A 144179-nucleotide genomic window follows, 5' to 3' on the forward strand; every position below is an offset into this window, starting at 1 on the left:
ATAGTTGCTGCTAAGTTCAAAGGAAACTTGAGTTTCATTTCAAACACGTATCTGACTTATACGTTTATAAATGGTAGTGACTTCAGTCTGCCCTCGATATATTGGCGAAAATGCATATTAAAATCTGGAAAGTTGCACACGTCACACCAATACCCAAGATAGGAAATACACTATGTGATCAAAAGTATCCGGACACTTGGCTGAAAATGACTTACAAGTTCGTGGTTCGATGAAGCCACTGCTAGACACTTAAGTGCGAGCTGCAGAGTAATGACGTGATGTAGATTTGACGAAACTTGAAATCTGTCAAATAAAATAAAAAGTGACCAAGACTGTGTAATGTACTACTTATTTTTGTTTCCTAAAAGTTGTATCGCTTAAAAATTTACACGATATTTTATGTCCCACTAAGAAATGAGCGCTTTGCGAGTGGTACTTACTTGATGTTCAGCAGCAATTCTGGGAGGTGCACTGATGTGATTAAAAATGGTTCAAATGGCTCTATGGAACTTAACATCTATGGTTATCAGTCCCCTAGAACTTAGAACTACTTAAACCTAACTAACCTAAGGACAGCATATAACACTCAGTCATCACGAGGCAGAGAAAATCCCTGACCTCGCCGGGAATAGAACCTGGGAACCAGAGCGTGGGAAGCGAGAACGCTACCGCACGACCACGAGATGCGGACTTGATGTGGCCTCTATGTAAGCCAGAACTGTTTAACGTACAACACTCCAAGGAAATACGCAACGTAGTAGACTGGAACAAGCTGTCGCTGTACTATTTCAGATCGTAAATCAAACTGTAAACGCTTGTTTGCAGATTATCTATTAAATGTCCACCCAAACAATGGAGAAATAATCGCAGTAACATGAAGCAAACTGGTCGTCATATGCTTCATGAAGAACAGACATATAATCTCCTTTTCTGTAGATGCCCATATCACAATAACATCTTTACATTGCGTACAACACTGAGTATCTCCACTCATAGACTCTTGAACCCTCTTGCGAGCAAAGTAAGCACCAGTAATGTCATCGCACTTCGAATCCAGACGACGCGTCATCTATCTTGCCAAAAAGGTAGGCCACTTTGGCAGTTTTTGTGATCTCAAAGTCTTTTCTACACATTGTGTTCGCCTGGCCTAGCACAACGATATTTTCTTTTTAATCCGTAAAACGAAAAAAAATTCGCCGTTGTAAGCGTTTATTACATTTTTCAAGAAAAAACGTTTTCCAATATATAAATTCGTTAAAAACGATTGCTCTGGAACAAAATTGTAGTCCTTTGAAAACGACACAGTTTTTTTTTTTTATTTTTTTTTATTTTATTTTATTTTATTTTTTGCAACTAGCGTATCAGGCCAGACAGAAACTTCGCTTATTCGCCTTTACTGATATTTGTATTGCATCGTATGTTCCTGATACAGAAACTGAACTGCTGGAGTAGGCAAAAGCCCTTCGGGTTGTGTAACAGCTCAGCTACATAGTTCATTTATTATCTACTCTTCTGGGGCAGATTTTTCCGAAACTAGACATACCGAGAAAAAGTGCATACCATCAAAATAAAACAAAGAGTAGGAGCAACATCTTGTGGCTGGTAGCTGCTTCTACGTAATTATCATTATAATCGATGGTGTTTTTACAGACACGTTAGTGGCAGGCGTTCTATGACAAACACGTGTGAGGTTAATCCCGAATTTGGGTCTTGTATAAGAAGCTCGAAACGACAGGCGGCCATGAAATAATAACGAATGAAGCTACACAGATAATAAGGGCAATAGTTAGTGTCTTAAGAGAAATCACTTGAGTGAACGTCGTCCAAAAACTTGTAATACGTATGTGTTTCAAATTCAAATCAAAAGAAAAGCGCATAAGAAAAACTTTGGTTCAGGAAATTCAACACAACATCCTAAAAGTGTGAGCAAAACATGGTTCAAATGGCTCTGAGCACTATGGGACTCAACATCTGACATCATCAGTCCCCTAGAACTTAGAACTACTGAAACCTAACTAACCTAAGGACATCACACAAGTCCATGCCCCAGGCAGGATTCGAACCTGCGACCGTAGCATTCACACGGTTCCAGACTGAAGGGCCTAGAAGCACTCGGCCACACTGGCCGGCAAAAGTGTGAGTCATGTTGAACGTAGTTTCACTTAACTCATGGGTATTACTTCTTTCCCAAAACTCATGTTAGTGAACAAACGAAATTAACTTGCGTTAGCAATCTCTCTTTACATTTTAGCTTGTAACCACGAAAATCTCGACGGTCTATTGTTGATTCCATCGTCGTAGATTTAGCCGTTGCGCTACTATTGTTCACATGGTCAAATATTATGTCTCTGTAAATTAACTGGCCAAGAAATTGTCCCATTGATATTCTGGGTAAAACAGAATAACAGTCAATCCAAGTAAGGGAAGTAAGTTAATTTATGGAAACTGCATCGCTTCGAAGGCAATTCGTCATCGTCCTGATACCATTTTATTGTCTTTTATGGACCTTACGTCACATTTGTGCTGTCGATTTCAGTACATTTACGACTTTTATACATTAACTAAACTCATTATATTTCCTATTTTTGCAAATGTTCTGTGAAAATTTGAACTGTGACAATTTTAAATTAGCTGAAGCAAAATGCATACAACTAATACCTTATTTCCACATCTTTCATTTTGTCGCAATGAAAATAGAAAAAATTCGTTTAATGAGATCATCAGTCCCCTAGAACTTGGAACTACTTAAACCTAACTAACCTAAGGACATCACACACATCCAAGCCCGAGGCAGGATTCGAACCTGCGACCCCGCGGTCGCGCGGTTCCAGACTGTAGCGCCTAGAAGCGCCTGGCCACTGAATAGGAGAGGTTGTACAAAGAATTACGAGATGGAGCAGAAATGAAAGGACGCAATAATTTAGAAATGCCCATGCTAGAAAAATGTACCCAAAATGGATCGCGTCCTCTCATTCTTCTCATTTTTCTCCGTCTCATCCTCCGTCTTCTCGTCAAGCCGTAGTTCTCACTAAGACCTGTTTTGGCTCCATTTGTTGTCCCTAGGATGTCATATGCGTAAATGCTGTAGGCAGAGGTACTCCGTGTAAGCAAATAAACCGGACGATTATTGAGCCCATATCGGGAAACGTTACACAACTTCCTTTCGGGCACTATCTCTGTGGTATACATGAATTTCTATGCTGGTGGATTGCAAGTGGAAGTTACTCGCAATGGATGGGTCAACATTCAAAGAGTTATACACAGACGAGCCAAAATATTATGACAACCTGTTTAATAGCGTGTTGGTCCACCATGAAAACACAATACAACAGCGATTGTGCTTGGTATGAATTCTACAAGCGCTTGACAGGATTCCAGAGGTATGTGGCACCTGGGTCAAGCAATTCCCTATAATTACGGGGTAGTGGCTCAGGGGAATGCAGTTGGCACCCGATGTGTGTTCCAATAGCCAAGAATTTAATTAAGTTCACTATAATGCCCGTCAAACCACCTTAGTACTATTCTGACCTTACAACACGGGCAGTTATCCCGATGGAAGGTGTCCTCGATGAAGGGGAGACTTCAAGCATGTCGCGTTGCAAGTGGTCCTCGATAATGGTTAAGTAGTTCACAGCTGTGATACCACCACAGATCCCGTAGAAGCCCGTCTCAGCGTATCATGTAGTATAATTCTCCCCTCACCGGCGTGCATTCATGGCACGGTACATATTTCGTGTAACTGGTCGCCTGGATGTTGGCGTCGAACGATCCAGCCATCTACCTGGTGCAACAAGAAACGCGATTCATTCGAAAGGTGACATGCATCTATTGGTCCACGCTGACAACTCAGTGATGCTGCGCCGACTGCAGTTATAACTGACGATGTCGTTGTGTCGAGATTGGAACACGCAGGGGCCGTATGCTGTATTCAACAACGGCCTTTGAACGGTGCGTATAGAAACACTAATGCCGGCACTCTCTCGCCAGATACGCCACAAGTCACTGCCTATCCTGGATTACACACTGGGCGATACGTGGCCGTCCAGTACCATAGAGCCTATTCGTTTTTTCACCATTCTTCAACTACTTTCCATAGATGTTCACGACAATAGTGAGCCAACTGACAGCCAGCGTCGCCGTTTCACAGACGCTCGTTTCCAGCCGCAGTGACACAGCAACGTGCCGTTCGTCAAAGCCGCTTACATGGGTGCTTTTCATCATTTGCGGCCCTTATCTTAGCTATAATGCCTACCCATTCGTCGCTCTTCCGCTTACATGCTTTCCTTACTGCATCATGTTCGCGCAACACCACCAGGGCGCATTCAGTCTCGAGGCAGACAGTCACCATAATGTTTCAGTTCATCAGTATACGCTGTCGAAGCCCGTGGAAAATTGTTGGTGCCGTCTTATACGAGGCATCCCATGGGGAATATTCAGTATTCACGGATATGACAGGAGGGATCATCCGAAATAAAATGTCGAGTAAAGATGGGTTGTAAAATCCATACATTTGGTGAAACAAACCTCTTCTACTTCCTTTCCATATTTTGAGCGGTGGTACCATGGACTGCATTTTAGAACCCATGTTTACTCGACACTTTTTTCTTGTTTTGATCCATAGTACCGCTTCTCAAAATATGGAAATCAAAGAGCTTGCAGTAGAAGACATTTAGATCACAAGATTGAATGTAGGGGTTTTGCTTCATTCGTTTTTCGGTTGCGCTTGCGTTTTTTACATGGATTAGGCGCTCACTTGAATAAACATTACCAATGGAGCCAGAAAAACCAAAATGTTCCACTCTTCTTATTGTACGCATTGGATGAAAGCCGGAAGTATGCTCGTGCTTAATATCTGACATTGCTCAATATCATCGTGAGTTGGGAACAAATTGGTTTTGCCTATATCACTTAAAGTTAAATCCTATTAACGCTATCTACATTCAGACAAAAGAAATAAATTGTGGAGAAGAAATTGCAGGCTTAAAAATATTGGAGGTTTAAGATTTGAGAGAACGACGAAAGGTTTTTAGTTATATTTTAAAATAATTCATTGAGACTTTGGCTATAATCTCATTCTGTAGCGCTGTATTTATTTATTCTCTTCAAATGCCTTCCATAGCAGTCAGTCTCACAGTCAAGAACTTGTGTGAGGTTGTTTTGATTAACTAATCCCGTCTCAGTTTTTAAATCATCCACTTTCACACTACTAGCCATATATTGCGATTGCTTTTATAAATTTATGTTTGACCCTACTTCTCATATTTCTCAACTCTTGTTCGACATGTGCAACACATGTTTATAGTCAGCTGCAATAAGTAGGTCATCTACGTAGATTATGTATACTCGGAAATCTATTTTTTGACATTATGTCATGCTGACAGTGGTAGAAGTAAAAGGGATATAAAATGCGGAGTGGCAATAGCAAGAAAAGCGTTAGTAAAAACGATAAAATAATTCGTTAACGTCGAATAGAAATTCATGATTTCAGAAATATTTTTTGGAACTGTATGCCTGGTGCATAGACTTGTGTGGAAGTGATAAGAGGAGACTTATCAGTAGGAAAAAATGAAAGAGCAGAAGCTTGTGATATGTGGGATTAGAGACGAATGCTGCAGATTCGATTGCTGGGTAGGATAAGTGATAGAAATAGTACTCAATCGAACTTGATGTACACATACTGAGACAGCAAGACGTCGTCCTTATGTTGATGGAGGGAGATGGTAGGGGTTCTACAGATGAAGTGCTGAGGGAGACTGAGGCTTGACTACAGTAAGGTCGATCAAATAAGTACAGGGCTATTACAAATGATTGAAGCGATTTCATAATTTCACTGTAGCTCCATTCATTGACATATGGTCACGACACACTACAGATACGTAGAAAAACTCATAAAGTTTTGTTCGGCTGAAGCCGCACTTCAGGTTTCTGCCGCCAGAGCGCTCGAGAGCGCAGTGAGACAAAATGGCGACAGGAACGGAGAAAGCGTATGTCGTGCTTGAAATGCACTCACATCAGTCAGTCATAACAGAGCAACGACACTTCAGGACGAAGTTCAACAAAGATCCACTAACTGCTAACTCCATTCGGCGATGGTATGCGCAGTTTAAAGGTTCTGGGTGCCTCTGTAAGGGGAAATCAACGGGTCGGCCTGCAGTGAGCGTAGAAACGGTTGAACGCGTGCGGGCAAGTTTCACGTGTACCCCTCGGAAATCGACGAATAAAGCAAGCAGGGAGCTAAACGTACCACAGCCGACGTTTTGGAAAATCTTAAGGAAAAGGCTAAAGCACAAGCCTTACCATTTATAATTGCTACAAGCCCTTACACCCGATGACAAAGTCAAAGGCTTTGAATTTTCGGCTCGGTTGCAACAGCTCATGGAAGAGGATGCGTTCAGTGCGAAACTTGTTGTCAGTGATGAAGCAACATTTTTTCTTAATGGTGAAGTGAACAGACACAATGTGCGAATCTGGGCGGTAGAGAATCATCACGCACTCGTGCAGCAAATTCGCAATTCACCAAAAGTTAACGTGTTTTGTGCAATCTCATGGTTTAAAGTTTACGGCCCCTTTTTCTTCTGCGAAAACAACGTTACAGGCCACGTGTATCTGGACATGCTGGAAAACTGGCTGATGCCACAACTGGAGACCGACAGCGCCGACTTCATCTTTCAACAGGATGATGCTCCACCGCACTTCCATCACGATGTTCGGCATTTATTAACCAGGAGATTGGAAAACCGATGGATCGGTCGTGTTGGAGATCATGATCAGCAATTCATGTCATGGCCTCCACGCTCTCCCGACTTAACCCCATACGATTTCTTTCTGTGGGGTTATGTGAAAGATTCAGTGTTTAAACCTCCTCTACCAAGAAACGTGCCAGAACTGCGAGCTCGCATCAACGATGCTTTCGAACTCATTGATGCGGACATGCTGCGCCGAGTGTGGAAGGAACTTGATTATCGGCTTGATGTATGCCGAATCACTAAAGGGGCACATATCGAACTTTTGTGAATGCCTAAAAAAACTTTTTGAGTTTTTGTATGTGTGCAAAGCATTGTGAAAATATCTCAAATAATAAAGTTATTGTAGAGCTGTGAAATCGTTTCAATCATTTGTAATAACCCTGTATATGTTCCAGTAGTTAAGCAAAGATCAAGAACGAAGTACTCAGATCATAAAACGCTGGGTTTCACCCCTACTGTCGAATCTAAACGCAGAATAACCAATGAGGCAAATAAATGAAAGAGCCAGTGGAATTAATGATTCAGGAATAAAGAATGTAAACTATTAGATTCGGTCATTACATTGCGGTTTGTAGCAGTCTGCATACAAAAGTAAAAATAAAAAAAATTGTAGAAACGGTTACTTGCACAGCATAGATTACTGTGAAGAGCTGCATTAAAACAGTCCTCTGGTCACAACATGAACAAATTACGTAAGATATTTTGAGACGTGGTTTCAACATTTTTATTTACTACTTACTGAAAAATGGCAGTGGCATATTCCTAGCAAGAGCTGTTAGTAAGGCGGCACGTGGCGCCTGCGGTGGCTGCAGAACGCGTGTGGTCTGCGGTGCGGCCGTAGCGCCTGGCAAACCGCTGATCGATCACCAAGACTGAATGCGGCCGGCGCCACGGCCGTGGCTACTCCGTGCCTTGTTTAGAGCTGCCTGCAGCAAACACTAGACACACACACACACACAGAGTGAATCGGAGAATACCTTGCTATGAAACTTCCTGACACATTAAAGCTGTTTGTCACATCTACTCGCCAGCTTATCGACCTATGAATATAGGTGCCGCGTCGGTGAAGAATGCAGTACGATCCTACTCACTGATATGTAAAAAAGATAAATTAATCAGTGGGAATATTCAAAATAGGTAATCGAACATGAAGTAAAAAGTGTTCTTGCTATGTCCATCCAGCGCATTAAGTAAATTTACAGATATTTATTTACAGATACTTTAAATTTCAATCTCCTCAACAGCATTAATTAGTTCACCTAGTTTAACACGATGGAAAAAATGCAAGGTGTCATTTATAGTATCAACATAACGTTTAAATGTCAGTTAAGCTGCCATTAATTCCATTTATAATAACAGAGTAGCTCTGCGCCGTAATATTAATGGAAAATTGCTTGCTGCTCAAATATATTGTTACTAAATTTGAAGAAATTCAAAGATAAGAAAAACTGAATGAGATCGATTACCACTATTATTTCAGTATTGCTCAACTTAATGTTCCATAATTAATTGTTTTTAAAAGTTTCCAGGTATTCATTGATAGATATATTATTACACATGTTCACGATATCCAACCTGGCATAATCTGAAATTTATATATCGTTACATTCTCAATTAATACAGTAACACTTTTACCGAAAGAGTGGCCCCTGTATTATTAGAAATGCTGTTGTAGCTTCCATACACCATGTTGGTAGTACAAACGACAGCTCGCTTATCCTCTATTGCACATAAAACCATTAATTAATTAATAACTTTTAGGAACTTGACATCTACACCACCTCCAAACAAGAGTCCAAGAATTTACTTAAAGAGTAATTAGGTGTTTATTTAATTTGATAATCTAATTTTGACAAATGTGTATTTGTGTATTGTTTCTTGTTTCATTTGTTCCAAAACTCAGACTTATCATCTGTAAGACGTTTCTTAACTAATGTACTAAAGGTGTAGCGTCATGTAATTGAGGACTGTGATGAGAACATGTATAGAATACTGTCGTGTTTCTGTTGGTGATGTAGTTGGAGAGAGTCATAGCACAGCATTAAGGTGATTGACGTTGTTACTCCTCATGCTACCATCCTAAGGACGAACTACCTCAAACAGTGACAAATAACCACATTCCATGAGATGGAAGAAGTGCAATATTATTATTCTTACAGTTTTTTTCGTAAGTCTTGTGATCGGTTTGATGTTGCCGTCTGTAATACCTTCCCCAGATCTACTTTTCATTCTGTTAGTAACACATCCACCCACATTATCATTTATATGTGGGATATGCTACTTCAGAATTTTGCCCCCTGCAGCTCCCTTCTAATGCCAGATGTTTTAATACCTATGCAATCATCATCTGGAGTTTACGCTAATTAGTATGAACTGCACTAATAAAAATGAATTTCAACTTATCGGGATAACATAAATGTTTTAGTAAGACAAAATACCCCAGATCGTTACGGATTAGCAAAATATTATGCGCATTCGGCCGCGAAATCGTCTGTGTCAACGTTCAGACCAGTCATACTGGATTACCGTTCCTGACCTACCATGAAAGTGTGCAAATTTAGCTATGCATGAAGATTCATAACTACTTTCAGTTAAAAGTCATTCAGTGCCACACTTAAGTCAATATAATTAATGACAGAAGTGGAAAAAGTAGACAGTAACAAGTATGAAATTCTGCAAGAGTTACATATCGACACCCACAGGGCGCCGGTACATAATAAAGATAACAATGAAACGTATTGGGGGCGCGAGAATTTCTTATAATTCCTTTACTGATAGTCTACCTGCCTCCATCGAGATTAGAACCGAAAGCAAACCAGACCTACCTTGCAGTAGCAAAAACCTTTCACTACGCTAGCAGACAACTCCAGTAATAAATATAGACTTTGAACAGAAGTCTGTAGCTAAGGTAGAATTGTCAAAATTTTTAGGTGTGTCCATTGATGAGAGGTTAAACTGGAAGCAACACATTGATGGTCTGCTGAAACGTCTGAGTTCGGCTACGTATGCTACTAGGGTTATTGCAAATTTTGGTGATAAGAATCTCAGTAAATTAGGTTACTATGCCTACTTTTATTCACTGCTTTCGTATGGTATCATATTCCGGGGTAATTCATCGTTGAGTAGAAAAGTATTCATTGCTCAGAAACGTGTAATCAGAATAATTGCTGGAGCCCACCCACGGTCATCTTGCAGACATCTATTTAAGGATCTAGGGATCCTCACAGTAACCTCACAGTATATACATTCACTTATGAAATTTGTTGTTAATAGTGCAACCCAGTTCAAAAGTAATAGCAGTGTGCATAGCTATAACACCAGGAGAAAGGATGATCTTCACTATGCAGGGTTAAATCTGACTTTGGCACAGAGGGGGGTAAATTATGCTGCCACAAAAGTCTTTGGTCACCTACCAAACAGCATCAAAAGCCTGAAAGATAGTCAACCAACATTCAAAAATAAATTAAAAGAATTTCTAGATGACAACTCCTTCTACTCATTGGCTGAATTTTTAGATATAAATTACGGGAGGGAAAAAAACTAACTTAAGCATTAGTGTCATGCAATATTTTGTGTAATGTAATATCTTGTACAGACATCTTTCATTAACCTGACACGTTCCACATCATTAAGAAGTGTCGTATTCATGATCTATGGAACAAGTATTAATCTAATCTAATCTAATCTAATCTAATCTAATCTAATCTCAGGCAAATAGCCCTCTATTATCTCCGCAGACATGAATAAGCCAGCAATATCGCAATGAAAATGGCAAAATGATCTGCAGTTTCTGTTGCATAGAGCTTTCTGGACTGAAAAACATGAATTGTCTACATTTATGTCACCACATACGTGACAATCATTCGGGATGTTTATCGAAATAACAAAAAACTGTTATTAGCGAGTAAATTTAGTAGGATCATTCTGCACCACCCAGGAAACAAACGGCGACGTAGCTGCCAAACGTATTCTACAATCTTTCGAATTCTCAATTAGACGTGCCACAGCCAGAAAACGTTCTTTAGCCGAAGTGTTCCTCAAGATAGCCAGCAATGGGAATGCTCGCACATCTAAAACGCGGTGGCATTAATAGTGGTATCTGAATTACCACGTGTATAGGCAAATGGACTTTATTTGCGTTCCTGTAAACGTGCTTCGAATCGAAAGCATAGCTACGATTTATATGCTGATGTATCTACTGCAACTGGAACATTTCGAATAAATAGTAGGAGAAATTATTATGCGGCCCACATCTTCAGTAACTATTTTCGTTGTTAGGATTTCGCCACGTAAATTGGTAAATGGAACCCTACTAGTCTCACTTTCTTGACCGTCTATCTATCTACCCAACCCTTAAAACCCGTTTACTTCGAGTACGGGTGGACATAATAAGCGGAAATGTATCGCACTTCCTGCGGTATGCGGTCCCTTTGTTGTGTAAAACAGAGAGCTATGTCAACGGAATCTAAAGCTACGGCCGTTTAAGTAAAGAAAATTTACACAAAAGGACAAAAAATGAGTCTAAGAACTATGCCACCAAACTGCCTAGGTCATCAGTCCCCTAGATCTAGAACTACTTCAACCAACCTAACCTAACACACATCCATGGCCGGGGAAGTATTCGAACTGACGGCGCAAGCAGCCGCGATATGACGCCGTTGAGCGTTCGGCTAACCCGCGCCGGCAAGCTGTTAATATCATCTGGTGCAACTAAAAAGTTATTCACTTCTGGTGAATGATTTTCTGCGCAGTTCATTTGAGAAAGAATAACTAAAATATATTTGATGTTACGGAAGAGGAAAGACGCCTAATTCATTTCCCCTTGTCTTTATTCATGATGCGCATACGTACTATCTATAACCACACTTTAGATGCAAGTCATAGTCACAGATATGCGAATACAATATATTGGCTTGTACTTGAGGTATTTCGTTTCCAACGAAGTGGTGGCAGACGATGCTGTGGCGTCTTCGAAGGTTTCGCCAGTGCTAGCTATCTCAGCACATCAGCTGAGCGAACTTGTTGGTAGCAGTTCGTCTCCTTGCCTCTTATGGCCTGTTATGCTATGAAGCAGACTTTAAAGCTGTGCGGATCAGGATAACGATAAGGCGAGGAGACTCGCACGCTTTGGCCACGACCGTACATTACCCTGTTGTTTGTACTGTGATAAAGATTCTCATCTTACGTAATTTCAGTGTGTTCATTCGACAGTGACCTCTGCTTGGTTAATTTTCTTTGTTTTAATGTAAGATTATCGCATAGTAGGTTAAGGATTATCTTAACGCAAGCGTAGAATATTAGTGAATGTACCTGACAAAATGAAACTTTATCTGTAAATATATTCCCTCTATTGTACTTTCTGCAATGTTAATCTACTGAATGTTTGTAATCAAATACTATACCGATTGGGTCATAATTAATACTTTTATTTTGTAATCGAGATAGGGAGAAGGAAGACAGTCCATAGTGGAAAGAAGTGGTGATAAATGTACAATAGCGGAGAAATGCTTCATGTAGTGGGCAGCAAGAAATCTGTCGAAGCAATGTTTAGGCTTTAACATGTCGAGAAGAGTGTGTGAGGTAATACTGTGACGAGTGAAACTATTTGGAGATATTTGCCGACGTAATGAAGAGTGTTTTCACAGACGGAAATTACATCGTGCTAGTGTGGGGTGACGTCACGAAGGCAGAAATTATTTAAGGCAGTGGTGGGGGCTCAGGAATGAATAGAAACTCATCGAAGGGTAACAGAAGAATCCGAGTTAATTTGAAGAAGAAGATTTCAAGAAGAAGAGAAGAACACAAGAGATCTAGAATTGTTCAGTGGTGAACCGTAACAATGTCAAGTGAACATCATTAACTGCTTTGACTTTTATAAAAGACGTTAGGTTGTAGGCATTACAATGGCAATGACAATAACAGCCAAGAATGTTTATATTTAGCAGAAAAGTGGAATCTATGTGGACGGAGTCTTACAGACTGTAGTAAACGAACGATCTGTTTCTCTGAATCAGTAACTATTGCAAGAACTTCCATGTGACGGACAATGTAGAGCTATTTTACCATTTGTGATGGCATATTGTGCCAATTGTGTGTGGAAAATGGAAGTTTTAAATAAATGTGCACTTAACATGAGCAGTTGTAATGATAGTGAGAGTGTTCAGTGACAGAAGATAAACAACTGTGTTTTTAACCTTTGGCGCGTTTTTCAGATAAATTTTATTAAACCTGAACTTGAGATACTGCCATCTTTGCATCTATGTCGTATGAGCGACGGCAGCGTGGTCCAGAGAGTGTCCCATAGCCTCCTACTAGCGGTAACAGTTTTCAGTTTCCAAAGCTCTGCCGAACTGATATATTCCAAATCGACATTCATTTCTTCTAAACCGCTAGCATGCAGTTCCTACCCCTCGCAAGAGCAGTCGATGTACACTTTACTGCTATTCGCTCTGTGTCCATTTAACGAATTCTTTTTCACAATTCTAATCTTGACTCCATTGCGTTTCATTGCACCTGATTTTATTTGGATTCTTCTATGTGCTTTTTTTAGTTCTTATGATGATTTCCTTTTCGATTTCTTCACTTTTTTTCTAAAGCCATACCGCTTTAGTTTCAAAGCAGTACCTATTAAATTCACATTAACGTTATGTTGCTGTACTCGTTTGTGTTTGCAAAAGCCTGAGTATTTCCTTATTTGGTCAATCAATGGCGCGTTTCTTCTGTTTCCTAAGGTTTGTTCACAATTTCTTCCTTTTATATATCCAACACCCGTAATGGGCCGTTTTAGGTATGTAAAACTCTTTCCAGCTGTGCTGGCTATTGTATCCGCAATTTTCCTAGCAATTGACAGAGTTGATACAAACAGGGGAAGACTGACACTGTATGAAGAGAGAGGATGCCTATTGACTGAAAGTAATTGGTATAATTAAAACCTAGGGTGAATAATTGAAGAGGCATCGGAAAACGAGCCAGCGGCCTACTAGAGGTAAGACGGTTGCAAGTATTGTTGTCATATATTAACTGCACTGCAGAAGCAAGACTTCACACGGCAGTGAGAAAAGGTGCCAAATTTCAATCATCATAGGCTGACAGGGTAGCATGGGGAGCTGCATCAAACCAGTCTCAGGACTGCAGACCGCAACAACAACAACAACAGGCTGACAGGAAACAACCACGCCGTATTTGGCGCTCATAGCAAACTCTGTCATACTCTGCCACAACAAACTATCTCACGGCATAACAGAACCTCATCCCTGCTTTGCATGCCGTCCAAGTCGGCGAATTACGTTCGAATATATTATCGAAATCTGAACGACTGCCACAGATCATCGCTGAACTTTGACCACGAAAACTTTACCTTGTAGAAAAGTGTCCTCATGTCGTTCAGTTCTTGGACCACCGACGAAGGAGGCAGACGTTTGTTTCTGGTCAGTTCAAGTACAGTTACTGTATAGTAAGTAATATTTGGGTCATGATCACTCTGTCATGTAATTTTTTATTGCTTGAAGCCTACAGTGAAGACAGCGATTTGTACTTCAGTGAATTATCTATTGGATTTATTTCAATCTCTTTCTCATCCTACAGTCTTTATACTCTACAGATCCCTCAACTATCATCGAAGTCATTCTCTGATGTGTTAACACATGTCCTTCTTATTTTCCATATGTTTCTGTCTTCGCTGAATGTTCGCAAAACCTTCTCATTCTTTATCAGGCTACCTAATTTTCAACATATTATAGCAGTACATCTCAAAAACCTCGATTATCTTTCTCTCCAGTGTTTCCACGATGCCCAATTCACTAGCATACAATGCTGTACCCCAACCGTACATGATCAGAAATTTCTCATTCAGAGTAAGGCAGATGTTTGATACTAGGAGACTTCTCTTGCCCTGCAATGGCCTCTATCTTTATACGGATTTGCGTTTCTGTCTTCTGCTTCGTCAGCCACGTGTTATTTTGCTTCCAAGGTAGCAGAATTCCTTAATTTTTCCAGTTTTCACGTTAAGTTTGTCGCTAACCTCGATGCCACTACTTCTCCTTACTTTTTCTTTTATTCTCACTAGACTGTCCATACAGTTCAATATGACCTGTAAATCTTCTTCACTTTCCTGAGGATAGCAATGTCATCAATGATATTCTTTCGCCCTACATTTTAATCCCACTTTTGAAGCATTATTTTTTATCCGCAATTGCTTCTTTGATGTGTGGATTAAACAGGAGTGGCGAAGGACTATATCCCTGTTTCACGCTACCGAGCGAGGTGGCGCAGTAGTTAGCACCCTGCACTTGCGTTCTGGAGGACAACGGTTGAAACCTGCGTCCGGCCATTCTGATTTAGTTTTTCCGTGGTTTCCCTAAATTCGCTCCAAGCAAATTCTGATACAGTTCTTTTGAATGGGCACTGCCGACTTCCTCCTCCACCCTCCCCTAATTCAATGGGACCTATGACCTTGCTGTTTGGTCCCCTTCCCCACATTAACCCAACCCAACCAATCCTGTTTAAACGCCCTTTTTAAATCGAGCACTTCGTTCTTGGTCTTCCATTGTTATTGTTTACTGATACTGAATATTACCAATATTTACTTATAGTTTACTTCCACTTTTCTCAGAATTTCGAACGTCTTATATCATGTTACTATGCCGTACGTTTCATCCAGGTAAACGAGTATGAAAACGTTTGAACCCATCTTGACTTTTCTTCAGAATTGCTTCTATTATCAGTCACAACGTCTGTCTGGTCTTCTGACCTCTCCGAAAGCCTAACTTTTCATCATGTAACACAGCCTCACTTTTCATCTCCATTCTTATGGATATTATTCTTGTCAGTAACTTGGATCCATGAACCGTTAAGATGATTGCACGATAGTTCTCGCACGTATTTGTCCTTGCTGTCTTGAACGTTATGCGGATAGTGGCTTCCGATGTATAGAAGTAGATACAAATATCTATAGTTCAGTGTCATAAATACATATTGGATCGCCGCCGCTACCAAGTGACATCTCGTCTGTATGCCATGCGAAAAACCTGGGTTTGATTCCCGTTACTGTCACGTAATTTTCGTTAGTGGGAAGACCAGGACGGGTTCCATTGAGCCCCGTGATGCCAACTGAAGTAGAGCTGCTTGAATGAAAAGTATCGCCCCTTTGGTGTGGGAAGCTGCCAAAGGCCGGAAGAACCGAGTGATAAGCCGTGCTCCTACATAACTTTACCTTCATAATCAGCATCGTCACCATCATCATTACAATCATCATCATCATCATCGCCATCTCCTTCACACCAAATCAAAATAATGTCGAATGGCTGAGAATGATACGTGAAAGCAAAAAATTATTAATGTAGTGGTATGAAATTTCGGGAATACGTCTGTCTAGGTAACATATGCAACTGATTGACATTTCAAGATCATAGGTTAACGTAACTACGGGTAAAGTCATCGAAAATGTAAAATTCTGGTACATTAATAACCGGTATAACCACTAGACTTCAAGGCAGGCGTGCATATGTGTATGCATTATGTATTACAGACGTCAGATTCCAGGTATAGCGAAGACGTTCTATGCCAGTAGCACTTGGTAGGTCAATACAAGCACGTTGTGGATGACGCTACAGTTGTCGTCCGATGATATCCCACAAATGCTCGTTAGGAGACAGATCTGGTGATCGAGCTGGCCAAGGAAACATATCGCGTTACCAGGACGTGGACACGTACATACCTGCAGTCAGGGTACGTGGGGTAACAACGAGGATGCTCTTGCTGTCGTACGAAACCACACCATAAACCATAACCCCAGGTGAACGTCCAGTGTGTCTAGCATAATAACAGGTAGGTTGAGGGCTGACAATTCGCCGCCTTCTATCAAACTCATGGTCATCACTGGCGCTGAGGTCGAACCAGTTCTCATCAGAAAACACAACAGACCTTCATCCTGCTCCCCCCACCCCTCCTAGAGAGCTCCCGCACACACCACTAAGGTCACAAATGGCGGTTGTTTGGGTGTATGAAATGCACGCAACAGTAAGTCTGGCTCGGAACTAACCTTGAGGAAACCAATTTGTGCTGTACTGTACTGTGATGCCAGCTGCTGCTCAAATTGCTGCTGCAGACGCAGTACGATGCGTCACACCAACACGCTGAATGCGATGGTCTTTCCTCTCGGAGGTGTCACGTGGTCCAGACTGCATACCACTTACCAGGTGTACCGGTATGAAATGAGCGTTAAGATACAAATGTGTCGATAGGGAGCATTTGTTGTGAACGAGCCTTTTGTGGCAGAATCTTCTCACCAAACTTCGATCACCAATTTTCTCCTCCGAATGGGAAAATATTTTATTGACGCTGATCTTTGAAGGGAGAAACGATTAACATAATAAGATAAGGAAAATCAGAGTTCCCACGGGAATATATAGGTGTTGGTTTTTTCCGCGCGCTGTAAGTAATTGGAATAACAGACAATTATTGTAAAGGTGGTTCGATGAATCCTCAGGCAGACACCTAAATGTGTATTTGTAGAGCATCCATGTAGATGAACTGTTGATGTGTTTTGGTATTTGAGGACGTAGCACCATTGGTATGACATCTGTCAAAGATATTTAGTATACATCAAGTCATGGAACAAACAACATCATATATTTTCATCGCGTTAACAATGTCGAATTTTGTACCAGAAAGTGATGATTTGCGGGACGCATTAATTTTTTATTTTCATTTGATAAAAGTGCTGCAGAGCCACATCGAATGCTTCTCGAGGCATAGGGTGATTATGCTCTATCAGATGCAACATGCAAAATATGGTTTCAACGGTTCAGAAATAATGATTTTGATGTGAGAAATGAAGAACGTGGAGACCACCAAAAAAGTTCGAAGACGCCGAATTGCAAGCAATATTGGATGAAGATGATGCTTTGAGTCATAAGTAAATGGCAGCAATGCTAAATGTTGCACAACAAACAATTTCTGACCGTTTGAAAGCTATGGGAAAGATTCAAAAGTGTGGAAAATGGGTGCCACATGAATTGAATGAAAGATAGATGGAAAACCGAAAAACCATCTGTCACATTTTGCTTCAAAGACATGAAAGAAAATCAATTTTGCATCGAATTGTTACTGCCGAGAAAAAATGGATTTATTTTAAGACTGCTAAATGGGAAAAATCATGGGTTAATCAGGTACAATCATCAATATCGGCTGCAAAACCAGATCTATTCGGCAAGAAGACAGTGCTTTGTGTTTAATGAGATCAGAAAGGTGTGGTGTAGCACGAGCTTCTAAAACCCGCTGAAACTGTGAATACTAATCGCTACAGACCACAAATGATCAATTTGAACTATGCATTGATCGAAAGAAGGTAAGAATGGCCAGAAGACATGGCAAAGTAACTTGTTTACACGTCAATGCACCTGCACACAAAGCAAAACTGGTTCAGGATACAATAAAAACACTTGGCTTGGAGCTGCTACCTCACCCGCCTTATTCACCAGACTTGGCCCCTTCCGACTACCATTTGTTCTCATCAATGGGACACGCACTGGCTGAGGAACACTTCGATTCCTGCGAAGAAGTCGAAAATTGGGTGTCTGATTGGTTTGCTTCAAAAGACGAACATTTCTATTGGCGTGGTGTTCAAAAATTGTCAGAAAGGTGGTCAAAATGTATAGAAAGCAATGCTGAGTACTTTGAATAATTTATTTTTACTTTTCAATTCAAAATTAGTGTCTCATTTTCACAAAAAGCGCTCATTTCATACCGGTATACCTGGTAGATTCCTTTCAGAGTATGCTTATACAATAGCTCCATACTTAAGAATCATATAATATCGTTCGCTCGACGAATGATCCGTACCCAAAGTTACACAGGTCACAAAAATATTCATGAAAGGTAGTAGGAGTAATCCACTAAATAACATGCCCATTTACGTGTTCTAACATTATGAATTACCTCGAAAGAACGGTCTTATGGAATTTCGTCTCAGTTATGGGACTGGATTCGTGATTACCTGTCAGAGAGGTCACAGTTCGTAGTAATTGACGGAAAGTCATGGAGTAAAACACAAGTGATTTCTGGCGTTTCCTAAGGTAATGTTATAAGCCCTTTGCTGTTCCTTATGTATATAAACGATTTAGGAGACAATCTGAGGAACCGTCTTAGGTTGTTTACAGATAATGTTGTCGTTTAGCGACTAGTAAAGCTTCAGAAGATGAAAACAACTTGCAAAACGATTTAGAAAAGATATCTGTATGTTTCCTCAATTGCTGGCCACTGTGGCGGAGCGATTCTAGGTGCTTCAGTCCGGAACCGCGCTGCTGCTGCGATCGCAAGTTCGAATCCTGCCTGGGGCATGGATGTTTGTGGTGTCCTTAGGTCAGTTAGGTTTAGGTTTAAGTAGTTCTAAGTTCTAGGCCTTACGATCTCAGATGTTAAGTACCATAGTGCTGAGAGACATTTTTGTTTCCAAAATTGACAATTGACCCTAAGTAACGAATAGTGTGAGCTCATCCACATGAGAGCTAAGAGGAATCCGTTAAACTTCGGTTATGAGATAAATCAGTCAAACTAAAGACCGTAAATTTAACAAAATACCTAGGAATTACAATTACGAACAACTTAAATTGGAAGGAACACATAGAAAATTTTGTGGAGAAGGCTAACCAAAGATTTCGTTTCATTGACAGGACACTTAGAAGATGCAACAGATCTACTAAACTAACTGGTTACACTATGCTTGTCCGTCCTCTTTTAGAATACTGCTGCGCGGTCGGGATCCTTACCACATAGGACTGACGGAGTACACCGAGAAAGTTTAAAGAAGGGCACCACGTTTTGTATTATCACGAAATAAGGGACAGAGTGTCAGTAAAAATTACAGGAGTTGGGGTGGACATCATTAAAAGAAAGGCGTTTCTTTGTGGCACAATCTTCTCACCAAACTTCGATCACCAATTTTCTCCTCCGAATGCGAAAATATTTTATTGACGCCGATCTCTGAAGGGAGAAACGATCATCATAATAAGATAAGGAAAATCAGAGCTCCCAAGGAAAGATATAGGTGTTGGTTTTTCCGCGAGCTGTCAGTGATTGGAATAACAGACAATTATTGTGAAGGTGGTCCGATGAATCCTCTGGCAGACACTTAAATGTTTATTTGTAGAGCATCCATGTAGATGAACTGTTGTTGTGTTTTGGCATTTGAGGACTGTAGGTCACAGTTCGTAGCAAAATCTGCTTAACATGTTGATTCGGAAAATATTTAGATGCTAAATATTCGCTATCAATAATACAGTGGTCAGATAGGAATTCGGGATATGAATTTTCAGCATTTACCAGGGGCATTTAATAAGTTACGCAACACTTTTATTCTCGTATGATGTTGGTTGAAAAAATGCGGAATTTATTTTCGGAAATCGTATCATCGTGACACAGTTTCATGAAGTTCGGATTGATGGCGGTGCTGTACTTAGCCTTCAGAGTTGTCGGAGAACCAGAGCATTTCATGTAGTCACAAGCCCTTGCAGAATGTCTAGGGAGACCTGGCAGTGAACTACAGGTGTCTGTTACAGTCGCAACAAGGGAAGGCCGATGTGGCCGAGCGGTTATAGGCGCTTCAGTCTGGAACCGTGCTGCTGCTACGGTCGCATGTTCGAATCCTGCCTCGGACATGGATGTGTGTCATGTCCTTAGGTTAGTTAGGTTTAAGTAGTACTAGGCGCTGATGACCTCAGATGTTAAGTTCCATAGTGCTTAGAGCCATTTGAACAATCCCAACAAGGTCGCGCAAACATGTCTGATCTCCCGTGTACCGGACGGTGCACACTTCGGTGTGTTGGGCTCCACAAAAATGCAAACGAACTTCTCCATGTCGACGCGAGGCCTTTCGCAAGTCTGCTCTGTTCTTCCTCGTGCACCCCATACCTCTACTGTCATACTTTCCGACTTCCAATGAAGGATGCTCTCCGCGGGAAGGAGTACTTGGACAAGGATAGTGATATAGCGCGCGCCGCTAACCTGTGATCTTGTTCAGAGCGGGCACTGTAATCGATTATAGTGCGCTGTCCTGGTGCAGGTGGCGCTCCGGTGGCCATTTGCTATGACGTCACTGGCGTGTTTTTGTGGTGGCCGGCGGAAAGCGAGAGGGTAGTTGGTTTTCCGGGTACTGCACGGAACGTGAAGTTCGCTCTGCCTGACCTGCTAGTGACTAGCGCTAAGGTGATTGTGCCGCACAATATGAGAAGAGTGGTCTGGGGCGGAGGTGACTCGCCGATGTGCTGCTCATGCGGTGGTGATTAATTGGAGTCGGCGTACTTCTTCTGCCTGCCTCTCTGATGTGGAGGTCCGGTGGGGTCCAGTGATACTCTGGCCCGGAGATAATTAGTTACTGAATTTTGGAGTCGTCTGCCACGTTAGGGTGTGGGCTCGGTTGGCTCTTCAGATTTTCCCCTGGAAGCTCCAGCAGCGGTTTCTGAACTTTTCTGATGTGGGACGGTGTTGTTGGAACTCTTTGCTATGTGTGTGGCTCGTTACGATATTTGTTGGTACTAATTTATTTGCTCAACTGCAGTCCTGCCCGGAGTTGCGTTCATGTATGGTACATTTTGCAGTCGATGTTAGGTAAAGTCTGCCTAAGAAGGGTGGTTTTTTACAGTATGTACATATTGAATTACTGCTGCTTGGTATACCTGTATGTGGCCTTCTGGGACCTGAACAACACGATCTAGCCAATTTGGTTGTGTGGTGTCTTCGGTTTTTTTTTTTTTACTGTGTTATTATTAACTTGGTGGAATAGTCGCGTTTGGTGTCGTTAAGGCACTTCTAAGACTGTGATTTGACTATTCATGTGCGCTTGGATTTAAACATGTTCGTCGAATATATATCTGAAAGTGAAGACAGGAGTAGAGTTCCGAGTCACTATCTGAATCAGGTAATATTAAAACTGGTCGATGTTCAGTACCCACAAAACGTTCTTTGATCTGAACACTTATAACGAATATAATGCTATGACATGACTTACTTTCACCTAGATGTATGTTCGAAAATGACTTAAGGAATATTGGCTTTAAACGTATAAACAACATAAAACAGTGCATGTCTCGACACCGTGCAGAGAAAGGAAGCGGATTATAAATTCAAAAGAAGGTAACAAACCGGCTAGTTTTATTTTTTCCACTAAGTTCTGAATATGTATTAAACCTAGTAAAACAGCACGGTCTATGAGTGATGGAGTCACAGCAGTGGAGACGAGTGTGTCAGTAGCGGGGGATCGCAGCTGGTGTTCGACTGGCGCGCTTCCATCGATCCGGCTCATAATTCACAATCAGCACGTCCTGGGACTCGGCCGGGTACCCGTCGTGTATTACCTCTGACGTACGTCAAACACACGCGTCGCGCTACTCAATCCCCACGGACCGCAAGTTTCATGGAACGCCGCCAGATATCACTGGCGCCTATTACCTGCATGTCACCCAGACGCAGCACGTACTCTATGTCATACGGATGGTTATAGGCTGGCAACACAGTCTTAGCTTATGACGTCACTACAAAGAATAAACATCTATGGCTTTATGAGTGTATTCAAGACAGACATCAGACGCTGCATTTAAGAACATATACACTACTGGCCATTAAAATTGCTACACCTAGAAGAAATGCATATGATATAAAGGTATTCATTGGAAAAATATATTATACTAGAACTTACTTGTGGTTACATTTTCACGCAATTTGGGTGCACAGATACTGAGAAATCAGTACCCACAACATCCATCTCTGGCGGTAATAACGGTCTTGATACGCCTGGGCATTGAGTCAAACAGAGCTTCGATGGCGTTTACAGGTACAGCTGCCCATGCAGCTTCAACACGATACCACAGTCCATCAAGAGTAGTGACTGGCGTATTGTCAAGAGCCAGTTGCTCGGCCACCATTGAACAGACACTTTCAATTGGTGCGAGATCTGGAGAATGTGCTGGCCATGGCAGCAGTCGAACATTTCCTGTATCTAGAAAGACCTTTACAGGACCTGCAACATGAGGTCGTGCATTATCCTACTGAAATGTAGGGTTTCGCAGCGATCGAATGAAGGGTAGAGCCACGGGTCGTAACACTTCTGAAATGTAACGTCCACTCTTTAAAGTGCCGTCAGTGGGAACAAGAGGTGCCCGAGACGTGTAACCAATGGCACCCCATACAATCACGCCTGGTGATACGCCAGTATGTCGATGACGAATACACGTTTCCATTGTGCGTTCACCGCGATGTCACCAAACACGGATGCGACAATCATGATGCTGTAAACAGAACCTGGATTCATCCAAAAAAACAACGTTTTGCCATTCGTGCACTCAGGTTCGTCGTTGAGTACACCATCTCAGGCGCTCCTGTCTGTGATGCTGCTGCAAACGTCGTTGAACTTTTTGTGCAGATGGTTGATGTCTTGCAAACGTCATCATCTGTTGACTCAGTGATCGAGACGTAGCTGCACGATCCGTTGCAGCCATGTGGATAAGATGCCTGTTATATCGACTGCTAGTGATACGAGGCAGTTGGGATCCAGCACAGCGTTCCGTATTACCCTCCTGAATCCCACCGATTCCATATTCTGCTAACAGTCGTTAGATCTCGACCAACGCGAGGTGCAATGTCGCTATACAATAAACCGCAATCGCGATAGGCTACAATCCGACATTTATCAAATTCGGAAAAGTGATGGTAGGCATTTCACCTCCTTACACGAGGCATCACAACAACGTTTCACCAAGCAACGCCGGTCAACTGCTGTTTTTGTATGAGAAATCGGTTGGAAACTTTCCTCATGTCAGACCGTTGTAGGTGTCGCCACCGGCGCCAACCTTGTGTGAATGCTCTGAAAAGCTAAGTGTTTGCATACCACAGCATCTTCTTCCTGTCTGTTAAATTTCGCGTCTCTAGCACGTCGTCTTCGTGGTGTAACAATTTTAATGGCCAGTAACGTAAATTGCTGAAAAACGTTTTCCAGCACCTTCATGGACTGAATACACTGCAGTGAAAAAGAAATAGCAGAACCAAGAAGGAGTTGTGCGTCATAAAGCTGGTAGGAGTGTTTTTACATCTGAAAGATAATGTCTATTCAAATTTCACGCCAGCTACGTAGGATTAGTGCTAGTGGCGCCACTATAAGGCTGCAGCACCTGGCACCACAGTGTCACAGAGAACTGTTAGAAATCGATTACTTCACGGACAACTCCTAGCGAGAAGCTGCGTGCCGTGGATTCCACTGACCCCAAACCACCACCACCATACGAATCTTCAGTGGAGTCAAGCGAGAGTTGATAGAAGGGCAGTGTGGAGGTCTGTTGTGGTTTCTGATGAAAACTGGTTCTGCTTCAGTGCTAGTGATGGCCGTTTAGTGGTTGCAAGAGAGTCAGGACAGGTCCTGCAACCACCCTTTCTGCGTGCGACACACACTGGACGTACACCTGGGGTGCGATTTCGTATGACAGCATAAACCCTCTCGTGATTATCCCACGCATCCTGACAGCAGAGGTATACGCCAGTCTAGTGATCCTGCGGCGGCGCGGTTCTTTCCGTCCGGTTACGACGAACCTGCACCTACCTGTAAACATTGCCTCAGCATATCATCAGCAGGGAAGCCGAGCGAAACCTACTGTACTTCGACGTGAACCAGGCTGCAATTTAAGTCACTAATCTACGTTTCGGGAGAAAGTTTTCACACGAAATGACAGGATGGAAATTTTGTACTCAATTAAGCTATTCTGAAACGTAGGTGAACAAGTATCACTGCCAAGACCCGTCTAGTTTTAACACAATCACTCATAATCACTTTCACACACGTTAGCAACTTTATGATGTTGCGTCTCCCGAAAACGTAATAGCTACAAAAATACTAATTGTTTTTGATTGAGAATGTTCGCCAAATACTAAGTCTGTCAGTATCAAATGCAGTCACAGTTTTTAGGAACCGACCTGCTCAATACGCCACGCGGCATATGTCTTTTCTCATTACAAAATTCACTTAAAAATTCCGAAATTTCTACACATCCATCGGAATAATTATTCCGCCACTTTTCCACACTTTTGATGTATATAATACTGCTAGATACGGCAACTTATCGTTTCCATCGGAACTACTACTACACACGTCCGAACTGTTTCATGGTTAGGCTCCGGCCATTCTCTGCTAAGGCGCTCGAAGAATACTGCTTTACCATTAGTCACTTTACTCAACAGCCAATAGCAAAACAACATTCTCCCGCTTCAGTCCGCACTTTTCATCAATAAGCAATCACAAAATACTAAACCTAACGACTGCTCTTTTTACCGCCGTAGTTATCTAATATGCTGAAGTTTTGCTTATACATAAAGTTATTTACAATTGTTAGTTATACCTGAATTAACTTTCCCTTTACCATAAACTTACTTTACAAATCTATTCTACAAAAATCCTCTTTGTTCATATCCATACCTCTTCGAAATGTTCCCACACTAAATCCTACGACACAACTCGTTAAACAATTACCTTCATATTAACTTTAAACCACACTCACGCATCATTCATACTGCTAAAACACATTTATAACATTTTACATGCAGAGAAAGACATAACACTCTATGAAAATACTACAACAGTTTATGAAAAAACATTCTATTACTTTAGTGGACTCTAGTGGGCACAATGGAAACTAAAATCACAGTCCCCCTATCCAATATTGTCCTCTATCGCTGATACATAAACTAAGTGCGCGTCCAGTCTCGAATCACCCTCTGTCACTATCCAGCTCTGAGACACATCTCCCACTTAACCGCCTCCAAGGCAGGATCGGTATACGGCGCAACGCCTCAATTCGACCTGTTATGCTGCCATTCGTGAACAGCATTCCAGGCGGTTTTATCCAACAGGATAAGGCTCGACCACATACCGCTGTTGCAAGCAAACATGCTTTGCAGTGTGTCGAATTCTTGCCTTGGTCTGCTCGACTACCACACCTGTCTGAAACGGAGCAAACATGGAGCATCATCGGACGACAACTGCAACGTCATCATGGACAGCATTAACCTTAACTGTATTGACCGACCAGGTGCAACATTCGTGAAACGTCATCCCACAAAATGACATCCGGAACCTGTACAGTACGATTGCATGCACATCTGCCTGGTTCCATCCAACATTCTGGCCCCTACACCGGTTATTAATGTACTAGCAATTCACATTTACAATGGCTTATCTCGCGCGTTCTTTGATCTGTGATCTTGCAGTGTTAGTCACTCAAAAGTGCAACCCAGACAAATGTATTCCGGGGACTTCTTTTTCTCCGTACAGCGTACACCCGTTTGCCAAGTGGAGACAAATGTAAGCCTTCATTCTTGGCACACTTTGTCTACACTCGTGAATGGGATGATGTGCCTTGTGTTCACTGATCACTCTGTCACTTGAAGGGTCATTTCAAGCTCTGACCCCATTATCATAACGAGAAGTCGAACGTCGAATTTGGTGACACAACACATAGCTATCCTAATTCGAAACGATAAGATGTGTCTCACTGTGTTCGCCGGCGGCCAGTGACAACAAATGATAGCCCCTGTCTACGAATTACTGCTTCCTTGAGGAGAATGCCATGGAACTGTGAATGTAAATAATTATTTAAATATGTTTCACTTTGAAGACCTCATAATGGTGATAAAACAATGTATTACAATATTTTAATTTGACCTTGAGATCAGCATTGGCATAAACGGGATGCGAGAGTCAACCACAAGTATATAATCAGTTTTACGATAAACATTTATTTTGACAAGCAAACGTCTTCTGGGCTATAGCTAGACATGTATATTTTGTAAATTACTATTGATAATTTAATAAAATGCCTGTTGCCATGATTTTTACCAGAATATTTAGTAGTGTTTCCTAGAGAGGAACGAAACTGACCGACTTTGATGGAAGTGCTGCAATGCAAATCATTCACCGAACGATGGTCAGTCTACGGGCCGTGTAGATGTGCACGTGCTAGAGTCGGCTTACAGCACGTAGCGGTGGCGGTGTTGATAACGGTGGGCGGTGTGGGTCTTAGGACTGCGGCAAGAACTACACAGGTATGCAAAACTTAATAAGGTAAAAAAGCAGACAAGAGAGAAAATCCCTAATTTTACCGAATTTCCCAGTTAGAAACACACTTTTTCCCGAGTGAAAATACACATTTTCCCGGCTGAGAGTACGCTATACCCCTGGTGGAAGCATATACTTTCCGCTTCAACTGTAAATACACTTTCCCTCGTAGCTGTAGAACTTGTCAATCCTTTTGTAATGGTAAGGATTTTATACTCCGGTATAGAACTTCGGAAGTGAAACTCAGAAAAAACAACGAGTTTTGGAAACAGCTATGATCCATGGCAACATTTTTACTGCGTATTTTCGATTTACTTTTACGAATTCCACCAAAGGCAGCACCGTAACTTCCGAAACACTGGAGACGATACCGCGTTGCGCGATCCGCTTTGCCGGCCGTAGCTAATGTCACCCGATCTCGCCAGCCGCTGACAGCAAATATACAGACAATAGGACCGAGCGAGGTGGTAGCACTGGTCAGCACACTGGACTCCCATTCGGGAGGACGACGGTTCAATCCCGCGTCTGGTCATCCTGATACAGGTTTTCCGTGATTTCCCTAAATCGCTCCAGGCAAATGCCGGGATGGTTCCTTTGAAAGGACACGGCTGACTTCCTTCACTGTCCTTCCCTAATCCGATTAGACCGATAACCTCGTTGTCCGGTCTCCTCCCCCAAAAAACAACAACAACAGACAATAGGACACATGATGTAATCGGCCAACAGCAACATCACTGTTAAGTAGCGCGGACACACAAATAGGTAGAGTTACTGGTTCCAGTTAATACCAGCAGAAATCTGAAAACGTTATAAATTAGAAAACTGAATAAATCACGGAATAATGTAGATAGAGAGGTACAAATTGACACACATGCTTGGAATGACAATAGGTGTTATTAGAACCAAAAAAACACAAAAGTTCAAAAAATGTCCGACAGATGGCGCTTCATCTGATCATAATAGCAATAAGTAGCATAAGAAAGTAAGACAAAGCAAAGATAATGTTCTTTGCAGGGAATGCTCAATATGTCCACCATTATTCCTCAACAATAACTGTAGTCGAGGAATAATGTTGGGAATAGCACTGCAAAGCATGTCCGGAGTTATGGTGAGGCATTGGCGTCGGATGTTGTCTTTCAGCATCCCTAGAGATGTCGGTCGATCACGATACACTTGCGACTTCAGGTAAACCCAAAGCCAATAATCGCACGGAATGAAGTCTGGGGACCTGGGAGGCCAAGCATGAAGAAAGTGGCGGCTGAGCACACGATCATCACCAAACGACGAGCGCAAGAGATCTTTCACGTGTCTAGCAATATGGGGTGGAGCGCCATCCTGCATAAACATCGTACGTGCAGCAGGTGTTTTTCAGCCAGGCTGGGGATGATGCGATTCTGGTCTCTCACCCGCCACGATAGCTGTTACAAAACCAGAATCATGCATTTCCTCGAAGAAAAAAGGCCCGATAACGGTAGATGTGGTAAATCCAATACATACCGTGACTTTTTCGTCGTGCAGTGGAGTTTCCACGACAGTTCTAGGATTTTAGGTAGCCCAAATTCTGCAGTTGTGGGCGTTGACAGACCCTCGGAGCATGAAATGAGCTTCGTCGGTCAGCAACACGTTACTCAACCATTCGTCATCTTCCGCTGTCTTTTGAAACGCCAAAATCCCAAATGCCCTCCGCTTCACTAAATCGCCGGGTAACAGTTCATGATGCCGATGGATTTTGTACGGATAGCATCGGAGGGTACGCCTAAGTGCCAACCAAACAGTAGTGTATGAAATGCCGGTGCGACGTGCTACTACTCGACCGCTGACTTCCCCGTGCATAGACGAACCCGTTACAGTCTCCATTTCTTCTTGAACTGTCTCAGCAGCATTACGCCTTGTGCTCGGTCGACCACTTCGGGTCTATCGTATAAACAACCCGTGGCTTCGAACTTCGAAATCATTCTCGCCACAGCTGCATTTGTCAACGGACCTTTACCGGTTTGAATCCCCTTCCCATGGCGATAGGATCGTAACGCTGAACTAGCACATTCCCCATTCTGATAATACAGCCTCACTAAAAGCGCCTTTTCAGGTAATGTCAACATTCTGCGACTGCTGGCGCATCTGATTCTCTCTCTCTCATTACAGCTCCTTTTATACGCGATTGTCATGCGCAGTCAAATTTTGCTGTCCAGCGCCATCTGTCGGACATTTTGTGAACTTTATTTTTTTGTTCTAATAAAACTCCATGTCATTCCCAGCACGTGTGTCAATTTTTATCTCTATATTTACATTATTCCGTGGTTTATTAAGTTTTCAAATTTATACTGACTTTTAGATCACCCGGTACATACAGCATAGCTGCGAGAAAAGCTAAGCTTTCACGCGAAATGTTTATCATCAAAAAATTTTTTGCTGTTTTTTTTTTTTCAAGGGTGTGGTTAGACAGGATCAGAAGAGCACACGTCAACATGGAGCAGTCCAATGTTTCTGAACAAGGACGTTCATAAATTTCCCTGCACTGAAAAATTCGTGGGTTACCTGGCTGAATAAAACTTCAGTTGAGCACTTCGACTTACCCATAGGAAAGCCAATAACGTGTGAAATTGTTCAACCTTGCTCTTATTTTATGGATAGTTTTACTTTTTGCTATCGCTATTAGATAATTTCTAATCTAGAAAGAACTAAAATAAATTTGAAAAACGAGGCTTGAAGCTTGGTCTTCTTTAGCGTGTGTTACCCTGTGAGGTGCATCAAACACAAATGTACCAGTAAAACTTTAAATAAGGGCGTAAATGGAAGGTCTTCTGCCTCCCCGCACCACAACACTTGGACAAACAAAGCGATCATGTTCGACAATGTTCATCGGCGAATTAGGTGTTTCAACCTCGTGCCATTTGAAGGTGCGTCAAGCACTGACGATGGTGTTGCAGCTGCTATGCTGTGGGGAGGCATCACACTTCATAGGCGTATTGACTTCCGAGTCCTAGAATACGGTGCCCCACCGGTCAACTTTATTGTGACTCTGTACTCCTTCCCCCACGAGGATCTTTTCAGGTGCTTTCGGTCTTGACTTCATTTTTATGGACGATAGTGCGCGACTGAATCGTACAGTGCAGTTAGAGTAGCGTGGGGGTGTGGTCGTATCGGCGCATACTCCGTTTCAGACTCGAAATTTCATTTCGGAAACATCCCCCAGACTGTTTCTAACCCAAATCTCAACTGCGTACATTCTTCTAGGAGTGCTAGTCCTGTAAGTTCGGCAGACGTTCTATGAAATTTGGAAGTAGGAGATACGGTACTGGCAGGTAAAAAGTCATCAGCGGTGCTTGGGGAACTCAACTGCTGCCGGCACGGTAGCTCAGCGCGTTCGGTCAGTTGGATAGCTCACCCTTGTAAGAAAAAAAACTGAGTGAATGGATCAACGACGAATTTGAACAGGCATTATGGGACGTGCGCCACGAGTAAATAAAACGACCAAATGAGACAAAAAATAAAATAAAAAATTCGATAGAGCACTAGCTCTCGAAAGGCAGAGGCCTCAAGTTTGAGTCTCAGTATCGCAAACAGTTTTAATTTGCCACGAAGTTTCATTAATGGCGTACATTTCACGGAAAACTGAAAATTTGATTTTCTCATTGTTTTCATTGTGATCTAAGTTGTTGGGAAATATAAAACTACGCCGTACGCATGGGACTGCGTTGACATTTATACTGAGTTGGCAAAAGTCGGATAGCGGTATTCACACATACAGATCGAGGTAATATCGCTTACACAAGTCTAAAAGGACAGTGCACTGGGGGAAATGTCATTTGTACTTAGGTGATTATGACCGCACTATGGAAATTAATAGACTTTAAACGCCACTGCCTAAATTTTGATAAATAGTCAGCATTGGCGGTCGAAGACTTCCGGCACAAGAAGTCAGCCTCATTCTGCCAACGGCCTTGTCAAAGAGGGCGGAGGAGCGGATAGAGGTTCAGGGCACTCTCTTGTCCTATGGGTGGGAAATTGCCCCTAAAGGCGGAAGAATCAGCAATGATCAACGACATGATGATGCAGAAGGCAATGGAAACCACTGCATTAACGACACGTAACGTGTATCCACAGGAAATGTGGCCTGTAATTGAAGAAGTGTCATGATGATCTCTCCATTGGCAAAAGATTCCAGAATAGTCCCCCATTCGGATCTCCGGGAGGGGACTGCCAAGGGGGAGGTTACCATGAGAACAAGATTGAATAATCAACGAAAGGGTAACGTTCTACGAGTCGAGGCGTGGAAGGTCAGAAGCTTGAACGTGGTAGGGAAACTAGAAAATCTGAAAAGGGAAATGCAAAGGCTCAATCTAGGTATAGTAGGGGTCAGTGAAGTGAAGTGGAAGGAAGACAAGGATTTCTGGTCAGATGAGTATCGGGTAACACCAACAGCAGCAGAAAATGTTATAACAGGTGTACGTTTCGTTATGAATAGGAAGGTAGGGCAGAGGGTGTGTTACTGTGAACAGTTCAGTGACCGGGTTGTTCTAATCAGAATCGACAGCAGACCAACACCGACAACGATAGTTCAGGTATACATGCCGACGTCGCAAGCTGAAGATGAACAGATAGAGAAAGTGTATGAGGGTACTGAAAGGGTAATGCAGTATGTAAAGGGGGACGAAAATCTAATAGTCATGGGCGACTGGAATGTAGTTGTAGGGGAAGGAGTAGAAGAAAAGGTTGCAGGAGAATATGGGCTTGGGACAAGGAATGAAAGAGGAGAAAGACTAACTGAGTTCTGTAACAAGTTTCAGCTACTAATAGCAAATACCCTGTTCAAGACCACAAGAGGAGGAGGTATACATGGAAAAGGCCTGGAAATACGAGAATATTTCGATTAGATTACATCATGGTCAGACAGAGATTCCGAAATGAGGTACTGGATTGTAAGGCGTACCCAGGAGCAGATATAGACTCAGATCACAATATAGTAGTGATGAAGAGTAGGCTGAAGTTCAAGACATTAGTCAGGAAGAATCAATACGCTAAGAAGTGGGATACGGAAGTTCTAAGGAATGACGAGATACGTTTGAAGTTCTCTAATGCTGTAGATACAGCAATAAGGAATAGCGCAGTAGGCAACACAGTTGAAGAGGAATGGACGTCTCTAAAAAGGGCCATCGCAGAAGTTGGGTAGGAAAACATAGGTACAAAGAAGGTAGCTGCGAAGAAACCATGGGTAACAGAAGAAATACTTCAGTTGATTGATGAAAGGAGGAAGTACAAACATGTTCCGGGAAAATCAGGAATACAGAAATACAAGTCGCTGAGGAATGAAATAAATAGGAAGTGCAGGGAAGCTAAGACGAAATGGGTGCAGGAAAAATGTGAAGACATCGAAAATGATATGATTGTCGGAAAGTCAGACTCAGCATATAGGAAAGTCAAAACAACCTTTGGCGACATTAAAAGCAACGGTGGTAACATTAAGAGTGCAACGGGAATTCCACTGTCAAATGCAGAGGAGAGAGCAGATAGGTGGAAAGAGTAAATTGAAAGCCTCTATAAGGCTCAAGATTTGTCTGATGTGATAGAAGAAAAAATAGGAGTCGATTTAGAAGAGATAGGGGATCCAGTATTAGAATCGGAATTTAAAAGAGCTTTGGAGTACTTACGGTCAAATAAGGCAGAAAGGATACGTAACATTGCATCAGAATTTCTAAAATCATTAGGGGAAGTGGCAAAAAAACGACTATTCACGTTGGTGTGTAGAATATATGAGTCTGGCGACATACCATCTGACTTTCGGAAAAGTATCATCCACACAATTCCGAAGACGGCAAGAGCTGACAAGTGCGAGAATTATCGCACAATCAGCTTAACAGCTCATGCATCGAAGCTGCTTACAAGAATAATCTACAGAAGAATGGAAAAGAAAATTGAAAATGCGCTAGGTGACGATCAGTTTGGCTTTAGGAAAAGTAAAGGCACGAGAGGGGCAATTCTGACGTTACGGATAATAATGGAAGCAAGGCTAAAGAAAAATGAAGACACATTCATAGGATTTGTCGACCTGGAAAAAGCGTTAGGCAATATAAATTGTTGCAAGGTGTTCGAGATACTGAAAAAAGTTGGGGTAAGCTATAGGGAGAGACGGGTCATACACAATATGTACAACAACCAAGAGGGAATAATAAGAGTCGACGATCAAGAACGAAGTGCTCGTATTAAGAAGGGAGTAAGACAAGGCTGTAGCCTTTCACCCCTACTCTTCAATCTGTACATCGAGGAAGCAATGATGAAAATAAAAGAAAGTTTCAGGAGTGGAATTAAAATACAAGGTGAAAGGATATCAATCTACATCTACATCTACAGCCATACTCTATCGGTTCTCCCTTCTATTCCAGTCTCGTATTGTACGTGGAAAGAAGGATTGTCGGTATGCTTCTGTGTGGGCTCTAATCTCTGATTTTATCCTCATGGTCTCTTAGCGAGATATACGTAGGAGGGAGCAATATACTGCTTGACTCTTCGGTGCAGGTATGTTCTCGAAACTTTAACAAAAGCTACTGAGCGTCTCTCCTACAGAGTCTCCCACTGGAGTTTATCTATCATCTCCGTAACGCTTTCACGATTACTAAATGATCCTGTAAAGAAGCGCGCTGCTCTCCGTTGGATCTTCTCTATCTCTTCTATCAACCCTATCTGGTGCGGATCCCACACTGCTGAGCAGTATTCGAGCAGTGGGCGAACAAGCGTATTGTAACCTACTTCCTTTGTTGTCGGATTGCATTTCCTTAGGATTCTTCCAATGTATCTCAAGTCTGGTATCTGCTTTACAGACGATCAACTTTATATGATCATTCCATGATACGATTCGCTGATGACATTGCTATCCTGAGTGAAAGTGAAGAAGAATTAAATGATCTGCTGAACGGAATGAACAGTTTAATGAGTGCAGAGTATGGTTTGAGAGTAAATCGGAGAGAGACGAAGGTAATGAGAAGTAGTAGAAATGAGAACAGCGAGAAACTTAACATCAGGAATGATGGTCACGAAGTCAATGAAGTTAAGGAATTCTGCTACCTAGGCAGTAAAATAACTAATGACTGACGGAGCAAGGAAGACATCAAAAGCAGACTCGCTATGGCAAAAAAGGCACTTCTGGCCAAGAGAAGTCTACTAATATCAAAAACCGGCCTTAATCTGAGGAAGAAATTTCTGAGGATGTGCGTCTGGAGTACAGCATTGTACGGTAGTGAAACATAGACTGTGGGAAAACCGAAACAGAGGAGAATCGAAGCATTTGAGATGTGGTGCTATAGACGAATGTTGAAAATTAAGTGGACTGATAAGGTAAGGAATGGGGAGGTTCTACGCAGAATTGGAGAGGAAAGGAATATGTGGAAAACACTGATAAGGAGGAGGGACAGGATGATAGGACATCTGCTAAGACATGAGGGAATGACTTCCATGGTACTAGAGGGAACTGTAGAGGGCAAAAACTGTAGAGGAAGACAGAGATTGTAATACGTCAAGCAATATGAGTAGGTACTCCATGAGTTTGTCACCTCAGTTAAATTATGTCGCGTTCGCAGTTTTCCCCCTCTTCCCCCTCATGAAGCTCAGACCGTGTGGCGTGGCGGTGGGTGAACTGCACAGCCAGACTGAGCGCTATAGCAAACGAACAAGGGCGTGTCTTTCGATTCGAATTATTTCCAGCCTATGGTTTAACATCCTTGTCGTATAGTACAACTCATCATGAATTTTAGATTTGATTCACACACGAACTGTTTGTTCAACAAACTGATCCGATACTGTCTCTCCGCTGCAAATTACAAGCAGTGGCAGCACACATTCGAAACATCCGACAATTCTTATTTTGTTGACCCGAGCATTAATTAAGGAGAAATCTGCATTGCGCCTCCGACACTTCACATCGAATGGATCTGTGCTGTTTAACCATCAAGCCGGTTGCTCTTACAGGGTGTTTCAAAAATGACCGGTATATTAGAAAGGGCAATAAAAACTAAACGAGCAGTGACAGAAATACACCGTTTGTTCCAATATGCTTGAGACAACAGTATATTTTCAGGCAGACAAACTTTCGAAATTACAGTAGTTACAATTATCAACAACAGATGGCGCTGCGGTCTGGGAAACTCTATAGTACGATATTTTCCACATATCCACCATGCGTAGCAATAATATGGCGTAGTCTCTAAATGAAATTACTCGAAATCTTTGACAACGTGTCTGGCGGAATGGCTTCACATGCACATGAGATGTACTGCTTCAGCTGTTCAATTGTTTCTGGATTCTGGCGGTACACCTGGTCTTTCAAGTGTCCCCACAGAAAGAAGTCACAGGGGTTCATGTCTGGCGAATAGGGAGGCCAATCCACGCCGCCTCCTGTATGTTTCGGATAGCCCAAAGCAATCACACGATCATCGAAATATTCATTCAGGAAATAAAAGACGTCGGCCGTGCGATGTGGCCGGGCACCATCTTGCATAAACCACGAGGTGTTCGCAGTGTCGTCTAAGGCAGTTTGTACCGCCACAAATTCACAAAGAATGTCCAGATAGCGTGATGCAGTAATCGTTTCGGATCTGAAAAATGGGCCAATGATTCCTTTGGAAGAAATAGCGGCCCAGACCAGTACTTTTTGAGGATGCAGGGACGATGGGACTGCAACATGGGGCTTTTCGGTTCCCCATATGCGCCAGTTCTGTTAACTGACGAAGCCGTCCAGGTAAAAATAAGCTTCGTCAGTAAACCAAATGCTGCCCACATGCATATCGCCGTCATCCATCCTGTGCACTATATCGTTAGCGAATGTCTCTCGTGCAGCAATGGTATCGGCGCTGAGGGGTTGCCGCGTTTGAATTTGGTATGGATAGAGGTGTCAACTCTGGCGCATGAGACGATACGTGGTCGTTGGCGTCATTTGGACCGCAGCTGCAACACGGCGAACGGAAACCCGAGGCCGCTGTTGGATCACCTGCTGCACTAGCTTCGCGTTGCCCTCTGTGGTTGCCGTACGCGGTCGCCCTACCTTTCCAGCACGTTCATCCGTCACGTTCCCAGTCCGTTCAAATTTTTCAAACAGATCCTTTATTGTATCGCTTTTCGGTCCTTTGGTTACATTAAACCTCCGTTGAAAACTTCGTCTTGTTGCAACAACACCGTGTTCTAGGCGGTGGAATTCCAACACCAGAAAAATCCTCTGTTCTAAGGAATAAACCATGTTGTCCACAGCACACTTGCACGTTGTGAACAGCTCACGCTTACAGCAGATAGACGATGTACAGAATGGCGCACCCACAGACCGCGTTGTCTTCTATATCTTTCACATCACTTGCAGCGCCATCTGTTGTTTAGAATTGTAACTACTGTAATTTCGAAAGTTTGTCCGCCTCAAAATGTACTGTTGTCCCAAGCATATTGCAACAAACGGTGTATTTCTATTGCTGCTCGTTTAGTTTTTATTGCCGTTTCAAATATACCGGTCATTTTTGAAACACCGTGTATATTCACTTGACATAGATCACGAATACGTTTTGCTCTGACTGGTAATGGTCGAAATATTATTTGATATCATGACTATGTGAGAAAACTACCGACAGCATCCACTAACATTTGAAGTTTCGATATGGTTACTTCATACGTTTCGATTCCGTGTACCTGCTTTTCACAGTAGTCTAGGACCAGAAAGTAAACAAGGTGTGATTATTGAATATAGAATAGTGTACGTGAAATTGGCTAGTAGTTCGAAATTCGTGTACATACTGAACTGACAACACGTAGATTAAAATATGCTTTGTGCGCACTGAAATGAATGAATGCGATAATTACTGTTATGTATCCGTTTGAACATTAATAACACAGTAAATTAGTTCAGTCTGGTGTACACAGAGTTAGATAGTTTTCATCGTGTCAAACAGTAAAAGAGACTGCGTTGACTTAACTGCAGCGATTGGTGTGCAGTATTAAGCTTCAGGAAAGTAAACACTGTTCTTATAATGCAGGCGTGCAAAAAGGGTTTTATGAATGAAAGGTAAAGACGTATGGCTAATGCATAAAAACGTAAACATGCAGTCTAATAACAACAACGGAAATTGTGGGTTTAACAGCACAACAGTGTGTGGTATTTGTAAAAAAAAAAAAAAAAAAAAAGAAACACGTGTCACGTAGATATACCGTGCGAAGCTACGTATTTTAGTATTCGTGAACCAGCTAAATGGCAGACAATGTAGTGCGTTTTAGAGTGAAGCAATTATACTGATTTTAATAGTACCTCAGACACAGCAGCTGAAATATGTATTTGATTAAATGGTTCATAATTCGAACTGAAGTGAGCGTTAACTTGAATAATGAAATTTGTCTTTCACAGTATTTCGCTAGGTATTAGGCTCGTTTATTATTTGACTTCGCAGTTCTTTGTACCATACAGTGCAACATACGAGAAAATAAAGAATCACGCTTCAGGTGCGTGAATTTTTATCTTTCTTGAGTAACCATGCATTCATTTTAAATTTATATGGTAAGTATTGACTACACCACTGCTCCCATTGAGAGTAAAGGATCTCAGCGAACTTGGCTTCCCTGATCTCTTGTTCATTCTCGCTTTGGCACACTGTTGTTTCACGCAGTTTATACGTTTTTGGTGCGAGTTTTCTGCAAGTTATCCTTTCCTACGGATCACCCAATTGATTGTTGAAGTGTTGGGTGAAATTTTATGGGAAGTATCTTTCGGGATTCCGGAGTAGTACACTTCTCGTCAGTTTTCTTGGAAAAAGTTTGCCAGTGGAAGTTGCAGATTAATAGTCAACTCCAAGGTAGCGTTTGTCTTCCAATAATGTCCAATACCTATGCAACTGACCAGATAGTGTTCTCAGTTACCAGAAGCTTCTTGCAGGTGACTTTGATCAGGCCATACAAAACGCACGTAATGGGAAGGGGGACAAAAATCTGACTTCCTCCACGGAATGATTTTGGGCTATCGCAGTACGAACCGGCGTGCAGTAGTCGGATAACTAGCCTAAGGGCATCACACACATCCATTCCCGAGGCAGGATTCGAGTCTGCGACCGTAACAGCAGCGCGGTTCCTGACTGAAGCGCCTCACTCAGGTAGCTCTAAGCACTATGGGACTTAGCAACTGGGGTCATCAGTTCGCTAGACTTTGAAATTAGTAAACTCATCTCTAGCAGGAGTGGTTCCAGATCACGCGGGGCCTATAGCGCCGATGAACTTTTTTCGTGGAAAAAAAAACTGCCGCTACCGTATTCGGCAGAATGTACTCATTTTTAAGCTTCAGTATCTTAGTCGGTGGAAACGGAACCCTTAACCTTTATAGGATCACTTTGTTGTCCGTCTGTCTGCCTGTCTGTCTGGTTGGCTCTCCGACTGTGAAGACCTCTTGTTTTTCAAGGAAGGGTTGAAATTTAGGTCACATACTATGGTCTACGGTCCCTTGGCCTTGTAAAACGTTTAAGCACCTAAGTGAATGCAGTAAAAAGGTACCGCCATTTATGTTGCGTATTTTTATACTCACAAACTCACTCATCAAGTACAGGATATGTATTAGCAGTTGCGAAGGTGGGATACTTACAATTGTAGAACGGAACGTCAACACTGAAAATTGACACCGGAGTTGGACTCGAACCCGTTATTTTCTGCTTGATGCCAGCGGACGAGTAAATCCGTTCAGGCTTCAGACCCCAACTTCCATATGTTGTTGTCCACTTGTCACTAACCTGCAACTGTCCACTTTCTTTAATTCCCTGACAGGTGAGACGTGTAATCGAAAGTCGCTAGCCTGGTCTCGGCGGGTAAGCAGGACACTGCAGTGCCTTTGTTAGTTAAGAAGAACGATACATCGTTCCCTCGAACACCGCATGCATGTATTCTGGTTGTCTGACTGCTTCACTAGCCGGGATACATCGTTTGGTGGGTGTACAAATAGAAGCGTTTTTCGTGACCTCTTTCATCAATGTAACGCAAATGAACTCTTTTGTCGACATGTATATTGGCACACGTTTAAACAAGTTCGTAATAATGCGCAGTAGATCACAGGAAATAACGTGTAAATAAAGAGTTTATTGCCATTTTTAATACGTAACGTATGGTTTTATTAAACAGAATTACGTCGAATGTATTTTTCACACGTCCGAAAATACGCACAACCTGAAGTCAGTGCTGAATAACTTCCAGTGGTTCAAAAAAAATTAATGTGCAAATACACTCCTGGAAATTGAAATAAGAACACCGTGAATTCATTGTCCCGGGAAGGGGAAACTTGATTGACACATTCCTGGGGTCAGATACATCACATGATCACACTGACAGAACCACAGGCACATAGACACATGCAACAGAGCATGCACAATGTCGGCACTAGTACAGTGTATATCCACCTTTCGCAGCAATGCAGGGTGCTATTCTCCCATGGAGACGATCGTAAAGATGCTGGATGTAGTCCTGTGGAACGGCTTGCCATGCCATTTCCACCTGGCGCCTCAGTTGGACCAGCGTTCGTGTTGGACGTGCAGACCGCGTGAGACGACGCTTCATCCAGTCCCAAACATGCTCAATGGGGGACAGATCCGGAGATCTTGCTGGCCAGGGTAGTTGACTTACACCTTCTAGAGCACGTTGGGTGGCACGGGATACATGCGGACGTGCATTGTCCTGTTGGAACAGCAAGTTCCCTTGCCGGTCTAGGAATAGTAGAACGATGGGTTCGATGACGGTTTGGATATACCGTGCACTATTCAGTGTCCCCTCGACGATCACCAGAGGTGTACGGCCAGTGTAGGAGATCGCTCCCCACACCATGATGCCGGGTGTTGGCCCTGTGTGCCTCGGTCGTATGCAGTCCTGATTGTGGCGCTCACCTGCACGGCGCCACACACGCATACGACCATCATTGGCACCAAGGCAGAAGCGACTCTCATCGCTGAAGACGTCTCCATTCGTCCCTCTATTGACGCCTGTCGCGACACCACTGGAGGCGGGCTGCACGATGTTGGGGCGTGAGCGGAAGACGGCCTAACGGAGTGCGGGACCGTAGCCCAGCTTCATGGAGACGGTTGCGGATGGTCCTCGCCGATACCCCAGGAGCAACAGTGTCCCTAATTTGCTGGGAAGTGGCGGTGCGGTCCCCTACGGCACGGCGTAGGATCCTACGGTCTTGGCGTGCATCCGTGCGTCGCTGCGGTCCGGTCCCAGGTCGACGGGCACGTGCACCTTCCGCCGACCACTGGCGACAACATCGATGTACTGTGGAGACCTCACGCCCCACGTGTTGAGCAATTCGGCGGTACGTCCACCCGGCCTCCGGCATGCCCACTAGACGCCCTCGCTCAAAGTCGGTCAACTGCACATACGGTTCACGTCCACGCTGTCGCGGCATGCTACCAGTGTTAAAGACTGCGATGGAGCTCCGTATGCCACGGCAAACTGGCTGACACTGACGGCGGCGGTGCACAAATGCTGCGCAGCTAGCGCCATTCGACGGCCAACACCGCGGTTCCTGGTGTGTCCGCTGTGCCGTGCGTGTGATCATTGCTTGTACAGCCCTCTCGCAGTGTCCGGAGCAAGTATGGTGGGTCTGACACACCGGTGTCAATGTGTTCTTTTTTCCATTTCCAGGAGTGTAGTAGGAGTTGTATACAGTGGCACTATTTTCAGCTCAAAGCTGCCAAAGGTGAATGTTGAAGCGAAAAATTAGACAGTCCTAGGGGTTAGATTGTACTATATGTGCTACATAAACTGCCTCTGATCTAAAGCTGAAAGTAAAGTCGACGTGCACATAGTAACAGACTTTCCATAACACGTAGAATACTGCATGATATTATGGTCACTTGTGTGAAACACTGTGTGAATTGTTATGTCTAAGTTTCCGAATGAAATAGCGTAACGTATAAACGGGCTATATCAGAGGAGAATTGTCAGTCACATATTGTCTGTGCTTTAGCGCTCTCCTACTGGTCACAGAATAAACTTCAGCCAGTTCGTCACGGCATGGAAAAATTGACATCCAGTACTCGCACCTGGAAAGATGGAGGTGGCGAGATAGAGTAATCCCCTTTGTCCAAGACCGTTATTCGCATCTGGGACTCCGTCAGTCACACTCCAACCAACTGCGATACTCGGCTGAAAAGAACAAGTTTCGGTAACAAGCCGCCCAATTCTCACCAGTATGTAATGAAACATACGGAAGAAAACACAAGAAAGATAAAAAATCATCAGCAACGGCGGCCGAATTCTTCCGTCAGAAGAAGTCACCCTTATTCAGCAAACGGCCTGGTCAAAGAGGCGGGAGGAGTAGACAGAGATTCAGGGCAGTCTCTTGCCCTTGCGTTGGGAAACTGCCCCCTAGAGCCCGAAGAAGCAGCAGAACTAGTGACTTGAGCATGTAGACACATAATGTTTACCCACAGGGCATATGACCTGTAAATGACAGAGTGTCATGATGAACTCTCCATTGGCAAAAGATTCTGCACTACCTCCCCAGTCTGATGTCAGGGAAGGGGCTGCCAAGAGGGAGGAGACCAAGAGAAAGAAACTGAATAACCAACGAAAGGATTACGTTTAATGGGTCGGGGCATGGAATGTCAGTATTTTGAATGTGGTAGGAAAGTTATAAAATCTGGAAAGGAAAATAGTATAGATATAATGGGGGTCAGTGATTTGAAATGGAAAGAAGACAATTTCTGGTTAGATGAGTACAGGAATAATCAATAGCAGCAGAAAATAGTATACCGGTCATTATGAATAGGAAGGTAGGGCAGAAGGTGTGTCACTGCAAACAGAACAGTGATAGAGATGTTCTCATCAGAATCGACAGCTGACCAACAACGACAATGATACATCAGGTGAACATGCTGACGTCGCAAGCCGAAGACGAAGAATATGAAGATACTGACCTGATAAATCACTACGGAAAGCGACATGAAAATCTATTAGTCATGGGAGATTGGAATGTGGTTTTAGGGAAAGGAGTAGAAGTAATGGTCAGGAGAAAATATGGGCTGGCTACTAGGAATGGAAGAGAAGAAAGACTAATCGACTTCTGCTAGTAATAGCGAATACTCTGGTCGAGAATAACAAGGGGAGGAGGTAAACTTGGAAAATGCTGGAAGATACAGGGAGATTTCAGTTAGACTGCACAGCAGACAGACAGAGATTTCAGAATTGGATAAGGGCGCACCCTGGGCCAGATATAGACTCAGATTACAATTTAGAAGTGATTTAAAGTAGGCGTGTGTAAACATGCGAGATAAAGAAGTACTACAGAGTATTGATACAAATGGGATTCTGTCACACCTCTGATATCAAACTGATATGCTAATTATAAGACTGATCAATTAAACTATCCCTTCCCCTCCCCCTCCCCTCCCCTTAACTTATTGTTCTGTTTAGTGGTTTATGAACCCATAGGGGTTTATTTATGACCCCCTGGGGATAATCCATCATTCTGGGAATTCTCCCCACCCCTTCCTCTCTCCAATCCTTACCCCCCTTCACCAATATGAGCATAATTTTGATGTAAAATTAATTAACCAATTATTTAAATTGATGTTCTGCTCATGGGGGATTTTAATGCCAGGATTGGAAATCGAACAGAAGGGTATGAAAACGTTATGGGTAAATTTGGAGAGGATATGGAGGCCATCAGGAACGGGAAACAACTCCTGGATTTCTGTGCCAGTATGGGCTTAGTAATCACAAACTCCTTTTTTAAACATAAGAACATTCACCGGTATACATGGGAAGGCAGGGGAACCAGATCTGTCATTGACTATATAATAACAGGTCAGGAATTCAGGAAGGCTGTGAGGGACACACGTGATCATTATTTAATCTGCAGTGAAATTGGGATTGTGAGACCGAAAGTGCAGGAGGTCAGGTCCATATGTAGGAGGATAAGAGTGGAGAAACTTCAGGATAAGGAAATCAGGCACAAGTACATGACAGCGATTTCAGAAAGTTACTAGTTAGTTGAATGTAGTCAATTACAGTCATTGGAAAAGGAATGGATAAGGTACAGGGACGCAGTACTAGAAGAGGCTAAAGAATGTCTTGGAACAGTAGTGTGTAAAAGTAGGATGAAGCAAACAGCATGGTGGAATGACATAGTCAAGGAAGCCTGTAAAAGGAAAAAGAAGGCGTATCAAAACTGGCTACATACTAGAACTCAGGCAGACAGAGAAAGTTATGTTGAAGAAAGAAACAAAGCCAAACAGATAATTGCAGCATCCAAGAAGAAATCTTGGGAAGACTTTGGAAACAGGTTGGAGACTATGGGTCAAGCTGCTGGAAAACCATTCTGGAGTGTAATTAGCAGTCTTCGAAAGGGGGGTAAGAAGGAAATTACAAGTATTTTGGACAGGTCAGGAAAACTGCTAGTGAATCCTGTGAATGCCTTCGGCAGATGGAGGGAATATTTTGAAGAGTTGCTCAATGTAGGTGAAAATACGATCAGTAATGTTTCAGATTTCGAGGTAGAATGGGATACGAATGATGATAATGATGATGGAAATAGGATCACATTTGAGGAAGTGGAGAAAATGGTCAATAGATTGCAGTGCAATAAAACAGCTGGGGTGGATGAAATTAAGTCAGAACTCATCAAATACAGTGGAATGGCAGGTCTTAAATGGCTACACAGGATAACTGAAATGACCTGGGAGTCGGGACAGGTTCCATCAGATTGTACAAAAGTAGTAATCACACCAATCTTTAAACATGGAAACAGAAAAGAGTGTAACAACTACAGAGGTATCTCTTTAATCAGCCTTGTGGGAAAATCTTCTCAGATATTGTTGGAAGGAGTATTAGTTGAAGACCAACTGGATGAAAATCAGTGGGGTTTAGACCTCTTAGAGGTTGTCAGGACCAGATCTTTAGCTTATGGCAAATAATGGAGAAGTGTTATGAGTGGAACAGGCAATTGTATCTATGCTTCATAGATCTAGAAGAGGCATATGACCGGGTTCCTAGGAGGGATTGTCTGTTCTACGAGATTATGGAATAGGAGGCAAACTTTTGCAAGCAATTAAAGGCCTTTACATGGATAGTCAGGCAGCAGTTAGAGTTGACGGTAAATTGAGTTCATGGTTCATAGTAGTTTCAGGGGTAAGACAAGGCTGCAACCGGTCTCCAGTATTGTTCATATTATTTATGGATCATATGTTGAAAACAATAGACTGGCTGGGTGAGATTAACATATGTGAACACAAATAAGCAGTCTTGCATATGCGGATGACTTAGTTGTGATGGCAGATTCGATTGAAAGTTTGCTAAGTAATATTTCAGAGCTACATCAGAAATGTAAGGACTATGGTATCAAGATTAGCATCTCCAAAGCGAAAATAATGTCAGTGGGAATGAAATATAAACAGATTGAGTGCCAAATAGGAGTAGCGGTTTTAAGTACTTAGGATGCATATTCTCACAGGATGGCAACATAGTGAAAGAACTGGAAGCAAGATGTAACAAAGTCAATGCAGTGAGCGGTCAGCTACGATCTACTCACTTCTCCAAGAAGGAAGTCAGTACCAAGACTACGTTATCTGTGCACCGTTCAATCTTTCGACCAACTTTGTTGTGTTTGAGCGAAAGCTGGGTGGATTCAGGTTACCTTATCAACAAGGTTGAGGTTACGGATATGAAAGTAGCTAGGATGATTGCAGGTACTAGTAGATGGGAACAATGGCAGGAGGGTGTCCACAATGAGGAAATCAAAGAAAAACTGGGAATGAACTCTATAGACGTAGCAGTCAGGGCGAACAGGCTTAGATGGTGGGGTCATGTTACACGCATGGGAGAAGCAAGGTTACCCAAGAGACTCATCGGTTCAGCAGTAGAGGGTAGGAGTCGGGGCAGACCAAGGAGAAGGTACCTGGATTCGGTTAAGAATGATTTTGAAGTAATAGGTTTAACATCAGAAGAGGCACCAATGCTAGCGCTGAATAGGGGAACATGGAGGAATTTTATAAGGGGCTATGCTCCAGACAGAACGCTAAAAGGCATAATCAGTCTTAAATGATGATGATGATTTAAATTGGTCAATGAGTTTGTGGGAGACAGGGCTCCCTCAAACGGCTAGACTTCACAGCTGCACTTCTCGACTCCCATTTCCCATCATATAAGAACTGTAACCACCAAGGAATGAAATGAAGTGCAGTATACCAACAGCTGGTCTGGGTCACGCGCTGCCTGGCACCGGGCGAAGTGCCAAGTGCGCACGTCTGCATGCTGCAGAGGTCAAAAACCGCCCAACTTCCCAATTACCGATCAAGATGCTAAATACCACCGACTGTAGACGGGAAGTCGGCGTCCCTTTGACATTCGATACTCGGGGAGCCACCTCCACTCTGTCTCAAGTGGCTGCTTCCTGCTGTAACACTTGCCCTTTAAAGCTGAGGGCAGAGGTCTCCATTTGTTCTGGTGACCCCCAGACAACCATCAGGTTGCTGCATTTCTTTGCTCGGCGAATTCCTCTCACTTTCTGTCTCTCTCAAGCGATGGAACGGAATACTTAACACCTGCTTTGTTTAACCTATAAATCTAAATCGATTAGAAAGGCTGATCCAAGAAAGTGAACATTCCAATTCCAATGGGTTTATTAATTAACAAAAACAATCTAACTGAAAATTTCACAAGCGCCACTCGGGCAAGATTATTTAAGAGGCATTCATCACATAAATCATGAGCAAGTTAGTAAATAACCTTAACAAAGAACTCTAGTTAAGACACGTCATTTAGACCTTATCAATTAAAACCTTATATTTCATTTAAAATAACATTTCACACATAGCATCAACTTTAAGACGATTACTTAAAACATATTTATAACTTGGTCAATCTTACAGAGCGACCCCGAAATTATTCAAATGCCCACTGACTTGTAAGACGAACTTTTAGGGCATAGAAAGTTACAACTTGGTACAATGATAAATGTGTAACAACAGAAGCAAGGTCCAAGCCTGTAAGGCTGAAGTTTAACCATGAACGGTGGAACCGACTGAGAGAAGTAATACTTAACTTCGAACGAAGACGTGGGTCGGTTTGCAACCCCACGTCGAGTACGCCACCAAAATGTGAACCAAGCAAACGCACCGAGCTCAGACGAAGTCCACCGCCCGTAAGCCAAACTTGCAATCTAAAGGGAAGCTCTGCGCTTCGGTCGCCCGCTGTTTCATTTCGCTGAAACACAGACCACACCAAACAACAGAAGCAGAAAAACCTTTCTGAACCTTAACATTTAAAATTGATCAATAAATGAACTCTATAAAATCAAGTACAAACAAGAACTAATTTGGTGGAAATCGGGTTTTCTGCCGGATATCAGCGTCTTCCAAACACAATATTTCGACGTCATTACTTGACGTCTTCCTCAGGTGTTCCCTGAGACTGGCTGCTTGCTGGATCGGGTCGCATATTTATGCCTGCCCGGTGCCTGGTGTTCTGTTTGCCGCTCCCTAGTCGGACCGCGCCTGCGAGTCGCGCTATCCTGCCGCTCTAGGTGTTCCCTATTCCGTCCGCGCCCACTCCGGCCGCCTCCAACTGCAGTCGTGGCCTGCTGGTGTTCCCTTCTCGGTCCGCACCCGCGAGTGGCGCTCCAATATTATCACGGCATCACGCTGTATCTGGCACTGGTACGTCCAGTGCTGGAATACGCGGCCGTGGTGTGGGGCAACGCAGCCGACACTCACATCAACAGGCTGCAGAGGGTGCAGAACCGGGCGCTCAAGCTTGCTCTGCGTCTGCCGAGGCGGTACTCGACTGCTCGTCTACACCAGCAGACAGGAATTCCCCTCCTCCGCGACCGAATCAGACAGTCGGCGCGGATGTTCTACGAGCGGGCCCAACGGTCCAAGAACCGGCTCATTAGGGACCTGGGCCACCCTATTCACCACAGGCCAACAACGCGCTAGCCTGACCTATTGCGGGTGTAAAACCCCGTAACAGAGCCAGGACATCATCCCCAGTTATCAACCACAGGACCATTCACAAAGAGAGGAAGCCATTCCCCAATAAGTAGGTTAACGCAGGAATAGCAACGAATGCTTAGTCGGCAGCCCCACGAGTCAGGGCAGACTCGTAAGGTAAATGGCAGTGGCAGTGGACGTTCCCTATTCCGTCCGCTCCCGCTCTGGCCGTCTCCGATTGCGGCTTAGGCTTCCTGGTGTTCCCTTCTCTGTTCATGCCCGCAGGGTGCGGATGTCTGAGGCTCGTTGTTGGTGTTGGAAACGTATTTTCTCCGGCATTGCTTCAGCAGTTCAAATACCGGGTTCCATGCAGTGCTTAGCTGGTATCCTGCTTCCCAGTTAATCAAGTAGATTCAGTGATGACACTATCCCAGAACCTGGGGGTCTGGACCATGACCTTGCTGTTCTCATAATCCACGGAATGTTCCAATTCTAGGCAGTGTTCTGCTACTGCTGATTTTGTGGCCTGCCTTAGCCTGGTATGTCGCTGGTGTTCCTTACATCTGATTTCCACCGTTCTAGTCGTTTGGCCAATGTAGGACATACCGCATTCACAAGGAATATTGTAAATGCCAGGCTTCCTTAAGCCCAGGTCATCTTTGACTGTTCCAAGTGAAGCCCTGATTTTGCTAGGTGGGCAGGAGACACTCTTGATGCTATGTTTAATTAGTATTCTGCTGATCTTGGCAGAGACAGGCCCGGCATACGGTAAAAATGCCAGTTTCTTGATTTCTTCTTCTTGCTCGTTCTTCGGTGTATCCTGACGTCTGGTGGGATGTAGAGCTCTGCGGATGTCCCTGGATGAGAATCCGTTGTTAGCAAACACTTTTTGAAGATGTTCAAGATCCCCTGCCAGGCTGTCAGTGTCAGACAGTGTCTGGGCTCTGTGTACGAGTGTTCTAAGCACCCCGGTCTTTTGTGCTGGGTGGTGGCAGCTGTCGGCCTGTAGGTATAGATCTGTGTGTGTTGGCTTTCGGTACACACTGTGGCTGAAGGTGCCATCCGCCTTCTTCTTCACCAGGACATCCAGAAACGGCAGCTGACCATCCTTTTCTAGCTCCATGGTGAATTTAATATTCGGATGCCTTGAGCGGGAGCGGACGGAATAGGGAACGTCCAGAGCGGCATTGGAGCGCCACTCGCGGGTGCGGACCGAGAAGGGAACACCAGGAGGCCACGACTGCAGTTGGAGACGGCCAGAGCGGGTGCGGACGGAATAGAGAACACCTAGAGCGGCAGGATAGCGCGACTAACGGGCGCGGACCGACTAGGGAACGGCAAACAGAACACCAGGCACCGGGCAGTAATAAATAGGCGACCCGGTCCAGCAAGCAGCCAGTCTCAGGGAACACCTGATGAAGACGTCAAGTAATGACGTCGAAATATCGTGTTTGGAAGACGCTGATATCCGGCAGAAAACCCGATTTCCACGGGATGTCATCAAATCGCCGGGAAAGTCTAAGAAATTACAACAACTAATTTGACTACGAAGTGCATCCTTTAACGGGAAGAGTACTTCATAAACAAACTCTAAGAGTGGGAAAGGAAGTGGCTCAAGAGAACCGGCACTCACTAGAACTTAATGACACACATCTGCTAAGACATCAGTATTATGCGGAAGCAGAGCACACGCTTAGTTGGAGGACTGAAATGAAATCGAACAAGCATAACATCACACGTCGTGCAACGTCGTACTGTACCAAGAGTGATCACAATTACAATTAATTAAGAGCTCTTAGTAAATAGCGTACTTAACTGGGTGTCTTGATGCTGGGGCTATTTTGCGAAGATGCCAAACTATCACTTCACAATACCATAACTGCGTGACCCTCCAAGGAAGCGGGCACATCCACAGCACACGAGGTTGCCGGAGAATGTCCAGCGCTGGCCAATTCACGCCGACTCCAGTATAACCACGTTACAACGTCCGCCCGGCCTCAGGCACGCCGTCACCGCTTCTCTCCGCCCGCCGATCGCCGACTCGCGCACCGACGCGTTCCGTTCTCACAGTGTTGTGTCCTCTCTTGCCTAAGCGCGGTCGGCACACCCTTATATCTCGAGCCGCCCCAAGACCAAAGACAAACCCCTGCACCAGGAAATCAATCGTACTGATGTCAGAGATGCCGGCCGCGGTGGTCTAGCGGTTCTAGGCGCTCAGTCCAGAACCGCGCGACTGCTACGGTCGCAGGTTCGAATCCTGCCTCGGGCATGGATGTGTGTGATGCCCTTAGGTTAGTTAGGTTTAAGTTCTAAGTTCTAGGGGACTTATGACCACAGATATTAAGTCCCGTAGTGGTCAGAGCCATTTGAACCATTATTATTTTTATGTCAGAGATACCACTGGCGCCAGTTTCGCCATGGCTCAAGTGGTTACTTCCTGTTTGTGTGAACACAAGCATGAACCAACATGTTCAAACCTGTAGACAGAGGTTTTCATCTATGCTCAGAATACCGCACTCCTAATGGCTAATAGTGGGGACAAAGGGAAATCTGGTGAAATTCTGATATCAAAAAGGGAGGAAAACAGTCAGTTTGCATTACCCCGTTAAACTAATTCCTTAAATATTTACAGATTACAAAAAGATGACTTAATACACTTACCACCATCTTACGATGAATCTTCTTCATGGAAAAACGTATTTTCAACATTTTATACACCACGTAATTAAATTTCTGCCACAAATACATCTTAGCCCTAAACAGATCCGAGGTCTTTTACCCATCGACGTTAGAGAAAACAAGCTCCCTCTTCAGCCACAACGTTTCCACCTTACACTAAACATATCTGGCAGAAAAACCTTCCAATCTGAGACACAACTGGAACGAGCATGTAGTCCACAGACTGCCATGGAGCCGCATCCACGCCGGCTGGGGGAGAAATAGAGACCTTCACCCGCATCAGACATGCTGGCAGTTGCATGCACATCTTCAGTTATTCACACACCATCTCTATCAGATGCTCAGTGGCTGGGAGGACTGTCACTGTGACAGCCAAGCACTCAGTCCATCGATTTACACGAGAGGCCTAATCGTCCAGTACAAAAACTCGCCATGCAGTATCCTCTCACGCAACACTCAAGTGCGCTTATGTCGCCACTCAATAAGCAAACTGATTACTTTGCTATTCATCCATCCACATGGCGCGGCGACTGCCACTGCCAAGTCTTGTCCCTGCGGCTGCGGGCAAGAGCCGACATGTCAGAGCAGTCTTTGTAGCCGTTGGATACGAGTGGCTAACATTTTAAGACATGGCTTCCGCTTGGAAGAAGCCTCATCCACATTCCTGCCGCTAGTCCCAAAACGCTACGAGACAAGCATGTGCGGTTTGAACGTATAGTTCTAACTGCAACTCCACCCGCGACTCCCAGTTTCAAAACTCCACATTAGCGAAGCCGAAATTGGAAGATTGTTCTCGATACACCTCGAACTTTTCGTGTGAAATGTAGATTCCTCCTTCTATACGAATTATTTTGGAAGTCAGAAGAAACCAGAGCATACATGTGTTTTCACATCGCTAAAGTAACGTTACTTGTTATTGAAGTCCTCTACATCAGTGTGGCATAGACCATATTTAATTTAAGCATTCTCTCATCATGTAAAAAAAAATATTCTTATCAGCTTATTATCTATTATTCACTGCATCACATGGCTAGAATATTAAACTCATTTTCAGCTCATGAGTGCTAAGAGCATCTGCCACCTCTGTTACAGGCGGCCTCCTCACTTTCGAACTCTCTCAAAGTAGACAAATGAGTCGTCAACCACGAAGTTTCTTAAGGTAAAAGCTCAGAGGAACTGAACATATCAGATTAATACTACGTATATTACATAAATCTGGTAATATAGCTGACTTTATTACGATAGTTGTGTCTTCCTGAGTAAGTGGGAGATTGAAATTTCTTTAAAAATCACAGCGCAATGAAGAAATGTCTGATTACCCATTCAACACTCGAACCATATCCGTGGTACTCTCGCCTTCCATTTCACCCTCCGGACAGCACTTCATTGATATCAAATTGTGTGACTACTTAATTAATTTGATGACGAGAGTCCCTGCGCATGGTGGATAACACTCGCCAGGTGTCTTTGACAGACGCTTCTGTGACGTCTCTGTGGGCTTCTCGCAGGATAGTGCCACCAGCTGTTAGGTACTCCATTATCAGTGACCGCACAATGCTGTGCTTGCGGGCTTTCAATTAAGAATGAAACGATTTGGTGCCCTCAACTATGTCCTTCAGACTCAGAGTTCAAATATTAAAAGATTTGACTGGTTTCGTTGTCTAGGGGCTGGGATACGTAGTTGCCGCATTACGTGCCAAACACTGCTGAGTCTACAGTATACAATACGAATATACAAATGAATGTAATGGTCAAAGGTTCCTATCATTCGGCAATTGCGAATTTTGAATGTAATATAGTCATTTATAAATGAAAGAGTGCAATTATATAAATTCTGGAGGTACTATTTTAACGACGAGATGAGTACGATAGCTGTAGTACCTTCATGAATGCCCTTTATTACTGTAAATCACTTATTGGTGTCCATGGTCCAGCAATTAACTTTAAATGCAAACATTTTTAGGTTAGGCTTTACCGTGACTGTTATTGACATTAAATGAAACAATAAGTTTACTGTTACCAGTCACTGTTTATTTGTTTCCACGACGCGTTTCGAAGGTTTAAACCTCCATTATCAGGCGGATATACATCATTTAATATGGCATTTGTGTGTTTGTGTTGTGTTACGATTTCTTTGGAGGAAGTTGTGACACTGTCTAGTGGAGAAAACAAAACAGTATTTCAGAACTTGGTCTGTTTTGACAAAAATTGAACTTGTATCTAGCAGTAAACATAAATTAAGTAAGATAAAGTACCTCCAGTGGTCACAGGATCCTTTCACAGTCGTAACACATCACATGAACACTATCATATTGTATAAACAAATATGGCGTCGTAATCTATTAGGTGCATGGATCGTACAGCAAAAGAGAAAACGTTCTCACAAAGTCCAGAGAATATACGTCCTAACAACATTATTACAGAAAACTTTTTTGAAGGAATTGGAGGTGTTGAATACATTTGTTGGAGCAAATACTTCAGGCAGTATGTAAATACGATTTTGACAGCTTAAAATAGCATAAAGTATTTACATACTGCCTGAAATATTTACTCCAACAAATGTATTCAACACCTCCAATTCCTTCAAAAAAGTTTTCTGTAATAATGTTGTTAGGACGTATATTCTCTGGACTTTGTGAGAACGTTTTCTCTTTTGCTGTACGATCCATGCACCTAATAGATTACGACGCCATATTTGTTTATACAATATGATAGTGATCATGTGATGTGTTACGACTGTGAAAGGATCCTGTGACCACTGGAGGTACTTTATCTTACTTAATTTATGTTTACTGCTAGATACAAGTTCAATTTTTGTCAAAACAGACCAAGTTCTGAAATACTGTTTTGTTTTCTCCACTAGACAGTGTCACAACTTCCTCCAAAGAAATCGTAACACAACACAAACACACAAATGCCATATTAACTGATGTATATCCGCCTGATAATGGAGGTTTAAACCTTCGAAAAGCGTCGTGGAAACAAATAAACAGTGACTGGTAACAGTAAACTTATTGTTTCATTTACTGTCCAGCAATTAAATAAAATATAAGTCGAATAACAGGGAAACAATGGATTCCTACTTCATGTAATTAGTTATGAACAACAACATAACTCACGAGATATTCACTTCTAAACGCTACTATGTCTTCACTGCAGAAGCCACGGAAATCTCACAAGTGCGCAAGTCAGCACTACGAAATATTTCTATCTCCCGCGACCACGCGCAAACTGCTCCACTCTCCAAGTCTTTCCCGCGACCGTATGTCCTTCGCGCCGTACTGCCCAGGACTCTCGTGTTCTCTCCCCTACTGTCCAGAACTCCCCTGTCCTCTTTCAAAACGATCCTCCTCCCCCACTTCCATACGGTCCTCCGCGTGTCCTTTTTGGAATCATCGCTGTGATTGGCTAGAGCGCTCCCGACCTATCTCCAAGCCAACGCACACCCACAAACATAATGAAATACATTCGAAATACTGGATTCACATTTAAATAACTTGAAATTAAATAAATATTCCTACAGCCGGACCACAAACACTCCATAACACACATTATTAAATACATGAGCAAATTAAGTAAACATATAACAAAAGAATGGAACAGAAGAAAGCCAGGAGGCTAATGTCTCTGTGCTTTCTAAAATACAGTAAATCATTGAGCAATTTCTTCATGAGTAGTATGTATATCTGATATAAACAAATACATAGAAGAATAAATATATTTATAAGCATACTGCTACCGTTTGCAAGGTGCCGGGGCTAGCAATGTATTTAATACTAAATTCTTCTAGAATCTACATATGTAAACGATGCTCTAAGCCTCACCTATTTTAACTCCGACTTTTGCTGTTGCACATGGATTAAAAAGATACGCGGACTGACTGTAATCGACGCGGCAGTGGAGTAGAAAAGAGTTTGGCACCTGCAATAATTTAATTTGATAAATAAGTTAAATAAAGGGAGGTTCCATTAACGTAGTGAGAAATGATATGGTTGCTCTACCGGTTAACAGAATGAAAGTTCTGTCCAAAATAACAATATGATTTATTAAGACTAAACACAAAATAATAAAAAAAACACGTGAAACATTTACAATACATCAAAATGGCTCAAATTGGATACTCAAATAAATGCTGTGAAGATGAAGTTGTCCCTAAACTAGATTGTGACGTTTATGACGAAGTGGTATGTGGGGCCAATTCCTTGCAACTAAAATCTTAAGAGAGACACACAGCTAACCCAACATTAATTGCTGCTACATTAGTGAGAACTCAGACAATGAACACCCAAGACAGAACAAAGTTAGAAAAGACAAACAGGCGCGCCCTGCTGAGCTCTGATTATCACCTAGCAAAATTGCCTGCTTTGCCGGTGCTGCGGACGTACATTACCAAGCTGTCTTCTTAACCGCACGGACACGATCTGGCGTAATGGAGCCGATGGCTGGTTGCTTCGGCGCCCCGCCGTGGTGATGATAATGTCGCGAGTGTAGTCCGAAACAAATTATCCTGGTCTGGTTGTTCCAGAGTAAAGACTTCGTAGCAATACAAATGCGCCTCTGAGGGAGACAAAGAAGGCTCGCCACACAATCACTGACGGTACAGTGATTGATTTTAACAAGCGAAGTCACACAGTAACTCCGATACAGTTAACTTTAGCCAAAACTGCTCAAGACAGACAATATAGGCCGCTTGTACGCAGAACGCTCAATTCCCAACTGTACTCGAAAAGTTACGTTGAAGTCGAAACTTCAGCAACTTCGTTAAAGAGTTACAATCAAATAAAAGTATATTAGACAGCCAACGGAAGGGAGGCTGTCCAGAGCAGCGAGAGCTCAGTCTTGTAACCTACTCCGACCGAAAGCCGAGAGCCGACTACCACAAGAGCACCCGTACTAACCGAACACAGAACATTCCCGCCCCCACGACAGTGGCCGTGGTCAAACGTTCCATTCAGCAACACGAAAACCGGCGAAAAATTCCACTCTATTTCCGAAGCACTACCATTCCACCAATGGAGATTCTTGGCGCCAATTTCTGCGCCGATTTTGTTACGTCACGGAGCTATGTCCTGAGCAAACCAATCACAGTTACGATTTGGCAGAAAACGCGGGAATTTGCGCGCCAAGACTGCCTGGGGACACAAGTCATTCCCACGCCTCGCTGGTAGCCCGCCAGAAAGTGTTTTCGCTAAGTTTCTGCGAAGTAACGGAATCTCTAGCCCAGTCGCTCCTTCAGGCTCCTGCGGGCTTGTCTCCGCCGCTCTACTGACAATGTCGGTGTGTGGAAAGCATTCACTCGACTTCCTCACACCCGTCGGCTTAACCCTTTAAAGAACAGCAGAGCCCGCCTGTCACCCGACCACCCGGGTGACGAGAGACGCTGCGTGGGAAGTTCGCGTGTGAAGGAGTAGCAGCATTTCACCGCATGCAATTAGAGAGGAAAATCGAATTACTCTGATTAGGATAGAAATATGAGAGGGGGCTTCTGCCACCTCTCACGGTTTTTTCCTGTAACTGTGGAGTACTTATGGCCTGATGCGATCAATAGTAACCATCCACTTTGACTTCCAATAACTCATGTGCAATTCAAGTTACATGTCTGTAATTCACACCACTTTAGGTTTACACTAATAGCTTTCTAAAGACACTTCGATCGACAAAATCGGATGAACCGTTTACATTTTGGAAATTCGTTGCTGAGTGTTACTTGTATAATTAATCGTCAGATACTAAACTTTGAACTAGTAATAATATTGAAAATCTGGTTACACCATCAGAATCGTCGTGCAAAGAATGGTGATGTACATGTTTGTTTTTGAGATATCATGATTTATCTGGCTACTGTTAATTTCTACATGAGCTGTGAAATGTCTGCCATTATGGTTTCACAAAGTCCGCCATCTTTGGCACTCCATACACATCTCCTTCATCGACACAAAGCACAGTCCTCGACAACCCATCAACACGGAATTCCCAGCAACACAGTCGGCCTGGACCACGCGCTAAGTCTACCCCTTTTGCTCTGGCCAATGCTCGACACCACGCCGCCACCGACGAGCCGCGGCCCGCCACATGCCCATGCGCGGCTACGTCTACACCGAACTTAGAATATTTTCAGGGCACCACAACTCGCCCGTTACCTCACACGCTCCAAACGTACATTCCCAGAAATTTCTTTTTCAAATTAAGGCCAGTGTTTGATACTAGCAGCCTTCTCTTGGACAAGAATGCCCTTTTTGCTGGTGCTGGTTGCTTTTTATGTTATCCTTGCCCCGTCCATCGAGGTTTATTTTGCGGCTTAGGTAGCAGAATTCCTTAATTCCATCTGCTTCATGGTTGCCAGTTCTGATGTTAAGTTTCTCGCTGCTCTCATTTATGCTACTTTTAATTACTTTTCTCTTTCTTCGATTTACTCGCATATCATACTCTGTACTCTGTTCATTCCATTCAGTTAATCCTGTAATGACTTCACTTTCACTGACGACAACAATGTCATCAGCGAATCTTATCATTGATCACCTTACACCTTCAATTCTAATTTCACTCTTGACCCTTCCTTTTATTTTCGTGATTGTTTCTTCGATGAATACAATGAACAATAGCGGCGAAAGACCACAACCCTGCCTTATGCCCTTTTTAATCCGAGCAATTTGTTCATGGTCTTCCACGCTTATTTCTCCTTCTTCGCTCTTCTACAGTCTGTATATTATCCATCTTTCCCTTCAGTTTACACCTATCTCTCTTAGAATTTCGAATATCTTACACCGTTTGACAGTGTCGAATGCTTTTTCCAGCTCAAGAAATCGTATGAAGGTGTTTAGACTTTTTTTTTTTTAATCTTGATTCCGTTATCAACCGCAACGTCAGAATTGCCTCTCTAGTGCTTTTCCCGTTCTTGAAGCCAAACTGATCGTTATGAAATACATTCTCAATTCTTTTTTCCATTCTTCTGTATATCATTCTTGTCAGCAACTTTGATGTATGTGCTGTTAAGCGGATTGCTGCGATAATTCTCGCACTTGTCAGCTCTTGCAGTCTTCGGAATTGTGCGGATGTGTTCTAATTTTTGCTGACTCTTCTCTTAAGCCTGCTCTTCATCACTGCTACGTAGCGATATGAGTCTATATTTCCTCCTCGGTGGAGCTTACAATCTAGTATCTGATTTCGGAATTTCTGCATGACCATGATTTAATCCAACAGAAATCTTCCCGTATCACCCGGCCCTTATCAAGTATACCTTCTTCTCTTGTGATTATTGAACAGAGTATTCGCTATTAATAACTGAAATTTATTACAGAATTCAATTAGTCTTTCTCGTCTCTCATTTCTTGTCCCAAGCCTATACTTGACTGTAACATTATCTTGTAGAAAAATTACATTCCAGTCTGCCATGAGTATTTGATTTTGATCGCACATTAAATATTTTATTACCCTTTCAATATCCGCTTATACTTTTTCTATCCCTTCAGCTTCATCTTGCGACGTCGCATGTATATCTGAACTATCGTTGTAAATGTTGTTGATGTAGATTCTCATAAGAGAAATCTTATCACTGATCTGTACACATTAACACACTCTCTTCCATACCTTCCTATTCACAACGGATCCTACTCCCGTTATACCATTTTCTTCTCCTGTTGATATTACCTTGTATTCTTCTGACCAGAAATCTTTTTCTTCTTTCCATTTCACTTTAGTAACCCATTCTATATCTACATTAAGCCTTTGCATTTCCCATTTCACATTTTCTAGTTTCCCTACCACATTAAAGCTTTCGTCATTCCACGCCCCGACTCGAACAACGTTATCCTTTCGTTGGTTATCTAATCTCTTTCTTATGGTCACCTCCCCTTTGGCAGTCCGAATGGGGAACTATTTTGGAATCTTTTACCAATGGGGAGATCAACATGACAGTTTTTCAATTACAGGCCACATGTCCTGTGGATACACGTTACGTGTTTTTAATGAACTGCCTGCAATTGCCTTCTGCATATTCGTGCCACTGATCATTGCTGATTCTTCCGTCTTTAGGGGCAGTTTCCCATCTCAAAGGTAAGAGAATGTCCTGCACCTCTGTTCCCTCTTCTGTCGTCAATGGCAAGGCCGTTGTCGGGATGAGGGTGACTTTTTGTGCCGGAGGTCTTCGACTGCCAGTGCTGAACATTAATTAAAAAGTAAGAGGTGGTAGGATTGGAACCCCGGACGGAGTACGCTTTGATAACCAAGCAAAGACGATACACCACGACCACGGGAACTACCGAAGTAGCGGATATAAACAAATATACTGGGAGCGTCTCTAGAGTGCATGTCGCAGGCTACGTCACACAAGTAGTATCTGTTTGCCGTCTACCCCAATCTCACAGGCTGGTCGAGTATAAAATTTCCTATATTCTTCCATACATGTTCTAATCCATCCTATACTTCCTCGGGAAATACGTCGTCTTTCGAAAGGATTTTTTCTGTCAGATATTCAAATGGTGTCTGCCAATAAATAAGGTGTTTGCACGCTTGTCCTAGTTCTGTATTACTCCTTCAGAAAATTTCTTTATTGGTTTATCACTATGTGTAGAGTTTAGAAAAGGACTTTTTGCGCGACTTCGGTCGCCCCTCCTGCTGTCCCTGAACAGCAACCTCCTGGGGAATACCATGCTTAGAGTGTGAAACGGGAGCAAGAGTGTTCCCGGCCACCTCTAAATGTTAGTAGTCCGAAATAATTAGGCTTCATACATCAGCAAAAAAGAAATTGATGCCACGTAACGTGCTGTGAACACTATTTTTAAAGATTCCGTCTAAGTTGAATTCTGTCTTTTAAAGTAGATTCGGGACCACCGGTGCATTTTTATTTCCATTCATTTATATCTAACAACGTTTATGTTTGTTAAAATTCTCGATTAAAAACTGCCGCGGAGATATTTTTGCTAAGATGGCGACAAACAGATGATAGTTTGTCTACTGTTATTTTCCATTCCTTTTATATCAAGGTAATATATTAGGATAAAACTCTTTAAGCCTTTTATCTCTATTCTTTAGCATTTAAAATCATTTTCAAAGATAAATACCGTAATATTTTTTATACCACCTACTAGTAAACTTCGCTGTAAGTTACTAGCGCTAACGGCTGCGCTCCTAATTGCGGAGCTGAAAACTGACACTTAAAAACATTAATTAGATTGGATTACAATTGAAATAAATATAAATCCACGTCTAGAAATAGTGACTATTTTTCAAATAATAATTGACAATATATAGTTTTAGGTTTTCTCTTTGCAGATCTCACACGTCTCACTACCGAAAAAGTTCATCCGTTAGCACAGGAAGAACAACTGAACCACAATTATCACAGATAACAAAAAGAGTATAATTGTCGTTGTCTATGAATGTAGTTCTCTGATAATAGTTTTAATTCACACAGAAATTAAATTATTAAAGAAATAATGAAACAATTATCGTCGTTTTTACACGATATAGTCTTTTTATACGTAGTATCGATAATATTGCTTGAATTTTGTACACGTAGCTCATTTTAACATCTCGTGGCTAGAATATATTGTCTTGGATATTAGTCAGCAAATTATTAAAAGAGAATTTAACAGAAGGATACGATATTTTAAAGAGGATAGTCTTTACTATTCTACTTTATAGAAAATCCAAAACCTAAATATTCCGTATTTTCCAGGTGTTTGTGCTTTAAATTTATAAACAACTATTGTGGTATACAGCTTAGACGAATCACCTTGTGATTTTTGAGTGGTTGTAGTAAGTGGTATACAGGATATATACGAAGTGAGCATTTTATGTACTTAGTTGTCTGTCTTTGCATTGTTATCCCAGGCAACTGAAGAAAGCTGTGCCTTAGTTGCTGGAAGCAAGCCAACTTTGCACCTTGGACTTCGGGAAGGAAGATGCGCAGAGTCACCGAGGAAAGAGGTGGTAGGGGAGTGACGTCTGTGGAGGCGGGCGGGAGGAGAGGGAAGCATTAAATCCGTCTGCTCGCCTGCAGCCCACGACAGCCTCTGAATACCGGCGTGGTGGGCAGGACTCCGGCGTTTGCTGCTTCCGACGTGGCCAACATTCCTCACTGTTGGTAATTCACGACGACCGGGAACTTCCGGCCAAGTTGTTGACAGCTGCAGGTGACTTTTCCGAGCAGACTGCTACCTCAGTCAATATTGAGGCGGAGCCCGAAGCAACGCCTAGACGTTCCTTGCAACCGCAGAATGATTACAGGTATTAGAGATAGACAGCGCTTCGGCATTTCGGAATTTGGCTCTAATGTGGTTGAGTATAAGAACGTTATACCTCTTCCTCCTTAATCTTTATCTTCGTTTGCAGTGAAATTTTCGCTTTGTATGTTTTCTGCTCGGTTCCTTTCTTAGGTTTGATGTCTTCTTGTCGTGAATACCGCCGACTAGTTGTAAGCTGAAGATTTACCTGTCATCACTGTTCCCCGGTATGAACGTCTTAGGGAACGGTTGATTTAGAGGTATTTGAGCCTACTGTTGTTACTATAACGCTTCAGACTGGATATCAGTCGGTTCACTAAGTAATCTTCACGTTATCAGTCGGTTCACTAAGTAATCTTTACGTTACCGAGTACTAAATCACATGTTGCTGGGTATCGATATCTTCGACTGAACTTTTCACGCTATGGCGAAATAAAGTGTGCATAGGACACAAAATTTCGGCAATCGACCACGTTGCTATCATCAGGTGCGCTGATGTACTGACCCGCGGTGGGCCGGAGCCATGTACATATAGGACAATCCCCCTCCCTCTCCTCCCTCAGGTGCTTCCTATGAGTCGGTGCGGTCCAGGTACAGCGTCCGTTCTCCCGCCGTCTGGGCGCTGCGTCCTAGGTCTTCTCGTTCAGGGAGATCTGCCGGCACCGTTCTCGTTATTCTTCCCTCCGCCACCGAAGTCGGTACACTCTGGGAAATATCCTTTTTCTTCTTAATCCGGGTTATCGCGGGTTCCCACGCCTTGCTAAGGACATAACCGTCGTCACGATTTAGATGTGGTTCCCTTACTCAGATCTCTATGGCTTCTTTGATGACACAGTCCCAGTATTTGGAAGTCTGTGTCAGGACTTTGGTTTGGTCATAATCAATGCTGTGGAGTTATGACAGGCAATGCTCAGCGATTGCCGACTTACTGGGCAGTTGCAGTCTAGTGTGCCGTTGATGTTCTCGGCATCGGTCGTCAATGGTACGAATGGTCTGCCCTGTGTATACACTACCATATTGGCAAGGTATATGATAAACCCTTGATTTACGTAGACCAATGTTGTCCTTGACACTACCAAGAAGGCTCTTGGTTTTTCTTGGAGGACGGAAGATGGTTTTCACTTGGTGTTTGCGAAAATGCCTCCAATTTTTCCGGATAAGGCCCCACAAAACGGAATAATAGCAGAGGTCGCCTCCTCATGAGGTCCATCCTCAGTCTCCGCCGGTGCTGAGGTGGTATGTAGAGCCTTCCGAATTTGCCCTTCCTTGTAAACGTTCCTCCGAAACACGGTCTTCAGATGGTCCAATTTCGTCATAAAATACGACTGTAGAAATTGAATTTTCACACTCTATTTCACCGAATAAGTTAATGGACAGTCGATTTATAATATTCCAGTTAACATAGTTTCTCGATGAACTACACTGCCACAAAGTGCATTAGTACACATGGTGAAACTAACGTTGAATTTGATCTGATGACGGTGCGTGCCACGTCGGGGATAGTAGACGTACTGATAACAATTTCAACATCGTCTGCAAAAATATAGTGACACAGCTACCGGAGCGCCACCAGCGTCTGCCCTTTAATAGGGAATGCTCACAGACAGAAGGCTCACCTTGGTGCAAACGTATGAAACATGCAGGCAACCATGCCACGAAGACGCGCTGGTGGTTCCTACAGTCAAGTGGATGAGTTTCAAACGGGTCAAATTGTGGCCTTCCGAGTAGCGGGATGGTCCTTTCGGAGGACTGCCACACACGTTGGACGTACTACGTCAGTTGTGCAAAGATCTACATTTACATCCATACTCGACTTTAGAGATATAGGTCTACAGCTCTTCACAACTGTTCGACGTCCATTCTTCAAACCGGGGATGACCTTTTGGAACGCTACGCTCTTCTAAAGATCTACGGTACACCGCTGCATGAAGGGGGGAAAGTTCCCTCGCGTACTCTGTGTAAAATCGAACTGGTATCCCATCAGGTCCAGCAGCCTTTCCTCTTCTGAGCGATTTTAATTGTTAATGATGGTACCAGTAGTCACGTGAACATTCTCACACCCATAGACGAGGTTCACCAAGACCGTCGTATTGTAAGGGCAGCAGCGGCGGGTCGTACAGCTATCACAGAGCGGTTAAGAGGGTTAGGGATCGCAGACGTGCCAGGCGAACTGCTGCAAACCAGTTATTAGCAGTGGGACTATGGGCACACCCATCTCAAGCGCGTCTTCCACTCACACTCCAGCATCGATGTGCATGGCTCGCCTGGTACCGTTAGAGGATCACTTGGTAGGTGGAATGGCGAGCCGTGAACTTCAGCGATGAAAGAAAGTTCAGACTGCACACAGGTGAAGCTTGTTTGTGGATACAACGTAGATCTGGTGAGTACTATCTCCGAGAGTGCTCTTGTCCAAGACACACTGGCCGCATCCCAGGCCTTATGGTCTGGGGTGCGATAAGCTACAACACTCATTCACCTTAGGTATTTCTAGAGGGGACACTAACCAGCGGTAGGTAATTGCAGAATATTGGTAGATCCGTTCTTTTGACGTTCTTAGAACAGGTAGGTCATGAGCTATTTCAACATTATAATGCTGACGTACACACTGGCCATGGAACTCGACGTGTTCTGCAAGAAGAGCACAAACTTCCTTGGCCAGCACAAATTCCGTACTTATCTTCAATCGAGCTGTGATGGGACGAGAAGTGAATCGTGTGACATCAGGCCTGGCATAACGTATGCCAGGACAGTATTCGCCAACTGTACTATCCACTGGATCCCATAGTCAGCGTCAACATTGTCGCTTGCGGAGGCTACACCATGAATAATATTGCTTGGATGGTTTAACATGAGTCGATACCTAGTGTATCAGAACCGCTTGTGGTACTGACCTGTACATACAATCATTTCATGTAAACCACGTGCACTGTACCAACAACAAATTCTGAGTAAATTGGGAACCTCTAAAAGTGCGTGAAATCTGGTTTCACAGGATAGAGTGGATCAGGTTATGGTTATGGAGGCGGCTTATAACTCTCCTGTCCACTACTGCTGTACCATAACCTTAAAGTTGGAGGCAGGTTTTGAAATAAAACTATCTTATTAAAGCAATTATGGTATAACACAACAGATCAGTGTTACCCTCTGAGAGGAATTTTGTTATGTTGACCGTGATATACCTAACGGAGGTGGCGTATCGGAAGCGAAAATCAGAAATACGTAAATATTTTAACAGTAATAAATAATATTTAACCTATCCACACTTTTTAAACGATAAAGTAAACGGTCGCCAGCCTAATTAGGCAAGAGAATGATTAACATTCTTGTCCAAGATAACAGTTATTAGTAACTTTAACTGACAAACACAACCTATACTTTACCAAACGCGAGTGCGATGCACTCTGACACCTGAATAAGTTCACGGTTAAGATTGGAAGCTGACAGAGCAGGACAGACTATTTGCATAAATATAACAGATAATGAAACACACTATTACTTTCAGGGCTTATTTAAACTGAATGGTCTTTATAACATTACTATTAATATTCACTGCAGAATAATTAATTGTACATAGGTTCAGTATTATTGTTCACACATTTTCCTAACTGACAAAAATTGTAAATGTAGTTCACTGAAAAATTATGAACAGGTCACATGTTAAGTGTCTCTCAACTAAATACTATTCTAGATATAATGAAGTTAAATGGAGTTCACTAACAGGTTACTTCTTACTGTCATTTGAATAAAGAAATTATTGCTTTCATAAATAGTGGTAAAGGATGACCTATGGATCTTATTACACTATTAATATGCACTTTCAATACCCAAAAGAAACAAGTGCTTAGCAACCATCCAACTTTCCACAACTGCAATTCACGACTTTTACTGCAGTGAGACACAATGTTGACAAATTTACAAGAAACTGACTCACCTTTTAAAATTTACTACAGGCAACACTATGATTATTAACTAAGCAAACTTTATAAGCTTCAGTTTTAAGAACTTTTAATTTTTAAAAGAAACAGCAAATTGTCTTTATTACCAGAATCTTCTACTTTCAAGTAAATGATTAAATAGATGACTTTGAAACTGCAAAAAAACTTTAAATTGGACTGTTTCCATCACTGGGAGGCTTTCACAAGACTACATTTACTACCTCCCAAAATTTCACTAAATCCACAATAAATCTTAGTACTCTCTTCTTACCAAAGATCAAACAATATTATTTGATTAAATATTTGGCTTTGAGGCTTTCATTTTATCCACAAACTAGGAAACTCGGTAATCATACTTCAAAAGGACAGGAACCTGAGAGGTTTTGCGATAGGGAAAAAATCAAAGTAGGTAGATGAATTCAGTTATAAGTTACCTTATATCTGTGCACACTAAAACATCCAATGAGCTGATCCTTCACTGTACATTACTGTAGTGTTCCATTATAATGATTGCGCAATGTGGCGGCAGCTGCATGTTTGGTAGGTGGATTTGCAGGCAGAATTGATGAACTCTGTCCCTTCTTGGTGATGATGATAGATACCAATTCCAGAATAGTTCCAGCTATTTATCCATCCATCCGAGGCATTGGTAAGCGGCAGGAGAAGCCTCTCTCGGAACCAGCACAATAAACAACTTTTACATGGGCAGTGCACAGTTTGGTAGCTCGTCCCCGACTGACTCTTGGTTCCACCTTTTCTACCTATGCCAACCACAATTTGCGCTCGCTACACAGTTCCGTTCCCGAGGGGAAGCACTACACCTTTTTTTACATACAGAATAACTAAGAATCCTAAGTGAAGGTCAGCAGATTACATAACAGAGAACAAACATTTTAAATAAAACAGAACCTTTGCACATATTGACATTTCAAAAAAAAAAATGTTTAAACAAATTCCAAATATATACAGTAAGTTTCTGTCTCCCTCCAATTGGGACAAAGAATTCAAATAACAGATACACTACATTGCATACAATCAAATCATGACATCAAAGTTTTTACAAAGAAAAGAGTATACAACAGAAGCTCAACGATGTAACATTAAATGAAAAAAGAGCAAAATAAATCAGTAGAGTATTAGAGTTATGGTGTTACAGGCTGTAATCAGTTATTGTTAGTTGCGCAAAACACACAAACTTTTGAAACTTCCTGGCAGATTAAAACTGTGTGCCCGACCGAGACTCGAACTCGGGACCTTTGCCTTTCGCGGGCAAGTGCTCTACCATCAGAGCTACCGAAGCACGACTCAGGCCCGGTACTCACAGCTTTACTTCTGCCAGTATCCGTCTCCTACCTTCCAAACTTTACAGAAGCTCTCCTGCGAAACTTGCAGAACTAGCACTCCTGAAAGAAAGGATATTGCGGAGACATGGCTTAGCCACAGCCTGGGTAGAGCACTTGCCCGCGAAAGGCAAAGGTCCCGAGTTCGAGTCTCGGTCGGGCACACAGTTTTAATCTGCCAGGAAGTTTCATATCAGCGCACACTCCGCTGCAGAGTGAAAATCTCATTCTGGAAACATCCCCCAGGCTGTGGCTAAGCCATGTCTCCGCAATATCCTTTCTTTCAGGAGTGCTAGTTCTGCAAGTTTCGCAGGAGAGCTTCTGTAAAGTTTGGAAGGTAGGAGACGGATACTGGCAGAAGTAAAGCTGTGAGTACCGGGCGTGAGTCGTGCTTCGGTAGCTCAGATCGTAGAGCACTTGCCCGCGAAAGGCAAAGGTCCCGAGTTTGAGTCTCGGTCGGGCACACAGTTTTAATCTGCCAGGAAGTTTCATATCAGCGCACACTCCGCTGCAGAGTGAAAATCTCATTCTGGACACAAACTTTTATTTTCTTAAGAACTACTTAATTACATGCTGCCTGAAAAGAATCGAATTAAAACAATAAGGCCGAAGGCCTCAACACAAGTTATAAAAAATTTGCTTTAAAGACTACATGCAGCTGAAGGCCTTCTGTAAAAAAAACAATATTTCACGTAAATACTCAGCTGAAGGCCACACACAAGACATTGGACAACTCAGGACTTAGAGCCCGTATAACAAGAATTTCAGATTCAAATCAATTTTCAAAATTTTAGTTTAAGTCAGATGCAGGCCTTTTAGTAAAAACATTTCACGTAAAAGCTCGCTGAAGGCCACACACTGAACATTGAACAGCTCAGGAGTTAGGCCCTGGATAACAAGAATTTCAGATAGAACCAACTTTCAAAATTTTAGTTATAAAACAAATCAATCTTCAAATTTTCAATTTAAGTCAGTAGAAGGCCTTATTTAAAATTAAAACAATCTAAATTAATTGACGGCTGATGGCCTCGCACAGTACATCAGACTACAATAAAAATCACATTCTAAAATCAACAGAACAGTGGCGCTAAGAAGTGTTCCGAGGGTCAGCCTGAGAAGGCAGTTCTAACATAAGTTGGAGTGAGATTGGCAGCCAAGAGTAAGGTTAAATAATCAGATGGCAACCTGAAGAGTCAGATGAAGGACCGCCCAACAACATGATCAATTCACTTCCGCCCGACCAATGGTACAAAAACAAAAACAAAAAATCAGCTGAGGACGAAGATACCAGCAGCACTACATCTTCAAAATTGGCGTCTAAAAACAACCAAGCCACAATAATCTCACTTCAGTAAAAAGTACGAAGAAACAACTAAAAAGCTGTCAAACTACACGCCGTGCCGAACAGCATCAACACGGCGAGGAAAAACTGGGGCGTTAACGGCCACAAGGCAGAAAATACCGTTGGTGCACTACGCTGATGAGTAACAACCAGTTCAATAGTTAAAGACCATACAGGAAGACAGCTGCAAGATTTCGACGACTCCAATCCACCATACAATGCTACTAGTCAGAACGGCCCAGGAAGCAACAATCGGCAGCGAACAAAGAGATGCCACAGCAGTTAAGGTTTCGTAACAGGTAACTGATCACTGAACTTCAGTGCCCAGGTTCGGTGGCAACGAACTTTGTAGATCTCGCAGCTAGCGCCTCACAGGGCGACCGCACGTGCACGTTGCCAGCAGTCCCAGCCTCAGCTTGCGCCGCGGAGACCTCCTCGCTGCTCTGTCCCACCCAACCGTCTACATGCAGCACACAGACAGCGTTAAAATAGTGCTCAGTCAAAACCACAAGCTACCCACAGTTAAACGAAAACACTTCCACAAACAGTTCGAATAATACTAAAACCAGAGACTATGGAATAACAAGGATGAATCACAAGTCTGCACACACGGAGAATCCAGAAGTGGTCAGCGACCAAATACACGTCGTCCGATGAGACGACCGACCAAACGACCAACCAAGGTCGACCCCACTCAAGTCACGTGTGCTGGCAACGGTTGGGCAAGTCATGGCTGTCCGGACCTCACCACTGCTCCGTCCCGACTGACTTCCCGACACACGGCGACGCGGAAATACTAGCGGTTGCTCCAAAGGTAGTACGACAGTGCTCTTATCGATATGCGCTGCTGCTGCCACTCACGGGCAGGCAAGCCAGCAACTTAGTGACGCCAGCAAATCGAATAAGAAACGGGACGGCGGTAGCGCAAAACAAGATGTCAAGTGATAAACGGCATGAAGACAAGTCGTGAACTGCTCAGTGTGTACTACTTTTTTTGGCATTGTATAACTGAAGACTCGTTTTAGAGTACACAGTATACCAAAGCTAATAGGTTACGAAGCAATTTACATTCCAGTAGCACTAATTCTAACTTGATAATAACTACGAAGTTTTTGGTGTGATACAGCTCTTCTGTGCCGACCACTCCAATTCAGAACAGAACTTGTAACGGATGTCCACAATTATTAGTTGTATGTCTTCCAGTCTCTGTGTTTCTGATGGCACTAGCCATCACCAAGCACACGACCATTTGAAAGCCCAACGTCGGTCGGAATTCGGGAAGCGTGCGCCGCTAGAGCAGCCGTAACGATTGACGACGCTGCGCGACAGGGGCTGGCAGAGCGGGGTGGCTCTCGGCAGGTCAACGACGCCTGCGAGGACAGATCACCCGGGGGACAGCATGGCGTGTGGTGAGACGGCGCTGTTCGATTTTCACTGGCTGGACTGGCAGCTATTTGCGGGTCGTAAGAAATCTGAGTATGTCGCTACGACGGAGAATTCCGAGTAACTAGAGCACACCTGTGTATCCTGTGACCCTAAGACTTGATGGTTCGGCCCGTTGTCAGAGATAGTGTAACTTGTGTGGACATAGATATGGTGCATATCGCTACCCCGTTGACTTTTGTCACCTCAATGAAAAGGGAGTATTTAACTACCCACAACAACAAGAACACATGGTTTCAAACTACTCCTGTGGCTAACTATTGACGGCGTGAGCTATTGTGAAAAATGTTGCGCTGTTAATCAAAAATGGCTCTGAGCCCTATGGGACTTAACATCTATCGTCATGAGTCCCCTAGAACTTAGAACTACTTAAACCTAACTAACCTAAGGACATCATACAACACCCAGCCATAGCGAGGCAGAGAAATTCCCTGACCCCGCCGGGAATCGAACCCGGGAACCCGGGCGTGGGAAGCGTGAACGCTACCGCACGACCACGAGAGGCAGGCTGTTAACCATTGATGCGTGCTTGTAGCAGAGCGTAGTTTGACAGCGTATATCCTCGTCGTTGTGGGTATTTAAATGCAGAACGCACAGTGTGGTGACAAAAGTCATGGGATAGCGATATGCACATACACATACACTGAAGATCCAAAGAAACTGATACATCTTCCTAATATTGTGTAGGGCCCATGCGAGCACGCACAAGTGTCGCCGCAGGACGTGTAATGGACTCGGCTAATGTCTCAAGTAGTCCTGGAGGTAACTGACACCATGAATCCTGCAGGGCTGTTCATACATCCGTAAGAGTACGAGGGATGGAGATCCCCTCTGAGCAGCACGTTGCAAGGCATTCCACGTGTGCTCAATAATGTTCATGTCTGGGGAGTCTGGTGCCAGCGGAAGTTTATAAATTTAGAAGAGTGCTCCTCGAGACACTCTATAGTAATTCAGGCATTGTGGGGTGTACCATTGTCGTGCTGGAACTGGTCAAGTCCATCTGATGTGTCATTCCTTTCTACACATCGAAATTAAACACATAACCAGTTTGTAGTTGCCACACACTTCTTTATTAAAAACACATTCTGGTAATGAAACTAAGAGTAACACGATTATAATAAAAGGCACCTGGCCTAAAGAACCAGCAGCAGTACTCAGACTGGAAAATAAATGCATTTAAATGTGACAGACCCAGATCTTTCAAAATTTACTCATCCAATTATTACTAATTAAAACAAGCTGGCTGCCACACAACCCTTATCAAATTCTGAAATTGCTTTCATGGACACATTTTAAGCAGTTGTAACAAATTAAAAGTATTATCAGATTAATGCACTTGACTAAGCTCCTCTTTATTATTACTTACGGGTACGAGGTTCACATACATTTCATGGCGAGAATATAATAATAGGATATTAAACAGTCTTAACATGGAGCCGATACAATTTTTACGTAAGTTTTTACCACAACGCTCCACAGGAAAGATGGAATTGCAGAACACTAACAACGTAACCACAGACACCGATCCAGATCACTAAACATCCAACCGAACGAGGTGGTGCAGTGGACTCGTATTGGGGAGGACGACGGTTCAATCCCATGTCCGACCATCCTGATTTAGGTCTTCCGTGATTTCCCTAAATCGCTCCAGGCAATTGCCGGGATGGTTCCTTTGAAAGGGCACAGGCGACTTCCTTCCCCATCCTTCCCTAATCCGATGCGACCGATGACCTCTCTGTTTGGCCTCTTCCCCCAAAACAAACCAAACTAAACTTCCCTCTTGTACCGTGATACCCTGACCGCAGTTTGCTCGCGTCGACCACTGCCAATTATCTGCAACTAAACACATCAGCCGCAGACAACATTCTGGCGCACCAGATAGACTAACATATCTGCCCAACTGGTTATAAATAAACTTTTAATTATACACGTCACCAATGAACCCAAGCCGTACTAACTTAGGATTAACCAATTCTCTGAAATAAAGTAATAACAGATGTACAGGAAATTTCGGTCCGCTCTTGAACATCAGTCACAGACTAAAGTGCTATTTGTCATGACCTCTAACTACGCATTAAGCACGGATTCGTGTCTATTTGTTGTGCGTAGCTAGCACTCCCTTAAATACCATCAACATATCAGGCACCCAGACACAGTACAGTGACAAATAACTGTAACAACCAAGATAGTGCATTCGGGTATTTAGTAAGCGTGAACAGAACCCACCAAGAAACAAGTCGACGACTCCAGTTCGTTCACTGTAACAGACGCGAAGGAATTCTGTTCTTCAAATCTCCAGGAAATCTCTATCACCATCGGCAGCGGATCTGCATTCAAACGGCGAAACACGCCGCAGCAGCTGCCCACGCTCCTTCGTCGTACCGACTCGGTCACTCGCCAGCGCCACACGGCACTGTCGCTCACTCAGCTGATACCCGAACGCGAGCCCCTGTAGAGAGCGCGCCGCAGTTAAATAGCCATCCGCCAAAGATGCGAAGAATAAAAGCAGGCATCGAAAATCGACTCACAGCGATCGGGATGACAATCGATGGAGACTGGCGCCAGCTCACCATCGAAATGCGCTATGGAAATGATTGGATGCAGGTGATCAGGCAGGATGCTTATGTATGTGTCGCCTGTCAGAGTTGTACCTAGACGCATCTGGCGTCCCATATCACTCCCACTGCAGACGGCCCAAGCCATTACAGAGCTTCCACCAGCTTGAACAGTCCCCTACTGACATGCACAGTCCATAGATACATGAGGTTGTCTCCATACCGGTACACGTCCATCCGCTCGATACAATGTGAAACGAGACTCGTCCGACCAGGCAACGTGTTTCCAGTCATCAACGGGCCCAGTCTAAGCGTAAAGCTCTGTGTCGCGCAGTCATCAAGGGTACGCGAGTGGGCCTTCGGCTCCGAAAGCACATATCGATGTTTCGTTGAATGGTTCGCACTCCGACACTTGTCACTGGCCCAGCATTGAAATTTGTAGCAGTTTGCGGAAGGGTTGCACTTCTTTCACGTTGAACGATTCTCTTCAGTCGTCGTTGGTCCCTTTCTTGCAGGATCTTTTTTCTGCCGCAGCGATTTCTGAGATTTGATGATTTACCGGATTCATGACATTCACGGTACACTCGTGAAATAATCCTCACTTGAACGCTATGTCGGAAATGCTGTGTCCTCGCTCGTGCGCCGACCGTAGTGCCATGTCCAAAGTCACTTGATAACCTGCCATTGTAGCAGCCATAACCGATCTAATAACTGTGCTACACACCTGTTGTCTTATATAGGCGTTGCCGGCTGCATCGCCGTATTCCCCCTGCTAACATATCTCGGTATTGGAATAGGCATGCCTATACTAGATTATTTGGCGATTCAGTGTATGTGCATATCGCTATCCCGTAATTGTCACCTCAGCGTAAGTTGCGTATTTCACTACCCACAACAACAACAACATATGCTCTCAACTTACTCCTCGGCTGCGAAACTCCCCTGTCGCTTCCTTCTGGTGGCGTGAGCTATTGTGAAGTGTGTTGCACTGTTAACCATTGAGGCATGCCTTTGGCAGAGAGTAGTTTAAAAGCATATGATCTTGTTGTTGCGGGTAGTTAAATATAGAATTTACACTGAGGTGACAAAAGCCATGGGATAGAGATCTTCAGATTTATCGACGACGGCGGTATCACTTACACAAGATATAAAATTGCAGTGCACTGGCGAAGCTGTGAAAAGGTATCCGACGTCATTTTGGCCGCACGATGGGAATTAACAGACTCAACGCGGAATGGTAGTTCGAGTTAGATGTATCGGACATTCTATTTCGGAAATCATAAGGGAGTTCAATATTCCGCCGTCCACAGCGTCAAGAGTGTACCGAGAACACTACGTTTCAGGATTTAGCCCTCCATGGACAACGTCGATGGCCTTCACATAACGACCGAAAGCAGCGGCATTTTGGTAGGAGTTTCAGGTACATGGAGACCATTTGCAGTCATTTATGGATATCATGGTGGAATTTTTATGATTGAAAATGGGCTATGTCACCGGACCACAATCGTTTGTGATTCGTTTGGAGAACATACTGGACAGTTTGAGAGAACGATTTGGCCACCCAGATCGTCCGACATGAATTCCATCGAACGTGTGTGGTACATAATTCTGAGGTCAGTTCGTGCAAAAAATCCTGCACCGGTACCACTTTCGCAGTTAAGGTCGACTATAGAGGCAGCATGGCTAATATTTCTGCAGGGGACTTTCAGTGACTTGAAGAGTTCCATGCCGAGTTATTTGTTGCGCTGCCCCGGGAAAATGGAATTCTAACACTATATTATTAATCATCCCATGACTTTTCTCATCTCAGTGTATGTTTTGTGCACAAACGGCAATCTACCAGTGGGTTTGAGTTCTGTGTACAGGTGTGCTGTTGGCTCTTAACCAGAGGGGAGCAGATTCTGTGAGATGTTTATTGCCTAGTTGCTGCGTAAGTGAGAACAGAAGAGGCTCGACAGCTGTCGCATGGAGTATCACATCGTCAAGTTAAGACTGACATATTATTTTCTGGCTCTGTAGTTGCTGCGTTAGTGCGAACAGAGAGGGCTCGATGGCTGTCGCAATGAGTATCACGGGCATAGTACAACCTTGTCTGATTCTGATTGGGCTACTTAGCAACCCTTTACATTAATACTGAATGTACCATTCGTGAGGAGGTTTCCTATCATGACAATAAATTGCTGAAGAAAATTAATTCTCGTATGGTCTTGAGAAGGTATGAAAGATTGACTGTGTTGAGCGCTTCTTCCATATCAATTGACACTATGGCGCATCCAATTTTTGGCTATAGATATTAGATCTCTGTAATCACACAAGGCTCGATAGAATGAAGAGCGAAAGAAATTGTTACATGCATGCGTTTTCAGATACAGAGATATGTAAACAGGCAGAATACGGCGCTGCGGTCGGCAAAGCCTATATAAGGCAACACGTGTCTGGTGCAGTTGTTAGGTCGGTTACTGCTGCTACAGTGGCGGGTTATCAAGATTTAAGTGAGTTTGAACATGGCGCTATAGTCAGCGCTCGAGGGCAGGGACAACAACATTCCCGAGGTAGCGATGAAGTGGGGATTATCCAGTGCGACCATTTCACGAGTGTACCGTACCGTAAATATCAGGAATCCGGTAAAGCATCAAATCTGCGATATCACAGTGGCCGGGAAAACATTCTGCAAGAATGGGAGCAACGACGACTGCAGAGAACTGAAGTGATAGCAATGTAACCCTTCCGCAAATTCCTGTAGATTTCAATGCTGGGCCATCTATCAGTGTCAGCGTGCGAACCATTCAACGAAACACCATCGATATGGGCTTTCGGCGTCAAAGGCCCACTCGTGTACACTTGATGACAGCACGACACGAACCTTTACGCACCCACCTAGGCCCGTCAACACCGACAGTGGACTGTTGATGACTGGAAACATGTTGCCTGATCGGACGAGTCTTGTTTCAAATTGTATCGAGCGGATGGACGTGTACGGGTATGGAGAAAACTTCATGAATCTATGGACCTCTATGGACCGTGCTAGTCAGTGTGGGCAGTTCAAGCTAGAAGAGGCTCTGTAATGGTGTGGAACGTGTGCAGTTGGAGTGATGTAGTACCCCCGAGAAGACTAGCTACAATGCTGACAGGTGACACTTACGTAAGCATCGTGTCTGATTACCTGCACCGGTTCATGTCCATTGCGTATTCCGACGAACTTGGATCATTCTAGAAGGGCAATGTGACAACCCACACTTCCCGAACTGCTACAGAATGGCTCCAGGGACACTTCTCTGAGTTTAAATACCTTTGGTGGTCATCACACTCCCCAGAAGTGGGTATCATTGAACATATGTGGGATGCCTTGCAACGTTCTGTTGAGAAGAGATCTCTACCCCCTCGTACTCTTACGGATTTAAGGACAGCCCTGCAGGAGTCGTGGTGTCTGTTCCCTGCAGCACTACTTCGAGTTCATTCCACGTCGTGTTGCGGCAGTTCTGCGTTCTCGCGGGGGCCCCTATAACATAAGGCAGGTGTATCAGTTTCTTTGGCTCTTCATTGTATATCGTCCTATATTTTCCTACGTTTCTTTTGGAGGATCTTGTACCTATTACTGATTGCAATCTTCTCATTATGACTCGTGCGAAGATTTTGTTGTCACTGTTGAGCAACGTTATAGAATTATTTAGGAATGTTAGCATTGTGATTCATGATTTCACAGCATATGCACATTATTTTACCAGCCTCTTTTTGTCCAAATGTCTGATTTGAAGTACCTGATTTCACCAAGAGCCTCAATAACTTATACAATAAAAACGCTCCGATAAAAACTGTAAGAGTCAGGGGCAAACCTGCACCATGGCTCATCTATCAGCTCAAACACCTCATCAGTATGAGGGACGCAGCACACATGAAGTATAAACGGCACCCGCCTTCCGAAAATCAGCTCTCTTACAAGTGCCTGCGTAACCGAGTTAGTCATTCGGTGACAAACGCAAAACTCAGGTACGCCCACTAGTTAAACTAAGGACTTTCGCAGGTCCTCCATGTCGTGGAAAAATTTATGAGGGCTAGGAACAGAAAAACCTCAGCCTGTAGCGAAATTTGTCGTTCCCACTGAAGATCTACAAGAGTATGTAAACTGCATCTGTACTTTACCAGCATACAGGGGTGAGAACTACTGAGTCCCTTGAAGTATACACCGTCGGTAGAAAAAGAATTTTTTTTCCTGCGGACACTAAGCCCAAACAAAGACAGGTATCCAATTGTGCAAATTCATTCAGCACTTGCAGGACGCAACAGTATTACAATACAAATGATCAGTTTCGTCGTCGATCCATTTTTTTTTTTGAGTCATCAGTCTTCTGTCTGGTTTGGTGCAGTCCGTCACAAATTCTTCTCCTTCTCCTTTGTCTCAGAGTGGCAGTTGAAACCTCAACCCAGTACTGAAGCTAATAACGTACACTTTTAACCACTGCATCCTTCCAATGGCCTGAAAAAAAGGACTCTTGAAACCTCTGCCAAAGAACCTTCCGCCTACAGGCCCATTTGCGTTGTACCAACATTATCTAAGGTTTTTGGGAATATAGTTCACGATAAGGTTACCATTTACTTGAAATCAGATAACCTTATCAATGAATGCAAATCTAGTACCCCGAAAACTTGCAGCTTGACGACTGCTCTATATAATTGAGTGACGAACTGAAACAAGCTATGGACAAACAAGGGGCGACTATTATAGGCATTTTGGATTTCAGGAAAGCTTTTGCCACTATCGGTTTTGATATTCCACTTGCTAAACTCAAGTGTTGTGCACTGGTTTCACTCATACTTTTCATACCGCCTACAGTGTGTAATTATCGGAACTAATTGGTCACAATGAATAAATTTAGTATCACGGGTCCCTTAAGGATCAGTATTGGGCCCATTACTTTTCTCTTTATATGTTAATGATGTGTCAGATATTATCTCCCATTATAAATATCAATTATATGCTGATGACCTTCCGTTATACCTAAGTTTGCCTAAAAGATCTGCACATAACCTTCCATAACATAAATGCTGACTTACTTACTTTATCAGAATGGGCGCAACACACAGACTTGAAACTTGAACCACCTGAACCACAAGCATCTTTAATCGCTCACAAAGGACGTATTACTTCTTAGTTCAGAGAATCTCTCCCACTCTTAATCGTAACAGCACAGAAATCATCTTTTTCTCTTCTGCAAAGAATCTGGGGATAATTCCGGACTATTACCTAGATTTGACTGGACATACAACTGCAGTCTCTAAGAAGGTGTCAGCATCATTTCAAAGACGTAAAAAAGTATTTTCTCTCGAGCTGAAATACAAACTCTTAGAGTCACTTATATTGTCCATTCTTGATTATGGTGGTCCTATTCCCCAAGGACTTTCTTATGGGAGCTCATGTCACTGGTGGTGAATGCCTGTGTGCGATACATTTCGTGGCTACCTGCTGACAAGCGCAGATATTCTCATCTCCTGTGTTTGCTGCATCCTCAGTCGTTGCACTCCTTGATATTTATCTCCAACCTTTACGCTACTAGCTGAACAACTCAATAGAAAAACTATTTCTCAACTCGTTCTCAACAAATTAAAATCAATCCTGCACCGCTACGCAACACAGTCAAGTACTCTTCATCACATTCTCTGCTAGGATCACTACTTTGGAACACTCTTACTCGAGATATTATAAATCCTTTCAGCTTCAGAAGGGAGGTAATGACCCACCTTTATCACAATATCTCTTCTTGCACCTTCTCTTATCAAGCCTTACTCCCCTCAGCACTTTTCTCTCCATTGTCTACTAAGTTCTCTATTGAAATTCTCTTCTTTCCTCTCAACCATTGTCACTTTCATTTCAATCCTCTCTTGTTTCATTATTCCCTCCACTTCTTCTAATACCAAACAAGGCTTCAAAAGTGTTAAACTAATCCATATCATTCTTAATGCCTCCATTGTCATTATTAGTGCCTATATTATTATTACAATTGCTAATGATTACTTTTTGTTAATAATGTAAAGTATTATAAAAGCTTTTGTTAGGCAATAACAAATTAATATCATTCTTAATTACTCCATTATTCTATCATCATTATTGGTGTCACTACCATTATTATTATTATTATTATTATTGGTAATTCTTGTTTTTATTACTATTGTAAATTTTGTTATTGTGACAGCTGCGTAATATTTTTTGTGTGTTGTTGCTGGTCAGTAGTAAGAGAGGACCCTAAGTGCCTAATCTCGTCAGTCTAAATAAGCAATAAATAAATAAACAGATATAACTCTGCGGGTAATCCATCGGGTCCAGGTGATTTATTGTTTGTTCTTGTCAGTTTGGCATCTTTTGCTTCGTCCTCATTTATGTCGAAAGTGAGTTTGCTTAATTCCTCCAGATTAAACTTTCCTGGTATCCTTGACACGATATCCCTTCATTCCATTGCGTCTCTCGGTTTGGTGGGTATTAATTCTATAACATTCTGATGGATTTCATCCTTTATCTCACAGTCTTCGGTCAGTTATCGTCCGTCATTGATTTTCAATTCGGTGAGAATTTTCCTATTGCTCCTTTTACTTTCTTTAATAACATGATACATTGTGACCGCTTCGTCTCAGACAGTGTTTTGCAGCCTTGTTCTAATTTTGCAGCTATAAAGTTGTTTTCTTTCTGAATTTAACATTTTACCTTGTATTATTTTGATCTATACATAATCTTCAATTATTATGGCCACTCTTTTGTGCCGTGTCAATGAAAATAAAAATCTTATCTCGTGAAGAGTTTATCATTGTTCTCATTATTTCTAGTTTATGGCTCTTAATCCACCAATCGATCGATGAACTGTACTTTGGAAATCAGTTTTCACATTCATTCCACATAGCGTCCAACGCTGCGAAACATCCAGGATATGAAAGATGGTCTTTATGAAGATTACACTGTCCCTTTCTTTAGAGTTTCCATGTGATTTCTAAGTTGAGACCATAAATGTACGCCACTCGATCAGAAAATGCTGTTGTTCATATTGCTGACTCTAGGATTTGTTGATTCACATAAGCTATATCCGGCCTAAGTGGCTTCCGGGAATGGCTAATTACTTATATGAAGACTGGCATGTAACTACGCCTGAGCTTCCACATGTCAACAAGAACCAACCCATTGATAATGTTTTCACGCTCCGTCTATTTATTACAATTGGTGTCTGATCTCTTCGGTGACTGACACAATTAAAATCACCGGTAAGAAGAAAAATCGCAACACAAAAAAATTAATGTAAAGTAATGAAATTTCGGAATTACGTTTGTCTGGGTTACAGCAATATAACAGGTTAACGGAAGCCCGAGGTAAGGCTTTGCAAACGTTGAATGCTGATACATTAATGACCGGCGTATCCGCTAGAATTTTGGGCGCAGAAATGCAAACGTGCGTTCATTGCATTGTGCAGGTGTCGGATGTCAGTTTGTGGATTCGAGTTCCATGCCTATTGCGCTTGGTAGGTCAAAACGTGATAATAAATTCAGTTGGAAGCAACATACTAAAGAACTGCTACAGCGGCTAAACAAGTCTGTGTTTGCAAAGATGTCATACAAAGGAGATACAAATATATAACAAAAAACTGGTATATTTTGCTTATTTTCACTCCATTATGTCATATGGTATCATATTTTGGGGTAACTCCACAAACCGAGAAGAAATGTTTAGAGTACAGAAGCGTATAATAAGAGTAATGTGTAGTGTAAATCCCAGAACATCACGTCGAAACCTAGTCAAAGAATTCGGCATACTAACCACAGCTTCTCAGTATATTTATTCCTTAATGAAGTTTGTTGTAAATAGTACATCTCTTTTCCAACTAACTACTTAGTACACAGTATCAATGCTAGGAATAAGAACAATATACATAAATATTTAAAATCACTTATTCTTGCCCAGAAAGGAGTCCAGTATTCAGCAACGCATATTTTCAATAAGTTAGCAGCAACCATTAAGAGTTTAGTTTCAGAAAAGGCACAATTTAAACGAATTTTTGGTGGCCAACACCTTCTACCAATCCACGAAATTCTCAACAAATGCAGTAGCCCATTTTAATGAAAAATTATTATAGTTTAATTTTTGACAGTACTTGATCGTAACAGCCACCTACTGTGTGAATGATGAACGTATGGAAAGCAGATGCAAGTCTTGAGTCTGTAAACAGTGGAAGTTTAATTTTAAATCCTCTACATACTTTGACTTTTCGCAACAGAGGATCATTCAAATGAAAAATTTACGTTAATTTTTGAGAATACCTGGTTGTAATAGCCAAGTAACTAGCTACTGTGTTATTGATGGATTTCATGAAAGCAGATGTAAGTATTAAAGCTGTAAATATTATTAATTCATGTACATAATTATACTCCTTATGGACTGAGGATCATTAAATAACTCAAGTTTTTCTAATTATATATTTGTAATGTGTTTATCTGGCATGTTCCACGCCCAGGAGGATACCCTCTTGTGTGGGTCTGTGGAATGAATAATTAATCTATTCTAATCTAAACGTGGACGATTAAAGGTGTTCGTGGATGACGCTGGACTTGTCGTCCAACCCTATCTCATATGTGTTGGATTGGAGGCATATTTGGGAATCGCGCAGGTCAAGGCAACGTGCCAACACTTTGTAGGCCGTGTTGGATTACAATAGCGAAATGTGAGCGAGCGTTATCCTGTTGGAAAACATCTGCAGGAAAGCTGTTCACGAATGGCAGCAGAACAGGTCTCATCACGAGACTGACCTAAAATTTCGCAGTTAAGATGTGTGAAATAACCACAAGAGTACTCCTGTAGTCATACGAAACCGCACCCTCGTCCAGGCATCGTGATTTAGGTTTTTCGCCACTTCCCTAAATCATTTAAGGCGACTGCCGGGATTGTTCCTTCGAAATGGTACAGCCGATTTCCTTCCTCATCCTTCGCGAATCCGAGCTTAGACTCCATCTCTAACGACCTCGTTGTCTACAGGACGTTAATCTCTTCCTCCTTGTCGTTCTCAACTGGCCTCCTTGTAACCAACACACGGTCATCACTGGCACCGTGGCAGAACCAGCTTTCAACAGAAAACATAACAGAGTTTCACCCCGCCCTCCACTGAGCTCTCATTTGACACCACTGAAGTCGTTAATGGTGGTGTTTTGAGGTCAGTGGGATGCACTATTCACGGCGTCTTGCTCGAAGCTGTAACCGATTTGTAACAGTTCGTTGGGTCATTGTGGTGCCAACTGCTGTTCACATTGCTGCTTCAGATGCAGTACCACGTGACAGAACCGTGCACTGAATACAATGACCTCCCATCTCGGTAGTCCCATGTGGCCGTATGGCGCACGGTCCTTTTGCGACTGTACATTCTGGTGACCACCGCTGCCCGCAGTCATGTACACTGCCTACAGTGCTGCCAACTCTTTCTGCAATATCGCAGAAGGAACATAAAGCTTTTCGTAGCTCTATTACACGACCTCGTTCGAACTCATTCTTTACTAATATCAGCTCACACGTCTAATTTCCAAGCTAATTAACGCTCATGACTGACACAGCTTGTGTATGAAGCAAATCTGATTTCCATCCTCATAGAAGTGCTAATAGCGCCACAATTATGTGACTGGAGCGAAATTTGGATTGACATCATCTCTAACATGTAGATAGACGCGCCATCCGGAGATTTCGAGCGGCTCTAGGCGCTACAGTGTGGCACCGCGCGACCGCTACGCTCGCAGGTTCGAATCCTGCCTCTGGCATGGATGTGTGTGATGTCCTTGGGTTAGTTAGGTTCGAGTGGTTCTAAGTTCTAGGGGACTGATGACCTCAGAAGTTAAGTTCCATAGTGCTCAGAGCGATTTGAACCATTTTTTAGAAAGACGCCTATCATATTTCGTTTATGTCGAACAATTCCTTGATGTTGCAACTTTTTTTTCTGTCAGTGCATTATTTAATAATGCCCCGTATCGAAAAGAGGCATTATCTCGCCCATGAAGAAAGTTGCTCGCTGCTCTGTCTTCCCCCGTTCCTGATGCCGCATAAAGGCTGGTTATGCAGGTAGTCTTTATTCTGCTGGCTATGCCTCTGCTTCTCTGCAGTTCTTCAACGTTGCAATGATGCTTTCTTTAGGTAAAATGCCTATTCCGAGTTCATTACTGTAACCAGGGTTTACTGTACTATTGCAGCCTGTTATTTATACTTGGTGAATATCCGTCACTTCTTGTAGCATCACGATGTGGATGTCTGCTGCATTTGTGAAGTCCAAGAGGTTCCTTATGTTGTGATCCTTACTTTGTTGATGTTTAATGTTGCTATCCTGAATGCTTGTAAATGTGCCTCTCGAACTTGATCTCGTTGTAATTTAAATTTCTAATTTCTGTCTTCCTTTTCTAATTTTTCTCTAAGGTTCGCAAATTTTTATTTAATAGAAATCTGAGACATCGTCGTCTTCTGTTTCTCATGTTGGAGGTTTTCGTTTTTTATTAGATTCTTCTTTGTTAAGTAGTCGTGTCTTTTGATCAGTGGCTTCCATCATTTCATGAGCTTCGTCCCTCTTCTTCCTTATCGTCAGACCAGTTCTCTGATTGAATGTCTTTTCGTTTCTCTTTTTTCCATTCTGTTGCTTCTGTAGGTTTTTGTCGGTTTCTCCTTTACTTCTAGGAGTCAACTTTATGTGTACGGAGTCCACTGTCCGCCGCACGGTCCTACGATTCTTCCGTTGGCGATTTATTTAACATTTTTTAGCGTACCATCATTGTTCATAAGTAATTTTGATGCCATGTCATTCACTTGCTATCGCATCTGCTTGGCCTTGTCCCTGAAGGTGGAGGCAGCTCTGTCCGCTCCCTGATGGGCAATCCTGAGCTTCTTACTGTCCTTGGAATGTTTGTCTATTTGTTTTCCATTTTCCTCTACAGTTTCAGTGCGATGGATCGGCTGCTGTGCAGTAGCTAAAGTCACAGCTATGGCGTTTGGGTATGAGCAGCTGAGTACAGCATCCCTAGATTTGCTGTGTTCTTTTTTATGCTGGCTTTTCTGACATCGTGCTTGTCTTTTGGATCGTTTGCTTCCATTCGTTTGCCTGCTGTTTGGATCTCGCTGGGAGGTGTCTCCATCCCTGAAGTAATGGCCGACGTTACGCGGATTGCCGCATCGTTACGTCAGAGATAGCTCTGACATAGCGTTTGAGGCTGCTGCCTCGCCGGACGGTAAGTATGTCGCGCGTCACTGCATGCACAGAGTGCGAACATGTCCTGTCGAGCCACAAACTGCACACGTTTGCGGCTGCCCTCACGTATTGCGATAGCCCTATTATCTCAGACGGTAATATAAGACCTATGTATTTGACCATATCCATTCTGATCTGCCGAACACCACTGAGAACCTGAAATTTATGAGCAGCATAACATCTCTCGACAACATTGCTTATAATCGTTCCAAAGGGGATCAATACTCCATTAATTTGCTCGGCTATTTCTTCAAACGGAAGTTGAAAACTCTAATTGTTCGAATACCAAATCCAATGTGGGCTACTTTTACTTCGTCTATATTGCCATGAAAATGGAAATGAGCGTTTGGCGTCATTGACCGGGAGGTCCCTTGCGGGGCAGGTCCGGCCGCCTTGGTGCAGGTCTTATTACATTGGGCGATCTGCGCGAAGGATGGGGATGAGATGATGATGAAGACAGCACAACACCCAGTCCCTGAGCGGAGAGAATCAACGACCCAGCCGGGAATCGAACCCGGGCACTTAAGACGGAAATCTGTCACTCTGACCACTCAGCTATCGGTGCGGACTATATTGCCAGTCGTGCATTTAAACTATTAAGTGTCCATACATGATTCAACAACTTTATCACGCTTTTCAGCACTCTTCAAATCCTCCCTCGGTCATGGGTGTGTGTGTTTGTCCTTAGGATAATTTAGGTCAGGTAATGTGTAAGCTTAGGTACTAATGACCTTAGCGGGTAAGTCTTATAAGATTTCACACACATTTGAACATTTGAAACAATTAAGGATGTACGGAGGGCACAAAGTAGGAATTAGTGGCAAGCCGCACCAAACCAGTCAGATTACTGATGACGTAAACAAATAAATAAATAACAGAAAACAAGTGTGAACCACATTGGCTTTGAAAATTATCTCTGCGAACATATCGCACTTTAACACGATCGCGCGGGTGCAGGGTACCGAAACATTTGCCACCAGGAACGCAACCTCTTCAGGAACAGGTAACCAAGGCTGAAGTGCAAAGCTCAGAAGGGAACGCAGCTAGCGATGCCAAATTCTGTGTGGCAAGCGACTGCGGTAGTGGTATTTGCATATCAAACGATACATCGAGGCGGGACACGTTACAGCAGATCCGCTAGCGGCCGCTGCCTCAAAAGAAGCAAATCAGGCCAGCGAGCAGATTGGAGACAGGGGAATGTCAACCGTCCCTGACACGCTACAACCGCTTCCGAAACGTGTAACGTTAACGATGGAGAACATGTGCGGCGGGGTGGGTGCTTAGATTTTCGTTTTAAGTATGTTAGGTTTTGTCCTGGAAAAAACAAAACTTTTGCACTAAGCCTGTATTGCCCGTCTTGTCAGTGTGTGAAAATACCACTCTGCGTTAATTTTTGTGCCTCTTTGAAGCGAATTAACGAGAATCAAATGGTTCAAATGGCTCTAAGCACTATGGCACTTAACGTCTGAGGTCATCAGTACCCTAGACTTAGAACTACTTAAACCTACCTAACCTAGGGACATCACACACATCCATGCCCGAGGCAGGATCGAACCCGCGACCGTAGCAGAAGCGCGGTTCCGGACTGAAGCCCCTAGAACTGCTCGGTCACGAGAATCATTCCATTAGAGTGCCAAACCACAGTGGGCATGTTCTTCCTTGCTGACGGCATTTGCAAACACTACCTTGGTTCATTGGGAGAATTTGTGTGCCTCCATTCCACCGACTGCCATTTCGTTTCGTAACTGACAGGGTTTATCCAGGTCCTTCGCCAGTTACGATCGATAACTTTGTTTACCATTTTTATCGTAATCTTCGAAGAAGGACAGTGCTGCAGCCAGTCTCGGTTTTTTGTGGTCTTCCGTTAGGATTTTGGGAACCTACCTAGCACGAAATTTGTGGTAATCAAGTCTCCCCGCCACAGCGTCATGCACTAAACTCCGAGAAATTTGGGGAAATACTGCGAAAGCCCCGTAATCGTGGAACGACGATTTTCACCAATTTTGTCGTTGATTTTCATCACCACTTCGTCTGTTACAACGCTAGGCCTACCACAGCAATTCTTGTCGTAAACATTCGCATCGCCATTTTTCAAATCTATCCACTACTGCCTCACTCAGCTTTTACTCATTATTCCTTTTCCGTACAAATCGCGAAAACTTTAGCTGGTTTACATTTGCTTCCTAACAAACACTTCACAAGAGGCGAGATTTTCTATTGCGGCTCACATTTTCACTCATTAAAGTTAGCAAAGTAACAGAGACACAGACCAAACGCTACCACTACTGGATGTGTATTGAGAGTAAAAACGTTATGGCATCAAGATGGCGGCTGTAGCCCCTCCCATCGCTGCGACAGGCTGGATAGCCCTCGTACGCATTATCCACGACACAACAGATGTCTTTAAAGTACTGCCGTAGATAATCTGAAAATAGTCGCACACGAAATACAATTTCTCCATATATCTGTCTCTCCGTAGCTGAAAAGAAACTCTTACTTGATACTGTGCGACAGTGAGGCTGGAGTTGCTGAAATCATTTAACTGCTTTTCAAGATAGAATCCTGGTTTTAAATCTCCTTTGTATCGCACCCAGAGATTACTTACACTTTAGTAAAATTATTTCCTTCCCACAGCTCCAAAGATTCTGACTGTATCAAACTTCAGCTCGTCTTAAATGTTGGAAGTTTAATGCTCTACTCGCCACGTGATTTTTAATACAGGTGGCACAAAAACTCGCTGAACTAGAAAGAATGAGGAAAGTATTGTTATTTTCACAGGGAAGTTCAATTCTCTACATTGCAAGTCAAGTACGACCTTTCTCCCTGTTAACACGAGAATTTGGAAATATGTAGTAAGTTCTTACGGGACCAAACTGCTGGGTCATCGGTCCCTAAGCTTACACACTATGTAATCTAACTGGAACTAAATTACGCTAAGGAAAACACACCCACCCACGCGCGAAGGAGGATTTGGACCTCCGATGGAGTGGGAGGGGGGAGGAGGTGACGCGAACCGTGACAAGACGCCATAGACAACACGGCTACCCCGCGCGGCATGTTGTCATTACTTGAAAGTGTGCCATAAATGTAGCAAAAAGTCTATCTAATAGTTAATCTGGGAAACGATAATGCCAGAAATAATTTACTCTCCAGTATTATAATTTCCGTGCCGGCCGGGTGGCCGTGCGGTTCTAGGCGCTACAGTTTGGAACCACGTGACCGCTACGGTCGCAGGTTCGAATCCTGCCCTGGGCATGGTTGTGTGTGATGTCCTTAGGTTAGTTAGGTTTAAGTAGTTCTAAGTTATAGCGGACTGATGACCTTAGAAGTTAAGTCCCAAGGTGCTCAGAGCCATTTGAACCATTATAATTCCCGTATCTAAATACAAATATTAACTGGACATGACTCATTAACAAGGTACGTAGAGGTGGAGGCGTTTAATCTCTTACTTTACAACTTGGTGATACAGTGTTTCGTGCAAGCTTGATCATGTGGTGTGATGTTGGTGCGATGTGAGGTTGGTGTCGTGTGATTGCTGATTGACAGCCAGCTGTCTTCATGGCTTTGAGGCGATGCTCTTGGAAACTTAGCTCCGTCCATCTTCCACATTCCTCGGCTAACCTATGTGCAAATAGAAAGCTATTCGAGGCTGACACAGCGTTATTGACCACATTCTTGACGTCCATAGAATCAGGTGGTTATGTGACAGAAGTGGTGTTAATGTTTTATTCAAAAACTGAAAAGGATGCTTAAAGAGTGAAGGATTGGATCGTTCAAATGGTTCAAATGGCTCTGAGCACTATGCTACTTAACTTCTGAGGTCATCAGTCGCCTAGAACGTAGAACTAAGTAAACCTAAGCAACCTAAGGACATCACACATAACCATGCCCGGGGCAGGATTCGAACTTGCGACCGTAGCAGTCGTTCGCCTCCTGACTGTAGCGCCTAGAACCGCACGGCCACTCCGGCCGGCGATTTGATCGTAAGAGACCGTTCGATATGCAGTGGAAACTGATGGTATCACAAATAACCAGTGGACACTGGAAACAATTCAGGGGTCTGAGTCTGAAAACGTTGTCAACAATATGCTTACATGCCTCCAGATATTTGGAACAAGACACAATCACTAAGCATCACCCATGTGCATTCTCTTGATACGATCTCCTGTGCTACTCCTAAGTCACCTCGGAATGAACTTCTAATCGTCTGTGAATCAGAGTCCCACAGCATGAACTACAGATTCTCTGACCAGTTTATTCCTCCATCTCCCTAATTAACCTATGTAACTTACTGATACTCATTCCTCACTTTTCTCCACCTGACTGCCAATTGCTCCCGAGGTTGCCGCTGCTCATAGCTTTTATTAATTTTCTCCGCCTGTCCTGGGCTGCTAAATTTCCCATTGTATCGTCTTTGTTACTAGTAGTCTCCACTTTCAGTGTCACCCGAGAAACGGTCAATGAAGGCCACCCACTCCCACCAGCCTTCGTACTGACTTTCTCTTGTTTCACGCCAAAAAGATCCTTCGTGGTGGCTGGCGTGTAGCATTCGAATTCCCGTGTCACTCTCATGCGCTTCCCGACGTTGGCAGGCCGTTACCGAGCGGTTTACCCGTTGGAGTTTTTTTCTGAAAATCGTTGGGAATTCCTCCACGTACAGCTTTGAATTCAGTAGCTGCCAGGAAAACAGCAGCCCAACAAGAAGCACATGTATTTGTAATGCCTTTCAGCTTTCACTCGAGTTTCTCAGGCGCTCGGAGCTCGGCACCGTCTCTCGGCTGTCAGACTGTCTTTAAACAGGACGCCCCTTTCTGTGAGACGTATACACTTGAACTTAACCGTGCTTGTCACTCTTCTGTGGCTTTCGCGAAGGTCTCAGTATGCCCAAGTGTGGCTCACGTAGAGCTTCCGACGATGAAGTATTACGATACGCAACAATTAGTTCAAGATCTGATACGATCTGAATCTGTCGTTGATCTGCAGTTGAACATAAATCAAACATTTCAGGATAAGACTAAGAAAATGTTATAGGGAGTGAAAACTGACTAGTTGAAAATTTTAAGGGAAATGTAACAATGAACAACGCAGTTGAAAAGCAGACTTCGTGCAAGATTCTGAACCGCTTCTCATAGTTCAGGACAGTTATTGTGTAAGTAGGCTGTTTAGGTTTTTTATATTGGTAACGCCACGTAGCGCTCTGTATGAAAATCACTGGCTGTGCTGTGTGCAGCCTGTGGCTGGTTTCATCATTATGATGCTATGTTTTACTCGGTCTTGTGTAGCTTGAGACCAATATGCTGAAAGGAAGGCACGATAAAATTCTCCTTCACTGTGACAATCGTGAATGACCGATCGCATTCTTACAGCTGGTTCATTCTCTAAGTAGGCACACATAAATTCTAACCTGTGCTCCAACGATCTGTTGGGAGGAAAACAATGAGAGAATTGATGGAGCCATGCTTGTGGATGAATGTCGTTGCCAGAATTCTTAAATGTTTTGCATTTACGTGTAGTAATGAACAGCTTATAGTCAAAATCATCATGTAGGCGATTCGCATATTGTTACTTCTTTTCGGCGGTTCCATCTCAAAATTCGGTGTACCTTGCCAATTTGTTTCATAATTTCCGAAATGCCCTGTGTTATTATTTTGTGACTTTTCCGTATTTCTAAGTCTCTCTCCCCATGTTGGAGCATAAGTCTCCTCTGAAATATATAATTCTTGTATTACCTGTGTCAACTGATCTTGTACTTTCCGGATTTCTCTTTTGTACTCTTCTGTATCAGCGAAGGCTACGGGACATGTGTCATTCATATCATCATCTATCTTTGTGGATAAGTTGGTGAACTGATCCGAAAATTCGGCTACTTTCTCCGATAGAGAACTTATTCCCTAAGTGTGTTTTTTTCTGAACCAAGTTTCAGAGTGCCCATTTGTGTTGAAATCGTATCTACTGTGTCCTTTAAGTTTTCCTGAGTTTTTGCAAGTTGCGTAACCGAATTAGTAGATGCAACTGAGTCAATTTTAGCTTGCAAGGTGTCGTGATTTTCATGAACAATAGTTTGCAGTTCTTTTATGACTGCTTCGTGATTCTGTAATGCATTTTTATGACGCGAATAAATACGTTGGAAATGATGACAAATTTGTGTTTTTACGTCATTACAGACTTTTTGACATTTCGATTCGATTTTAAGTAACTCAGCAGTTAAACCTTCACGTGTTTGTTCAAGCGTGGTGTCTAACTTTGAAGCTGTTGCTGTGACTGTTTTTGATTTTGTTCCATTGCGTGTAACTGTTGCTGTGTTTTTCCCTGGTGTTGTTCCATTGTGTCTAACTGTTGTTGTGTTTGTCTCTGATTTTGTTTCATTTGTTGCATTAATTGCAATAATAATGCATTAGTATCTGGAATCAGTTCCTCTATACTTTTTGGCAGTGCATTTGCACCGGCAACATTCACATTTTGACAAGCAAAAAATGTGTCTTGAATTATTTGAGGAAACGGTGAGGACGCAAAACCAGAATCTACAGTATTTGCAAGATTGTGTCCTGTTATTTCGGATTCCTGAGGCGAACTGTTGCCGACCAATCGATCGATAATGCTTCCCTGTTCACTAATTGTTTCACTGTCTACACCATTAATTGCCGCTCGCTCCATTTCCCTATGCACCATTACCAAATTACTATGTTGAACGTTAGTTAATTCATTAGACGGTGGTGCTGATACAGTGCTATCGTCTTCACTGTCATTTCTCAGTTTACTTTGGTTCCTAGTATTACGTTTTTCACACTCCATTATTGTCACAATATTTCACACGATAACACAGAAAAGCACAATTTGAAGATCATAATAAGAAAACACATTAATATAGCATTGAAAACAATATCTAGTTAATTGCAAGCGCAGCTGCAAAATACTTGGTGCCAGTCTACATGCATGCCAGAACTGTTTGACTGTACAACAATGAAAACTACAACTACAAAGAAGATTATCTCTACAATTACGCCCTAGCAATAAACAATAGCTACACTAATTACACAAACTACAAGAAAAAATCTGAAGATTCCAGTGAGGAACCCTCTTATAAGGGTCGACATATGTAACGTCCCCTTAGAAAAATTAATAAATTACTGTGCTGATAAACATCTTATGTTATTTGATTTTCAAACAGCTGAGCAGAACTGAACGTACTCATACATTTCGCTCTTTACTTATTCTGATCAGCACTAAACTGACACACAATATTTTTAGCGCAACGCAATCTTTCAATAATCCTTACAAAAGAATGGCCTTGACTAACAATAACCTTTCACAAATCACTCACCTCACAAAAATCTTCGTACTCGAACTAGTGCAATACAGCGAGCGCCACTACTGCCAGCTAAATAAAAGATTCAAATTACTGAAGGCACTAACTACTGATAGGCATAGTTAGCAAATGAAAGATTTTGATAGGATGTATTTACCTTAATAGTGTTCAAAAGCTACGCGCTGTTAACAGCCAACTGCCCAACACTACAATAGCAAATTCCAACAATCCAAACCAGCCACAGGCTGCACACAGCACAGCCAGTGATTTTCATACAGAGCGCTACGTGGCGTTACCAATATAAAAACCTAAACAGCCTACTTACAATTGCTTCCATTTTGTGCACTATATTTGGACTATCGACTTCGTCATCTTATTCAGGTACGTGTAAAGGAATAACTATAGCACACACCTAATATATAAATATAAATATATCGCTTTCGATACAAATATGGGTCTATTAGTCATGAAGTAATATATAGAGGTAGGCAATTGAGATATCTCTGTAAACTTGTAAAATATATTACTTTTCATATGTGCATTATTTGGTATTGATGAGAAGATGTAGTACCTAATTTATCAAATAGTAATGTCTGTTCTACTCCAAAGGTGTAACTGGTGTTCTGATTAAGAAAAAATTTAATATCGCGAAAATCTAACTCTCGTACTAGATAAGCTCGACGTGTTCGGTGGTTCCGTTCGCAACCGTAGTGGACGAAGGAGAGAGAGGTGAGGCTTATACGATGTAGAAGCTTGTCAGTAGCTGCGAATGTGAAATTATTGTGGTCTTAAAAGTGCGTAGAATCGTCATCAAAGTTGTGCGGCGCTTAACTTACACGCTATTAAGTAGTCTCTACCACCATCAATCCACGGATGTAGAAATTTTGGGACCTTCACTGAGGTGTGGAAAGTGTGTGCACGCACACAGATGGCGGTAGCATCGCGTACACAAGGTATAAAGGGGCAGTGCAAGGCAGAGCTGTCATTTGCACTCAGTGATTCATATGAAGAAGTTTCCGATGTGATACGACCGTACGGCGGGCATAAACAGCTTTTGAACGCGGGATCGTTGGAGCTCGAGGCATGGCACATTCTATTTCTGAAATCGTTAGGGAAATCAATATTCCGAGATCCATAATGTCAATGGAGTGCCGAGAATACAAAATCTGAGGCATTACCTCTCACCACGGACAACATAGTTGGCGGACGGACTTCATTTAACGACCAGGGCAGCGGTGTTTCCGTAGAGTTGTCAGTGCTAACAGACAAGCAACACTCAGTAAACAACGGCAGATATCAATGTGCGGAAGCACAACGAACGCATCTGTTAGGACAGTGCGGCGAAATATGGAGTAAAGGGGCTATGGTAGCAGCCGACATTCCCGAGAGCCTTCGTTAACAGCACGACATTACCTACAAAGCCTCTCCTGGGCTCCTGACCGTATGCATTGGACGTTAGACTGGAAAACCGTGGCCTGGTCAGATGAGTTCCGACGTGAGTTGGTAAGAGGTGGTGGTAGGGTTGGAGTGTGGCGCGACCTGACGGTACGATGGATCCAAGTTAACAACAACGAATTGTGCAAACTGGCTCTGGCTCCATAATGTGTGAACTACGTTTACATGAAATGGATTGGGTCCTCAGATCCAAATGAACTCATCATTAACTGAAAATAGTTATGTTGGGCTACTTGGAGGCCATTTGGAGTCATTCATGGACTTCATGTTGCCAAACAACGGTAGAATGTTTACGGATGGCAATGCGCCATGTCAATGAGCCACAATTGTTCGCGATTGATTTTGAGTGTATTCAGGACAAATCGAGCGACCCACATCACCCGACATGAATCATGTCTAGCATTTAAGGGGTATAATCGAGAGGCCAGTTCGTGCACCAAATTCCACAACGATAACACTTTCGCAACTATGGATAGCTTTAGAGGCAGCATGGCTCAATATTTCTGCAGTGGACTACCAGCGACTTGTTGGGCTCATGTCACGTTGAGTTGCTACACTACTCAGGGTAAAAGAGGTAAAAGAGGGGTCCGGCACGTATGAGCAGGTGTCCTGTGATTGTCGTCATCTGTGTATGACGCCGTGAAGCCTCATGAGCCATGGCCGCTGGAACAATGACTCTGACAAGGGAACCTCCCCATCGCTTCCCCCTCGAATTTAGTTCTAAACTGGCGCAGTAGATAGGCCTTGAAAAACTGAACACAGGAAGAAGTTGTGTGGAACTATGTAAGAAATAAGCAAAATATAAAAACTGAGTAGTCTATGCGCAAGATCAGCAACATCAAGGGTAGTGTTAGCTCAGCAGCGCTATGGTCCCGTGGTTAGCGTGAGCAGCTGCGGAACACCAGAACATCCGTTCAAGTCTTCCCTCTAGTGATAAGTGTACATTCTTTATTTTAGAAAAGTTATGATCTGTCCGTTTCGTTCATTGACGTATCTGTTGACTGTAATGAGTTTAATGCATGTGCTTTGCGACCGCACCGCAAAACCGTGGGATTAGTAGACGAAAGCACATGCCTCTCCAATGGGAACCGAAAATATTTGATCGCAAGGTCATAGGTCAACAGATTCCTCCACAGGAAAACACGTCTGATATATTCTGTACGACCCTGGTGACGGCATGTGTATCACATGACAAGAATATGTCGTCGACCCACCTAACTTGTGCACTTCGCGAATGGGTAAAAAGATTCTTCTACCTTGACCGACTTAGGTCTTCTTGTGGATGTGATAATCACTTCCAAAAAAGTGATCCCATCGGATGGACGGACGGACAGATAATAATTGTCCGAAAATAAAAAGTTAAACTTTTCACTCGAGGGAAGACTGGAACCAATGTCCTCTCAATCCGCAGGTGCTCACGCTAACCACGGGACCACGGCGCTCCTGAGCTCATATTCTCCTCATGATGCCTAACTTGCGCATGGACCACTCAGTTTGTATCCTTTGCTTATTTTTTTCATAGTTCCACACAACTTCTTCCTGTTTTCTCGATTGATCAAGGCCTATCCACTGTGCCAACTTATAACGAAATCTGAGGGGGGTGCGATGGGGAGGTTCCCTTGTGAGGTGAGTCATCTTGCTTGGCGTTGTAAGAGAGAAGAAGCTGTGTGAGGTCATCGTCTACGACTGCTTCGACGAAGCAACCACAGTTACACTTACGTCGGCGCATACAACGGTAGGGCGTGACTTTCATTCTCATTAGTAACGTAATGGTATGAGTATAATTCACCTTACGTCAATTATTTTGAACGTTATAGTTTGTTAGTAACAGGGATTGGCCTTTTATTTGATGAATTCTTCACTATACTAACGTTCATCGTCTGTCATTTTGGTTAAAATAATAATTTGAATAAAAATTACGGTCTTTGGAATCATAATTGGTATGGTAGTAGCTACTAAAGAGTGCGAAGGTGCCGGTATAACATGAATTCAGATAAGCTTTATAACAAATTTATTAGCAAACAATTCTTACTCAACAGTTATTAGAAAAAATATTGTAAGATCCCTTTTTTATTTTTTAGCAAAGGCTACCAATTACAAAGGTTACTCTTAATTAATAATATTTATACTGATCCAACATCAAGGGTAAAATGCTGATGATACACGAGTGCCAAATCTGAGGTCAAAGCAGTAATAAAAATTTCAACTTAATCAATCAAAAGTTTCAACTCAAGCTCGATAACTATTTGTTACAAAGGCTTAAAACTCACAATACTAATTCAAGAATTTATGAAAACAAACTGGCACCAATTAAAACCTAAAAACAGTATTCAGATAAATCCAATTCAACAAAGCACTTGAAATACGCAACAAATTACAGTGAGGCCCTATTAACACAAGTTTTGTACACGCCACAGTTTAAGGTTTGCTCATTTACTGTACAGGAGTACCAAACAACTCAGGAAGCAGACTTCTTCAGATGAACTTTAAATTACAAGTTGTGAATTGTTCAGGTACAAAAGGTAACTACACTGAAGCGCCAAAGAAACTGGTATAGGTATGCGTATTCATATACACAGATATGTAAACAGGCGCAATACAAAGCAGTGGTCGGGAACGCCTATATTGGACGACAAGTGTCTAGAACAGTTCTTGGATCTGCGACTGCTGCTACAATGACAAGTTATCAAGGTTCAATTGAGTTTGAACGTGCTGTTATAGTCGGCGCACGACCGATGGGACACACCATCTCCGAGATAGCGATAATGTGGAGATTATCCCGTACGACTATTTCACAAGTGTACCGTGAATATCAGGAAGCCGGTAAAACATTAAATCTCCGACATCGCTACTGCCGGCAAGAGATCCTGCAAGAACGGTACCAATGACGACTGAATAGAATCGGTCAGCGTGACAGAAGTGCAACCCTTCCGCAAATTGTTGCAGATATCAACGCCGGGCCATCAACAAGTGTCAGCGTGCCGACCTTCAAGGAAGCATCATCGACATGGGCTTTGGAAGCAGAAGGTCCACTCGTGTACCCTTGATGAATGCACGACACAAAAATTTATGACTTGGCTGGGCCCATCAACACCGACGTTGGACTATTGATAACTGGAAACATGTTGCCTGATCTGACGAGTTGCGCATGGAGACAACCTCATGAATCCATGGACCCCGCATGTCAGCAGGGAACTCCTCAAGCTGGTGGAGGCTCTCTAGGGCGTGTGCAGTTGGAGTGACATGGGAGCCCTGATACGTCTACATACGACTCTGACAAGTGACAAGTACGTAAGCATCCTGTCTAATCACCTGCATCCATTCATGTCCATTCTGACGGACCTGTGGAATTCCAGCAGGACAATGCGACACCCCACACGTCCAGAACTGCTGCAGAGTGTGTCCAGGAACTCTCTTCTGAGTTTAAATACTTCCGCTGGCCACAAAACTCCCCAGACATGAACATTATTGAGCGCGCATGTGGGATTCCTTGCAACGTGCTGTTCATAAGAGCCCTTCAACCCTTCGAACATGGGCAGCCCTGCAAGGTTCATGGCGTCATTTCCCTCCAGCACTACTTCAGTCATTAGCTGTGTCGTGTTGCGGCACCTCTGCGTCTCGCTGATCCCTACACGTTATTAGGCGCGTGTACCAGTTTGTTTGGCTCTTCAGTGTACTTAATTCAAGAACAAATTTGTACAATTAGAATTCATCCGCTGCTACCTCAGTGGGTTTACAAAGCCGTAATCTTTCTTGCCATCTTATTTTTTTTCACACGCCAGTCTTGCGCACTCTTCCTGGCAATATGTTACACACATCATTAAATTGATGTGATAAGACCTGAAACACAAACACTTACCATATGCATACAAATAATTGCCTTCCACCTGGTAAAACTGAATGACGACCTCGCAACGAGATCAGTTAAACAAGCAAATGACCTGTCACTGAATGGTGAAATTAATGGCGCCCCACTAGAGCAGACTCAATTACAAGTTTGCAAGAAGACCCACTAAAACACGAAGATGAGCCGGTACTCGATAGTAAGGTTACTCAGCTTCACGTCGAGTTACGCAGTGCTAGTGTGTCAATGTAGCTAGGGCGCAGCGACAGTATAGTGACTGCCGTACAGACCTCCAATAATGGCTTTAACTGCCGATCTCCTTCGGGAAACACCGGTATTGTGCAACCGAAGCGCTCTTGTGTGCGAAAGGGAAAATAATATGATTGCATAGGCTTCCGCGATCAGAGTCAGTCGACATAAAAGTTTTCTGGGTATGGTACCGCGCCGTAATGTATAAAACTACAGCTGCTGGAGAAAGAAAAACCAACCTTTCGGCCGCGGCCTGGTGTGTTCTATCTATGCAGTGTCCCTTATATTTTGTTGTTACTGTTCACTGCGCAAGCCATTACGTCCTTAATTTTAAAAAGATAGTAGATAGTTCGTTTCGTTGATCACTTCAGGAAGAAGGAGAGGGAAATTCATTTTAATAGGTTAGTGCGGTGGAGGGAGGGCGTAACGTCAGTTATCTATTGGTGGTCACCGGCGAATGAAAAGTTGGTTCCTGTTTACCAAGTGCTGGACGACGCGGCGGCAGCTACTCGCCGGTAGTGCTCGTGCCTCGTGTTGACAATGTGGTCTGTTGGGCTCTGATTGCTGGCAATCAAGATGGGCAAGCCTGAGTCCATCCTCTCTATTCATGTTCTTAGGACGTGTAAGTATTTCGATGGCCTCTCTGGTTTTGCGTTTCGTCATTACCAACCACTTGGCCTTCTTTCCCGCAATCTTGCTGATGTTCTTCCACTGCAGATTTCTTATGTTGCCCTAGAAGAACATAGCGCTCGTGTTCCCGAATGCGCGTTGCAATTTGCCTGCCAGTATCACCGATGTCTGCCTCCCCACAATCGCCTTCCACTTTGTACACGCCTGCCATGTGTAATGCGTCCACCTTGTCCTTAGTGGAGCCTAGCACGTCTTGGATCCTGCGCTTACTATAGAAGACAGGCTGCACCCCAACATGAAGAAGGTTGTTGCCTGTCAGCAACATTTCTCACATGAGGTAAGAGCACTGCTGGCTGCAGTTTGTCTAATTCTTGCTTATCTTGCTTACTTGTATTCGTCGACAAGGCTGTATGGAGTGACTCATCGCTGTAGAGACAGGCTAGAAACATTGTGCATAGCCTTTTAAGCTCAGATGTTACGTTTTGAGCTTCGATTAGGCACTGCGCACGGATAGCCAAAGAACGAATGACCGTGTTCTTCTGCCCTGGGTGGTGCTCGGATTGGGGGTGCCGACCTGTCTGTTTGTGTAGGTTTGCGATAAACTCTGTGACCCAGTGTGCCCTCCGTTGTCCTGTATACTTCGACTTCTAGAAATGGAATTGCATCATTCTTCTCTACTTCGAGCGTGAACTGTATCTTCCCGTGCATGTTGTTCAAATACTCGTGAAACTTGTGGTGCTCCATTTCACCATGAGGCCATATAGCGAACGTGTCGTCCAATTATCTGAACCAGCAACGTGGGCGTAAAGGAGCTGAACCAAGGGCCGTTACTTCAAAGGCTTCCATGGTTATATTGGCTGCCAGCGGAGCTAAGGGAGACCCCCTTTGCTACGCCGTCTGTCTGCTCACAGTAACCGGCCGCTATGGCGGGGCGGTTCTAGGCCCTTCAGTCTGGAACCACGTGACCGCTACGGTCGCAGGTTCGAATTCTGCCTCTGGCATGGATGTGTGTGTTGCCCTTAGGTTAGTTAGGTTTAAGTAGTTCTATGTTCTAGGGGACTGATTACCTCAGATGTTAAGTCCCATAGTGCTCAGATCCATATGAACCATTTTGCTCTCAGTATTTTCCTTTCCATTTGAAGTACGTTGAAGTCAGTCACAGCTCAACCAGGTCGCATATGTCTGGCGGGATCTTCTCCTGAAGAAAGCGGATAGTTTCATACACTGGCATGTTCGTAAATAGTGACTTCAGTCAAAGCTGATAATGATATTTATAGGTAAAATAGTTTCTCCCTTTAGGCGTTTTGCTCGAGTATCATGTCGTTTTTGGAAACCCAGAATCTACTCTGTAGGAATCAACATGGGTTCCGGAAACAGCGATCGTGTGAGACCAAACTCACTTTACTTGTTCATGAGACCCAGAAATTATTAGACACAGGCTCCCAGGTAGATGCTATTTTCCTAGACTTCCGGAAGACGTTCGATACAGTTCCGCACAGTCGCCTGATAAACAAAGTAAGAGCCTACGGAATATCAGAGCAGCTGTGTGGCTGGATTGAAAAGTTTTTAGCAAACAGAACACAGCATGTTGTTATCAATGGTGAGACGTCTACAGACGTTAAAGTAACCTCTGGCGTGCCACAGGGGAGTGTTATGGGACCATTGCTTTTCACAATATATATAATAGACCTAGTAGATAGTGTCGGGAGTTCCATGCGGCTTTTCGCGGATGATGCTGTAGTATACAGAGAAGTTGCAGCATTAGATAATTTTAGCGAAATGCAGGAAGATCTGCAGCGGATAGGCACTTGGTGTAGGGAGTGGCAACTGACGCTTAACATAGACAAATGTAATGTATTGCGAATACATAGAAAGAAGCATCCATTATTGTGTGATTATATGATAGCGGAACAAACACTGGTAGCATTTACTTCTGTAAAATATCTGGGAGTATGCGTGCGGAACGATTTGAAATGGAATGATCATATAAAATTAATTGTTGGCAAGGCGGGTACCAGGTTGAGATTCATTGGGAAAGTCCTTAGAAAATGTAGTCCATCAACAAAGGAGGTGGCTTACAAAACACTCGTTCGAACTATACTTGAGTATTGCTCATCAGTGTGGGATCCGTACCAGATCGGGTTGACGGAGGAGATAGAGAAGATCCAAAGAAGAGCGGCTCGTTTCGTCACAGGGTTATTTGGTAACCGTGATAGCGTTACGGAGATGTTTAGCAAACTCAAGTGGCAGACTCTGCAAGAGAGGCGCTCTGCATCGCGGTGTAGCTTGCTCGCCAGGTTTCGAGAGGGTGCGTTTCTGGGTGAGGTATCGAATATATTGCTTACCCGTACTTATACCTCCCGAGGAGATCACGATTGTAAAATTAGAGAGATTAGAGCGCACGCGGAGGCTTTCAGACAGTCGTTCTTCCCGCGAACCATAACAGACTGGAACAGAAAAGGGAGGTAATGACAGTGGCACGTAAAGTGCCTTCCGCCACACACCGTTGGGTGGCTTACGGAGTATGAATGTAGATGTAGATGTAGATGTAAAACTGCTTCGAGTTCTTCACTTAAGAGTTCTTCTTGCCAACTAGACGTCTTAATTTTCAGGCTAGATATTTTGCCCAATTGTAAGTAGGTGACTTGATCCCATTCACTATTGGCTTCAAATGGTAACATTCCCCCTGTACCTTTGGAACACCATAAATTCTAAGAGAGACTGCTCTGGAACTAAGCACTTTCGCCTGGTCACAACAATAACCAAACTACGTGGATCCGTAACGAATTATAGGGCTCTTCTTACATCGATTCCACCTCCTCGATGAAATCTACCTGGTAAGAATTTTGGAGTGATGATCGGTAGTAAAAAGACCGATCACACGCTTGTTTTGCTACACATTTATGAGTGAACCACCTTTCCTTATTGATATGAATGTCTGCATAGATCTTGTCTTTGCTACAGCTAAATCTTTTCTGACAAATTTGTGAAACTTTATTAGCCCTAGAATATAATATGCTAGTCACAGCGAAAGGGAGAGGATAGCAAACGAGCTATTCGTAGGCTAGCAGGCTTCTCAGTGATTGGTAACAGTTTGAAACTTAGTGCTTCTCTTCTGGTGGAGATTAATTTTGTCATTACTAGCCTATCTCAATTGTTTCACGAGTATGACGTATTCATACCGATCGTCTGCAATAAACAGAGGCATCTTTCCACCACCAAAACCTAATCTTGCCCTTAAGGAGGCTGTTATAATACGGTCGAAACGTTGGTTTTATAGTATATAATTAAAGAATTTGATACAATGACACGCTATCACAACCACACGAATTTTAATCACGATCATTCTTTTCCTTTCCAAGAAATATTTATTACACGCTCACCCCAGTACACAGAAAAATCCTCTAACGAGTCCAGCAGTACTCCGCAGCAGAGTCCAGTATAAACTAATCTGTTTGTCCGTAATCAGAGTGCGGAAGGCAATCCGGGACAGAGTAAAGTGCCCAGCAGTCACTCGTTAGTCCGAAGGTAAATCCGACATCAGAATCAAGGTCACAGTGACCATGTGACGATGGTGTACGAAAGGGAGAAACTGGTGACACTTTTGGATTTCCGGGAAGTGACGTCAAAATGACGTGTCACTCCATGCAACAGACGCCATATTGATTTCGTTGTACATCACGGTTTTCGTGTTATAGCTTGCTGTGTGCTGCATCAAGACAACTGCACAGTGAAAATTTACTACACTCTTGCTAGGACATCTCATAATTAAATGTCAGTTAAAAGTAAAAGCCTTCAAGAGGTACTAAGATGAACAACATTGAAATTAGAAGTTGGACATCTTTGGCGTAGCGAAATGGTCAGGGACGTGGATTACAGAAGGCAGTAAGTTTGTGATCTGCGATATGTAATTTTTTTTTCGCACCTCAGCATTTTTAACACATTCTTGAACTTTCTTATGAATGTAATACAAGTTTGTTCTGGAATATTCGATTTTTACTTGCATATAAGCGAACGATTCCTGAGGAATGATACGAGCGGTTCTAGGTGCGTCAGTCCGGAACCGCACTGCTGCTACGGTCGCAGGTTCGAATATGGCCGCGGGCATGGATGTGTGTACTGACCTTAGGTTAGTTAGGTTTAAGTAGTTGTAAGTCTAGGGGACTGATGACCTCAGATGTTAAGTCCCATAGTGCTCAGAACCATTTTTTCTGAGGAATGATATTCCTAGAAGAAATTAGAAGCGCCATGAAGAAACTGAGAAACAAGGCAGCAGGAACAGACCGTATCCCGGCAGATCTGCATAAGAAACAGTGTATTGTATTGGAGTGGATCTTTCTAAAGATCGGTACTTTCGTATGGGAAGAGGAGAAAATGCCCCAGAAATGGACAGATGGGATAATATGCCCCATATACAAGAAGGGAGTTCAGTTAGGATGTCTTGACTATATGGGGATCACATCACTTAACTTCGGGTATAAAGTATTTCCCAATACCGACCGTCTCCTTCAAGTCATTCATAGAGAGACGGAGTGATATCACTGTGGAGTTCTACCAGGAAAGTCAGCTGTAGATCCTAGAAAAGACAACCGAATTTGGGATTCACAAACATCACATCTTTCAGCTGCATATTACAATATAGATAGAGAACAATTACGAAATGCCCTTGCTCAATTGGGAATTCCTAGAAAATTTAGCTATTGAGAATGTCAGTGAGTGAGACACGAAGTAACACAAGAACGGGTTGAATGATGTGAATTTTAAAGTTTCTCCGGCGAACTCAAAGTTCAAACAAATTTTGGGCTTGCAGCCGGTCGTCATTTAATTCATTGCACGGTATTTCGACTGGGCACCTGCCAGTCATCTTCAGATGAGCTGTCAAAGACTGACGAAGACTTATTCCGTTCCACCCAACACAGCGCGCTGCCAGTGTGTTCCAAGCATGTATCAAAATTTAAGTTGATGACGGACCACACTTCATGGCGCCAACTCCCTCGCAGGCGGAACCACAGAACTCAGCTGTCCTGTGTGTTACCACTCGCCGCGGCCGTAGCCGCATTCTGTCGTCTTCTATTAGAACAAGTCATGTAGACGATAGGCTTCCACGCACTTGTGGTTGGTGCTACCACGGTTATCACATTTCCGTCGGGCGTATTTTCGCGGTTTCTTTAATAATAGAGTAGCAAAAAGATGTAGCTGTGGTCAGGATCACAGTTCCACCATTCTACATTCAATGCGCTGTGTAGATGCAGTGTTCGGCAAGAGGGAACTTGCGTGACTGCAAATAGGCAATGCAGCGGTCTTTCGCACCGGTCAACCATTTTACGGAGGATTTCGAGGAGAGTGCCCTTGAATCAGCTGCCCTTAAACCAACTACACTCCTGGAAATTGAAATAAGAACACCGTGAATTCATTGTCCCAGGAAGGGGAAACTTTATTGACACATTCCTGGGGTCAGATATATCACATGATCACACTGACAGAACCACAGGCACATAGACACAGGCAACAGAGCATGCACAATGTCGGCACTAGTACAGTGTATATCCACCTTTCGCAGCAATGCAGGCAGCTATTCTCCCATGGAGACGATTGTAGAGATGCTGGATGTAGTCCTGTAAAACGGCTTGCCATGCCATTTCCACCTGGCGCCTCAGTTGGACCAGCGTTCGTGCTGGACGTGCAGACCGCGTGAGACGACGCTTCATCCAGTCCCAAACATGCTCAATGGGGGACAGATCCGGAGATCTTGCTGGCCAGGGTAGTTGACTTACACCTTCTAGAGCACGTTGGGTGGCACGGGATACATGCGGACGTGCATTGTCCTGTTGGAACAGCAAGTTCCCTTGCCGGTCTAGGAATGGTAAAACGATGGGTTCGATGACGGTTTGGATGTACCGTGCTCTATTCAGTGTCCCCTCGACGATCACCAGAGGTGTATGGCCAGTGTAGGAGATCGCTCCCCACACCATGATGCCGGGTGTTGGCCCTGTGTGCCTCGGTCGCATGCAGTCCTGATTGTGGCGCTCACCTGCACGGCGCCAAACACGCATACGACCATCATTGGCATCAAGGCAGAAGCGACTCTCATCGCTGAAGACGACACGTTTCCATTCGTCCCTCCATTCACGCCTGTCGCGACACCACTGGAGGCGGGTTGCACGATGTTGGGGCGTGAGAGGAAGACGGCCTAACGGTGTGCGGGACCGTAGCCCAGCTTCATGGAGACGGTTGCGAATGGTCCTCGCCGATACCCCAGGAACAACAGTGTCCCTAATTTGCTGGGAAGTGGCGGTGCGGTCCCCAACGTCACTGCGTAGGATCCTACGGTCTTGGCGTGCATCCGTGCGTCGCTGCGGTCCGGTCCCAGGTCGACGGGCACGTGCACCTTCCGCCGCCCACTGGCGACAACATCGATGTACTGTGGAGACCTCACGGCCCACGTGTTGAGCAATTCGGCGGTACGTCCATCCGGCCTCCCGCATGCCCACTATACGCCCTCGCTCAAAGTCCGTCAACTGCACATACGGTTCACGTCCACGCTGTCGCGGCATGCTACCAGTGTTAAAGACTGCGATGGAGCTCCGTATGCCACGGCAAACTGGCTGACACTGACGGCGGCGGTGCACAAATGCTGCGCAGCTAGCGCCATTCGACGGCCAACACCGCGGTTCCTGGTGTGTCCGCTGTGCCGTGCTTGTGATCATTGCTTGTACAGCCCTCTCGCAGTGTCCGGAGCAAGTATGGTAGGTCTGACACACCGGTGTCAATGTGTTCTTTTTTCCATTTCCAGGAGCGTATATTTTGGAGGTATGTGGACGATATTTTCATGGCATGGTCTCATGGAGAAGAAAGGTTGACGGAGTTTCTTCACCAACTCCATTCACGAGAACATTCGGTTCACCATGGAAATAGAGAAAGATGTATGCCTTTCTTGGATGTATTGGTCAGACGATAGAATGGTCGTTCTCTGAGGCATTCAGTGTATCGTAAGCCCACAAATGCTGATCTATGTTTGCAAGCGTCAAGTTGTCATCACGCGCCGCAAACTATGAGAGTGCTTAAAATACTCACACACAGAGCGATCACTGTCTCAGTCACATAGTTTACCTAAAGAGTCCCCCCCCCTCAACCAAAAAACAGTCTTTAGAAAAAAGTGGATATTCCATCTAGCAGATTAATAGGGCACTGTCAGTTAAAAACAAGAAGCAGGAAGTGGATAAAGAGGAGGACACACTGGCCAGATCTTTACTTTCCTTCATTTTGAAGGTAACATTTCGTTTCAAATAGGAAGAATCCTCAGTAAATTTCAAGTAAAAGAGATTTTTTGTCCATCATCTAAGTGTACAAAATACCTTGTCAGTGTGGCATGGACCGACCACACTCACTGTGGAAGAATGCTGCACTCGTCTCTCTGAACCAAGCAAGTCTGCTATTGCTGAACACGGTGGTTTCATTGGACCAGCAGTGAAAAATGATAGGACTGTGATTCTGACCAAAGCTGCGTCTTTCTGCGACTCTGTTATTAAACAACCCCTGGAAAGACGCCTGGCGGAAAGTATGAAAAACCGTGATAGTGGTTACCAGTTGAATAGTGCGTGGAACCCCATCATTCCACGATTTGTTGCAATCGAAGACGAAAGAGTCCGCCAACGGTCGCTGCCAGAGGTAACACAGGGGACAGCTGTGTTCCGCAGTTCCACCAGCGAGGGCTCTGCCTTCGTGAAGAGTGGTCCGTCAGCCAACTTGAATTTTGATGAATGCGCCGAATAGATACAGGCAGCGCCCTATATAGGGCGGAACGGTCTAAGTCTTCGTCAGTCTTCAATGGCTCACCTGAAGACGTCTGGAAGGTGCCCAGTCGAAATATGGAGAAATTAATTAATCGACGACCATCTACAAGCACGAAATTTTTGGGATGAATGGTGTCTGATTCATTAAACATTGAAAATTGGGTACAGCAAAGAGACGAAGTGACCTGGCTCCATCCTAATGCTGGCCTGGACGTGGTGGTGAAAGATGCAAACCTTCTGAGGAGGGAGGACGATCTTCCATCAATCGGTGCACAAACTTGATTATGCGGATGAGATAGATACAGTGGCAAGAACTCGAACAACCGTGAGAGGAACATTCACCGCTCTTGAACAGCATGGTATTTATTTTCAACCAGCAAAAAAAAAAAAAAAAAAAAAAGAAATAAATGACTGCCCGATGGCTACGCAAGGTAAATATAGTACCCTCACACTGACGAATGATCGAAGACACTTTAAAAGAATAAATGTTTATTAAAAAAAGTAAAATTCAAGTATAATGTCCTTGGATGAATCTTCACACAGTTAGATATAACAGAAATGCCTCTCCTATGCCGCTGTCTGACATGTGCCTACATTACGACACTAGAGTGTAGCAGGCAGCGGCGAGAAGATCTGGGACCTTAGTGGGACGGTGCGGCCAGCGTGTGATGACTGACGACCTGCTTGTGCAGATCAGAAAGAACTGAAAGAACTGGAGCGGGTCTGTCGGCATGGAGCGCTGAGAAAAAATTGCTAGCGGTGCTGGAACTTAACTGTTGATGTGGTCGGAAGGAACTGTTGGCACTCTTGGCTTGAAGTGAAGGGCGAACTGTACCTGACTGCGGACAGTCTGGCGATACCTAAATAGCCGGGAGCAGACTATTACCCGCGCCGTGAAGGTACGTGAACTGGTCTAGCAAAATAAAACCCTGGCGACAGCGCTCTCTGAGGCAACATGCACGATGCCTGTCGATGAGGTAGGTGCACCCAGACGCTGTAGAGGTCATGTGTAAGTCAGTGATAAACAACCCAGGGCAATCCAGTAAAATATCTCTATTTAGAAGAGAGCAATTTAGGGACGTCTTTCTGGTAGAACGAATGCCCGCATTGCTTACCTGGTGTACGAAGGAATCGACTTCCAGCTGAGATACACCATAAAACATAATGGCAGCAATAACAGTGCGAAACTACATTGAAGCGCCAAAGAAACTGCTATAGACATGCCTATTCAAATAGAGAGATATGTAAACAGGTGGAAGACGGCACTGCGATCGGCCACTGCTATGTAAGACACCAAGTGTCTGGCGCAGTTTTAAATCGGTTACTGGTTCTACAATGGCAAGTTATCAAGATTTAAGTTCTATTGTCGATGACGAGCGATGGGACACAGCATCTCCGATGTACCGATGAAGTGAGGTTTTTCCAGTAAAACCACTTCACGAGTGTACTGTATCAGGAATCCTGTAAAACATCATTCTCCTACATCATTGCTGCCGGAAAAAAGATCGTACAAGAACGGGACCAACGACGACTGGAGAGAATTGTTCAACGTGACGCTGCAGATTTCATTGCTCAGGTACCAACAAGTGCCAGCGTACGAACCATTCAACGAAACATCATCGATGTGGGCTTTCGGAGCCCAAGGCCCACTTGTGTACCCTTGATGACTGCACAACACAAAACGTTACGTCTCGCCTAGGCCCGTCAACACCGACATTGGACTTTTGATGACTGGAAATATGTTTCCTGTTCGGAAGAGTCTCGTTTCAGATTGTATCGAGCAGATGTATGTCTACAGGTATGGAGACAAGCTCATGAATCCATTGGCCCTGCATGGAAGCAGGGGACTGTTCAAACTGGTGGGGGCTTTGTAATGCTGTCGCTCGTGTATAGTTGTAGTGATATGGAATCCCTGAACCGTCTAGGTACAGCTATGACAGGTGACACGTACATAAGCATCCCGGTTCTACAACTGGAGTTATGGTTAGGGATGCGATTTTGTCTCACAGCAGGAGCACTTACGCACTCCAACTGGGAAGTAGTACGTCGGACTGGTGATTCGACCAGATGTGTGCCATTCATTAAAAGCATTGCACGGCGTGTTTTCCAACAGGATAACACTTCCCGACATACCGCTGTTGGAAACCAGAGTACCTTAAAGAGTGTCGACATATCGGCTTGGTCTACTCGATCACCAGATCTGTCTACAGTCGAGCACATATGGGACATAATCGGACGACAACTCCAGCACCATCCACAAAGAGAATTAACCGTCCCTGTACTGACCGACCAAGCTAAACAGGCATGGAACCCTATACCTCAAACTGATATCCATCACCTGTACGACCAATGCATGCACATTTGTATGCTTGCATTCAACGTTCTGGCGGTTACACCGGTATTCTTGTACCAGCATTTCACATTTGCAATGGTTTATCTTGCACTTACATTTACATTGCAATGTTCATCAATTACACATATTACGCAGCCAACTGTAGTCACCAAATTTCGTTGCTCTACATCAATTGCCGGCCGGTGTGGCCAAGCGGTTCTAGGCCCTTCAGTCTAGAACCGCGAGACCGCTACGGTTGCAGGTTCGAATCCTGCTTCGTGAATGGAAGTGTTCGAATCGGTACAGTAAAGAATATTTACGAACGATGCGCTGGGTTACTTATTTATGTCGTCGCGGAAATAAATATTTCATAAACACGCAATATTAAATGGGTTGAAAGAAATGTCACATACTAAATACACTTTATGCTGGTTTATTCTATACTATTCACGTCCTCTCACTGTATTAAGGAAGTAACTTTTTCCTAAGCTGGGTGGGATTAGTTACATAAGTTTCAGTCAAAGAGTTTGTAATAAGGCCCAGATTTCATTTGCTACTTTAACGAAACTTCAGTACTTTCTCACAATTCACTTTCTATGTAGGTAAATTGCTAACAGTCTATTTCCTTGGGATGAAGTTCAGTCCTCCTTGGGCCGGCCCCAGTGGCCGAGCGGTTCTAGGCGCTTCAGACTGGAACCGCGCGATCGCTACGGTCGCAGGTTCGAATCCTGCCTCGGGCATGGATGTGTGTGATGTCCTTAGGTTAGTTAGGCTTAAGTAGTTCTAAGTTCTAGGGGACTGATGACCTCAGATGTTAAGTCTGATACTGCTCAGAGCCATTTGAACCATTTTTAGATTAATTCCTTTTGGTGTTCCTGTTTTTTCCTGTCAGTGTATTTTGTGTGCATTGTTGTTTCATCTCAAATCTACGTTTGCTACAACACTCTACGTGCTATCCTCCCTGATGTTGCAATATCAGTGACCAGCATTGTTAGCCTGGATTCGGCGAGGAATGATATTTTCGTCTGTGACAATGAGTCACTCCTGGCTCCCCGCTTGCTGCCTTAAGGCCACGTATCGACTGCCAGCTTCAGTCCTGACATCCCACCCCAGTGAAGTTCCTCTGGCGATGGCCTGGAATTACGGCAACGTCGCACTGCCCCAGAGACGGCAGCGCCACGGCAGAATTTGCGGCACCTGTCGAGCCCACAGCGGCGCTGATTCCCGCCGCAAGAAATACGCACCGGTCGCCACGATTTATAGGCCCCTAGCGGTTTAACAGGACAAGCTTTTTCCATCCTAGACGTGAGTCGCCGAAGTCCGGGAGAGTCACGGGACGTCAGGGGTTTTACAACCCATGTGACGAACATTAATAGTCGAACATTCCGCACACTTAGTTGTTACCCGTTCACAGCTCAGGAATAATTCATTATTTAAATTAAGTAATGTTGGTGGTATTTATACACTGATCTACCGACACATTATGACCAGCTGCTTAAAGGCTTGTTTGTCTGTTTTTGGAATTAAATATATCAGTAGTTCCGCGTGTCACGGATCCGGTAATTTGTTGGTAGGTTTGTGGAGGTATGTGGCATTAGATGTCTACTCAGAGTTCATGTAATTCGCGAATATGACGGGCCGCTGATTTGAATACGCGGTAATGGCACCCAATAGCGATCCAGATGGGTTCCATTTCGTCAACGTGAGATCAGTATAACGCTCCTCAAAACAGTGTAGCGCGATTCTGGCTCCAAGATACAGACAGTTATACTGTTGAAAAGCGATGTAGCCTTCGAGGGAAACACCCAGCAAGAAGGGATGCAGGTGTCACTGCGGTCAGTGTTCAATTACTTCCACAGGTCCCACGCAAGCCAAGACGAATGTCACTCATGGCATAATGCTGCCCCCAACAGCTTATGTACGTGGCTCGCTGCAAGTTTCGAACCGCCGTTCACCTCGATGACGCCGTTTTTGGACACAACCATTGACCTAGTGTGGCAAAAATGTGATTCACCTGAAGAGCCGACACGTTTCCACTGATCGACGGTCGAATCCCGGTAGTCTCGTGCCCACTGCAACCGTAACTAACGGTGTCGTTACGTCGACATGAGAACAGGTAGAGGTGGTCTACTGTGAAGTTTAATGTTCAACGATGTACGATTAACTGTGTGCTCCGAAACACTTGTATTTGCATCAGCATTGTGCTCTCTTGGCAGAGATGCACATATGACCATCTATCCCACTTTACACAGCAGACAAGCCTCTTAATCCCACGTTCTGTGAAAAGTCGCGGACGTCCAACCATTTAGCGTCTGGTTGTAGTTTCACTGTCCTTCTACCCCTTTCCGTAGATGGTCACGACAAAAATGGTCCAAATGGCTCTAAGTACTAAGGAACTTAACAACTGAGGTCATCAGTTCCCTAGATTTAGAAATACTTAAACCTAACTATGAAAGGTGGCTACACTGAGTCACAGCGCCAGAGATGGCACCAAAGAGTATTATTCAGCCGCCTGCACTGGCTGTTGCAGCTGAGAAGTTGCTATGGGCAGTTTTAGTTCTGAGGTAGCCGTAGTTAGAGTACTAGTTGTGAGCATGTCGTGTGCAGTTGCTCTGTTGGGCAAGACACCAGATGTTGTTGGATTGGGGATGTTGTAATGATCAGATTGTATTTTTCGTCAATATATATGAAGGTAAAGAAAATTTTTTATTTCAAATTTCTTACATAAAAGTGCCTCTTGGTCAGAGGTTCAGTCAACAAAGCATCTGGCTTGTGTTCATGTATTAGAGTGTAACTCTGGTTTCTATGTGCTATCATAGTATTTCTGTTTTTTTAATTACTTCATTGTAAATGGTGTTTAAAGCATCTTGTCGTATTGAGGAAGAACGGTGCCAGATGAGTACGTTGAATCACACTTCCACACACAGAACAGTTACACTTATGCTTTCTTGTTTCGTAGCTTTTATAGTTGTTGGGGACTTAATTAATTAATTGTGTTAACGGAAATTTCCTTTCATTCTTTGTTGTTATTCTATGCAGTCAGATTGCGTACTAATATTATGCAGGGCCAACCGGTTAAGAGACTGCGTAACCGGACAAACAGCGACTAAAATTAAAATTATTGCCATTTTATTTAATTAAGCTCCGATGCAACTAACCTAAGGACATCACACACATCCATACCCGATGCAGTATTGGAGCCTGCGACCGTAGCAGCAGCGCGGTTCCTGACGGAAGCGCCTAGAACCGCTCGGTCACAGCGGCCGGCCCTCATTTGCAGCCTATATCTTCGCTAGAATGATCCTCCGTCCGTGTCTGTTCAAAAAATGTCTCTGAGCACTACGGGACTTAACATCTCAGGTCATCAGTCCCCTAGACTTACAACTACAGAACTTAAACCTAAATAACTTAAGGACATCACACACATCCATGGCCGAGTCAGGATTCGAACCTGCAACCGTAGCAGCAGTGCAGTTCCGGACTCAAGCACGTAGAACCGCTCGGCCACAACGCTCGGCCCGTGTCTGTTCCTTTTACATACTTTTGTACTTTTGTTACCGCATCACGTGCTCGCAACATCACCAGGCGGCATCCAACATCGCGATGTGCAGTGGTCATAATTTTTTAGCTTATCAGTGTATAAGCAAGCACGATTCAGCACCTGTCCTTAAGACTGAAGTTTGAATCTCGGGCGGCACACAGTTTAATTCTCCCAGAAAGTTCCGGAACCGTAGGTGTTGGTATATGTACCTATGAATTAATAAATATCAATTTATGAATTTGACACCTTCCAAAAATGGAATAGCAGTGCAGTTCCGGACTCAAGCACGTAGAACCGCTCGGCCACAACGCTCGGCCCGTGTCTGTTCCTTTTACATACTTTTGTACTTTTGTTACCGCATCACGTGCTCGCAACATCACCAGGCGGCATCCAACATAGCGATGTGCAGTGGTCATAATTTTTTAGCTTATCAGTGTATAAGCAAGCACGATTCAGCACCTGTCCTTAAGACTGAAGTTTGAATCTCGGGCGGCACACAGTTTAATTCTCCCAGAAAGTTCCGGAACCGTAGGTGTTGGTATATGTACCTATGAATTAATAAATATCAATTTATGAATTTGACACCTTCCAAAAATGGAATAAAAACTGTTCTACGTTGAAACAGTAGCATATGAAACACAGCTGAAAAATCTAAGTAGTAGTAATTTAATTGGGGCAGCAAAGTATTATAAATGTCACTCAGAATATAATGTTTGTGAATAATATGACTGTGTAGTATACAAGTAAATTGAATACCAAATGATAATTCGTACAATATTATACATATTAAACAAAGAAAGGACCTAAATAACCTAAAACTCTTCACATCTTAGTGACATAAAACCTAGATTTCAGTAGGAACAAATAAGTTTCCGGTCTCAATTGAGATATAAAGTACACGTGGAACAATGTCATACACTGGGAGGTGAAATCGTTTGACTAATGACTAATTTCTCAGTTACAGAAGGACATAAGTGTTCCAAACGGCAGACCCAGGGAGTAATTAATGTAATGTGATCAGTACCTCTACTGACGACACAAAGATCGCGATAAAATAACAGTAACGTAGATGAGGGCAGACTCCCAGTGCGAACAAATGTTGAATCAATTCCTCCACTAACAACCCGATCATTCACAGAATTCAAAATAACCTGTGTTGATTCTTCCGTCATCTACTACGAAGTGTGTTGCACAGAGTCCATATTTGAAGAAAAGCCAGGCAGCGACAAACTGTTGAACCCACATTGCACAGTGCTACACCCGGCATAGTGTCGAGTCGAACGTCTCTGATCCTCGAGTAAATGAAGCGGAGATGGGCATCGCAATCTTGATGCTATCGATGTGAGAGTACCTCTCAATGTAATGTGTGTGTCTATCTTTCTACATTGATGAGAGCCTCTCCTTCTTATCCATAATGCACTGACGGAAAAAAATTGCAACATCAATAAGAAATCTTGCGACGTAATTGAAAGTTGGTAGGCGTGTTTCTACTTCTTGAAGGAGGATGTCTGTTAAAATTTCGAACCAGTCGCATAAGAGTAACGCTAGTTACCAAGAAAATATTTAAAGGGTATAACTATTCAGTATTTTTAGTCTCGCGCAAAGGTATCCAAACTCTGAATTTTTGCACCACATTCAAAAGTATTTATCCAAAAATTATCTAACGCAGCACTTACACATGTGCACAAACTTCTATTTTGGTATCACAGGTGGTGAAAGACAGAAAGGGGCCACATGTTAGTTATTTTTCACGACGAAATTGTTGTAATTATTCTTCTAACATTCAATGCTCGGTTTGGTGTAACATGACATGCATGCCAGATTCCAAAATACATATGAGAAGTACCGTTGTTCTATCTTATGGCTAAAACTGTATCTGTAGACGAAAGTTACGAATGTAAAGAAGTGATTTTTCAAGTTGTCCCGGCGTATTGAATATTCTACGAGGTTTCGGTATTGCAGCTGAATTATGTTGACTTCTTCCTTCAATATTTCGGCTGGCAAGAAGTTAACGTGATCCGGCTGTAATCTTGAAACCTCATAGAATGTAAAGAATGTTATTTCCATTTCAAAAACTCGTCCGTCGCTACTCATCAGACAGTCGTCATTTTACACATTTTTCGGAGGTGCAATGTATTATTGAAAAGAAAAGAGACAAGCTGACTACAAATTTCTCATTGAAAGGAGTTTTCAGTTCTGTGTTAATGAATTAGTTTTTGAGGGAACACCATAAAATGCTAACACTATTAAGGGCTCATATGTTTCGACTAAAAATATCTCTTGTACTTGGCTTGCAATCACAATCATTATATGTATGAAATCCAACTCAGAAGTTTTTGAGCAAAAGATGACGAATAGAGATACAGACGCGACTAAATTCTTGGTGTGGTGTCGATGTTAATAAATGATAAAACAGAATGCAGCTAGCGAAGTCAAGGAAAACGTGAATCAAGTCGCTGACTCTTGATACCTCGATTTTGTTCCAGATAACTTCGAAAGAACAACAGCCAAGGGAGATTTATACTAAAATTTCAGAATTAAATAATCTCTCTCTGTTTGAAGCACAATTTCGTGTTCCTGGGACTATCCATCATCCACGGTACACAGTGGTAGCTATTTATTGCTTGAACACGTATTTGTCCCGTATTGAATTTCAATTTGCACCTCAAGCACACAACTTAATTTGTAATATTTGTGCTGTTCCTCCCCTAATAAGAGTGAGTATAAACTGTTCTCTCCATAAATAGATAAAAACGAACATTCACGTATACTACGAACTAACACATTAGAAATTCGTAGTTCCGAAATATAAGTCCTGCTTCAGCTACTATTCCGCAGAACTACAATATACTAAAAAAAAAAAAATTATTAACTGCTGCTCTTTGCTCATGTTGCTTATCCTCACCAATAGATGGTACCACTTTAATACATTCATTTAATTTGATCTATCTATTTTTTGTTGCTCATCATGTGTCATAATGTTATTTCCATGACTAAAATGTCTTCAAAAACACGTCTTCAACATAAAAATGCAAGGTTCATTTCAAGTGTCGCTGTGTTATTTTTTACACCATTACTACACTTTGTAAGCACAATGAACCGTCGAAACAGCTATTTCAATATTTGAATACTGTATCTATTACTTACTAAAACACACTCGGGTCACTTGTAGGCTTCTTTCCCTACCCTGCCCCTACCCTCCCCCCACCCCCCACCCCTCCCCCCCACACACAGCCGTATGCCTTCGCACTCTATAGTGCTGTTTTCCGTGAGTGTTCATTATTGTGCCCATCCTTTTTAAGTGTTGCGAATAGCCAACATATTGTCGCTAGGTGTGTTTTTAAACTCTTGTGAACAGTAACCAGACTGTTGCCGCGTTTTTTTTTAAATTGTGCCTGTCTATTTACTATGTGTTTTAATCAGCATCACCCACCCTTTGTTTTCATATTTTCTTAGCAAATTTTAGGCCATGTTTCAGTTTTTAACAGTCACCGTTTTATCTCCTGTTTATACTGTTATGATATCTCCTAATTCTGTTTGTAACTTTTCTTTACTGCAGAGCGTCGTATTATGCTGCTGCCCCCACCCCTTTGGGGGGGGGGGGAATTTAAATCCAATAAATAAATTAATAAAAACTTGTAGGCACTATTCAAATAAGTTTTAGCTTAGTCGACAAGAATAATTCGATGTCTGTACCATGCATGAATTTCATCAACATACAGAGGGTTCAAAAAGGTACATTATATCTTTTGTGTTATACCACTCGACGTAACTTAGAGAAGAAAGTGAAGTTTGTCTAATGCACCACCTTTGATTCTTTTACGTGTAATATTCTTGTGACACAATATCTATTCGACATTCCATTACAGTCGATACTTGTTCAAGCACCATAAACTGTCTCAGTTGATTCTGTTATTCTTGTCTTCAAAGCACACATCGTTGCCTTGTCATCAGTTTTGATTTGCTGTATGGAAACACATGACGCTTTCGGAGTACCCGGCGCGCTATCGTACGAGGGATTAGCAATTCTTTTGATGCCTTACCAATAGGCTTCTGCAGTGAATGCTAAAATAACATGTCGAATTCTCTCCGTATCTTCCTCACTTCTCCGTGGCCTATCTACATGGGGCTTCAAATCCACACTCTCGTTCCAGTTACGTTCATGTGCCATTTTTGTTTTGTTTCCCGTATCATGTTCTGAAAAATCTATGAACTCGAATACCTTGATTTCCGTTAAAAAATAAAAACGCTCATAGTGTCTTTTGCTGTGCGGACTCCACTTTTCGATTCACTGATGGTGCTGCTACCACAGTGCAACAACAAAGAAAAAGTTATCATGCTTTGCCTCCTGGACAGGTAAAACATTTATAATTTACATTACACGAAAAAGACTTTTTGAGGCTGTGCATCAGACAAATTTTACTTTTTTTCTGAGTTAAATAACAAGTGGTGTTACGTGACAATGAAGCTGTGAGATATATTTTGAGACACTCTGTACGTAAAAACTGGTGTTATAACGTTGTGGAACACACGTAGGTGCTACGACTGATCTTGTGCGCAGCTCAATGTTCAGTTGTCACTGAGAATCACGAAAGTAAAGACTATTATTCCCACATGGAAGATTTGTCTCTCAAGTCGATATCAAAGTCACATGTCACGTACTTCTAGCCATGACAACTACTGCTACAGACTGGACAGTATTTTAAGTGGTTTGTATTCAGTTCTTCTCAATACACTGCAGTGGACACTATCTTGTAGTGGTATTTACTGTTGTCTCTATCCTATCACGTAGTAGGCTCTTCCTCCCCAGCCTTTCGAATGTAACGGGGAGGACCAATTTAGGAATTCTATAGTGCTTTAAAAACCCGACTGTGACGTGAAATTCGCGATTGATAGCCATCTCCAACATCTAACCATGGCAAGTACTACTATTATGGATTGGATCGTGGTTTAAGTGTGTCATGTTTAGTACTTCTCTCATAGGTAAGAGATGACGGTTACTATACTTTCGACTACCTACTTTCGACTACTTTTCCAGGTCACCCAACTATCCTCTCCTTCGCTAGAACATCTTGCCCTGCCTAAAATTCATAAATAGTCTCCTATGTATGATGATCCATATGAGTATTTTGCATGGTTGTAGCGCAAAGCATCAGAAATTGTATAGTAGGATGTCCTGGAAAAGAAGTGGAAACCAGCAACTCTAGTTTGTTGTCTCCTTCAGACTGCAATACCTGTATGTAGTTTGCAAATGCACCACAGTGTAGCAGCAAAGTCCTCACTCTTCTTCCCATTCCCATATGATGTGGAGTCTTCCTATTTTCTCAATAAGAAACACCATCGTAACTGCTTGCGCTGTCTTTTCCACTACTTCGTGTTGCAGAAGAAAGCTTCATTTGGCGCTGACCTTGCACATTCGACGCGGTTGGCGGAGCAATGAAGACATATTCCTATATCCACCACGTGGTCAAAACATGGCCTTGTTGCATTAACTCTGCTGAACCTGTTCCTCCAAAAGGTGCAGACGGTCTTACATATGGCGCTTCAGATCAGTTCCGACTTAAATTGGAATGATCACATTAACAAAGCTGCAGGGAGGGTGCGGCAGAGACTGCGGAACAGTTACAAACTGCACAGGCACTGTCTAAAACAACATTGGAAGTTTGCTGTACAGGGTCCTCAGCAGATAGGTTTAAAAAAAGGTGACTAGTTTCGAGCTATGAGAGTGCCATGGCTATGATCCACCAATGGCTTGATCATTAAAAGATATTTCTATAGCATCCAATGCAAGTATGTTGCTGAACAGAGAGACTTGATTCCAAATCACAGACAGCATTTCCGCCAGAAAGCGTAACACTGTAGACCTGAAAAGCCAGTGTATTGGTCATAGAATTTTGTGCGTTTCTTACGACTTCAATCTAGGGTTGTATTTTTAAGCGATTCCTTACATAACATACCATCTACTTATGTGATCATTCTACGACAACCATCACCCTCCTTTGTCCATAACTCCGTGCATATATCGCAGAACCTCTGCTACACTGTCTACGCAGTATCGAGCTAGAATGCATTACGCAGTATCGAGCTAGAATGCATTACAAATACTGATTGTGAGCGTAGAAAATATCTAGCAATGGCATGAAGGAGTTGCAAATATCGGTTTAATACCACGCCCTTAAGTCGAATCACTTTCTAAATTCAGTGATAAGGGTGATTTTATTACGAACCGCTAGCGAGGTGCAGCCTCACTTTCGGTCTGTTAATACACACCCCGCAATCCCCTTCTGTAGTCAGTGTCACGGTATATGTGTGGAAGAGCACTTCGTTCAGAATCAATACCATACTTCGATTTCTAAAGGAAGTATACGTCTCGACATGGAAATCGTCAGTGATACTTGTGTGTGCCTATAGGGTCAAGACCGCTGTTTACGTAGCGTGACAGTAACGTAGTCTTTGCGATCGTGTTTTTAACATCTCGTCCCCTGTAAGACGATTACTTCTCTCTTCATAAGACATTAATGTATTACTTGCAAATAAAACAAATTAAGTATGTCCATCCATCGCGGGTTTCCGCTCAATATTGTTTGGTGCCACGAATATTCAGGTATTGTCTAAATATTATACTTAGTAGGGGATGTGTGCCCAGTTATAGGAGGTATACAGGTAATTATATTTCCCGACCCACAGCTGTCAGGAGGAGGTATTTATGATACTCTGCTCATTATCGAATGTCATCAGATTAGGGCTGCAATCGTAATATTTAATCGTAACTACAGTGATAAACATGTGGCTGGTTTCCTAGGACAACAACGTTTGGCGTGCAGGGCGAGCGGCAGAGGTGCCTGTGGCCAGAACTAAAATGTGCATTCCTGGTTTAAGGCGCTCGTGAGCGGCGAGCACAAAGAAAAGCTTCGACCAGCTGGATAGCCAGTTTTTGCCACCAGCTGTAGAGGCAAGTCCCAGCGGCAGTTCCCTCCTGATAGCTGAATAGGGAAATAATACTTGTGTTGAGTTGCCCACGCAGTTGTGTGTGTTGCATGTATTCCCTGTGGAAAATTGAGTGATTCAATACCGATTACTGCCAAGTGTTGGCACAGGATGTATTGATATCATTCGAATTTCTACCACTCCAATCATCGCAGGATGCCCTCCATAGTGTGGGAGTGGCACACCCTGACATACATGTGTGTCCATGGCTGCAACTGCAGTCGCAGCAGCAGTTTCTGCGACCTCTGAATAGTGGCGCTGGTTGCGTGTGAGGGGACTGGTGTGCAGGATGTGTAAGTGTTTCTGCGATCTGTGACATGTACCCGTGACAACAGCTATTGCTACAGACTTTATGGTAAACATTTCCTCCTCTTTCTTCTGAATGTAGCAGAAGGAACCAATTTCAGAATTCTGTAGTACTTCGGAAACCCAATAGCGACATCAGATTCCCGATTGATAGCGATCTCCAACATCTAGCACCAACTATACTGTAACTACTGCCACGGTTTGGATTGCTGTTTAAGTGTGTCACGTACACTGTTTCTGCAGTGGAGTCTATCTTTCAGAGGTATTTGTTGTTGTTGTTGCCTCTATCCTATCACACAGTCTCCCCTTCCTCTTCCTTCTGAATGTACCGATGTACCGATTGATCAGTTTATTGTTTTCTATAGTTGTACTGCGATCAGGCATCTTCCAGCATCTCCTTAAAAAAATTTTAAGGACATAGCATGCAACTGATGTGAAATTCTAAATTTTCAACTACCTGCAATGAAACTGGCTTCCTATCAAATGACCTATGCAACTGTGACAGTATTCATCAATAGGAGGCAAGGGGAAAAATCCAGTAGGGTTTCCAAACTGGGTTGTTGCGGAGTTGAATGCCACCAAATGTACCAGTATCCACCAATAGATGCAAGAAAACAAATGGCTACTCACAAGGGGTATCGATTTAATTAATTAGTCTATCAATTTGATACAGAGAATATTTCCAAGATATCCACAGCTGAGGGAGTGTGATTTTGCAAGGTTTACACTGCTTTTATCAGGACAAAGCTGGGAGTAGTTTACCAGACGACAAACACCATCTACTCCTTCTCGAATGTCTTCGGCCCATCTCCTACAGGTTTCCATAGCAGTGGACGTGTGAGAACAGAGGGATGACCAACTATCAATGCCAGGTCTTCATGAGTGATAAGGGGTCACATGTGGGGGATGGAAGAGTGGAGAGGTGGGGCAGACATCTTGGTCTGTGTGTTGGCATATGTTGCTTCACAAAAGCAGGAAGCATCCACCTGGGAGAGAGAGAGAGAAAGAGAGAAAGAGAGAGAAAAAGAGAGAAAGAGAGAGAAAGAGAGAGAGGGGAGAGAAAGTTCACGTGTTTGGACAGGAAATCTCAGATATCAAATATCAAAGGGTTCCCACCACCTGAAGCTTTTGTTCAGGGACTAGCACAAGGAGGCCGGTGTTGTGGCATCTGAGGCAGTTGCGGGCTGCAAATGGGCATAGTGTTGAAATGCACAAAGCGGCTGGCGTTTTGTGTAGCCTGGCGGAGTGCAGGTGGCACACACTTCGTGATCAGAATGTTTTTAACAGTGTAACTACATACTGTGAATAATGTCGATGGTATTGATGAGTGATCAGAATCAAATAAAGCGATCTTTATTAACAAACAGTATACCCTCTGCTGTGTAATTAAATTTCCTGTGGTGAGTTGCCCTTCTCCAGCACATACCCACCAATTTCCAGGTGGGGGGGCAGGAGGGAGAGAGCTGAGGGATTTCTCAAAGGGGAGGGATTAATATTAAAACAACTCACTCCTGATAGTGTACTTGTATCGGCTAGGGTTCAGGGGAGAGGGTTGAAGGTTTTCAGAGGGGTGGAGGAGGAAGAGGAGGAGGGGGAGGGGGAAGCTGTTGGGGTTTCTCAGAAGGGCCAGTTATCCCAAGGTCATCATTAATCAATCTCAAGTGGTGGTTAGCAGAACAAAAGGTTAAAGGGAGGAGCAGGGTCACACATCGATCAAGTTTGCTCCTGAATGTATGCTTCCCACACTAGTAAAATGCGCCAGTACCACTGTTGATCCACTACTGAGAGGGAGGAGAAGATTAGGAGAAAGACAGAGAGTGTAAGGGGGAGAGGAAGAAGATTAGGACCTATAATTAATTCCCTTATATATTTAGCAATTGCAAAGCACTGCCAGAGTCGCTGCTAACCAATGTATTGGGACTGGGATCCACATCTGCTCCTAGAAAAGTTTCACGTTTATAGTCTGGTTTCTGCACTCACGAAGTTATAATTTTTCATCTAATCCTAAATGGCTTCCACCATACTTTGGCCCAACAACATGAAACGAAAGAGAACATTTTTCACTAACTGCCCTAAGGCTACTACTGTGCCTGATCATTGTTCATCAAAGCTGGCGAAATTGAAAGCAAGTATAGTGTTTGGCTGGGCACTTCCGTATTCTCACAACTGTACATTCTGGAGCCCAGTGTTAAGGAGAATGTCAGAAACAATTAGCTTCCAGTTTCGAGTAAATGGACAGCGACAGCACAGGTGTGCCCACCAATCGACACAGAGTCAGCAAGACAGGTCGCAAGTGATTTTTCAGCAGTAAAGACATGCAATATGGGAACTTACACTACGGATACATAAAGTTGTGTCGTCACCCGTCGTATGGAAAGCATCTGGTGCATTACCAATGTAACAGGTTCTGGGACTACAGATATATAGTTCAATGTACACAATGTGAAGATATCCACTGTTCTACTGAGTGATCACAATAACACTTATTAGAGCACAAAAAGGACGTAGATTCGTCATTATCTCCACAAAATTATTTTATCGACTACTCCATCTGCCGTCTACGGTGTCACAAAACCGCATCCTGCAAAGTAACAAGATCAAAAGGGAATATCTAATATGACTCCTCCTTTCTTTCCAATGCACTCTGAAAGAACGCTTTAGAGCTTGGTCTGACAGCTTCAGTCTCTTCCGCATTTTATAAGAATCTTATAAATTCGAATGAACTCTCGAACAATACATTAAACAGTAGTGTGAAGGGATAATCTCCTTTTCGAATATCTGTACGTACTTCAAAATGTTGAGGTATTTCACCAAGAAATTTTGCTACAATAGTATGATCAGATAAGTATAAAACGACGGGTTTGTTATACTCATTGGTTCAGAGCCGACATCAGAAGAACAGTTCACTGTGTCGTTTTTGCCAGTAAAGTTATCTAGATCGCTTAATATTTTCTGCCATGATCACGTCAAAGCTCAAAGTTTAATATCAGCTGATCTGCAGATGGGAGTAGCGCATATTAAGCTGTGTAGACGAATTTTTGTACCGAATTTACTTCCCTTATTTACTATTCACTGTGTGAGTCTGATGAAATATTGCGCAGTTCACGTTTCCCTTGTCCCTCCTTGTGCTTCTTTTCAGAATAATCAGGTTCTGTAATTCTCATTCGAAGTAACAAATTCAGAACTCGGCTGAAATATAAATACGGTTGCGCTTCGAGATCAAACGTAATTCAGTGGTTCTATCTCCTTTGATACAAAAGCAAATTCAATTTGCAGGCGGATCTGAGTCAATATCTGGAAATTGAGAGCGGGAGTAGAGAATGGATGCCGCTTAAGAAACTCATATTGCAGGGCGGTAGAGTTAAAACGAATGACACGTGTTTCGTCCTCTGTATGTCCGAATGGAATTAGCGTCCTCACGGTCGTCCTTAGCAGATATGTGAGATACCTAGTTGCAAAAGTAAATAAATAAAATCTTAAGAACATACTTTACACAAATAATAATAATAATAGGATAAATTGCTGGTGTTCGTAAAATGAATTTTACACCTAAATGATTAATTGCATGAAAATTTTCATTTTATTTGTAATTTAATTCTGAAAATTTGTCGCAGCAGAAACTCAATTTATACTCTGTGTAATAGAAAGAAGAATAAAGGAGTGTAAACGTTTCGTAGGGTGAGGTGGAAATATGCATACAGATTGGAAAACCGTGAATAAGCAAACAAGAAATACACAAGATCTATAGTGCTGTGCCTTCCTCAGCTCCTTCCTGACTACCAGAACTGCAGCTTCTGAGTTTTGGTACACAACATAAATGACATAGTAAATGGTAGGATTCCTGTTAGTGTTGGTAGTATTAGTAGGGAAAGATATATAAATGAATGCGTGAGAGAGAAACTCAGAACCGACGATTTCGCTTTTTTTTAATTTGTTTGTTTGTTTTACACATAATTAGAACTGCGCATGATTCAGTGTTAGTCCACTGTGTATTTTACGTCCTTATGCAATATAAATTGTAATCTGTAAGTAACAAAAACTAGGTGACCCCGTAATTTCTGCGCTTTTATGTAACCAAAGCAATTATTTTTGATGCAGGTAGAGTGTACATGCACAAACATTGTATATATGTGTGATTATAATGAGGAACGTTCTATTGAGTCCAAAATAACAACAACAATTATATATATATATATATATATATGGTATATATAATTATTGTTGTTAAATTTTCATGTTACTTGTAATTTAATTCTGAAAATACGTCGTCGCAGAAACTGAGCTTAAACTCTGGGTAATGGAAAGAAGAATAAAGGAGTGTAAGCGTTTGACGATTATTCTTAAACAACTTTCACATTTATGAGTAATAACAAGGACATCTTGCCTTTGATCATAATGAAGAACCTTCTATTGAGTCCAAAATAACAACAATTATATTTCTAGTGCTGTATGATAAATCTGTATTGTTTCCTTTATTTTTATTACAACATCCCTCTGCTTCATGTTACAAATTAACAATTTTCAAATAAAACCAGAATTAAATATCGACAGTTTCAATTTTCCTTGAATATTGTTTATTTTTAAGTAATAGACAGGAGAATGAATATGCAGAACAAAAAGGTTTCGTAGGGTACTTAGCATTTTATATATCATGATGCTCTTTCTAGATGGTTCACCGCTTCCAGATTTAAGGGAAGTCTGGTAAGCCACGGATCACATACATAAAGAAAGAAGTCGTTATGAAGTGACGCCCAGTAGATATGCAACACACCTAACATACAAGTAACGCGGGTACAATCCTGACAGACTAAAGCTACTATCTATGCTTACGATGGGCTACAGCAAACTACAGTAGTTACACAGCTCTGTTCCTAGCTCTGTCTTTTCTCGGAAGTGTGAATCTCCTTTTTTCCTTTTGTTAAATACTGCCTACTCCAAATATCACAAAATACTGTGTGAATCATCACATGTAATTAAGGGTGACGAGGATTAGAATGTAATTGATTCCAAAAACAGCTGAAAATATCTCAAATGTCTCGTCGAGCGGCAGCGTTAATGTACCGTGACGATTAGACGAGTGTTACACTTATCAAGTTCTGGCAGTGTGTCGAGATTTTATGAGTTGCCCTATATGTATACCGTTTTGGCGGCCGCCCCCTCCATCTTATTGTGGGCACCACGCTATTGATGGAACACTTTGTTCATGTGTTTCAGCTCCGTTGAGAGCCTTCAGATGTAATACATTATGCGCCCTCTTTTCATCAGCCTGTATGTTTCGGAGCAGGATGGTTCACAACATCCAGTTATAGATCTGTGTAGCTCTCCCTCCTGTAAACTGTTTGTCCTAAAGTACCTCAATGAAAGGTGGACGACCACTTTCTTTTGGTTTCATAGTGTATTTAATGTTACGAAAAATGTTTAAGTAATACAGAGACTCATTCGTTACTTGACTGCCATGCTCCCACATCACGAATGCCCATCATTACCATAGTGGAATATGTAACCAGGCTTCGAAACGCTACGTCCTTAAATTTGCTCCATGTTGAGATCGAAAATTTCAGCGAAGAGTGTGGTTCCCTTGGCTACTCCATCTTCTTATTTGTTAAACTCACCACTGTACTTAAAGAAGGTGGTATTGAGTACAAATTCTAAGGGTTTTACTATTTGTGCTTGGAAGTGATGGCACAGAAATTCGAAATCTTTTTCGTGAAGAATGCAAGATCACACAAGATTTTAGAAGCATAACTGAGTTTTTAGCCAGTCTGTATATCAGAGAGTTAATGGTGTTCACGATTGGTCACTCACAGCTTCTATGTCGAATTTGGTAAATCAATACAGACGTGGTTTGTCTGGGTCTTTTACAAACGCTTCTTCACTTTTTTTTTGGTCATCAGTCTACTGACTGGTTTGATGCGGCCCGCCACGAATTCCTTTCCTGTGCTAGCCTCTTCACCCCAGAGTACTTTTCATAAATCTGAGCTTTCCAGTGGAGGAAGAAGGCTGATGGTACGCCGTTCTCACAGGGTGCTCATGGCTCAAACGCATAGACAGCACTTAATACAGCAGACTGTTGAAACTTCGACAGAGGGGTATGCATTTGCACTCGTTATTGACATCGCTGGCGCATCCGACAGTCCATGGAGGTTTTCGATTTTCGCACACTTCCATGACCTCCTGGTCAAGAAATGCCTTTACAGTTTACCTGATGTGAAGCCATCATACATTTGTTATTCAGCCCTGATGTCGATCGTGTGTGTATTGCCACAACACATTTCGGGAAAACATTTTCCCATTTTCAAGTGCTAAACGCAAGGAAACCCGACAAAGTAACCCTTCTTATACCGACAAACGTGTGTAACAAGTCTAACAAACAATGCCAAGATAAATAACTGTTTGCATAAGGGCCAGAGATAGACGAACGCGTTATTGTCTTGTCAGTTTGTGAAGTTCTTTCTCTTGAATAAATCATCCAATTTTTCTCCACCTACATCTACGTAGAAAATCCGCAAGCCACCGTATGGTGCGTGGCGGAGGGTACCCTGTACTACTACTTGTCATTTGCCTTCCTGCTACACTTAAAAATAGAACTACGGAAATAGACTGTCTGCGCGCGTCCGTATGAGCCCTAATTTCTCGTGTCATCTCTTCGTAGTCCTTATGCACGATGTATGTTGAATCGTTCGGCAGTCAGCGGTTTTCTGAATCTGTTTTCATTTGTTTGTCTGTATATGTACATCATATCTATCGATTTCCATCCTATTCCCGTAACTCCTTCATGGTATGTGAGACTCTGGCAGATTAGAACTGTGTGCTGTACCGAGACTTGAAATCGGGGCCTTTGCCTTTCGCGAGCAAAGTGCTTGGGTAGCTCAGATGGTAGAGCACTTGCCCGCTAAAGGCAAAGGCCCCGTATTCGGGTCTCGGTACGGCACACATTTTCAATCTGCCAGGAAGTTTCACATCAGCGCACACTCCGCTGCAGAGTGAAAATCTCATTCTGGCTTCATGGTATGTGTTTTTCTTTGTGTCTTAGACTGTACACTATAACTAATCAGCTTGATGTTGTACACTGCTCCAGTAACATTACATGAAAACAGTGTAACATACGGTGAAAGTCACTGAACCGTTGTTTAAGTGACCATTCGTGCCGCCCTTCGTTGTGAATATGTAGTGTGCCTCTTAGTCGTGTCTGGTATGGACGCCAAACACTCGAGCAACAGTGTAGGATATGTCTCGTGCGTGTTTTTCGTATAGTCGCAGATTATAACATGCAAGTAGTTGTAAGAACTCACGGATTTCAATTGTGACTCTTTGATATACAAGTCATAAGACACCACGGTTCTGTATTTTGTGATGTGTACAGTTTTACATTTGCCAATCTATACACCACCCTGTAATCTTATCAGGATCTAATTTAGCATTTCAGCATATTTTTAAGGTAGTTCTTCACTATAGACAAGTGTAGAAGGTGCGAAACATGTGATGTTACTATTAACATGTCTTCCAGGTAATTAATAAATATCGTGAAGAGCAAACGTAGCAAAAAAACTTTCCTGGGCCCCGCCTGATGTTACTCTCGGGACAAGGAAATATGCTGCCTCCTTCCTAAAAAGATTCCTTCATTCAGAGCGCTAATTTCTCTTGTTAACGCATATGATCGTACTTTTGTTTATGTTGGTGTGGTACTGAGTTACAGTTTTTCGGAAGTTGTCTGAGACGAAGTGATTCTCGTAGCTGATTACCTTGTAAATGATAAAACAGTAACTGGCAAACACTAAACAAGCCTGTAAGATAAACTGGACGTATTGTAGATTTCTTTGAATGTAGATATGTGATAGCCGAAGCCCATTACAAATAGGAATATTAGTGATAAACTCTTGTAGCGTGTTACATATTTTGAAGACCTGGATGTAATAAAAAGAAACTGTACAAAATAGGATAGGACAAAAGCGTGAAACTCAATGCTTAAATTTCTTTATCCTATTCTATAAAATCACAGACTCTTTGTTCAGGTAGCTGCATAGATGGTTTTCTTATACACTGAGAGTCAGGAGGAAAGGCACGTGGTTTGAGGGGTGATAAAGTATTGGTGTTTCCGAAAAAAAGAATTCAGATGGACATAAGCTCTACTCCAAATGGTTTCCTAGGTATTACACGTTTAATGTCCATTATTATTTATTTTCTATATTATTGAATACATTGTCTCCGTTTACAATGCACAACAGTAGTGCAGATAAATTCGAGACGAACAATTTGATACAAGACACTTGAAGTCTATCAAGTCAGGAAACTGCCTCAGACCGGCCTACAAAAAGTACGTAAGCTACAGCGCATGTGCTCTCCGTCTCTTTGGGCAAACTATTAGCCCTAGGGAAATAATGAATAAAACATTTTTGTATGAAACTGAATGTAGTGTAACTTGGTATTGTGACACGTTTTAGCTAGAGGCCGTGGTTTTCGGGCTGTTCAAAAAAAAAAAAAAAAAAGAAAAGTACAATACTGACATAAAAGATGTTTTATCTCGGAAGCTATTCGGAATTGGGCGTATGTCCAAGAAAATTGTTTGTTCAGAATCATCAATACTATCACCTCTCGAAGCATGTACCTTCCCCTCTTGTCTCACTCTGTATTTATTAAGAACACTTCACAAGTATGACTTGCATGAGTGCGGAAGTACGAGGAGGCTAGAGAAACCGGTTGATTGTTGGTAGTATCTGGTGAATATGCTGTCGTGAAGTGAAATTCACACACTGCTACTATGTTTAAATAATCTTTTCCTTGCACTGGCAAAATGAATTTACTTTCCTATTAGCAAGTGGTTCAAATGGCTCTGAGCACTTTAGGATTTAACATCTGAGGTCATCAGCCCCCTAGAACTTAGAACTACACTCCTGGAAATGGAAAAAAGAACACATTGACACCGGTGTGTCAGACCCACCATACTTGCTCCGGACACTGCGAGAGGGCTGTACAAGCAATGATCACACGCACGGCACAGCGGACACACCAGGAACCGCGGTGTTGGCCGCCGAATGGCGCTAGCTGCGCAGCATTTGTGCACCGCCGCCGTCAGTGTCAGCCAGTTTGCTGTGGCATACGGAGCTCCATCGCAGTCTTTAACACTGGTAGCATGCCGCGACAGCGTGGACGTGAACCGTATGTGCAGTTGACGGACTTTGAGCGAGGGCGTATAGTGGGCATGCGGGAGGCCGGGTGGACGTACCGCCGAATTGCTCAACACGTGGGGCGTGAGGTCTCCACAGTACATCGATGTTGTCGCCAGTGGTCGGCGGAAGGTGCACGTGCCCGTCGACCTGGGACCGGACCGCAGCGTCGCACGGATGCACGCCAAGACCGTAGGATCGTACGCAGTGCCGTAGGGGACCGCACCGCCACTTCCTAGCAAATTAGGGACACTTTTCCTCCTGGGGTATCGGCGAGGACCATTCGCAACCGTCTCTATGAAGCTGGGCTACGGTCCTGCACACCGTTAGGCCGTCTTCCGCTCACGCCCCAACATCGTGCAGCCCGCCTTCAGCGATGAGAGTCGCTGCTGCCTTGGTGCCAATGATGGTCGTGTGCGTGTTTGGCGCCGTGCAGGTAAGCGCCACAATCAGGACTGCATACGACCGAGGCACACAGGGCCAACACCCGGCATCATGGTGTGGGGAGCGATCTCCTACACTGGCCGTACACCTCTGGTGATCGTCGAGGGGACACTGAATAGTGCACGATACTTCCAAACCGTCATTGAACCTATCGTTCTACCATTCCTAGACCGGCAAGGTAACTAGCTGTTCCAACAGTACAATGCACGTCCGCGTGTATCCTGTGCAACCCCAACGTGTTCTAGAAGGTGTAAGTCAACTACCCTGGCCAGCAAGATCTCCGGATCTGTCCCCCATTGAGCATGTTTGGGACTGGATGAAGCGTCGTCTCACGCGGTCTGCACGTCCAGCACGAACGCTGGTCCAACTGAGGCGCCAGGTGGAAATGGCATGGCAAGCCGTTCCACAGGACTACATCCAGCATCTCTACGATCGTCTCCATGGGAGAATAGCAGCCTGCATTGCTGCGAAAGGTGGATATACACTGTAATAGTGCCGACATTGTGCTTGCTCTGTTGTCTGTGTCTATGTGCCTGTGGTTCTGTCAGTGTGATCATGTGATGTATCTGACCTCAGGAATGTGTCAATAAAGTTTCCCCTTCCTGGGACAATGAATTCACGGTGTTCTTATTTCAATTTCCAGGAGTGTACTTTAACCGAACTAACTTAAGGACGTCTCACGGATCCATGCCCGTGGCAGGATTCGAACCTGCGACCGTCACGTGGTTCCAGACTGAGGCACCTAGAACCACTCGGCCACAGCGGCCGTCTCCTATTTGCAGGATAGGTTTGTCACCTGTAACCCAAAATTATTTGGTTGACAGTGGCTGCATGTTGTAAGGTATACAGTAACGCCTCCCTACTGCCGGTAATAAACACAATAACAAGATATATTTGTCACTTAAAATCAAATACTGGTGATTATTACTAAGATTAGGAAAGGGTACATCGTTGGACAACAAGAAACATGGTCAATAATATTACATTTTCACCTAGCTGTCGGCAAAGGATGCTCTGAATCTGAGGATCACACACACAAACACACGCACGGAAGTAATAAAATAAAAAGAACTAGATGCAATCCACTGCACAAAACCGAGCGAGGTGGCGCAGTGGTTAGTACACTGGACTCGCATTCGCGAGGACGAAATTTCAAACCCGCGTTCTGCCATCATGATTTATGGTTTCCGTGACTTCCCTAAATCGCTTCAGGCAAATTCCGGAATGGTTCCTTCGAAAGGGCACGGCCAACTTTCTTCCCAATCTTTAGCTAACTCGATGCAACCGATGACCTCGCTGTTTAGTCTCCTTCCCCCAAATCAACTCACATTGTATAACTGCAGCTTGTCACCCTAGTGACTACAATGTGAAAGGCCTAAGTTGAGTGGAATCTATTGGGTATGTCGCAAGAGGGAGTAATGGTGCGAAGGCTCACTTTATGAAAACTGTTCACATGCCGGCGCACCGGGGGCGGAAACTGACTGCGAAGAGTCACGTAAGTTGACTGTAGTCTGCGAATAATCGTCACAAAAAATGGTTCAAATGGCTCTGAGCACTATGGGACTTAACTTCTGAGGTCATCAGTCCCCTAGAACTTAGAACTAGGATTCGAACCTGCAACCGTAACGGTCGCGCGGTTCCAGACTGTAGCGCCGAGAACCGCTCGGCCACTGCGGCCGGCACAGTGACAAAATGAGGGAGAACAACGGGACGCATGTGGTTTTAGGGTCTCGTTCTGTTGAGACAAGTCACACCACTACATGGTTCCAGTGCCGACAGAACCGGGAGCGAGGGTGGGGAGGTGACTTTAAAGATACTTTCGACTCTTCCCTAGCATAAGCCAATGGAGGGCATCCGCTATTATTGGTGAAAAATGGCCAGATAGGAGAAGTACAGTGTTCGGGTTTTCTGGCGCCAGTCTGTCGGGACAGCAGTGTATCCCTCCGCCTAACGCCCCTACAATTGCCGCCGTTTCTACCGTCCTCCGAGGCAGCTGTCGCGCCATTCTTCGCAAGATCATTGCCTACCTGAATAAATGCTTTATGAATGTAGCACTACATGTTACAGTAGTGGAAATGGGGAGGATTAAGAGTTTACTGGGAGGCAACTTACAATGAATATACGTAATTCGCTGGTTAATTTCGATATTTGAGCATTAATTTCTCGAAGGATGGACGGCAGCTGCTCTTTCGCATCCATTTGAAACCTCGAAGTAAATCACAACATGGTCGATATAGCCCAAGAGCAATATTTACAAGATTCTCGCGAAGCTATGTTCTGCAAATTACAAAATCGGTGTCCGGCGTGAATTGTGCCACATTTGTGCTGCCTCACAAAGCACCCCGCGCGGAGACCTAGAGAATAAAACAAAAGAGCTTAGAACATGTAGCAGCCATAGTGAACGTAAACTTTCTTCCTCTCAATACTCTTATCAAACAGGACACAGGATGGCTAATAATTGCGCAACTATCCTCCGTCATGTACTGTGCAATGGCTTGGGGAAGATATACCCTGATACAGAACATTGTTCTAATCTAACCCGATATAAAGGGCAACGGGATTCAATTCATACTGCCTAACACAAGTTCGTGACTTCAGATGGTACCTGATGTTTTACCAGTGATAGCAAAATCGAGTCAAATTTACAAGGAACTTGGCAGTAAGAGCCCACCTATCAGTACGAAGTCGCATCCTCTCTGGCCAGGTTGTACGCTCTGATTCGGTTGTGAACGATGTCATGCAACCGTTGTATCGTCTCCTACACTAAGCTAGCCCACAACTTTCTTAAATGATTCTAGATATCCTGCAAGCTGGCAGTGACAATGAGTTGACGTCCGCGCTCGTCACGTCCAAGTTCTATCTGCGACAGATCTGGAGGGAGGAATACCTCATCACCCAGAGAGTTCACAGACACTTGTACAATGTGTGGAAGAACGTTGAACTGTCGACAAATGGCACCGCCACGTGGGAGGCAACACATGGGTACACAGTATGTCCATGACGTACAGTTGTGACGTCACTACCACTCCTGACTTGAAGTATTTCCTGATGGTTTGCCAGACCAAGCCGCCAGAGATAACACTGCTGCCTCTCCAAAACATTGGAAGAACGCGGCCTCTCACCAGGCAGACACCATTCCCCTCGACGATGGTCATCCAAGCTAGGACAGTACCACTATTCATCGCTGAACGCATGGCGACGCCATTCCTCAACATTCCATGCTTTCCGGTCACAGCACCACTCCAAATGCAGACGATTTTGGTGTTAACGATCGCCTACGAATACGGTTCTAGTTCTCCAGTGCGCCGTTGCTAGTCTCCGACCATTGAAGCAAGATGACTCTCAATGTAGCCTATTGTCCAGTACTTCTTCTCGTACTGAAGGCGGAGATGTGTAGGGGTTTAGACGTGCTTTTTGCACACAACAGCCATCCTCCCATTTGGTGGTCAGAGGTGGTCGACCGGAACCTCGGCGACGAGTACGCCTGCTCCTACGTTTCTATGTATCTCAACCTCGGGTCACTGTCACATCTTAATGCCCCATAATTGTGGACATTGCACGATCGAACAGCCAGCGAAACGAATAACCACAGTGAGGTCCCCTTCACACTTTGTCAGCTGCTGATCACACGAGTACGTGTCATCTCCGTTGTAAGTAGGCTGTTTAGGTTTCCTCATTGGTAACGCCACATAGCGCTCTGTATGAAAAATCACTGGCTGTGCTGTGCGCAGTCTGTGGCTAGTTTGCATTGTTGTTTGCCATTGTAGTGTTGGGCAGCGGCAGCTGGATGCTAACAGCGCGTAGCGTTGCGCAGTTGGAGGTGAGCCGCCAGCAGTGGTGGACGTGGGGATAGAGATGACGGAGTTTTGAAATTTGTAAGAATTGGTGTCACGAACTGATATATATATTATGACTATTAAGGTAAATACATTGTTTGTTCTGTATTAAAATCTTTCATTTGCTAACTATGCCTATCAGTAGTTAGTGACTTCATTAGTTTGAATCTTTTATTTAGCTGGCAGTAGTGGCGCTCGCTGTATTGCAGTAGCTTGAGTAACGAAGATTTTTGTGAGGTAAGTGATTTGTGAAAGGTATAGATTAATGTTAGTCAGGGCCATTCTTTCGTAGGGATTTTTGGAAGTCAGACTGCGTTGCGCTAAAAATATTGTGTGTCAGCTTAAGCACAGTCGTGTATACATTGTTCTAAGGGGACGTTTCACCGTGTCCTTCATAGAGAACATTCATCTGACGCTGTTCACAAACTTATATAATGTGTCCCATTTATCTTGCTCATCCGAAATGACTTTCTCTTTGCGTTAAATGAAAAATTGTGCCAACCAATGTTTCTTTTAACATAAGTTACTAGTTTTTGCTGAACGTGTATGTATCCCCACAGGTGCACGAGATACAGCGTAGAATCAATTAAAAAAAAAAAACCGAACTATGTATATTTTACTCAAAAATACACTTAACTTCTCCAAGAACTATTAAAAAATTTATCACACTGTACCGTTTCGTCAATAGATATGCAAAAGATAAAGAGAACACAGGTTGTGAGGAAGCCGAGCTATTTCCTATCTTTATTATACACATTACGTACCCAGTACGGTGCTGCAGTAGAGGAGTGCGTTTTATTTATGATTTCCGACTCACGTAAACGCAGGTACTTCCCCCCCCCCCCCCCCCCTCTTACCACCGGCCGCTAAGGTAAAAATGCTGCTGATCTATTACATATGATTTAGTGGATGATTTACATATAGGCCCACTAGACACGGGCCTATGGACAGCACCTTAAGGGAGGCTACATTTTTTGCTCTGTACTCATTTTAACCCTTTACATTTTAAAACAACTGGTCTTACAAACAACAAAAACTTTTAATACTGTTAAACAACTTGCAGGGTTTAAATAAGCCTTAAGAACGAAATTCGACAATACAAGCTCGGAAATATATATCGTTTACTTGGATTTCTGTCACGTATCAGCTTCATGATTGTTCAAAATGTTTTGAAGTAAGCTGTCAGGAACTATACATTGTTTGAGACGTTATTATTCCGAGAATGTTGTCGGCTTCTTCTTAACCCTACCATATTTTACCCGTGAAAATACCGGGACCCCTGAAGGGCTGTGATAAAATAATAAGCAATTTCTTAAATACTGTAACATGAGTGGGCCTCAGAATATAAAACCTAACTCTGCTTAAATTTCTTGTAGAAATTACGGGGAAGTATCAAGTCAACCCTCCACTACTGTAGTTAATGTGAAAGCTCTGTGGTCTTCAATATCTGAGCTTTGATTTAATGACATCCGTTTAACAAAACATGTGATACTGGGAATGTTTTACAATTTATACACGTGTTTATACGAAGTAACATGAGCAGAATATCTAATAATAGTGAAGCCCAATTCTCAACACTTTAAAAATTTTATTTAATGTATTTTTATACTTTCTTAATTATTTTGGCGAAAAAACAAGAAGAAACCAGCATTCGTTGGTCTCATTTATTGTGCTGCAGCCTGCACGATATCAAAGTTCCCACACTGTGGAACCGAATAGTACGTGGCAGTGCTGATTTGATGTTAAACTTCTCAACTAAGCTTTTTTCTTTGAGGAAAGTTTATTTTTATTTTATTTATGTTGAAAAAAAGGGGAAATTACGTGTAGACCTAACAGCAGTGTTTACACAAATGACAACACACCACATCAACTACAAAGGAGAGGACTTAGATTTTGTAGCCTGTTCTCTGCCTACAGAAACCGCTAAAATGTTTTAAGAATAAGTGGGATAAGAGTCGATCCAGCACACCTAACTGCAAAAAACTGCAAACATTATTTGCTTTTTAAATTAGAAAGAGTCAAGATTGTTCAGTACATATTTGCGTACCAGCTAAAATTGCGGTGATACAGGAAACAGAAGCCAAAAAAGGGACAGTCACGTTTCCCTTACGAGGCGAATTCCAACCGGCAGGTGTGCTTCTAGTGTTCACTTCAACAGATAAACAGGCGGAAATGAAATTAAATTATTCTGCATTGTCGTTCATTCATAGCACAGTTACGTCGACTAATCCGAGTTGGTCAGTTTATCGCTCCGTGTTAAAAGAGCAAATCTTTGTGCTCGTGTGCCATGTTTAAAGTAAAAAGCGTTGTGCTCATGTGCGTTTATTACGATTGGAACTGGATACAGTCTTTCTTTCTTTCATTTTACTATTTTTTCCTTTTGTTTTGACTGTTTATTGACAATTTTGTAGGTGCCTTACCATGAATAACAGTAAAAAAGCAAAGGTGCAAAATTAAGTGAGGCAGCATTTCGGAAATTATTGAAGGTAAGGCGAGAACGAGAAGCCAATGTTCTAAACACGCTTGGCAGAGTAGATAAATTTTTCGCAAAAAATGTTGCTGGTTTGACTTCGAGTTCAAGTAGTACGGATGATATTTCTGGCACTGCAACTGTTGTAAAAGAAGTAAATACAGACGAAACAAAATTTTAAAATGAAGAAAAGCAATTTGTTCCTCATTTCGAGTTTCACGAAAAACTATGTGTCGACTCAGACATTACAAAAAGAAGTAACCTCGTTAGTTGTGATCATGCAGAATGGTGTGTCAATGAATCAACAATCGACATTCTCTTACAATGTGGCATTAATAAAAATCGTATCGGTGATTTTTCTACTTCAGCAAGATCAATAGGCAATAAAACCAGTCATTCGAAGAAAAATTTATTTTACTGTAAACTTTTAAATGGCGAATCAACTTTGCGTGATTTCCCAATATACTCCTGTAGCACCGGTGTAAGGTAAGGCCGCGATTGCTACTAATGGTATTGCAGATTGGGAAAATATTTCTAATATTTGATCTCATCGTGAGAATTCATTTGAACACAAAAATTCTGAGTTATCACTCTTGGAACAATAGATAACTATTTCGAGTCATATGTTGAGACGAAAAAATGTACTGGTACAGTGTGTTGAACAGAGTGTTTGCAATGGTGAAGTAGCTACCAAGTCGTGGACTTCCACTAGGGTGACACGTTGAAAGATTCAATTCATTAGATAATGGTCAATTTATGATGTCTTTTGAACTTATAGCCGAGTTGAACGATATGGAAATCCAGGGCAGTATCACCAGAAGATGGCCAAAAGACTCTGCACCGAAACATTGAGGCAAGAAGCTACAAACACCTGGTAGTTCACCCGAAATTCTGTGGAACAATATGTACGACGGGAAAGTTTTAAATCGGACATACAAGTTATCATTCTTCAACAATCTGTGATGAAATAATAGAGCTTCTTTCTGAACGAATAAAAGGAATTATCGTAAGTAAAATATCACAGGCCAAATATTTCTCTATAATAATAGATTCTACTGCTGACATTTCACATATTGATCAATTATTATTCATATTTAGATATGTGAACGAGAATGGAGAACCTGTTGAACGTTTCCTTCTGTTTTTACCAAAGCCGCAGCACGAGTCCAAAAATTTAGCTGAGGCTGTACTAAAAGTTCTGTCTACAAATTCCATTATATCACTGACTGTAGAGACCGGTTGCATGACAAGGCAGGCAAGAAATCAGGAACATACACTGGCTTGCAGGTACGCATTAAAGAACGAAATCCGAAAGTGCATTATGTGCTTTGAGCAGAACATTCTTTGAGTTTAGTCGGCAATAATGCTCCAAGCTGTTGTCGGGATGCGCGTTCGTTTTTCAGTGTAGTGCAAAACCTTTATAATTTTTTCTCTGCTTCTACACAGCGCTGGGATAAACTTCTTTCTTTCATGAAACCAGAAAGCAAAACGGTAAAAAGTTTATAAAAAACACGTTGGTCAGCAAGAGAGGAAGCGTGTGTACGTCTACATGAAAACTGGGAGGGCGTTATCAGTGCCCTCTCACATATTTCCAATAATACTCTTGAAAATCACTTGTGCGAAATGCGGCTTCAGATTTACTGAATCAACTCAGCAGACTAGAGACAGTATTCATGATGACAGTTTGGAAGGACGTACTCCAGAGATTTAATAGTATAAATCTGAAAATGCAAAGCGTAAATATTGATTACTAAAATAGTGTTTGAATTATATGAATCACTTGCAGGATTTATTGCATCCATCTGCGGCACGTTCGACTATTATGAAAATAAATCCATGGGGATTATGACTGATACAGATGCAACTTTAAAAGATCACAAATACGCAAACTTCATGATAGCGAAGTAGCGGACTCTGAAGAAGTTTTTCTGACTGTAATGAAAAAATTTAGAGTCGAACCATTTCTCCCAGTACTCGACAACTTTTACGCTGAATTATTGATAAGGAAGAAAAGCTATATAAAACTGTTGGACTCCTTCACAGTTTTCAGTAACTTCAAGAACAGTTCACTTGATGATATTGCTGAACGTGCAGCAAACCTCCAAGCGCCTTATGACATAGGTTTAGAGCCTTCCTTCCCTAGTGAATGTGTACATTTCGCGGAACTTCTGATAGCTTCTGAAATTAGTGATACACCAGCCGAAATGAGTAAATTTTTACGAAACGAGAGGTTTCAGTCGGTGTTTCCGAATGTTGACATTACTCTTAGAATATTCCTTTGTGTGTCACTTACAAATTGTTCAGGAGAACGCTCGTTTCCGACTGAAATCGTAACTACGTTCCACGTTGTCTGTGGAGAGATTGAACGCCTTGTCCATTCTTCACATCGAAGGTGATCTCCTAACTGATAACCGTCTGAACTATGAAGATATGATCAACGAGTTTTCTGCCATCAAAGCCAGACGCAATCTTTGCTGACTGGTGAGTTTCTTTATTTATTCATATTAGTTTTAAAAATTTAAGATTATAGTGAGATTTTTACAATCACTTAGAGTGCATTCATTGGATTTACGAACTACGTATTACCTGTTTATTTTACAACTGCCGATAGCAGAACGCGGAACTAAACCTCGTTTACGTGCAGACGTGACCGATGGCGCCCAACACTAACTAATACCCGAATTACCCAGACCGCTCGGCGCTGTACAGTCAAGTCATATTGATACTCTAGTATATTACAACTGATGCGTATTCTTGACGTCTGTTGAAATGTGTAGTTATTGCGGAAATATGCGTTATCAGAGGGTATGCTCAGATGAAAAACTGTTAATAAATAACGTACAGTAGTTCAGTTCTGTCAATAAATACGTAAAAGCTTTGCTAATACCGTTAGAATGAGCTATGGTGAAAGCGGTAGCTTAGTATAAAACTGTTCAGCCCTTACATGGATTAAAGGTATTGTGTGCCCTTATTAAGCAGCATCTAGCTACAGAGACACTAATGCTTTACACGTTAACTGTTATATTATAAAACAAATTTGATCTTTCCACAATAGTCTATAGAATTGTGTAATACCAAATCCTGTTCGTTTGTATTTAGTTCGGCCACCGAAATCACTACTTCATTTTGTTTTCTTCCTCTTTCCTGTAGATTCACATATTAATACCGAACGTGTTTTTTTATCTGCTACACGTTTAAGTTATTAAATCGTAAAATGGTGGTTCAATTTTAATTTTGAGCGCATCTCTGTAAAAATACGTATTAATTTCTAATGTATGGCACTTTCGCTTCAATTTTTAGATCGTAACACAACTTTATTTCCATTTTCAACGGTGTAACAGAACATATCAAAAGTGAATGTATAGCAGAAATCCGTTGTCTCCTACACGCTCTGCTGAATTTATAGGCCATAAAAGAAAAGTTATTTTCCTTGTGTTCGTTTCTGTTGTCTTTCGACAAAAGAATGTTTTAACGCAGTGCAGTTTTAAGTTTGTTTTATCCGCTGCCGTACACCAAGTACAGTTCAGGAACCATATTACATCTTGATTGAGCGCCACTAGATCTCTGACGTGTCCTTCAGAACAAGGAATAGCAGAGTACGGAAGCAGCTCACTGCGCTCCCCCACAAAACGGCCATTGTGAAGTGTTCGGGTAATAGTTATTACTTATAAATGGTGTGCCTAGGGGCGCAAAACTTTTAATTCCGCCACTGATATGATTATTATGTTCGTCTTGTAGCCTACTGTATATACCTGTACTGTAATTTCCTAAAGACGGCTGAAATTCTGTTCAGGTAGAACTACTCTACAGCAGACGATTCCCTGACAAGCCATCGGGTTCTTGCTGGCTGTTTGGTCGTCTTACTCTTCGTCTGCGTGAAACGGGAAGTTTAAATGCAAGACCTCGAACAACGCGAACAGACGAAGCTGCTAAGGTCGCTGTGCTGCCGAAGCCGTAAATCCTCAAGTAAGCACGAGACTAAATCAACATGAAGTTGGTGTCTCGAAAATAAGCGCACATCGCATTCTGCAACGTCGTGAATTCCTTCCTTAACATGTTCATTTACACCAAGAACTTTATGGAGATGACTGCAACAATACGGTTCTATTTTGTCAGTGGGCATCGCAACAACTTATGGTTAATTCTAATTTTTTCTCAGACTTTTTTTTTTTTAACCGACGAGGCGTCTTTCTTCAACAACGGAATTCTCAGCATGAGAAATATGCATTATTGGTCCATCAACAATCTAAGGTGGCTCCAGCAGGTAGAGCATCAACGTCCATGTAAAGTTAATTAGTGACCCTATCGTCACCATTCTGAGTGTGTGATGTAAACGCTCTCTTTTTCATGTAGGGTTAGTTTCAAATTAGAAGCTACTACAAAGGGCCTTCCTACTTCTGCATTGTCGTAAGTACTGTAGTACGGCACTGTATAGTACTAAGATTCGGTTACTGTACTGTGCAGCACTGTTGCAAAATGTGTGTGAATTCCTAAGGGACCAAACTGCTAAGGTCTTCGGTTTCTAGACTTACATACTTTTATTTAAACTAACTTAAGAACAACACACATACCTATGTATGTTCAAACGCACCTTGAAAAGGTTAAATGATTTAGTAAATGAAATGCACAGAAGTGATATTTATATTAGAGAAGTTATGTATTATTTATTATTTCCATACGTACTAGTTTCGTGGGATACATAAAACGTATATCCTCAGCAAGGAGTACCCCGTGATGTTAAAAATAATTGGCTGAAACAATTTTTCATTTAACGCATCAGAAAAAAGTCATTTTGGGTGAGCAAGATAAATGAGAACCCTGAATACGCTACCACACCCAGTAAAAACATTAAATACCAACAACGATAATGAACTCTGGTGGTCGTCTCATCTGTCACACATAACTGCAACGCTAGCCCTTCTGTAGTGTGCATGTTTACGAAGCTACTCTAACATCGGACCATGTCGTCTGGGTGTGTCGCTTCTTTTGTCATTCGATATGTACTGTAGATATGGTGAACCAGTACTTCACCGAAATTCTTCCAGATGTGGTAATATGGACAAAAAGGAGGAAAAAAAAGGTTTAGCACACATGGGCTCTAAGATATATACCTTAAAAGCTATGGGCACTTAGATATTGTGAAACACATTTTTTTCTGCTGAAAGCTCTTTACTTTCCATATTTTGGGAGGAGATGGTATGGACGAAAGCAAGAAAAAAACTTGAGAAAGTATGTGCTCCAAAATACATATGTTATGAACAATTGTTCATTAGAAGAGGTGTGTTTCACATTATCGAAGATGAATAAATCTTATCGTATATTAAGCACATATTTGCTAGATAATTTTTTCTTGTGTTGCACCACACTGTTACTTCCGAAACTTCTGCGGTGGAGCTCTGGTTCACTCTATGTGTATGGTGATTCAGCTGCCCTTACCAATCTCGCTTTATACAAGGTTCAATGTTATACCTGGCCTTCAAAAACGGCACGCAAAATGTTCATATTCCCCCGCAACCTGTTACTCCTACAGAAAAAATTAACAGGATCTTTTCGTAGAAAATTTAATGTTGGTAAATTTTCTACTATATTCATTTTCACTAGAGGGCGTGGTTTTTGAACTATTTAAGAAAAACGTACAAAAGTGACCAAAAAAATGTTCAAATGTGTGTGAAACCTTATGGGACTTAACTTCTAAGGTCATCAGTCCCTAAGCTTACACACTACCTGACCTAAATTATCCTAAGGACGACACACACACAACCATGCCTGAGGGAGGACTCGAACCTCCGCCGGGACGAGCCGAGTGACCATCAAACGCACCCCACTCAATCACTCTGTCCCCTTCCCCCTTCCCCCTCCCCCCTTCCCCTTCGCTCCCCCCTCCCTTCCCGGTCAGTATATCTAGTATGTTGTTCATGGCACTCTCTCCTACTATTGTACATGAATTTGCCATTGTACAGCTATTTCCCATTTTTTGTGGTCATTGATTGGCCTTATTACACCACCGGCTTAGTACGGAGCTTACATTACTTTTTAAAATGGCGTTTGTGAGTTACCTAAAATTTTTGTGAATTCTAACACCATATAATAATCTCGTATTCGTCAGACCTTCTGACTACGGAACTACTGTCCTTGTAAGGGTTCACTTTGGATCGACTTTTCAACATAATCAGTCTTAGTATAACGTTTACAAAAGTCGTTTTCTTGCGTTTCCTTCACGGGCACGTTGAAATTAGAAATGTTAACGAAAGAAGAGAAATTTGTTAACATCGAGTACAGATTTAAGTGTCAGGAAGTCATTTCTGAAAGTATTTGTATGGAGTGTAGCCATGTATGGAAGTGAAACGTGGACGATAATTAGTTTGGACAAGAAGAGAATAGAAGCTTTCGAAATGTGGTGCTACAGAAGAATGCTGAAGATTAGATGGGTAGATCACGTAACTAATAAGGAAGTGTTGAATAGGGTTGGGGAGAAGAGAAGTTTGTGGCGCAACTTGACCAGGAGAAGGGATCGGTTGGTAGGACATGTTCTGAGGCATCAAGGGATCACCAATTTAGTATTGGAGGGCAGTGTGGAGGGCAAAAATCGTAGAGGGAGACCACGAGATGAATACACTTAGCAAATTCAGAAGGATATAGGTTGCAGTAGGTACTGGGAGACGAAGAAACTTGCACAGTATAGAGTAGCATGGAGAGCTGCATCAAACCAGTCTCTGGACTGAAGACCACAACAACAACAACGAAATAGTTCACTATGGTGATGCTGTAACAGCCAGTAGTAACGTCGAATATCGTGAATAGTTCGTGTATTCAGAAATTATAGGAGAGCAGTAAAAACAGTGTCGTGAACAACACACTAGAAACTCTGCGTGTGGGAGTGGGAGTGCGTTTGAAGGTAGTTTTTGTACGTTTTTCTGGAATAACTTGAAAACTATTGCTTCTAGTGAAAACATATTCTAGTGGAAAATTTAACTACATTAAATTTCCTACAGAAAGGTCCAGTTCATTTTTTCTGTATAAGTTCACGTTTGAGCGTAACGATCGAGAGAATGTGACAATGTTGTACGTGGTGTTTGAAGTCCACATATAACAACACTTTACATCTCTCAGCGAAACTTGTTTCTGTGGTTTAGAAGAGGTACAAGGTGAGATGATTTTTCAGCTGAAGCTCTGGAAAGTGAGTTCTTGTCTCGATTTTGAAACGTGCTTCTACTTCGCATAAGCTTTATAACTCTCCCCAACTTAATTCCCGAATTCTCAAGATTTATGTTGACACGAAGCTTACCCTAAGCAAAAACCATTTTGTTGAAGAGTGAAATATTGGCAACCGTTAGTTTACTGAACCATTGTGTACAGACAACTCAAGCTAGGAATTTGCCAATATTATGCCGTACTGTCGATGTATTTCGGCCCCTGGTGAAATAGTGTGGATTTTACGGTGCTCTGATGTCAGGCACTTTAAGGGATTCTCAGTAAAACGAAGCCATCGCAGCAGAGTTATTCAGTAAACCGCAGGCAACACTGGCGCTGACTTGAAAGAGGTAGCTGGGATGCTCACAAACCCACTACAATGCAGTTAAGAGAGCGGTACACTTTTACAGTCACTGCGTCGCCTTTATCGCTGCTACCAGAGCCGTTGCTGAACAGCTGACGATGCCACGGACAACATTCACAGCACATCATTGGTGGTGGACGGTACAAATGGCGTGCAACAAGCTATAGGTCTCCGGTACGTTTTTATTTCCAGCTCAAGCGACAGTTGAAAATCTATGCCAGAACCCGACCAGTACCTCTCTTTCCTGTTTCATCTCTTAAAGTCGCACTTCCGTTCTTTTATTTTTATTGGTATAATCTATATTTTTCGTTGGCCTCTATTGCCCCCTTTGATCACATTGTTGCAATTGCTACATTCGCCTTTTAAGGCACTGGTCCTCGTCGAACTTATCTATAACGCACCACAGGGTTACCCACGTATGCCTCCTGCTGGTTCGTATTTCGTGTTTCCTTTCAGTTGTCGCAGTCAGCGACGAGGCCTACACAGATCAGCTTCTAAGGAACGTATGTTATTAACCCCATTTAGAAACGAGGGTGCAATATAACTCAGGGAATATCTGTGTAGCCGTCCGGTGAGGCCAAGTGGTTCTAGGCACTTCAGTCTGGAAGAAGGTTCGAATCCTGCCTCGGGCTTGGATGTGTGTGATATCCATAGGTTAGTTACGTTTAAGTAGTTCTAAGTTCTATGGTACTGATGACCCCAGATGAGTCCCATAGTGCTCAGAGCCATTTGAACCACATATGTGTAGGAAAACTTATATACAGCCAGACTCAGTGAGATATTTTAGTTGTAACTGTGTTTCTTTGGTTTATGGATTCGACGTATGGGCACAGTCCCCCACAACGTTTGAAAGACAAAATCCGGCTGTTTAGATTAAAAAGTTAGCTGAATTTTTCAGATACCAGAATTCATGACAGACCTGGCGCAGTAAAAAGGCAAGTAAGTTACGGTTTGGCATGTTGCTGATCTGCAGCTTGGAGAGACTGCACGAACTGCAACATTTCAATCGTGTTGGGTTCTAGCAGATAAAATTCTGGAGCGAACGTAAAGAACTTTTATTATGCACTGTAGGTGAAAAGTATGTTATTCTATACGTTTCCCGTTAGACTGATCAGCGTCATATAGCGACCATGGCCCATTTAACGAAAAAAATGAAGTAAGGAAGTTAACATCATTATAAACTGAGTGCAGGCTCGGATTGAGAAGGTATGGAGAAAGCATTCGGCCTTTTCAAAGGAACCGCTAACACATTTGCCTTAAGCGGGCTAGGAAAACAACAGAAAAGCTAAATCTAGATGGCTACATGGGGATCTCAACTGCTGTAATCCCGAATCCGAGGCCAATGTCAAAATATTGCGCCACCTCAGATGATGAAATTTAAGGAATTCACAGATCTTCAAATAATGCCTGCCTCTCCCAATCCAAAGCTGTTCGTTAAAAGATTCCTCAATACTTCTGCTGTGGTGACTGTAATGACGCAGCTTCAGAGAGCACACAGACACTAGCCACAACGGTAGTTCCTTATTTAGCACACATCTGCTTAATTCTAGTCATAACATGAGTAGCACTGCAATACATAAGCTGCGGCGAGGGACAGCTGACACCGAGGGAAAACCAGGACACATGATGGTATAGTCATCCCAACTGCCACAGAACGCACTGGAAGCGCCAACACGAATAACCCATCCTTCTTAAAAAGTGTCTAATTGCTGTATACTGAGTGCTGACTGCAGACTACTCAGTGCGTAGTCTCAGCCGGTATGTCAGCTGAAGCTATCCAGTGTCAGCGTAGTCTGTGGAGGTCGACCCTTGGTAACGCTAGCCATATTCCATTGTGTATGGAACCACGAGTCCTGCTGCAAGGACTCTGCCGCTGACAGCTGCACTACCAACTTCCGAAGCCACACTTATGAGGTGTGGAAGCTGCCTTCAACCAGCACACCTGCTGCAGGCTTGACCGACAAGACATGGACGCTGTTCGTCATTCCTTGAGAGGGGGGCAGTGCAGAAACTCGTCCCATTCCTGTGCAGACACTCTGTCTCCTAACAGAGGCTGAGAACCGACTCCTGTCAGCCAATGAATACTATAGGTGGATGTGAGGCGAGACTCCTGAGTGCAAATCTTAGACATCAGCGAGAGCACTTCGGAGATCAATAATTAGAGCTGGAGGCGGCTTGAGTCCACGGATCGACGGCCGCCCCGTGATGCAACAGTCGCCAAATAAAGCTGCTCTGCACTGGCAGTATTGCAAGTCGAACCTATGCTAGCCTTCTGCTGCCAAAGTGGAGCTTCTCCACCGTCCCATATAAGGCACAATGCTTTGGAAGACAGTCCTGTATTATTGCCTAATAAAGGTGTTCTTGCCGATGAAGTTTCCTTGGCGCTCTCAAGCGTAACTACACTATGTGATCAAAAGTATCCGGACACCCCAAAAAACGTAAGTTTTTCGTATTAGGTGCATTGTGCTGCCACCATATCAGCGAGCTCAGTAGTCATTAGACATCGTGAGAGAGTAGAACGGGGCACTCCTCGGAAATCAAGGACTTCGAATGTGGTCAGGTGATTGGGTGTCACTTGTGTCATACGTCTGTACGCGAGATGTCCACACTCCTAAATATCCCTAGGTCCACTGCTTCCGATGTGATAGTTAAGCTGAAAAGTGAAGGGACACGTACAGCACAAAACTGTACAGGCCGACCTTGTCTGTTGACTGACAGAGACCACCGACAGTTGAAGAGCGTAGTAATGTGTAATAGGCAGACATCTATCCAGACCATCGCACAAGAATTCCAAACTGCATCAGGATCCAGTGCAAGCACTATGACAGTCAGGCGAGAGGTGAGAAAACTAGGATTTTATGGTCGAGCGCCTCCTCATTAGCCACACATCACGCCGGTAAACGCCAAACCACGCCCCGCTTGGAGTAAGAATTGTAAACATTGGACGACTGAACAATGGAAAAATGTTATGTGGAGTGACGAATCACTGTACACAATGTGGCGATCGGATGGCCGGGTGTGGGTATGGCGAATGCACTGTGAACGTCATCCGCCAGCGTGTGCAGTGCCAACAGTAAAATTCGGAGGCGGTGGTGTTATGATGTGGTCGTGTATTTCATGGAGGGGGCTTGCACCGCTTGTTATTTTGCGTGGCACTAACACGCAGATGGCTATGTTGATGCTTTAAGAACCTTCTCGCACTCCACTGTTGAAGAGCAATTGGGGGATGGTGTCTGCATCTTTCTGCACGATCGACCACCTGTTCATAATGCACAGCCTGTGGCGGAGTGGTTGCGCGCGAATAACAACTCTGTAATGGACTGGCCTGCACAGAGTCCTGACCTGATCCCTACACAATCCTACCTTTGGGATGCTTTGGAACGCCAAATTCGTGCCGGACCTCACCAACCGACATAAACACCTCTGTTTAGTGCAGCACTCCGTGAAGAATTGGCTTCTATTCCCCAAGAAACCTTTAAGCACCTGACTGAACGTACGCCTGCGAGAGTGGAAGCTGCCATTAAGGCTTAGAATGTGCCAACATCTTGCCGAATCCCAGCATTACCGATGGATGGCGCCACGAACTTTTAAGTCGTTTTCAGCCAGGTGTCCAGAGACTTTTGATCACATAGTGTACGTTCTCACCACTGGACCCCACCTCGCCCACTTCTGACGACTGGAGGAGCCTAGGACTAATCTCGTGTACTAGTCATGTATGCATATCCAGTAAACATACTTGTTTCATATCATTGCTATAAAAGACTCGTTAAAATTACTCATGGAACATGTAACTAACTATCCACTAAACGAGTGCCTGAGTGGTGTCTACCTTCCTGTTTCTGTTCTGAACTTCAGCTTATTCCATTCTCGAGTGTAGTAGTTGTAAATCGTGATCGTTCAGCGCTGATGAAGTAAAACATTGCAGCAATATCTTATGGTTAGCACTTTCTTTTGTCTTTATATAATGGGATCCGTGTTCATAGAGAGGTAAATTATTGGTCATAATGTTATCGATATAACGCTCCAGGTACCTCGAAGTTATTGTGCCTGATAGCAGAAAATCTATCAGAATGGCCGTCCAAACCAGTCTACGGCAAAATGGGCGAAACTGTTAAGTATCAAGGAGTACGGGAGGCAAAAAATGGTAGGGTATTTTAGAGTTGACTGAAGGTGAACCGTCTCGGCTCGTATCGATTTCTCTTCCGAGCAACTTTCTATGCTTGGTTTATCTACTGTTCGTCCTGTGCGCTGCTGCAGCGCCGCAACCTGGTGGGCCGAATTTTCGCACCGTAACAGTTTCGTCAGGACAGCGCTGGGAGGAAAATTGGGCTCCGAACTGAAGCGGTCTGGACGACATTTGGCCGGTTGTGCAGGAAGTGACCAAAGGTTCCGGTCCGTGAGTGGCTGATGGCTATTGATTTTCCAACTATAGTGTGTTGCCACAGCCGCCCATTGTGTCGCCGTGCACAGAAGTGACCTCTTGGTAACAAACTGTCAGTTGGTGTTTCACTTGAAACCTTCTCCCTTTCCTGTGGGGAATTATTCTTGAGTTTTACGTGATTCTGCTTAAGTTGAGCTGACACTAGCATCGGGTTTTCAGTTCTGCAGGCTGTGGTACTTAACCATATTGTATGTCGACCCAGCTCCTGGTTGTCCGACCTGCCAACAAACTGTTTCGGCGTGCCAGATTTAGCGACTTGAGAGGAAGTGGACGTGGTTCTGTGTGGAGGCGGGCATTAGGAACTCAATG

This window comes from Schistocerca gregaria, chromosome 2, assembly GCF_023897955.1.
Source record: "Schistocerca gregaria isolate iqSchGreg1 chromosome 2, iqSchGreg1.2, whole genome shotgun sequence".
Lineage (NCBI taxonomy): Eukaryota > Metazoa > Arthropoda > Insecta > Orthoptera > Acrididae > Schistocerca > Schistocerca gregaria.